The following is a 144,179-nucleotide window of genomic DNA, read 5'->3' as shown; positions in this document are numbered from 1 at the left end:
CTTTGGAATGATTTCTGGGTTAGCAAGGAAATCAAGATGGAAATATAAATTTTTTAAAATGAATGATAATAGTGACACAAGTTATCAAAACCTCTGGAATACAGAAAAAGCTGTGCAAAAAGGAAAGTTAATAGTTAAATGCCTATATCAAAAAGTCTGAAAAAGCACAAATTGACAACATAATGTACCACCTCAAGGAACCATAGAAACAGGAACAAACTAAACCCAAAGACAGCAGAAGAAAAGAAATAACAAATATCAGACAACTAAATAAAGTTGAAACAAAGAAAATACCAAATACAAATGAAACAAAAAGCTAGTTCTTTGAAAAGATTAGCAAAATTGTGAGACCATTAGTAAGACTGACCAAAAATGAAGAGAGAAGATAGATCCATGTAAGCTCAATTTGAAATGAAACTGGAGACATTACAACATATTCCCCAGAAATACAAAAGATCATTTGAGACTACTATGAACACCTTTATGCACACAAAATAGAAAACCTAGAGGGAATGAATAAATTCCTGAAAACATACAATCCTCCTAGACTCAATCAGAAAAATAAATAGAAATCCTGAAGAGACCAATAACAAGCAGCAAAATTGAATCAATAATTTAAAAAAGCCAACAAAAATCCCAAAACCAGATGAATTCACAGCTAAATTCTACCAGAAATTCAAAGAACGATTGTTGCAAATCTTACTGAAACTATTCCAAAAGATTGAGAAACACGGAATCCTTGTGAAATTATTCTTTGAAGCCAGTATCACCCTGACACCAAAAGCAGGAAAGAAAATAATAAAAAAAAACCATAGACCAATATCCCTGATAAACTTTGATGCAAAAATCCTCAACAAAATACTAGCTAACTGAATCCAACATCACATCAAAAATATAACACATCATGGCCAAGTGGGTTTTGTCCCAGGAGTGCAGAGATGGCTTAACATATTCAAGTCAATAAATGTTATAGATCACATACACAGAATTAGACTGAAGTATAGGATCATCTCAATAGATGCAAAGCATTTGATAAAATCCAGCATCTGTTTATGATAAAAATCCTCAATAAACTAGGCATAGAAGAGACTTACCTCAAAATAATAAAAGCCATATATGACATACCCACAGCAAACATCATACTAAAAGGCAAAAAGTTGAAAAATTTCACCCTGAAAACTTTAAGGAGAGAAGGATGCCCATTTTCACCACTTCTATTTAACATAGTACTAGAAGTCCTAGTCAGAGCAATCAGGCAAGAGAAAGAAATAAAGAACATCCAAATATAAAAAGTCATACTAGTACTGTTCACTGATAAGATTCTATACCTAGAAAACTCTAAAGGCTCTTTCAGAAGACTCCTAGATATGATAAATGAATTCAGTAAAATCTCAGGACGCAAAATCAATGTACACAAACCAGTAAAAATGATAAATACTAAAAATGTCCAAGCTGAGAATTAAATCAAGAACTCAATCTTGTTTACAGGAGCTAAAAAATACATCTAGGAATATACTTAGACAAAGAGGTAAAGTATATTTACAAAGAAAACTACAAGACACTGCTGAAATAAATCATAGATGACACAAACAAATGGAAACGTATCCCATGCCTATGGGTGGGAAAAATTCGTATTGTAAAAATGATCATACTGCCCAAAGCAATCTACAGATTCAAAGCAGTTCTCATAAAAACACCACCACCGTCCAGGCACGGTGGCTCACACCTGTAATCCCAACACTTTGGGAGGCTGAGGCAGGTGGATCATGAGGTCAGGAGATCGAGACCATCGTGGTTAACACGGTGATACCCTGTCTCTACTAAAAGTACAAAAAAATTGCTGGGCATGGTGGCGGGCGCCTGTAGTCCCAGCTACTCAGGAGGCTGAGGCAGGAGAATGGCATGAACCCAGGAGGCAGAGCTTGCAGTGAGCCTAGATTGCGCCACTGCACTCCAGCTTGGGCGGCAGAGGGAGACTGCATCTCAAAAAAACCAAACAAACAAAAAAAAAAACACAAAAAACACCACCACCATTTTTCACAGAAGTAGAAACAACAATTCTAAAATTCATATGGAACCAGAAAAGAGCCTGAATAGCCAAAGCACTACTAAGCAATAAGAAGAAATCTGGAAGCATTACATTACCAGAGTTCAAAATATACTACAAGGCTATAGTTACCAAAGCAGCATGGTACTGGTATAAAAATAGGCACTTAGACCGACAGAAAAGAATAGAGAACAGAGAAGTAAAGCCAAATACTCACAGCCAACTGATCTTTGACAAAGCTTACAAAAATATAAATTGAGCAAAAAACTCCTGATGTATTTGGCTCTGCGTCCCCACTCAAATCTCATCTCAAACTGTAATCCCCATGTGTCAGGAGAGGAGCCTGGTGGAAGGTGATTGGATCATGGGGGCAGATTTCTCACTTGCTGTTCTCATGATAGTGAATGAGTTTTCATGAGTTCTCATTGTTTAAAAGTGTATGGCACCTCCCCATTCTCTCTCTGTCTCTCCTGCCACCATGGTAAGATGTGCTTTCTTCTCTTTTCTCTTCTGCCATGATTGTAAGTTTCCTTAGGCCTCCCAGTCATGCTTCCTGTTAAGCCTGCAAAACTGTGAGTCAATTAAACCTTTTTTCTTTACAGATTACCCAGTCTTGGGTAGTTCTTTATAGCACTGTGAGAATGGACTAATACAGAAAAATGGTACCAGGAGTGGGATACTGATATAAAGATACCTGAGAATGTGGAAGCAAGTTTAGATCTGGGTAATGGGCATTGATTAGAACAGTTCTGAGTGCTCAGAAGATAGGAAGATGTGGGAAAGTTTGGAACTTCCTAGAGACTTGTTGAATGGTTTTGTTAAAAATGCTAATTGTGATATGGACAATGAAGTACAAGCTGAGGTGGTCTCAGATGGAGATGAGAACTGGTGTAAAGGACACTTTTGCTTTGCTCTAGCAAAGAGACTGGTAGCATTCTGTCCCTGTCCTAGAGATATGTAGAACTTTTATCTTGAGAGACGTGATTTAGGGTATCTGATGGAAGAAATGTCTAAGCATCAAAACATTCAAGATGTGACCTGGCTGTTTCTAAAAGTGTATGCTCATGTGTCAGAAAATAGATGGTCTAAAATTGGAACTTATATTAAAAAGAAAAGCAGAACATAAAAGTTTGGAAAACTTGCAGCCTGACCATGTGGTAGAAAAGAAAATCTCATTTTCTTGGGAGAAATTTAAGCCTGCTGCAGAAATTTGCATACGTAAAGAGGAGCAGAATGTTAATAGCCAAGACATATCTCCAGAGCATGTCAGAGACCTTCACTTCAGTCCCTCCCATCACAAGCCTGGAGGCCTAGAAGGGAAAAATGGTTTCGTGGGCCAGGCCCAGGGCTCAGATGCTTTGTGCAGTCTTGGGACAAGGTGCCCTGTGTCCCAGCTGCTCAAGCTCCAGTCCTGGCTAAAAGGGGCCAAGATACAGCTCAGGCCATTGCTTCAGAGTGTGCAAGCCCCAAGACTGGGCAGCTTCCATGTGGTGTCGTGCCTGCAGGTACACAGAAGACAAGAGTTGTGGCTTCAGCAACTCCACCTAGATTATAGAGGATGTATGGAAATGCTTGGATGGCCAGGAAGAAGTCTGCTGCAGGAGCAGAGCCCTCATGGAGTACCTCTACTACAGAAGTGCAGAGGGGAAATGTGGGGTTGGAGCCCCCACACAGAATCCCCACTGGGGCACTGCCTAGTGGAGCTGCAAGAAGAGGGCCACCATCCTCCATAGTGCAAAATGGTAGATCCACTGACAGCTTGCACCATGTGCCTAGAAAAGCCACAGGCACTCAATGCAAGCCTATGAAAGCAGCTGTGGTGCTGTACCCTGCAGAGCCACAAAGGCAGAGCTGCTTAACACCTTGGAAGCCCACCCCTTGCATCAGTGTGCTTTGGATTTGAGACTTGGAGTCAAAGGAGATTATTTTATAGCTTTGAAATTTAATGACTGCCCTGTTCTATTTCAGACTTTCATGGGGCCTGTAGCTCCTTTGATTTAGCCAATTTCTCCCTTTTGGATTGGGAGCATTTACCCAATTCCTGTATCTTCATTGTATCTTGGAAGTAACTTGTTTTTTATTTTACAGTCTCAAAGGTGGAAGAGACTTGCCTTGTCTCAGATGAGACTTTGAATGTGAACTTTTGAGTTAATCCTGGAATGAGTTAAGACTTTGGGTGGCTGTTGGGAAGGCATGATTGTCTTTTGAGATGTGAAAGCAACATGACATTTGAGAGGGGCCACAGCCAGAAAGATATGGTTTGGCCCTGTGTCCCCACCCAAATCTCATCTTGAATTTTAATGTCCACATGTTGGGGGAACAGCCTGTAGAAGGTTATTGGATCATGGGGGTGAATTTTACCCTTGCTGTTCTCATAATATTGAATGAGTTCTTACAAGATCTGATTATTTAAAAGTATGAGGCACCTCCTCCTTCTCTCTCTGTCTCTCCTGCTGCCATGGTAAGATGTGCTTGCTTCCCCTTCACTTTCCCCCATGATTGTAAGTTTCTAGAGGCCTCCAATTCATGCTTCCTGTTAAGCCTGCAGAACTGTGAGTCAATTAAACCTCTTTTCTTCATAAATTACCCAGTCTCAGGTCATTCATTATAGCACTGTGAGAACACACTAATACACCACCTTATTCAATAAATGGTGCTGGGAAAACTGGCAAGCCATGGGTAGAAGCATGAAACTGGATCCTCATCTCACGTCTTATACAAAAATGAACTCCAGGTGAATCAAAGACCTAAATCTCAGATCTGAAACCACAAAATTCCAGATGAGCATAGATAAAACTATGGACATTGCCTAGGTAATGATTTTATGATAAAGACCCCCAAAACAATGAAAAAATAAATGAATACGTTGGATATAATTAAACTAAAAAGTTTCTGCACAACAAGAGAAAAAATTGGCAGAGTAAACAGACAACCCACAGAATGGGGTTGCAAACTATGCATCTCACAAAGGACTAGTGTCCACAATCTACAAGAAACTCAAATCAGTCGGAAAAAAACCACAAATAATTCCATCACAAACTGTGCAAAGGACATGAATAGACATTTCTCAAGATATACAAATGGCCAACAAACATATGAAAAAATGCTCAACATCAGTAATAATCAGGAAAATGCAAAGTAAAAAGGGAGCACTTTTACACTGTTGGTATGAATGTAAATTAGTACAACGTCTATGGAAAACAATATGGAGATTCCTTAAAGGACTAAAATTTGATCTAGTGTTTGATCCTGCAGTCCCACTATTGGGTATCTACTCAAGGAGAAGAAGTCTTGTATGAAAAAGCCATTTTCACATGCATGTTTGTAGCAGCACAATTCACAATTGCAAAGCTATGAACCCAAAGTGTCCATCAATTAACAAGTGGATAAAGAAATGTGGTATATATACACCATGGAATACTACTCAGTCATAAAAAGGAACAAAATAATGCTGTTTGCAGCAACTTGAAAGGGGTAGGAGGTTATTATTCTAAGTGAAGTAACTCAGGAATGGAAAACCAAATATTTTATGTTCTCACTTATTAGTAGGAACTAAGCTATTTAGATGCAAAGGCATAAGAATGATGTAATAGACTTTGGAGACTCAGGGCAAAGGTTGGGAGGAGGATGAGGGATAAAAGACTACATATCGGGTAAAGTGTACAATATTTGGGTAACAGGTGCACCAAAATCTCAGAACTTACCAGTATAGAATTCATCCATATAACCAAAAACTACCTGTTTCCCAAAATCTATTTAAAAAAAAAATCAGACTACACAACAAGCAAATGGAGGAAACTGAGACTATGCAGAGAATATGAAATAATTTTCATGTTGATAGCAATATTTTAAATTTGAATAAAACTTTATCTTTGGCCGGGTGTGGTGGCTCACACCTGTAATCCCAGCACTTTGAGAGGCCGAGGTGGGTGGATCACGAGGTCAAGAGATGAAGACCATCCTGGCCAAAATGGTGAAACCCCGTCTCTACTAAGAATACAAAAATTAGCTGGGTGTGGTGCTGTGTGCCTGTAGTCCCACCTACTCAGGAGGTTGAGGCAGGAGAATTGCTTGAACCAGGGAGGCAGAGGTTGCACTGAGCCGAGATCGTGCCACGGCCCTCCAGCCTGGTGACAGAGTGAGACTGCATTAAAAAAAAAAAAATTTATCTTTGCCAAAACAAATTTTGACATACACCAAAATTCTCAAAAATTATCAATTTACGTTTTAATAATTTGTTTTTTCTTATTTAAGTTTCATGAGAACAAGAACATTGCTTGCTTTTTCCTCACTGCTCAATCCCTGGTTTCTACAACAATGTGTAACACAGTAATTGATCAAATATGTATTTGTTGAAAAAAATGTTTAAATATCAAATTTATTTCTTATTTTATTCTGTGATACAGGAAAGTAGACATGATAAATATTATGATTTTATTTTATGGATAAGTAAGTAATTAAAGTTCAGTGAGTAAACTTGTTTCCATGGAAAAATAGAATCAGATTAATCTCATCTTAAAAATATTATCTGATAATTGTTAAACATAATATTGTTGCATATAACTTTTAAATAAAAAAATGCCTTTTGTATAACCTCAAATTGCTTTACATATGCTTCTGACAACCTAGACCTCTTCTATATTTTAATTATTCTAATATAATGTGTTTTATTTATTTATTTATTTATTTTAGATTTATGGGTTATATGTGCCGGCTAGTTACATAAATATATTGTGTGATGTTGAGGTTTGGGCTTCTATAGAAACCATCACCCAAATAGTAAACATAGTATCCAATATGTAATTTTTAACCCTTCTCCCCATATCCCTCCAGTTTTTTGGAATCTCTAGTGTCTTTTGGTCCCATATTTATGTCCATGTGTGTGCAATACTTAGCTCTCACTTATAAGTGAGAATGTGTGGTATTTGGTTTTCTGTTTCTGTGTTAATTCCTTTAGAATAATGATCTCCAACTGCATCGATATTGCTGCAAAGGACATGATTTTATTCTGTTTGTGGCTGCATAGTATTTCATGGTGTACATGTACAACATTCTTTATCCTATCCACCATTGATAGGCACCTAGGTTGATACAATATCTTCACTATTATGAATACTGCTGCAATGAACATATAAGTGCAGATTATTTTTTGGTAAAACTATTTTCCTTTGTAAAAGGAAATTCAAAGAAAGAGATTGCGGGATCAGGTGACAGTTCTATTTTTAGATCTTTGAGAAATTTCCAAATTGCTTTCCCCAGAAGTTTAACTAAATTACATTCCTACCAACAGTGTATAAGCATTTCCTTTTCTCCGCAACCTCACCAATATCTTTGTCAATATGTTTGACATTTTAGCCGTAGCCACTCTGACTGGTGTGAGACATTATCTTATGTGTTATCAATTTGCATTTCTTTGATGATTAATAATAGTGGGCATTTTTTTCATATGTTCGTTGGCTGTTTGTATGTCTTTAGAGAAGTGTCTGTCCATGACTTTTGCCCACTTTTTAATAAGATTTTTTTCTCATTGTTTTGTTTAATTTCCTTATGGATTCTGGATATTAGTCCTTTGTTAGATGCACAGTTTGCAAATATTTTCTCACATTCTGTAGCTTGTCTATTTACTGTGTGGATGGTTTATTTTGCTATACAGAAGCTGTTTAATTATGTCCCACTTGTATATTTTTTGGTTTTGTCATGTTTGCTTTTTAAGAACTTAGTCAGAAATTCTTTTCTTAGACCAATGTGCACAAGAACTTTTCCTAGGTTTTCTTGTAGGATTTCAATAGCTTGAGGTTTTACATTTAAATATTAATCCATTGTGAGTTAACTTTTACATGTGGTATGAGATAGTGGTCCAGTTTCATTCTTTTGTATATGGTTAGTCAGATATCTCAGCTCCATTTATTAAATAGGGTCTCCTTCCCCCATTTATTTTTCCAACTTTGTCAAAGCTTAGTTAACTGATTTTAAGTGTGTGGCTTTATTTTGGTGTTCTGTCTTCTGTTCCACTCATCTCTGAGTCTGTATTTTTACAAGTACCATGATCTTTTGGTTACTATAGTCTTGTGGTGTAGCTTGAAGTCAGGTAATGTGACACATTCAGCTTTGTTTTCCTCCTAGGATTGCCTTGGCTATTCAGGATGACTTTTGTTTTAATACAGATTTAAGAATTTTTTTTTAATTCTGTAAAAAATGACATTGGTGGTTTGACAGAAATTGTGTTGAATCTATAGATTCCTTAGGGCTGTGTGGCCATTTTAGTGATATTGATTCTTCCAATTTATGGACATAAAATATTTTTTCATTTGTCTGTGCTGTCTGTGATTTCTTTCCCACAGCAAACATTATATTGAATGGGCAAAAGCTGAAAACATTACCCTTAAGAACTAAAACAAGAAAAGGATGTCCAATCTCACTACTCCTATTCAAAATAACACTGGAAGTCCTAGTCAGATAAATCAGGCAAGAGAAAGAAACAAAAGGCATCCAAATAGGAAAATAGGAAGTCAATTTATTTCTCTTCACTGATGATGTTTCTATATCTAGAAAACTTAAGATTCCATCAAAAGACTCCTAGACCTAATAAACAACTTCACTACAGTTTCAGGATACAAAACCTATGTACAAAACTCAGTAGCATTTCTATACACCAATAACATTCAAGCTGAGAATCAAATCAATAACACAATTTCATTTATAGTAGTCACACAAAGAATGAAGTACCTAGAAATACTTCTAACCAGGGAGGTGAAAGATCTCTAAAATAGAACTACAAAACACTGATGAAACAAATCATAAAGTGTGTTTAGATCATGTTATCAATTTCAGATAACTTTTGGAAGTATACAGAAGAATAATATAAATCTTGTACTTACATTCAATCCCAGGAAACTTCCTGGTTATTACTTCTCTGAGTGCAGGATAAACCTTAATTATTCTTGGACCCTTGATTGAGCCTTTGTGTCTAGTTTCTTTTCTCAGCATTAGCATGTGTTTGTATGTGGGGGTGGTACTGGGTGTTTAATTTATTTAAATGTGATCCTATGGTCATTTCAAACCATTTACTGAGCAAACAAGGTGTCAGTAACATCATCCTACATTTGTGTTAATAAATATTAAATTGTAGAATAGCATTAGATTTACAGAAAAATTACAAAATTACTACAGAAAGTTCTCATATGCTCCACATCTAGTTTCCCCTATTATTAATACCTAACATGAGTATGGCACATTGTTAAAATTTACAAATCAATAAATCCAATTTGACACACTATTATTAATTAAACTCCATTTTTTTTTATTTTTTAGTTTTAACCTAATGTCTTTTTTTCTATTTCAGTATCCTATCTAGGATATGTCTTTAAAATTAGTCATTACGTTTTCTTATGCATCATATACTCTTTTGGCTGTGGCAATTTCTCAGATTCTCTTGGTGTTTGATGACCTTGACAGTTTTTGAGAGGTTCTGCTCAGGTATTTTGTAGAATGACCCTCTATTCCCTCTATTGGTATATATCTGAGAGTTTTTTATGGTTAGACTCAGTTTACAAGTTTTGAGGAGGAAGACCACAAATCTAAACTGCCACTCTTATCCCATCATAACAAGAGTATGATGTAGATCTTAGTCATCAGTCTGAAGTAGTGTGTGCTAGTTTTATCCACTGTAAAGTTATTCCTCTTTCCTTTTTCATGTTGTGCACTTTGGAAGAAAGGCACAGGTAAAGCCCGGATGTAACAAGTTGTGGTTATGCTCTTGTTACTTCCTATATAAATTATTTGAAATTCTTTTCCACCAGAGATGTATCTATTCTCCTTTATTTATTTCCTTCCTTTTCAGCCATTTATTTTTATATCAGTATGGATTCTTGAAACTCTCAGTTAGTCACTATCCTTTACTGATTAAGGATTCTTATTCTACTGAGAGGTATTTTCTTTTAAAAAGAGAGAGGATATTTGTTAACTAAAATCTCAAATTGGTGAATTTTTACACAGAAAGGTACATGTAGTAAATAAATTCTGATGTAGTGAGAAGAAATTTTTGGTGCACAGGGTCTACTCTCCCTGAGAATCTGCCGGTAGGACAAGTTCCTCTGATTCTCAGTATCTCTCCCTAGGAATTTTTATGTTCTTGACAAACTTACATTACACAGTACTTCTTTTCTTTATTTTTGTTATTTCAATAGCTTTAGTGGTACAAGTAGTTTTTGGTTACATGGCTGAAGTCTAGGATTTTACAGCATCACCTGAGCAGTGTATATTGTACCCAATAAGTAGTTTTTTGTCCCTCACTCCTCTCTCATTCTTCCCTCTTCTGAGTTTCCAGTGTCCATCCTACCACTATGTATGCCTTTGTGTACTCATAGTTTTGCTCCAATTTGTAAATGAGAACATGTGGTATTTGGTTTTTAATTCCTGAATTACTTCATTTAGAATAATAGCCTCCAGTTCCTTCCAAGTTGCTGCAAAATACTTTATTTCATTTTTTATGACTGAGTAGTATTCCACTGTGTGTGTGTGTGTCTGTGTGTGTGTATGTGTGTGTGTCACATTTTCTTATCCACTCATCAGTTGGTGGGCACTTAATTTGATTACATATCTTTGCAGTTGTGAATCGTGCTGCAGTAAACATACATTTGCCTGTGTCTTTTTGATATAGTGACTTTTCTTCCCTTTGGGTAGATACCCAGTGGTGGGAATGCTGGATTAAATGATAGATCAATTTTTTGTTCTGTGAGAAACTTCCCTACTGTTTTCCATAAAAGTTGTACTAATTTGTATTGCCACCAGCAATGTATAAGGGTCCCTTTTTCACTACATCTATTCCACCTTCTTTTTTTTTTTAACTTTTTAATAATGGCCATTCTGGCTGAGGTAAGGTAATATGTCACTGTGGTTTTAATTTGCATTTCCCCGATGATTAGTGATGTTGAGCATTTTTCGTATGTGTATTGGTACTTTCTTAGTCTTAATTGATCTGAGAAATGATCATTTGTTCAAAACTATAATGGGAACAATGTATTTGATTATATGTGTTTATGTATATAACTCTCATAAAAATAAAATAATGAAATTTTATATCATTCAGTTTTTATATATAAGCTGTAGGAAGATGCCATAATTATATTCTCTCAGTTTCCCAGAAAATAAGCCCCTCAAAATGAGAGAAAATGTAAAAACTTATATCAATATTAAAATTAAAAATAATATTCTAGATACTGCCAGCATCTGGAATAAATGTTCAGTCTCTACATTTACTGTGAAGCTTGCAAAAGACAATTTTTGGGAGTGCTACCAGGCTTCCAAATTCTCTTTGTTTGGGTTTCTTGCACCTTTCATTCAGACAGTAGGTTACATAGGTTATGGTTGTACAATGCGACTCTGTTTCCTGGGCCGCAATTAATATTGATCCATAGTGGCCATTTGGTTTTTTCACTGTTTTATGGCCCTTTTAGCCATAAAGATATTTTACTTATATAACAGTATACAACTGTAAAATAAATATTTCCATATTTTTCTTTTTATATATTTGTTTCTATAGTTAGAAAACCATTACCAAAACCCCAAATTTATGGCCTATTATTATTATTATTTTTATTTTATTTATTTATTTATTTTTTTGAGACGGAGTCTCGCTCTGTCGCCCAGGCTGGAGTGCAGTGGCGCGATCTCGGCTCACCGCAAGCTCCGCCTCCCGAGTTCACTCCATTCTCCTGCCTCAGCCTCCTCAGTAGCTGGGACTACAGGCGCACACTGCCACACCCGGCTAATTTTTTGTATTTTTAGTAGAGACGGGGTTTCACCGTGTTAGCCAGGATGGGCTTGATATCCTGACCTCGTGATCCACCCGCCTCTGCCTCCCAAAGTGCTGGGATTGCAGGAGTGAGCCACCGCACCCGGCCTATTTTTTTTTAATTTTTATTTAATCTCAGGGGTGCATGTGCACATTTGTTATATAGGCAAATTGTGTGTTCTGGTAGTTTTGTGTACACATTATTTCATCGCCCAGGTAATAAGCATGGTACTTGATAGGTAATTTTTTTTTTTATTCTCACCTTTATCCTACCCTCAGGCCTTGAGTAGGCCCTTGTGTCTATTGCTGTCTTCTTTGTGTCCATATGTATTCTACGTTTAGCTCCCACTTATAAGTAAGATACACGGTATTTGGTTTTCTGTTTCTGCATTAGTTTGTTTAAGATAATGGGCTCCATCTCCATCCATGTTGCTGCAAAGGACATGATCTTGTATTTTTATGGCTTTATATTATTCCCTCATGTATATGTACCACATTTTCTTTATACAGTATACCATTGATGAGCATCTTGGCTGATTCCATGTCTTCGCTATTTTGAATAGTGCTGCAATTAAAATACACAGGCAGATGTCTTTATGGTACAACAATTTATATTCCTTTGAGTATATACCCAATAATGGGATTGCTGTGTCAAATAAGTTGTGTTTTAGTTCTTCGAGAAATTGCTAAACTGCTTTCTACAGTGGCTGAGCTAAGTCACATTTCCACCAGCACTGTACAAGCATTCCCTTCTCTCTGTCACCTTGTCAGCAACTGTTATTTTTTAAATTTGTAATAGCCATTCTGGCTGGTGTGAGATTAGATCTCATTGTTATTTTGATTTGTATTTCTCTAATAATTAGTGGTACTGAGCATTTTTTTATATGCTCATTGGCCGCCTGTATGTCTTCTTTTGAAAAGTGTCTGTTTGTGCCAGGCGTGGACCACGCCTGTAATCCCATCACTTTGGGAGGCCAAAGTGGGCGGATCACGAGGTCAGGAGATGGAGACCATCCTGGCTAACATGGTGAAACCCCATCTCTACTAAAAATACAAAAATTAGCCAGGCATGGTGGCAGGCACCTGTAGTCCCAGCTACTCAGGAGGCTGATGCAGGAGAATGGTGTGAACCCGGGAGGTGGAGCTTGCAGTGAACCAAGATCACACCACTGCATTCCAGCCTGGGTGACAGAGTGAGACTCTGTTTCAAAAAAACAACACCAAAAAAAGGAGAAAAGTGTCTGTTCATGTCTTTTGCCCACTTTTTCACAGAGTTGTTTTTTGCTTGTTGATTTAAGTTTCTTCTAGAGTCTGCATATTAGACCTTTGTCAGAAGCATAGTTTGCAAATATTTTCTCTGATTTTGTGTTTTCTGTTTACTCCATTGATAGTTTTTTGTTTCTTTCTTTGTTTTGCTGTGTTTGTTTTGCTGTGCAGAAGCACTGTAGTTTAATTAGGTTCCATTTGTCAATTTTTATTTTGTTTCAGTTGATTTTGGCATCTTCATCATAAAGTCTTTGCCAAGGTCTATAACCAGAATGGTATTTCCTAAGTTTTTATCAAAGATTTTTATAGTTTTATGTTTTATATTTAAGTCTTTAATCCATCGTGAATTGATTTTTGTATATGGTGAAAGAAAGGTCCCTGTTTCAATCTTCTGCATATTGCTAGCCAGTTACCTCAGCAACATTTATCAAATAGAGAGTATTTCCCCAATTGCTTGTTTTGGTCAACTTTGTGGGGAATCAGATAGTTTTAAGTGTGCGGTTTTATTTCTAGGATCTCTAGTCTGTTAAATTTGTCTGCGTGTCTGTTTTTGTACTAGTACCATGCTCTTTGGGTTACTGTAGCCTCGTAGTATATTTTGAAGTTAAATAATGTGATGCCTTCAGCTTTGCTCTTTTTGCTCAAGATTTTTTTTTTTGATATATTGGCAATTTTTATTTCAAATGAATTTTAGAAAAGTGTACTAATTTTGTGAAGAATGTCATTAGTAGTTTGATAGGAATCACATTTAATTTATAAATTGCTTTGGGCAGTATGTCCATTTTAACAATATTTATTCTTCCTATCCATGAGCATGGAATGTTTTTCCATTTGTTTATGTCATGTCTGATTTCTTTGTGCTGTGTTTTATAATTGTTGTAGAGATCTTCCACCTCTGTTGTTAACTGTATTTCTAGGTGTTTTATTTGTGTGTGTATGGCTATTGTGAATAGAACTGCATCCTTGATTTGGCACTCGGCTTGGACATTATTGTTGTATATATATGCTACTCATTTTTGTATATATATATATATTTTTGAAACAGAGTCTCACTCTGTCGCCCAGGCTGGAGTGCAGTGGCACAATTTCGGCTCACTGCAACTTCCACCTCTCGGGTTCAAGCGATTCTCCTGCCTCAGCCTCCAAAGTACCTGGGATTACAGGCACCTACCACCACACCTGGCTAATTTTTGTATTTTTAGTAGGAACAGGGTTTCATCATGTTGGCCAGGGTGGTCTCAAACTCCTGGCCTCAAGTGATCCACCCACCTTAGCCTCCCAAAGTGCTGGGACTACAGGCGTGAGCCACAGCACCTGGCCCAAGTATGTTAGTTTCTGTATCTTGAAACTCTGCTGAAGTTGTCTATCAGATCAAGAAGATTTTGGTGGGAGATTTTGGGGTTTTCTAGGTATAGAATCATATAGTCTGCCAATAGTGTTAGTTTTACTTCCTCTCTTCCTGTTTGGATGCCTTTTATTTCTTTCTTTTGCCTGACTGCTCTGGCAAAGGCCTTCAGTATTATGTTGAATACGAGTGGTGAGAATATGCATCCTTGTCATGTTCCTATTTTCAAGAAAAATTCTAGCTTTTGCCCATTCAGTATGATGTCTACTGTGTATTTTTTATAGATGATTCTTATTATTTTGAGATACATTAAATGCCTCATTTGTTGAGAGTTTTTAACATGAAGCAATGTTGAATTTTGTTGATATCCTTTTCTGCATTTATTCAGATCATCTTGTGGTTTTTAGTTTTAGTTCTCTTTATTTGAGGAATCAAATTTGTTAATTTGCATATGTTGAACCAACCTTGCATTCCAGTGATAAATCTGACATGACCATGGTGAATTAGCTCTTTGATATGCTGGATTCAGTTTAATAGTATTTTCTTGGGGATTTTAGCATCTATGGTCATCAAGGATTTTGGCCTGAAGTTTTGTGTTTGTGTTTCTGCCAGGTGTTGGTATCAGAATGATGCTGGTCACATAGAATAAGTTAGGAAGGAGCCCCTTCTTCTCAATTTCTTGGAATAGTTTTAGAATGAATGGTACCAGCTCTTCTTTATGCATCTGGTAAAATTTGGCCATGAATGTATCTGCTCCTGGGAGTTTTGTTGGCAGCCTTTTTATTACTGATTTGATTTCTGAACTCATTATTGGTCTCTGTTCTGGATTTCCCTTTCTTCATAGGATATGACCACTGACCCAACAGAACTACAAAAAACTGCAGAGGCTATTATGAACATCTCTTTGCAAACAAACCAGAAAACCTGAAAGAAATAGATAAGTTCCTGGAAGCATACGATCTTCTAAGATTGAAGCATGAAGAAGTCATTTTGGAGTAGGTTGTTTAATTTCCTTGTAATGGCATGGTTTTCAGTGATCTTTTTAGTATTTGTTTCTATTTTTATTACGCTGTGCCTCATGAGCATGGTTGGTATGTTTTGGCTTTTTATAATTTATTGAGAATTGTTTTACAGCTGATTGTGTGGTTGGTTTTAGAGTATGTGTTATGTGAAGATGAGAAGAACATATATTCTGATTTTTGGGGTAGAGAGTTTTGTAGGTGTTTGTTAGGTCCACTAGCTCAAGTGTCAAATTTCGGTCTTGAATATCTTTGCTAATTTTCTGCCTCAATAATCTAATATGATCAGTAAGGTGTTGATGTCCCTGGCTATTATTATGTGGTTATCTAAATCTCTTCAAAGGTCTCTAAGAACTTGTTTTATCAATCTTGATGCTCCTGCATTTGGAGCATATATATTTAGGATAGTTAGTTCTTCTTGTTTAATTGAGCCCTTTACCATTATGCAGTATTACTCGTTTCTTTTGTGATTATTGTTGGTTTAAAGTCTGTTAGGTCTGAAATTAGAATAATGGTCCCTGCTTTGTTGTTGTTGTTTTCCAATTGCATGGTAGATTTTTCTTCATCCCTTTTCTATGAGCCCAAGAGTGTCACTGCGTGTGAGATTGGTCTCTTGAAGGCAGCATGGATATTGTTTCTTTATTCAACTTGCCATTCTGTGCTTTTAATTGGGACATTTTAGCTTGTGTGCACTCAAGGTTAATCTTGACATGTGGCAGATTTGATGATGTCATCATGTTGTTGGTTGTTATGCATAGTTGATTGTGTGCTTGCTTTCAGAGGGTCAATTGTCTATGCATTTAAGTTCATTTTTGTTGTGGGCAGTAATGGTCTTTTGTTTCCATATTTAGTACTACCTTAAGGACTTTTTGTTAGGCAGGTCTGGTGATAATGAATTCCCTTAACATTTGCTTGTCTGAATGGTACCTTATTTCTTCTTCATTTATGAATATTAGTTTTATAGGATATGGAATTCTTGATGGGAGATTCTTTTGTTTAAGAATACTGAGTATTGGCTCTCAATCTCTTCTGTCTTGAAAAGTTCACTGTTAGCCTAATAGGGTTCCCTTTGTAGATGATCTGCCCCTTCTTCCTAGCTGCCATTAGTATTTTTCTTTCATTTTGACCTTCTACAATCTGATGACTGTGTGTCTTGGGAATGGTCATCCTGTGTAGTATCTCAAAGAGGTTCTCAGCATTTTCTGAATTAGAATGTTGGCCTCTGTGGCGAGGTAGGGAAAGTTTTGGTAGACAATATCTTCAAATATGTTTTGCAAGTTGTGTGCTTTCTCGCACTCTCTTTCAATGAATTATATGCTTGTCATTTCAACTAATTCAGCCTGGTTTAAGAAACATCGCTGGGGAAGTAGTGCAGTCCTTTGAAGGTTAGAAGACACTCTGGCTTTTTGAGTTGCCCAAGTTCTTGTGCTGATTCTTTCTCATCTTTGTGGGCTGATATTTCTTTTATCTTTGAAGGCACAGTCCTTTGGATGATTTTTTTCTTTTTTGCTTTTATTTTCTTTGCTGTTCTTGGGGTTTTGATTGTGAAATAAGGTGTGTTCTGTGAACTGGCTTTCATTCTCAAAAGATCTCACAGGTCCAAGCCTGAAATCATCACTCTTGGGCTGCATGCTCAAACTCTGGAGGGATGGTGCCAAGTCTTGGCTTTGCTCTTTGGCCCCGTGATGTTAGAAGCCTATTGTTCTGGAGGGGCCAAGGTGTTCCTGGTTCTTTGGCCTCAACACCCTAATGACACATGTCAGCCAAGGCACTTCGTAAGGGTAGTAGCAGTGGGATTTTTGCTCACTTGTGTATGCCAGCAGCCATGGCAGCACAACGGGGTACACATGTGTTGGCTTGGACAAGCCACTGGTGGGAGGCTTTGCCTTAATTTTCATAGTTGCTGTATGCTAGAAAAATATTTTGGTGTTGTATTTTGGGCTGTGATCCTGTAGGAGGGGCTTATGAATATTACCCAACAGATCAGCTCTCACTCTACTGCACAGATTTTTTGGATTTTGGTGCAGTTGGCAGTAGTGCTCTGTGGTAGAGGGGGAAAGAGATGACTCCCTCACCTAGACCACTTCTTAGCCTTGGAGGAGCCCCCTCTGATTAGTGGCTTTGGGCCCACATTTCTTTTTTGGGGTGTTCTGTTCCACGAGGCTCCATTAGGCAGGGACAACTATTTGCAGACCAGCCATATCTTTGCACTTGTCAGCCCTGTGGAGGTTGGCACTCCTCTCTCTACCACTGGCCTGTGAACCTGGGGATCTCAAGTCTCTCAGTGATCCAAGAGTGTGGGCCCATCCTTGCTTAAGCACCACACAAGACAGCAAGTCCCACTTGGCTAGGAGATTTGGGTGTGGCTGCGGTCTCCTAATCTGTCCACATGCTTCCCAGGGGAACATGGGGTTGTGCCTGCCCACAGAGTTCAGGCAGAAACAGTACCACTGGACTGGAACCTCTAGTGAGTGTGGCCCATCTGGTTATGAGAGGCAGAAGTGAGTGTATAGTTTCTCACCCAGCCGTCCAGGTGTTTCCCAGGATAACAGATGCTGTGACCCTTGGCAGAATTCAGGCAGAAGTAGGACTGCTGGGCTAGAAGTTCTATCAAGTATTGCCCACCTGGCTACAAGAGGCAGGGGTGGGTGGAGTTGCTCACCGTGACATCTGGGTGTTTCCCAGGATAGCAGGAGGATGCACTCACTGGCTGAGTTGAAATAGTAGTGGAACTACTGGGCTGAAAGCTGTAGCAGGTGTTACCCTCCTGTCTAACAGCAGCTGAGTGAGTGAGGTCACCTGCCCTTTTGTCTGTTTCCCAGAACAAGAGGGTGGAGCTACTGGCTGAGTTTAGGCAGAAGTGGGACCACTGGGCTGGAAGCTAGTGCAGAGCCTTGTTTGGCAAGGGAAGGTGGAGTAATCTTACTGTCCCCAGGTGTCATGACTGTTGTGTCTATTGGGGCTATGGCACTGGTGCAGGTCTATTTCATGGTGCAAGACTTGTAGAGGTCTCCAAGGACTTGAGAGTTGCCTCTGCCAAACACCTGGGTGGCTCTCTGTACAGTTTATAAGTGTGGAGGGGTTTGGGAAGGCGGGGGGATTCTCCAGTTCTCAGTCTTGCAAAGGTCCCTGTGGAGAATGTGAATCTGCCAGCGGGGCTCTCACTTACTCACCCTTTCCCATGTTGGGGAGTTTCTCCTAGCTCCACATTGATTCCAAATAGGCTGTGCCCAGCTTTACTCCTTTCTGCTCCCTGTATCCCCTTGCTGCCTTTATTGATCCTGATTTGAATTATTAGATGACTGGCATATAGGGTCAGTGTTCAGTAGCTTAAGTATTATATTTTTTCTATGAGAGTGGCACACATGAACTGCTTTTAGTCTGCCATCTTGACCCAACCCACCACACAGTAGTTCTTAGGACAATTATAATGGCTGTCATCATTGTGGGATACAGAGCAGTTTGGAAAAAGGTAATATGTTTCAAAGATTTATGTTTTATTTTATTCAGTTTTGCATCTCTAGCAAATGTCACACTGGTGTTCTGCAATAAATAATGTTTGCTTTTTTTCCTATCACCTGCACGCCTACATACTGTGCTACGATTAACATGTCTACAAATTACTTCTGCTTAGAGAGGAAGCTTAGAATATTGGAAAATTCAATGATTTGAAACTAGAGAATTTAAACTGAAATCCTTGCTCTGTCACATTAAGTTAATTATTTAACCTCTCAGAACCTTAACTGTTTAAATAATAAAACAAGCAAAAATAAAACCGAGTTTTTAGTCTTCACGATGGCTGACTAGGGACATTACATGCCAGTTCTCCCTTGAAGAAAGATAAATATTAACAGTGAATGGACAAGTTTAGAGTGGAAAATGAGTAGAGGAGAGCCAGGATCTGTTGGAGCACCCATCTGAAGAAGCTCGGGTGCACAGAAAGGAAAAGCAGTAAAATTCTGGCTGGGATCAAACCCCAAGGAGCTCAGAGCTCAGCAGAAAGGGTAGATGGGAGTTCTTCTCTCCTCCTCTCATCCCTCTGTCAATCTGACTGCTGAGGTGTTGAGGACCCCCTCTTCCCCCACGACCCAGGAAACACTATCAGTTGTGAACAGAGATCTTTCAGGGAACAAAGAATCAGGGGGCCACCTTGCACAGACATGCCACACTTCCCCCTCAGACCCAGGTTGAGACAGTGGGTGCCATACCACAGTGCACACTTAGTGCCACTGCCCTGCTCAGGATCTTCCATCCTTCGGCTTCTGCCCTACCAAACCACGTGCAGACACACCCCACTCTGACTTTGGCAAACAGGGCACTCAAGGTTCCCCAGATAGTTGTGAGTTCCCTGGAGATATAACTCTTGGCCTGGAGTGTTCATGGGGAGGAGGAGCGAACAGCTCAACAAAGCCCACCACGGGTCAAAGACTTCAATTTCTTTTTCTTTCTTTCTTTTTTTTTTTTTTTTTTTTTTTGAGACAGAATCTTGCTCTGTCGCCCAGGCTGGAGTACAGTGGCATGATCTCGGCTCACTGCAAGCTCTGCCTCCCGGGTTCACACCATTCTCCTGCCTCAGCCTCCCGAGTAGCTGGGACTACAGGCGCCTGCCACCACGCCCGGCTAATTTTTTGTATTTTTAGTAGAGACGGGGTTTCGCCGTGTTGGCCAGGATGGTCTCAATCTCCTGACCTTGTGATCCACCCACCTCGGCCTCCCAAGGTGCTGGGATTACAGGGGTAAGCCACCGCGCCTGGCCAAAGGCTTCAATTTCTAAAGGAGGACACACCATAGCCCAGGGATGGTTGTGGAGATGGGGTCATTTTTCACCCACCCCTGCTCCTTAGGGAACTGTTGCAAATGCTGCAATGTCTCTTCCCATTGGAGCCCTACGAGCATGCACAGAAAGAGGCTACTTTTCATGCTTCTCTGGTTGCCTCATCCCCAATGAAGGCAAGCTCATATTGGGAGAAGGCATGTTTTGTGAGTCTCTGGTGTCTTCATTCATGCAGAGGATGAGTACATGCCGTGTAATAGCCTACCTGCCAGCTTTTACTCTTAAGCACCATATACTGGACTGCAGCCTGAATTACACCATAATAGAAAAATGCATTGCTACAACAAACAGCATCTGAGAAAGCCACTGCATGAACCTGTCTGCAACCAACAAACATATGGTTTGCCCTGTGAAAGCAACCAGAAATGAAGACAATCAGTTATACAAGACATTCGCCACAGTCACAACCTCAATGGAAAAATTGATAAAAAAATTAAAAAGCTCCATCTAAACAGCAAATTCAAAAAAAGAAACATCAGTTCCCTCAGATGAAAAGGAATCAGCACCATAGCTGTGGCAATACAAAAAGCCACAATGTTTTGTTACCTCCAAATTATCACCTTAACTCTATGACAGGATGACATATCTCAAATGACAAATATACAATTAAGAATATGGATGGCAAGGAAACCCAATGATATCCAAGAGAAGGTTGAAATCCAGTAGAAAGAAGGCAGAAAAGCAATCCAAGATATGAAAGATAGTATAGCCACATTAAAAAAGAACACAACAGAATTTCTGGAATTGAAAAATTAACTACAGAAATTTCGAAACACAATTTGAATACTTGAAAATAGACAACACCAAGTAGAAGAAAGAATTTAGTGGCTCAAAAATTAGCTCTTCAACATAGATAAAAATAATAAAAATCTGAACAAAGACTTTGAGAAATATTGGATTATGTAAAGTGACCAAACCTATGACGTATTAGCATTCCTGAGAGAGAAAAGAAATTAAGAAAATTGAAAAACATAGTTGATGACATAATTCCAGGAAATTTTCTCAATCTTGCTAGAGAGGCCAACATCCAGATACAAGAAATTCAGAGAAATCCTGTGAGATGCTATACAAGAAGATGATGCCCAAAGCACAGTCATCAGACTATCCAGGGTTGACGCTAAAGGAAGAATGTTAAAGCAGCTAGAGAAAAGGGCCAAATTATCTATAAAATAACTCCCATTAGAGTAACAGGGGACTTCTGTGCAGAAACCTTAGAAACCAGAAGAATTGTGGGCCTACTTTTAGCCTTCTTAAAGAAAAGGAATGGCAGCCAATAATTTCATATCCTGACAAAATGAGCTTCATAAACAAAGGAGAAAAAAAGACTCTCAGAAAAACAACTGCTAATGGAATTCATCAACACCAGATCAGTCCTACGAGAGATGCTTAGGGAGTAATTTTTAAAATATAATTTAAACTTTTATTTTATATTCAGAGGATACAGGTGCAGGTTTTTTACATGAGTATATTATGTGAGATTGAGATTTGGGCTACAAATGATTCTGTCACACAGGTAGTGAGCATAGTACCCAATAGGTAGTTTTTCAGCCCCAGCCCCCATTACCCTCTGCCTCTTCTAGTAGTCCTCAGTGTTTTTTCTTTCCATTTTTCTTTCCATACATACACAATGTTTAGCTCCCATTCATAAGTAAAAAATGCAGTATTTGATTTTATGTATTGGCATTATTTTTTATCAGAATGATGGCCTCCAAATGCATGCATGTTTCTGCAAATAGCATTTTTCAATTCTTTTTTATGGCTGCATAGTATTCCATGATGAATATGTAGTACATTTTCTTTATGCAAACCACCATTGATGGGCACCTAAGTTGATTCTGTATCTTTCCTATTGTGAATACTGCTGCAATGAGCATACAAGTGCAAGTGTCTTTTTGGTAGAACAATTTAATTTCTTTTGGGCATATACTGAATAATGAAATTACTGAGTTTAATGGTAATTGTGCTTTTACTTTTTTTGAGAAATTTCCAAACTGCTTTCCAAAGTGCTTTTCAAACTGCTTTCCAAAATTTACATTCCTACTAACAGTCCATAAATGTTCTCTTTTTTCTGCAGCCTCACCAGCATCTGTTATTTTCTATAATTTTAATAATAGCCATTCTGGCTGGTGACAGATAGTATCTCATTTTTGTTTTGATTTGAATTTCTCTGATGACTAGTGATGTTGAGCATTTTTTATGTTTGTGGGCCACTTGTATGCCTTCTTTTGAGTTATGTCTGTTCATGCCTTTGGCCTACTTTTCAATGGAGATATTTTTTCTTATTTTTGAGTTAAGTTCCATAGGGATTCCTGGATATTAGACTTTTGTCAGATGTGTGGTTTGCAAATAATTTCTCTAAGTCTGTGTGTTGTCTGTTTACTCTGTTGATAGTTTGTTTGGCTGTGCAAAATATCTTTAGTTTAATTAGATCACACTGGTCAATTTTTATTTTTGTTGTGTTTGGTTTTGAAGACTTAGTCAAAATTATTTGCCAAAGCCAATATTCAGAATGATATTTTCAAGGTTTCTTCTAGGACTTTTATACTTTGAAGTCTTTCATTTAAATATTTTATCCATCTGGAGTTAATTTTGTATATGGAGAAAGGTAGGGGGCCAGTTGTATTCTTCTCCATATAGCTAGCCAGTTATCCCAGCACCATTTATTAAACAGCGAGTCCTTTCCTCATTGCTTGTTTGTGTCAACTTTGTCAAAGATGAGATGTATGTATGTGTGCAGCTTCATTTATTTATGGGTTTTATATTTTGTTCCATTGGTCTCTATGTCTGTTTTTGTACCAGTGCAATTCTGTTTTGGTTGCCATAATCTTATAATAGAGTTTGAAGTTGGTTAATGTGATGTCTGCAGCTTGGTTCTTTTTGCTTAGGATTGATTTGGCTATTCAGACTCTTCGTTGGTCCTATATGAATTTTAGAATATTTTTATCTACTTCTGTGAAAAATGATGTTGGTAGTTTGACAGGAGTAGTATTAAGTCTTCAGATTGCTTTAGGCAGAATGACCATTTTAATGATATTAATTATTCCAATTTGTGATTATGGAATGATTTTTCATTTGTTTGTGTGATTTCTGATTTCTTTCAGCAGTGTTTTGTAGTTCTCCATTTAGAGATCCTTCATTTCCTTTGTTAGATGTATTCTTACTATTTTATCCTTTTTGTGGCTATTTTAAATGGGATTGTGTTATTTGTTCCTCAGCTTGAACATTATTGGTGTATAGAAATGCTACTGATATTTTACATTGGAATTGTACCCTGAAATTCACTGTAGTTGTTTATCAGGTCTAGGAGATTTTGTCAGTCTTCAAGGTTTTCTAAGTATAGGATCATATCATCAGTGAAGATACATAATTTGGCTTCTTTTATTCCTATTTGAATGCCATTTATTTCTTTCTCTGGCCCGGTCTCTGACTAGGACTTCCAGTACTATGTTGGATAGGAGTGATGAGCGTCATCATCCTTGTCTTGTTCTGCTTCTCAAGGGGAATCCTTCTAGCTTTTGTCTATTCAGTATAATACAGGCTCTGGGTTTGTCACAGATGGCTCTTATTATTTTAAGATAGGTTTCCTCAATACCTTGTATGTTTAGGGTGTTTATCATGAAGGAATGATGAATTTTATTGAAAACTTTCTCTGCACTTAATGAGATAATCATATATTTTTTGTTTTTAATAATGTTTATGTGGTGAATGACATTTATTGACTTGATTACTTTAAAAAATTGTTTTATTTCCACAGGTTTTTTGAGGAACCAGTGGTATTTGGTTACATGAGTAAGTTCTTTAATGGTGATTTGTGAGATTTTCGTACACCCATCACCCAAGCATTACATACTGAATGCGATTTATAGTCTTTTATCCCTCATCCCCCTCCCACCCTTTCCCCCGGGTCCCCAGAGTCCATTATATCATTGCTATGCCTTTGCATCCTCATAGCTTAGCTCCCATTTATGAGTGAAAACATATGACATTTGTGTTTCCATTCCTGAGTTACTTCACTTAGAATAATAGTCTCCAGTTCCATCCAGGTTGCTGTGAAAGCCAATAATTTGTTTCTTTTTATGGTTGAGTAGTATTCCATCATATATATACATATATACACATATACATATCACATATATACACATATGTATATCACATATATAATACACACACACACACACACACACATACCACAATTTCTTTATCCACTCATTGATTGATGGACATTTGGACTGGTTCCATGTTTTTGCAATTGTGAATTGTGTTGCTATAAACATGTGTATATAGGTATCTTTTTCATATAATGACTGCTTTTCCTCTGGGTAGATACCCAGTAGTGGGATTGCTGGACCAAAAGGACTTCTAGTTCTTTAAGGAATCTCCACACTGTTTTTCATAGTGGCTGCACTGGTTTACATTCCCACCAGCAGTATAGACATGTTCCCTTTTCACTGCATTCTCGCTAACATCTATTATTATTTTTTGACTTTTTGATCATGGAAATTCTTGCAGGTGTAAGGTGGTATCACATTGTGGTTTTGATTTGCATTTCCCTGATCATTAGTGATCTTGAGCATTTTTTTCATCTGTTTGTTGGCCATTTGTATATCTTCTTTTGAGAACTGTCTATTTGAGAATTGTCTATTAATGTCCTTAGTCCATTTTTTGATGGGATTGTTTGTTTTTTCTTGCTAGTTTGTTTGAATTCCTTGTAGATTCTGGATATTAGTCCTTTGTCAGATGTATAGACTGTAAAGATTTTCTCCCACTCTGTACATTGCCTGTTTACTCTACTGACTGTTCCTCTTGCTGTGCAGAAACGCCTTAGTTTAATTACGTCCCACCTATTTATCTTTGTTTTTGTTGCATTTGCTTTCCAAACCTAAACCCAGGAGAAGAATAGAAATAACAAACATCAGACCAGAACTAAATGAATTTGAAGTAAACAAACTAAACAATACAAAAGATAAATGAAACAAAAAGCTAGTTCTTTGAACCAAGAAAAGAAGATAGAAGATCCAAATAAGCTCAATTAAAAACGAAATGGGAGATATTACAACCAGCAACACAGAAATACAAAAGTTCATTCAAGGCTACTATGGACACCTTTATGCACATAAAATAGAAAACCTAGAGGAGATGGATAAATTCCTGGATATATACCCTTCTAGCTTAAATCAGAAAGAGTTAGAAATCCTGAAAAGATTAATAACAAGCAGCGAGATTGAAATGGTAATAAAAAAATTACCAACAAAAAAAGTCCAGGGCTAGCCAGATTCTCAGCTGATTTCTATCAGACACTCAAAGAAGTACTGGTACCAATCCTATTGACACTATTCCACAAGATAGAGAAAGAGGGAATCTTCCCTAAATCATTCTGTGAAGCCAGTATCATCCTAATACCCAAACCAGTAAAGGATACAGCAACAACAACAAAAAAACTACAGACCAATATCCGTGATCAACAGATGCAAAAATCCTTAGCAAAATACTAGCTAACCGAATTCAACAGATATCAAAAAAATAATTCACCATGATCAAGTGGGTTTCATACCAGGGATTCAGGGATGGTTTAACATATGCAAGTCAATAAATGTGATACCCGACATAAACAGAATTAGAAACAAAAATCACATGATCATCCCAAAAGATGCAGAAAAAGCATTGGACAAAATCCAGCATCCCTTTATGATTAAAACCCTCAGCAAAATCGGCATACAAGGCCTCAGTGTAATAAAAGCCATCTATTACAAACCCTCAGCCAATGTAATACTGAACAGGGAAAAGTTCTCTCTCAGAGAACTGAAACAAGACAAGGATGCCGGCTCTCACGACTTCTACTCACCATAATACTGGAAGTCCTAGCAAGAGCAATCAGAGAAGAGAAATAAAGACATCCAAATCAGTAAAGAGGAGGTCAAACTGTCGCTGTTTGCTGATGATACATGATCGTATACCTAGAAAACCCTAAAGACTCATCCAAAAAGCTCCTAGAACTGATAAATGAATTCAGCAAAGTTTCAGGATATAAAATTTACACAAATCAGTAGTTCTGCTATATACCAACAGCAACCAAGCTGAGAATCAAATCAAGAACTCAACCCCTTTTACAATAACTGCAAAAAATAAAAAAGAAAATACTTAGGAATATACCTAACCGGGGAGATGAAAACTTCTACGAGGAAAACTACAAAACACTGCTGAACGAAATCATAGATGACACAAACAAATGGAAATATGTCCCATGCTCATGAATGGGTAGAATCAATATTGTGAAAATGACCATATTGCCAAAAGCAATCTACACATTCAATCCAATTCCCATCAAAATACCATCATCATTCTTCACAGAACTAGCAAAAACAATTCTAAAATTCATATGGAACTAAAAAAGAGCCCGCAAGAGCCCACATAGCCAAAGCGAGACTAAGCAAAAAGAACAAATCTGGAGGCAACATATTACCTGACTTCAAACTATACTATAATGCCATAGTCACCAAAACAGCATGGTACTGATATGAAAATAGGCACATAGACCTACAGAACAGAAGAGAGAACCCAGAAATAAACCTAAATACTTACAACCAACCAATCTTCAACAAAGCAAACGAAAACATAAAGTGGGGGAAACGACACCTTATTCAACAAATGGTGCTGGGATAATTGGCAAGCCACGTGTAGGAGAATGAAACTGGATCCTCATCTATTGACTTGATTCTTATGGGAGTTCTGAACACAGAAACAATACTTGTTGCCACAAAATCACACGTAAGTACATAGCCCAGGCACTCTATGAAGCAACTACACAGTTGACACTAAAATGCAACTCTGTAACAACATTATGATGGGAACAAAACCTCATATATCAGTATTAATCTTGAATATAAATGTCCTAAGTGCTTCCCCTAAAAGACCTGGACAGGCAAATTGAATTAGGCAGTATGAACATATTAACAATATTGATTCTTCAAATCCATGAGCATGGACTATTTTTCCATTTGTTTGTGTCATTCTATGATTTCTTTCAGCAGTGTTTTGCAGTTCTCCTTGTAGCTATTTTTCACTTCCTTGATTATAAATGGTCTCCTAGGTGTTTTAATTGTTGTGGCTATTGTAAATGGAATTGCATTATTGATTTGGTTCTCAACTGAAATGCTATCAGTGTATAGAAATTCTACTGGTTTTGCATGTTGATTTTGTACCATAAAACTTTACTGAAGTTATTAGGTCTAGGAGTCTTTTGGTAGAATCTTTATGTGTTTCTAGGTATAGAGTTACATCATCAGTGAAGAGAGAGATAAATTGACCTCCTGGTTTCCTATTTAAATGCCTTTTCTTTCTTCCCGTTGCCTTATTGCTCTGGCTAGAACTCCCAATACTTTGTTAAATAGTAGAGAGCGTGGAAACTCTTGTCTTGTCCACAGTTATAGAGGGAATACTTCCACCTTTTTCCTGTTCAGTATGATGTTGGTTTGGGGTTTATCATAGGTGGCTCTTACTACTTTGAGATATGTCCCTTCATTGCCTAGTTTGTAGAGGGTTTTTATCATCAAAGGATGTTGGGTTTTATTGAATTTTGTTGCATCAACTGAGATAATTTTATATTTTTTGTTTTTGATTCTGTTGAATAAATGTGTGAATCACATTTATTGATTTGTGTACATTGTACAATGCCTGCATCCCAGGAAGATATCCCAATTGATCATGGTGAATTATCTTTTGGATATGCTGACTTATGTTGTCTCTTTGTTTTCATTTCTTTCAAGCTTTTTTTTTAATTTCTGCTTTAATTTTGTTGTTTACCTAAAAGTCGCTCAGGAGCAAGTTGTTTACTTTTCATTTTCTGTGTTGTTTTCTTTTCATTTTTTGTGTTGTTTTAAGAGTTCCAATTGATATTGCTTTATAATTTTATTTCCCAGTACTCTGAGATGATGCTTGGTATGACTGATTTTTTTAATTTATTGAGACTACTTTTATGGCCAACCATGTGGCCAATCTTTGAGTATGTTCTGTCTGCAGATGATAATGTGTATTCTTTAGCTGTTGAGTGCAGTATTCTGTAGGTATCTATTAGGCCCAATTTGTCAGGTGTCCATCTAAATCTGGAATTTCTTTATTAGTGTTCTGCCTTGATGATCTGTCTAAGGCTGTCAGTGGGGTGTTGAAGTCCCTCATTATTTTTGTGTGGCTGTATCTCTTTGCTTAGCTCTAGTAGTAATTCCTTTATTAGTCTTGGTGTTCTGATATTGGGTGCACATACACATATTTGCAAACTGTGCATTTGTCAAGGGACAAATATCCAGAATCTATAAGAAACTTAAATCAACAGAAAAAAAATAACCCAATTCAAAGTGAGCAATGGTCAGGAACAGACATTCCTCAAAAGAAGATATACAAGTGGCCAGCAAACAGATTTTTAAAATGCTTAACATCACTAATCAAGAGAGAAATGTGAATCAAAACCACAATGAAATATCATCTCACACTAATCAGGGTGGCCATTATTAAAAAGTCAAAAAATAACAGATGTTGGCAAAATTGCAGAGAAAAGGGAATGCTTATATACTGTTGGTGAGAATGTAAATTAGTTCAACCCCTGTGAAATGCAGTTTGAGTGATTCTCAAAAAGTAAAAATAGAAGTACCATTTGACCCTGCAATTTCATTACTTGGTATATAATCAAAGGAAAATTAAGTGCTCACCAAAAAGACACCTACACTTGTATTTTTAGTGCAGCAGTATTCAGAATAGCAAAGGCATGGAATCAGCCTAGGTGCCCATCAGTGGTGGTTTGGATAAAGAAAATGTGGTACATCTACATCATGGAATACTATGCAGCCACAAAAAATAGCAAAATTATATCCATCAGAGCAACATGGATGTAGCTGGAGGCCATTATCATAAGTGAATTAACACAGAAACAGAAAAATCAATGCTGCATTGTTTTCATTTATGAGTGAGAGGTAAACATTGATATGTATGAACTAAGCGTCTTTATGTATAGACATAAAGATAAAAACAACAGACACTGGAGACACCAAAGCTGTGGAAGGAGGGCTGGAGTCAAGGGTTGGAAACTACCTATTGGGTACTATATTCACTGTTTGGGTGACAGATTCAATAAAAGCCCATACATCACCATCTTGCAATAGATCTATTTAACCTGCACATGTACCCCCAAATCAGAAAAAGGAAGCAAAACAAGCAGACAAAACAAAGCAAATAGTTTTTACCTTAAATGGATAAAATAATCCATTGAGAAAATATGTAATGTTTAGGACATTTTTGGACACATGTAAAATGCTCAATAAATTACAAAAGTTATTCATATAATTGTCATTATCACCATCACCATCGTCATCAAAAGATTCACTGTGCGTCCTTGGGCAAGTTGCTTTGTTTTATGTGCCTCAGTTACGTTTCTTCCAAAATGAGGAAAATCCTAATACCTACCCTATAGGATTGTTGTGTAAATTGAACCAAATAATAAATGCTAAATGTTTAGTATATGTTTAGCATTTATGGATGATACAAAATGAAGGCTCACTAAATGTTAACAATAGTAATAGTACAGTTGTATCTTTTTTTTTTTTTTTTTTTTTTTTGAGACGGAGTCTTGATCTGTCGCCATGGCTGGAGTGCAGTAGCGAGATCTCGGCTCACTGCAAGCTCCGCCTCCCGGGTTCACGCCATTCTCCTGCCTCAGCCTCCGGAGTAGCTGGGACTACAGGCGCCTGCCACCATGCCCGGCTAATCTTTTGTATTTTTTAGTAGAGACGGGGTTTCACTGTGTTAGCCAGGATGGTCTCTGTTTCCTGACCTCATGATCCACCCGCCTTGTCCTCCCAAAGTGCTGGGATTACAGGCGTGAGCCACCGCGCCCGGCCAGTTGTAGTTATAACCATTATGAAGCTATGGAATGATAAAATTCAGTCAAGTTTCAATGCCAGAGTGAATGTGATCAGAGTAGTGACCTGGAGCTGGTTTGCGGTGTATTGTTTAATGAAAGAAAACTCAGGTAAGAAGAAACATTGGTAACATCTGGCACTGAGAATTATAGAACAAGGGCAGTTAAATGCAGTAGAGGTAACTGGGTGTGGGAAAACTGTTAACTATTAAGAGAGAGACTTGTCTAAGGCATGGGAAGGACCTCAGACCCTAGGAGCATGGTGGAACTTACTTTTCCAAAATACAATGAAGTAATTACTTCTCTGTTCATTTTTTAATTATCTGACATCTGTGTTTTTATGTTTATCTAGATTCTCCCTAAAGCATGAAGCTTAGAGCCCAGCCACCCTAAAAAAATTGATTAAATTGGACAGAACTCTGCTTTAAAATCAAACAGAGGTGAATCCAAATCTTGCATACTCCATCTATCATCTTTATATGCTTCGTAAGTTAATTAAATATACTTAGCTTCAGTTTCCTGTTCTTTCAAATGGACATGCAACTTAATTCACAGTAGTTTTAAGTATTATATAAGATTTGTTCATGAAGTCTCAGGTGACTGGCACACAGTTCAAGTCTTTTAAATGTCTATCTCTACAATACTAGATATATGGTAAACTAATTGGTACCATGATACCCAAAGATGGACTGGTAATTTGTTTTAAAAAAGACTTGTTTGCAAATTTATCTAAATAATTTCATAGAACTGATGTATGTGTTGTCATGTTATTACTTCAATGTATTTTCATTTTCAGACAGTCAGTTATTACAAGGCATGTATGTAATTATATTTTGAATCACAATTGATCTTTTCGATTTTTTTCCTTCAATGTGTGTTTTCCTTCCATCTGGGGAACATTTGAAAATTAATTAGGTCAGGCAATACATATCACTGATATAATTTTATAAAATCCAGTAAATAGCTTTATAAAACATTGTTATTTTTCTCATAAATATAATGTTCTGTTTGTACCCTCAGATTAATTTATTCATTCAGAATGACCTATAATGACTTTAATAATTTTTAAATCTCACTTGTCTTATACACCACACATCTTCACTTTTCAAGTTTCCAGTCCTAGAAATGGAAATTGTTGAATATTAAAGTAGATATTTCAAGCTCATCTCAACATTTATAACCTTAAGATAACAGTTTCCTTTGTTTTTCTGATTTAATTATATTTACTTCAGTGATTCTTAAAGTGTGGTCTTCAGATTAGCAGCATTAGCAACAAATGAGAAATTGTTAGAAATGTAAATTTGTGGGCTCCACCCCAGACTTGCTGAATCAGAAACTCTTGGAATTGGGACCAATAATCAGGATTTAGCAAACTTTTAAAGTGATTCTTATGCACACAAAAGTTGGAGAATGATGGTCCAGAGTATGTTTTGGACATATATTAGAGAGAGGGTGTGTGTGTGTGTGTGTGTGTGTGTGTGAAAGAGAGAGAGAAAGAGACAAAGACAGATATGGTTACATGCAAAATCCACATCTTGGTAATATGAAAGCTCACATCTATAATTTGAATTAGAGTATGAGAGCTTACATTTATAATTCTTACTCTCTTAATAGTATGTGTTACACCAATTTCAGTTTTTTAAACTCATTTTCTAAAATGTTTATGGTAGTGTAACATCTAAACGGAAAAATATACAAATCGTAAATTTTTACAATATGAACATACCCATATAACCAATGACTTAGTTGCTTGAATAATTTTATGGACTGACAGTATAATAAGACCCATTGGGTCCAGGGCCAGGTGAAGTACGGTTGTTCTGGCTGATGGAGGAACTACCTGGGAAGGGAGACTTTCCCACTGGGTTGGAGGAACATAAACTGGCATAAGCAATGAAACTCACAGCTAGGCCTTTGGGGTCCTATGAGTGTCAAAGTTGTAAAGGCTGCATATGAAATTCTGTATTTTACAGTACAATTGACCCTTGATGCCTTGGCATCCATTTAGACCTCAGTGATGACTAAAACTAGACTAGAAAGAGGAGAAATGCCTCCCTAGGAAGTAAAGTAGGCATTTCACCAGAAGGAGATGGCCATGTGGTGAAGTGGTCACCAAAAACATGAACCTTAGAGGTGTTCCCAACTTTATGGCCAATGAAGGCAAATGAGGGAACTTTATGGCATTGGTGTAGGGATTGTATGTTTCCAGAGGGCTTGAACTCGGACTAATCGGTCACTGTGGAAATAGCGACACTAAACAGAGGATCTATTTATCCCTTTATAACTTAAATAAAAATTCCTTTAGGAGCCCATTATGCCTCTCAATTTAATGGGTTCTCTGGGTCCTATCAAGGAGATGAAATTTCCATTGAATGTTTTTTTTCAAGAGCTAAGTACTATGTATTGTGAGAAGTGAAGCATGTGTCTTGGTCACTATCAGTAACATCTGCAACTCCAAATGAGGTAAGGAGAGACCTGATGAGGCATTTTATTATGGCCTTACCATATGTAGATACACCTGTACCTTTGGTTTACATTTTGGGCATCTGTGAGCCAAGATATTCCCCAGACTTATTTACTACAAAGGGAGTAAATCTTGGGAAATAGTCCAAGAGTTTGTAAAAATGCTTGGACGGATCTATTTGTTCGTCAGGGTATCCAGTGCTGAGATGAATGACTTAAGTTTGACCAATTGTGTTGATGCTAGGACCCTGCTCTTTATCAGGAACATCCTGATTAAGGGGATGGAAATGGCCACATTCTACTGGGCAACATCACTTATGATGGTGCTATTAATATAGTGCATGCCATCCATAAAGTGTATACCCTCCCTTGTTATTTACCCAGTTAATCCTAAGGGGCTCCCTGGGTAGCCAAGGGGTCTCGGGGAGGAATAAGCTCCTCTAGCACCATAGCACCTATCAAGGCACTTGAGGACAGGGGAGGCTACCCCGTACTGCAAGTAGAATATGTCAGAGGGCCCATATTTGCCTCCATATTGTAGCAAGCAGTCCTTGGTAGCAGTGTCAAGCTTGTGGGACACTACTTCATGACCCAGTGAATAATGGGTAGGAGGGTATGTAGGGTAAGAGGCTCAAGGTCTATGAGAACCTCTATTTCCAGAAGAATATGTGGCCAGCAGTTGCCACTCTAATGGTGTATAGTGCTGAGAAGGGCAGGTTCTTGTATCAGAAGCTCATGGGCCAACTGATGGCCATGATAAGTGGTGCAAAGACTCCATGAGGCATAATAAAGGTTGCTTAAGCCACTGCAGTGACGTAGTCTCTGGTACCTGCTGATTTCAGTCTGGACTGATCATAGAGCCTTTTGTTGGAGGAAGATTTCTTTAAGGAGGGCCCATTTGTAAATAACAACATCAGTGAGATTAAGTAAAATTTTAAGTGAGGAAAATGTTGCCTCCAGAACCCAAAATGACTAAAGATGGTGGACTTATATATCCTTAGTGAGTGTGTCAAATAAATTTCTCCAGAGGGGGGTATCATTAATGTCATGCCATACCTCTGTTCCTGGAGAAAATTAGATGCAATGAAAAAGCTGCTGAAGTATCCCATGTGTAGTCTGGTAAAGTTGTACTTTGTCTCTTTAAAGGGGAAAGCAAACTGCAGCTAAAAGGGTACTGAATCAAACATATTAGCCAAATTTATAATTTTAAAATATTTATTAGTTGCTGATTGGATAGATTTAGTAGTTTTAATAATATTGGATGTTGTTATGTGGATTTATTGGATTAGAGCAATAAGTTTGAATTAATCTACTGTGAGGCACCACTCATTCTTTCTTTTGTCAGTTTAACAACAGTCAAAATTGGTCTGCTAAATGAAAAGAGCAGTAACGATAATTACTACTCCACTAATTAAAGTTTCATAGAATAAATTCCAATTATTGAAGGGTCTGTTTTAACTTATATTGGGGTCATATTAACAATTTTACCTGTGGGGTCCATTGGGTCTCATTATTTCAAGCCAATTTGTAAGTGCAAAATAATTAAGTCTAATATATTTATCATTCTATCAGAACATCTCTGTCCACCATAGGGTATTTTAGGGCAATGGATGCAATGACTATGGGAAATTTAGTCGAGTTAGTAGTTCTGATTGTTAAGGTAGGGCATATGTATTTAATTTCTATTTTATATTTAGTTAATCCTCTAAGACTATAGAGAGTATGAATATCATGCTTAAATTTAGTGGGACCAATTATGTTGATCTTTGGACCCTGCCCTTTATTGGGCACATCCTGATTAAGGGGATGGAAATGGCCACATTCTACTAAGCAAAATCACTTATGATGTTGCCATTAATGTAGTCTCTGGGTCTAACTAATTTTAGCCCCAACATTGATTAAGTTCATGAAGGTTTTCTATTTGGTGCATTTTGGCAAATTTTAAAGTTAATTCACACCTATGTGAAGATGCACAAGAGCTGATCAACACCCCTTTATATTATTTTGCTGTACAAGTTATTTTAGCAAGTTTTGGATTTCCAGTTGGGTCAAACTATAGACCTTTCATTCTAATGCTGTTGATTTCTTCTCCCTATGTTCTGGTTTCTTTCTTATCTTTGTTTTTCTTCTTTCCTTTCTTTTTTTCTCACAGATATATCTGGGGGGAGGAGGGGTTTTTTTTTTCCCTCTGCTTCTATTCATAAGTTTCTTCCACTAGAGAGCCTCAAATCAGTATCATCAGGACTAGAGACCTTTCCCATGACAATGGTTATATGGTTTAAGAATGCCTAACTAGTCAGTTTTGAATGAACCCTTTAACTGTGCTACAAGGATACCATAGGTGTTTTCCACAATGATCTTGAAAATTAGGACTTTTATTGCAAAAGAGCCGTAAGTAGGGGACTGGTGCAGTTGAAGAGTTATAGGCCCACAATCCAGAGGCTGACAGATTAAAACCACCTTCTATTATGACTCCTGCCATTTTCTGCTGCACAGTCTTTCATCGTTTGGGTACCTAGCCATGTAGTTTCTGTCTCTATCTGATTATTCAAAAATCAGGTCTTCATTTGATCACTTATCATGCGTCTCTCTGAGTAGTTATAAGAAAAGAGGTGAGGGAGCAATAGAAAATTCTCCTACTCCTCTGAGAATGCCTCAGTTGATCTCTTCAGAAATTGGGTCCAGAGATAATAAAGCTATTTTGTCTATGGCTTAGATGAGGGCCACAAAGCCTTGTGATCACAAGATTAGCATTTTGTTTGCTGTTTTGCAGCAACATTGATCAAAGCCCAGGTGCACTGACCAGGAGTTTTACATTAGAGAACAGCTGAATAGCAAATTCTCCTCTACATGTTTTTTCTGATCAGTGTTGGAAAACACGATATTATGAATGTGTAACTTGATACCTTTGATGTTCAGGAGTGCACTCGTGAAAGCATCAAGGAAAGCAACAACACCACAGGAGGTGGGAAAGGACCCAACCTTTGCCTGAATAACAGTCACTCTTACAAGGAAATCAGAAAATCGTTCTTAATTCTTTTCTCATTGGTAACCAGGATTTTGCCTTTCTCAAGCACTTAGGAGGTAAGCACTGGGCTATGTGCATGTTTTGGGGAGGTACTTTCTCTACTAATGGATGGCCAGATGATCACCCCAAATAATTTCTCGTCAACAGCCTACATGCAATACACTGGAATCTTTATCCTTCAGGGCCTTGGCTTGATAGTCCACCAAGGGGACAGCCAGTTCCAGACATGGTGTTCTTGTGGTCCCTACTACTAATGGCATATCAGCTTGCCATTGTCCATTATACAACCTTGTTGGTAGTCCCTCTGCCTTAGAATGAGTGGTGGAAGTCCCAGAGACCATCTGCCAGACACAGGCCCCACGTGTTGTCATTTCATGCCAGCATACAATTAACAATAGCTATCTCCTCAGTAGTGAGAATGATGCTTTAGGTGGAAGGAGGTGGCAGTACTTGAGAGAAACCATAGAACACAATGCAAATCCAAAGTGCAAGCTGGCAGTTCCATCCCAGACAACCTTCACGGTATTAGGAACTTATTCTTTGGAAAAGAGCAGTTAATTAAATCTGTCCACATGTTCTTGGTCCTGACTGAGCCATTTGGTTTGTGAAATAAATTGTTCTGATCACCTACTGTTCACCCCATTGGTGAAAGAGGGATCCCATTCCCTAACAGTACAAGACTGTTGAACACAGACACCTGACACTAGACAGATGAGATAAACACCTGTTTATTAGTTACATCTGTTTACAATCTGTGGCAGTAGAAGGCCACACACCATACAGAGCCACAAGGAGGGTGACACTGGGTAACAGAGTAAAAGAGAAGGCCTACAGAAAGCCTTCTTTCTAATAACAGGAGGACAGGGTGCTCCTTAGTCCCTGTGTAAAGATGTGATTGGCTTCTTTGAATAATTTTGCCGTTTGTCAAATAACTGAAACCTGTTAGATCAAGGACTGAGTAGGGTGCAGCTGATTTGGTCAATGAGGAAACATTCCTGGTGGGAAACTTTCCCACTGTGTGGGGAGCCATATCAGGTTGGGAAAACACATGGCTAGGACTTTGGGACCCTGTGAAACTCAAAGATGTCAAAGTAGCACTTGAAATTATAGGACTGACAAAACAGAATGTCCTAATAAATTACCACGGACTTGGTGCTTAAAACAACAGAAATGTATTCTCTAACAGTTCCGGTGGCTTCATGTTCAACATCAGTATCACTGGGCAAAAATCAAGGTGTGGGCAGGATCACACTCTGGAGGCTCTAGAGGAGAATATTCCCTGTCCTGTCTACTTCTCGTGGCTGTCTGCATTCCTTTGCTTGTGGCTGCACTGCTCCAATTTCTGCCTTCACATTGCTTTCACCTATTCTGTGTGTGTGGTGGTTTAATCTCTCTCTGCATCTCTCTTATAAGGAAAGTTGTGATTGAATTAAAGGCCACACTGATAAACTAGGATAATCTCCCCTACTTCAAGATTCTTAACCTAATTACATCTGCAAAGGACCTTTCTCTTATAAAGTAACATTTAGAGATTCCAAGGATTCAAACCTGATATCTTTAGGTGGTCATTACTTATACTGCAAAAAATTTGGGTCATTTAAAAAATCTGTTCTAACAATCTCTGACTTTAAATTCCTGTGTGTAAACATTTACACTAATGTAATAATTGGTATGTTCAGATTTAGATATACCATTTTATTATTTGTTTTCTGTTTGTTTCTTGTGATTTTTGTTGCAATATTTCCTTGTACTCTGTTTTTGGGGGTTATTTAAACATTTGTTCTTATTCCACTATAATTTATCTAATCTAATATAATTTTAACTATATCACTTTGTATAATTTTCAGTGGTTCCTCTAAGGATTAAAAAATAAATACATACTTTTTACAGTATATTTAAAATCAATATTTTAAAACTGGAATTGGAACATTGATACTTTGTCATATTTAGGTCTTCTTAACCCTCCCCACTTTATGGTAAAATTTTTTGTAAACTTAGTTATCTTCTCTGATTGGCGTCATTAAAATAATAAGATTTTGAAACTTCCAATCTATAGATGATAAGCCCCTTACCATGGTCTTCTTTGATTTATCTCAAAAATGTTTTGTAGTTTTCAATGTAGCAAGCTTGCATATATTTCTTTAAATTTATTCAGAAATGTTTGATGTTTTATGATGCTATTATAAAAGGTGTCATATTCTTTTAAAATGTATGCTTTATTTAATTGTTACTCATATATTAAAAAACAATTTATTTATATTCACTTCTATGGAGCAAGCTTGCTAAATTTACCTGTGAATGCAAATAGTTTTCCTATAGAATCTCATGAATTATCTATGCACGGAAGTACATAATCTTCTAATAAAACCATTTAAAAGTCTTTGCCCTATTGTATTTTTATTCATTTTACTTATGTTTTCTCCTTGTTTTACTATGAATGATACAGTGGGCAAGTTTGTCCTTTTCTGGATCTCAAGAGATAATCTTTCAATATGTCTTCAACATATTACCTACTATTTTGTTTGTAGTAGTGCTTTACTGGGTTAAGAAAGCTTTTTTTCCATTTCTTGTTCCCATAAAGTCATATATCATAAATGAGTGTTTCCTTTTATCTAATATTTTTGCATTTATTGAGATATGTATTTGGTTTTTCTGTTGTGGTTGTTGATGATGTAGTAAGGCATCCTTTTTTTAAATGTTAGACAACTTTATTATTTCTGAAAAAAATTATATTCATCATGATGCATGACCCAATTTATATATAACAAGTTTATATAGGTATTAGAGGAGCTAAATTTTATTTAGAATTTTGGCAACTATTTGAATAAAAAAGCTGATTTTCATACTTTGCTATATTCTAGTTGAGTTTTGTTATCAAACTTATTTTGACTTTATAAAAAGAGCTGATAAGCTTACCCTGAATTTTTTGGAAGAATTTATTTAAGATTGACATTTTTTTTAATATTTGGAAGTTGGAAGAATTCTCTGGTGAGTTCACTCTAGTCTATTTTGTTTATTGAAATTTTTTTGTAGTAGATTCAATTTCTTTCATGGGCATATGACCCTTCACATTAATTTTTTTCTTGTATTAGCTACTGGAAGTTTTCTCTTGCCAGGTGTAGACTTTGTGAAATTAAATAATTCAAACTTAATGCTGTTAGAACTTTAAATTATCTGAGCTTTGACAGGAATGTGACTTAGTGGCCTGAGTCACCTAGCATGTAGTTGCAATTTCTGCTTCTCCGATTATACATTAATTCCTCTCTTTATTCTTGTACTGTAGATGATTACAAAAAGCCAGAGCTAGATAGATCCACTTCAAGTCTATTACCCCTCTTTATGGAATGTTAAAGCAATCTTCCTTAGAATGCAGCAAACTGTAATCAATCAAATTTCTGTAATATATGTATTGGACTCCTGTGGATACTGTTGCAACCTTGTTAAATTCTTATATGTCTGCCTATATACGTAAAACCTTAACTTCTTCACTGACCCCATTTATTTGGATTCTGTGTTACCTGGGTTTTCATCCTCAAATCCTCAAGCTTTGTGCTCAAATAAACTCGATCATATATATATACATAGCACAAGTGCAGATTTCTTACATGTATATACTGCATAGTAGTGAAGCTTCTGGTGTACACATCATCGGAATAGTGAACATTGTATGCTACAGATAATTTTTCAGCCCTCACCCACTTCTCATGCTCCCATCTTTTGTAGACTCCAGTGTCTATTTTTCTATTCCATATGTCCATGTATACAAATTGTTTGGCTCCCACTTATAAGTGAGAACATACTGTGTTTAATTTTCTTTTTCTGGGTTTTTTCACTTAGGATAATGGTCTCCAATTCCATCCATGTTGCTGCAAAAGACACGATTTCATTTTTTTAATGGCTAAGTAGTATTCCATGGTATACATGTATAACGCATTTTCTTTTTCCGATCTTCCACTGATGGGCACTTAGGTTAGTTTTATATCTTCGCTATTGTGAATAGGGCTGCAATAAACCTAAGAGTGTGGGTGTCTTTTGATATAATGATTTATTTCGCTTTGGGTATAACCCCAGAACTGGGATTGCTGAATCAAATGGCAGTTCTATTTTTATTTTGAGAAAACTCCATACTGTTTTCCATTAAGGTTATACTAATTTACCTTCCCACCAGCAGTGTATAAGCATTCCCTTTTATCTAAACTCTTGCCAACATTTGTTGTTTTCGGACATTTTAATTATTGCCATCTGAGTGATGGTATAAGATTGTATCTTATTATGGTTTTAATGTGCATTTCCTCAAGTTTTGTGCTCGAATAAACTCTGTACATAATCATATTTTCTGAATCTAATTACGTTTGACAATTTCAACTAAATTTTTAAGTTTATTCACATAAATGTGTGAACAAATGAGTTTATAGTATGCTTTTAATATTTTTTTCTGTGTCTGTTGGATGCGTAGTGAGGTATATACATTTCTTTCTTCTCCATCAGTGTTGCTCAAAGTTTACCAATTTTATCCTCCTTAAAAAAAGCAGAGGCTCTGTTAGTTATTTTATGTTTTAGGTTTTTTTAAAATTGTAGTTTTTGGACTTCAGGTGCAGATACATTTTTCTTTTCATTAATGCCTTTTCAGACAGTCTCATATTCAATTACTATTCCTTCCATAATTCAGTTGATTTAATCAAATATGCAAAGGACTTTAAAGGGAAACCTATCTTTTTTTCCTGCTGATAATTAACTTCTTAAATTACGTTTTAGTAGGTGTTATATGAATGTTGGTTTTATCATGGTTATTAAAATTTATTATACCAAATGGTATAAAGTTTATAGTATAAGTTAAAGAAATATTAAATGTGTAACCTATTTTACAAGTATTATTGTTTTGTAATAATTAATTAATACCTTTATAGCACTGTTATTAGCTTACTTAAGAGTTTTCTTATGACTGAAATCACCACAGAGAAAAATCATAAATTTCTGATATTGAAATGTCAAAAATCTCTGTCAAATAGGATTTTTTCAGACCTCATGATTAAGAATCAAGGTTTGTAAATGAGACGTATGTCTGAAGTTAATATGCTATTTGCTTACAAAAGAAAATAAGTAGCAAATACTAACATTTAAACTTCAAAAGATAGAATATTAGGTTGTTTATGTGATAGCACTATATATTGGGATTCTATAACTCAATATCTTCTAGAAGCTGTTTTGTTCTATACTTAAGTAAAAGTAAATTTTAAAGCAATTACAGTTTAATGAATGTAAGTGACAATACATAGAAAAATAATTTAACAATTTTTTATTTATAAATTAAGAATTTTTGAGATAATCTCATGCAATACAGTCACCTCAGAATATTAAGAAGCTAAAGGAGGCACTGTTCTTCAAGTTGCCCACTTGGATGTCTTCCAAGTGCACCTTCCTTTCTTTCCTGCTCTAAAGCTTTTTAATAAACTTCCACACCTGCTCTGAAAAAAAAAAAAAAAAGCTAAGGGAGACAACTAGTCCAATTTCATTCATATAGTATACTTCTCATCAGCAAGTAGTCATTTATTCAACCACTATTTATTGGTTTTTTAATATGTGCCTGGCACTATGCTCAGCATTTTTATATATGGCATTTTATTTAATTTATTCCTCACATAAAATAGATTATAATGATTTGTGATGAAGAAAATGAGGCCAGAGGAGTTAACCAAATAGGATCACACCTTTGTTAAATCTCATAGTTATTTCTACCAGCAAATATATTTTACTTTGCATTTTATCATACTCTGTGTGAATGTGTATAGATGATGATAATTAAATAGTATAAAACATTAATTAAATATTATTATTTAAGTCAATTGCATTGGTCAATCAATAATAAAACAGTAAATCTAAGCTGAGTTTCTGATGTTTCAAGACCACTTTTCTTAAGGACTGTGGTTTACAAATTGTAGACTGCTAAATGTAATTTAATTGACCGTTTCCTTCAAAGTGACCAAGTATTTACAATTGCCTGCTTTTTACCCTGTGCTTTGTCACCAACCTTTGATTAGGCTTCTCTTTCATCTTTAGGACCCTGAACTCTGCTTACTTGCAAGCCGGAACAAGCACAAAAACAAACAAACACAGTGGAATGTAACCTCTTTCCCCGGTTTTCCTGAGCATAGTAGGACAGTTTTTGTCAGAACGCATTGGTTATTTTCCCTTGTTTGTCCAACTTCTCCTCTAATGATCGTGCTTATCTCTGCTTGTCTCCTTTTCACCCTATTAAGGAAAATCACTTTTCTGCTTGATTTTGAAATGTTCACAGAGTTTTTGAGATCTGGAGCAGTCTCCCATTGGAATAGTCTTTCTTTTTAACTGAAGTGTCCTCCTATCTAAGTACCTGTTTGTCTTTATCTGACATAAGTGTAAAGAAGCCCTTGAAATTGTAAAGGGATTTTAAATGGCTTTAGTTTTGCTGTATTTATACTGTCTAGGGAATACAAACTATATTTTTCTAGGATAAACCGGAAGGGCAGATAGGAAAGAAATACTGGTACCAAAGTTTAAAAACAAAATGACAACAAATGTAGTTATAGATCTAATTGGCTTTTGTTTGTGATTCACGAATAAAGACAGCCTTTATTCTAAAAAATAGAATGAGAGCTCTCAATGGACAATAGCAGAACACTGGATTCTTTAAGTTGGGAGCAAGGAAACAGAACAAAGAAAAAGAAATCTAATTTGTTAACATCAGGTTACTTTTTTGTAATGAATAAAGCAGAGGAAATTTTCTTATTATTGACTGAGGTAAACCGGAATCTCTTTTCTTCAAGAAAAAAAAAAAGGTCACTTTTGATATCCATTTGTTAGAGTAGGTAGCTAGTAAGGCATGAGCAGGGCAGGAGAGGGCCTATCCACAACCAAGAATGTCAGCAGACAATAAGGCGATGGTCAGGTGGTTGTTAATTGTCTCTCTGAAATAATAATTTGTCACAGCCAGTTCCAGGGAAAGGCAGTCACCCTATAGAAAAAAAAAAAAAACTGAAATTGGTGATCAGCAGCTTCTGGATAAGATCTCAGGAGGTGAGCGAGTGGACTCAGACATGCGCATTAAGAGACAAAATGGCAGAGTTTAATGGTATATGATGTTTCAGGGGCATTCCACCAGCAAAGGGAAGAATGCCTTGGGAGAGCATGTGTACAAGTCCAGTAAACACACTGCACATACTCACCTCCCAAGTGCTAGCAGGCCACTACACATGCAGGTAGCTCACTTCAAGGGAAGAATGAAGGGAAAAGGGATGCAAGATGCTGGAAGTAAGCCAGCATATAAAACCCTAAGTCCAAAGTGAAATGGAGCACTTGTCCTCCAAGATGCCCACTTGGCCCTCTTCCAATAATACTTTATTTTAATTCCTGTTCTAAATCTTTTTCATAAACGTTCACTCCTGCTCTAAAACTTGCCTCAGTCTCTTTTATCTGCTGTATGCCCCTCAGTCAAAATCTTTTTTCTGAGGAGGCAAGAATTGAGGTTGCTGCATACCCATACAGATTCACCACCGGTAACTTGGATACCCTTCCCTGATAATACATCTGCTTCCTTAAAGTTTCAGTTTGACTAGTTTGCACTTAGCATGGGTCACTCCATTTTGGTTTGGTCTGGAATGTTGGTGCCTAGTGCAAGAGCTCAGCTCAAAACAATGGCCTCTCATAAGTTTTGTTTTACCTCAAATAGATAATTTCGAAGCTACGTGCTCATTTATTGAAGGTTTATGAGGTAAGAAACAGAAGATTCTCTTTTCTGAAAACAGCAAATGCTAATTTTATTTGCAGTTTCAGAAACACTTTTTTTTTTTCTTTTGAGATGGGGTTTCGCTCTTGTTGCCCAGGCTGGAGTCCAATGGCGCGATCTCAGCTCACGGCAACCTCCGCCTCCCGTGTTCAAGCGATTCTCCTGCCTCAGCCTCCCGAGTAGCTGGGATTACAGGCATGCGCCACCACACCCAGCTAATTTTGTATTTTTAGTAGAGACGGGGTTTCTCCATGTTGGTCAGGCTGGTCTCAATCTCCTGACCTCGTGATCCGCCTGCCTTGGCCTCCCAAAGTACTGGGATTACAGGAGTGAGCCACTGCGCCCGGCCCAGAAACACATTTTTATAAATAACAATTATATGTGGCTACATAAAAATATGTCTACTATCAACCAAGAAATAAAATTAATTTCAAAACTTCATGTTACATGGGAGATTAGAATTTAAATTTTTTTAAAAAGCGAATATCTCCTTAATTACCTTCAACTATTGTTGTCCTGTATGTCAGTAAAAAGTAACTTTCTGAAAATATTTGAACAGATTTATTCTGAGCCAAATATGAGTGAGCGATGGCCTGTGACACTGCCCTCAGGAGATCCTGAGAACATGTGCTCAAAGTGGTCAGAGTACATCTTGGTTTTATACCTTTTAGGGAGACCGTGAGACATCAATCCATACATGTAAAACGTACATTGGTTTGGTCCAGAAAGGCAGGATAACTGGAAGTGGGGGCTTCCAAATCAAAGGCAGATTCACAGATTCTTGTCTTCTTGGAAGAAATAATTAAGTCAAGAGACATGCAGTAATAGATAAGCAGCAGCAAACTTATTTAAAGGGACGGTACACTCTGAAAGCCAAGTCAGAGCAGGCTGCTTGAGAATGAGTGTCAACTGACACTGGGGAACCCTCTTTATAGGGATCTTAAATAATTATTCATAGAAGTGGCATGAAGTGGTGTTGCTAGCATGCATGTTTTGGGTGGCCCCCTGGGTGTGCATGTGCTATAACCATACATGCTAAGTGCACATGTCATATGTCTTATTAGCATGTTAAATCTCAACCAGGGTGTGTTTTAATTATTATAATGAAGAAAAGGTTACCTTTAAGGTAAGGCAAGTGGAAATGCACATGCTCGCTACTGAGGAAAGTCCTCAGTATTTCCTACTGAAATTATTTACTACTAGGGCCAGGTAAGTTATTTCCTACTAGGCCTACTGAATTTTCCTACTGAAATTATTTCCTACTAGGGCCTGAAGTTATTTCCTACTAGGGCCAGGTAAGTCCCAGTTTAAGTCCGGATAATCCTAACCACAATTACATATGTGACTTTTTTTTTTCTGATTTTTTTAATGGGGCACTGTTTGCTGGTGTGACAAAGTTTCCAGGGCTTCAGGTCTCCAGGGTTCCCTTTCGTGCTCATGTCTACCTACCTGCCTGCTCTAGCAGATGTATTCTTACACATTTATCACTGGGGTTCCAATGAAAAATTAATGCCATGAATAAAGCATTGGTTGGAGAAAAAAATGACATGTTTTTAAAATAAGATTAAATGTGTTTCATAAAGTGTTAATTTTCTTATACGTGATTCTATATTATATATAAATTAGTTTGGTCTTTTTCTGGGAGTGAAAGGAATTCATATATTTTCTCTGTCAACACATTTTTAAAAATATATGACATGCACTATTTATGCCCAAGTTATTTCATTATAAAAGTTTGAAACATGTTTTTAAAAAAAAATCTTCATACTTTTTTCTTAGCATTGGTATTCTGAAGTAAGGGAAATAAAGTTTTGGGAAGATTATTAGTTTTAATCCACAGGATCGGCATGTATTTCTTAGAATAAAATTGTAAGATAGTATGATCAAAAAGCAAATACTTACAAAGCCTTATTTTTTCTTCTATATCCCAGTGTTTATGAGATCATGACCCAAATTCTCTTTTACCACTCATTATAGACCTAGTTAGTCCCATGTTGCTGGCATCCCAAGCTACAATGACAATAGCAGAAGACATGGCAGCATCTCAACTCTGAGAATAAAGACACAGGATCAAAATATCTATGGTTTTACCATTTTTTGTATCAAAATATATGACTAACTCCAGAGGTCATACAAATTAAATATATTATTTTATTGTATCGAAACAGTGCATGACTAGAAACAAATCTACCAATTAGGAAAAAATATGGACTGGTAGATCAGCTATAATTAATACAGTAATAATGAAAACGTGAATAATTAAAATAATAATAAAAACAAAAAGCAGAAGAAAATTGTATCTACATAGAAATTGAGTTTGTTAATACCTTTTATTAACATTGTTACATCCAATGAGAACACGTGGATACAGGGAGAGGAAAAATCATACACGGGGGCCTGTTGCGGTGTGGGGGGCTAGGGGAGGGATAGCATTAGGAGAAATACCTAACGTAAATGACGGGTTGGTGGGTGCAGCAAACCACCATGGCACGTGTATACCTATGTAACAAACCTGCACGTTCTGCACATGTATCCCAGAACTTAAAGTATAATAATAAAATAAAATACATGAATTAAAAAAATCATTACATCAAGGTAGAAGATGGTGAATGATATCAGAAGACAAAGCAGCAATGAACAAATATAGGAAATATTTCAAAAATCCAAAGCTCCACTGCTTGATATCGGCACAAAATCTTCACAACAGTATAGAGTTAAATTAAAATAAGGCTTTATAGCAGCACTGATGTATATCTTGAAAGTGTATGTGTCGATCTAGCAGTAGTGATATATATCCTGAAAATGTACATGCCAATCTATTTTTAAAAGTACCTGTTAAAAACTAAGCTTCAAGAAGCCCTTAATTATCAAAGTGTCACAATTTAACATCCTGAACTTTGCACATACTCACAAGCATGCAGGTAAATGTGTACACACTCATACTTGTACAACAAACTTCAGCCCAGTATGACTATTAAACAGTACACACACACACACACACACACACACACACACACACACACACACAAACATAGTACCTGACCACCTACAATTGCATACAACAAATTTTTTTTGGTTGTGTTACCATTATAAGCAGCTACACATTTAAAGGATAATATTACCCAATGAACAGTCTGGATCTTCAGTGAGTGATATCTTTATATCTGAAATGCATATTTTTACAATTGTTAGAAAATATACAATGACAAGAGAAGAAACAGGCAGGCACAAAGCCAGCAACAAAAAATTTTCATTGAAATTTATAAAAAAGTCACTAATACAGCCCAATATATCTTAGAAACAAACAGGTTTAGTACTTTAATATAAATGCCAGGAGATTAAATAACTTTTTTGTTTAAAAGAATATACTAAATATTTTCAAAAGTAAAAAGTAGACCCTACTACTGTAAATTTCAGCAAAATACAATGCCACATTAAGATTGGGAATGAGATCTAAATTCTTGTTTAACACTAGTGACATGGCATGGTACACAAGTTTATTTTTTGGTTCCTGAAAGAGGTTTGGCAAATGAAACAATGGCCTTGGTTTTTTAATTCATCAAGGACAATGCAGTGCATGTATATTTTGAAAACAAAAGGAAAAGGAAGTCCATAGAAATATGAGCTGTCTACAGAATTTTCCTTTAAAAGAGAATGTGATATTTCTTTTGGCACACAATATTAATTTATTTTATCACTGTATAACATGCTTTACTTAATTATTTAAAGATGCATTTCTCAAATGAGCACAAACTTCTTACGAACAAGAACTTCATAGACTGTTGGTGGGAATATAAATTAGTTGAGGCATTGTGGAGAGAAGCTTTCCAGTTTCTCAAAGAACTAAGAGTTAAACTACCATTCAACACAGCAATTCCATTTTTTGGTATATATGTGAAGGAAAATAAACTGTTCTACCAAAAAGACACATGCACCAGCATGTTCATCACAGCACTCTTCACAGTAGCAAATACATGAAATCAGCCCATGTGCCATCAATGGTAGATGGGATAAAGAAAATATGGTATATATACACTGTGGAATACTACACAGCCGTAAAAAGAATGAAAACATGTCCTTTGCCAAAGCATGGATGTAGCTGAAGGCCATTATCGTAACCAAATTAGCAAAGAAACAGAAGACCAAATATTGCATATTCTCACTAGCAATGTGGAAGCTAAACATTGGGTATATGTGAACATAAATATGGGAACAATAACACTACGATAGCAAAAAACAAAGTGGGGAGGGAAGGTGGGGGTAAAGGTTGAAAACTACCTATTGTGTACCATGCTCATTACCTGGGTCATGGATTCAGTCATACTCCAAACCTCAGCATCATGCAATATTCTTTTGTAACAAATCTGCACATGTATTCCTTGATTCTAAAATAAAAGTTAAAAACACAATAAAAGGACAATTGTATTTTTTAAAGTAGTGTTTTGGGGCCAAGATGGCTGACTAGAAGCAGCTGGTGTGTGTCACTCTCATGCAGAGGAGATACAGTGGTAAGTACAAACTAGTTCTTCATGTGAATTGTCCAGGAGGTCACATTGGCATTCATCAAGGAAGCATTGGTGACCTATGGAGAGCAGACAAGAGTGAGGCAGGACAGTCACCCACCAAGCACTGGCACAGAGGGAAGGGAGGCTCCCCATCATGGAGAGATGATCAGTGAGTGAGAGCTCCTGGAGACCCACATTTTGGCTATGGACTTTTGCAATACTGGGCACTTGAGAGTCCCCCCTGACTCCCACCCCACCTGCCCCTCTCCCCCTGGGATCTCCAGAGTGACATAGAGAGCTGCATGGAATTTGGACATACCTACCGCTTATGCCCCAGGAAATCCCAAGGGCCTCGGATTGCTGAGAACCCCATAACCAGCTGCCATAGCACCACCAACAAGGGAGGCCAGGCTATCTTGCATGCCTCCAGTACAGGAGAGGTATCCACAGTGCTAAGGAGTGGATAGACTGCAGGCCCTACCACCACTACACCTTGCCAGGCAAAGCCCACTGGCCTGAGACCCAAACACAACCACTCTACCCCTGCCTGAGGACTCCAGCAGGTCACAGCTCTCCAACTTTTCTGGGATAGAGCTCCCAGTGGTAACCTACAGGACTGCCTCAATTGCCACTGCCATGACCCCCATCCCTCAGGCTGGGGTGAGAACTACAAGCCCAAGAGCCGTCGTAGTCCACCAGCATGCCACAGCTATGGAAAAGTGGCCAGGCAGTTTTCCACACAGGCCTCTGCCCCTGCTACCCTTCAATGGGCAGGGCCTCCTTACCTGCACCCCCAGTGCAGCTGCCATACAATCATCTAATCACTTCAGTCAGCAGTGGCTCTTTTATTTATCTGAGGTGGAATTCCCAGATACAACTGACAAGCCCTATGCCATTGCCACTGCAGCAGTACCTGTTCTTGCTTCCCTTGGGCTGGGGAGTGAACAAAGGCCCTGATTGCTTTACTCACATCTACAACATGCTGCAGCTGCCATGCAAAGAGGAGGTCAATCTCTCTGAGACCCAACCTCCTGCTCTTCACCAGTCAGGACCCCTGGAATTTGGCCACAGCATGGCTTCCCCACCTCTGTGGGGTAGAGCTCACAGAGACAAGTGACAGACCCTTTGCCATTGCCACTGCCAAATTTCCCACCCCACTGCCCCCAAATTGAGGAGGGAAGAAATAGCCTGAACTTGCCCAAGGGCTGTGATATACAGGCTCAGAGGGCCAAGCCAAGATCTGTGGCCAGTACTTCAGTGGGAGAGGAGCCCATCCTCTAGGACGGAGAGAGGGCATGGCTGAAATCATGAGGAAATAGAGGAGCCGGAGGGGGCTGAGTAGTAACTTATCTGCTTGCCATTATTAAGCACAATCTGATGGGCCACAGCCCAAACTAGATAAAAAATACTTGGCTAATATAATCCCTTATGAAACCAAGGGCAAGAATTCAGCCACAAAAATTACATATACTGCACAAAGCCTTGGCCCTCCGAAAACATCCAGAAATGAAGCCAAATGACAAGACTCAAATTATAACACAGGTAAAGGAACATTAGGCCACAAAGATGAGAAAGAACCAGCAAAAGAACTCTAGCAACTCTAAAAGCGAGAGTATCTTCTTATCTCCAAAGAACCACACTGTCTCCCTAGCAATGGTTCTTAATCAGACTGAAATGTCTTAAATGGGAGACATAGAATTCAGAATCTGGATGGCAATGAAAATCATCAAGATTCAGGAAAAATGTGAAACCCAATCCAAGGAATCCAAAGAATCCAGTAAAATCATTCAAAACCTGAAAGACAAAATAGCCATTTTAAGAAAAAAAAAAAGTGATCTTCTAGAGCTAAAAAATATACTATAAACATTTCATAATGTAATCATAAGTGTGATTATGAAATTATGAAATACACCAAGGTGAGGGAAGAAGCTCAGAGTTTTAAAACTGGTACTTCTACTCCACCCAGACAAAATAAAAACAAATTAGAAAGAATGTACAAAACATCATTACAATATGGGATTATGCAAAAAGACCAAACCCATGGCACACTTGCATCCCTGAAAGAGAAGGAAATGGAGCAAGTAACCTGGAAAACATATTACCCTGATACCAAATCCAGACAAAGAAACATCAAAAAAGAAAAAAAAAAGGAAAGAAAAAACACTACAGGTCAATATCTCTTATGAATATTGTTGCAAAAATAAAAAAATCCTAGCAAACCAAATTCAACAATACATTAAAAATATTATTCATCTTGACAAAGTGGGATTTATCCCTGAGATTCAAGGATGGTTTAATATATGCAAATCAATCAGTGTGATACATCATATCAACAGAATGAAGGATACAAACTGTATGATTATTTTAATTAATGCTGAAAAACATTGGATACAATTCAACATCCCTTCATGAAAAAAACACTAAAAACCTGGAGATAGAAGAAACATTCCAATACATAACAAAAGCCATATATGACAGACCCATAGCTATTAATATTATTATACTGAATAGGGAAAAACTGAAAGCCTTTTCTATAAAATCTGGAATATGACAAGGATGCCCACTGCCACCAACCACTCTTATTTAACATAGCACTGGATATTCTAGCTAAAGAAATCAAAGAAGTGAAACATATAAAAGGCATCCAAATTAAAAAGAAGTCAAATTATTCTTGTTCGCAGATGATATGATCATTTATTTGGAAAAACCTAAAGACTCCACAAAAAAACAGAACTAATAAAAAATTCAGTAAAGATTCAAGATTCAAAATCAACATAAAAAAGTGGCATTTCTATATGCAAACAGTAAACAATATGAAAAAGAAACCAAAAAGCAATCCCATTTACAATAGCCATACATAAAATTAAATTCCTAAAAATTAATGAAAGAACTGAAAGGTGTCTATATTAAAAACTGTAAAACACTGATGAAAGGAATTGAAGAGGACACCAAAAAAATAGATAAATAATCCATATTCATTGATTGGAGAAACAATATTGTTAAAATGTCCATACTACCTAAAGCAATCAACAGATTCAATGCAATCCTTATCAAAATACAAATGACATTCTTCACAGAGATAGAAAAAAAATCCTAAAATTTATAAAGAACCATAAAAGACACAGAATAGCCAAAACTATCCTAAGCAAAAAGAACAAAACTGGAGGAATCACCTCACCTGATTTCAAATTATACTACAGAGGTATTGTAATGGAAACAACATGGTATTGGCATAAAAACAGACACATAGATCAATGGAACAGAATAGACAAACCAGAATCAAATCCACTCATTTACAGTGAACTGATTTTCGAGAAAGGGGCTAAGAACATACACTAGGGAAAAGATAGTCTCTTTTTTTCTTCCCATCATTGGCTAAAAAAGACAGTCTCTTCAATAAACGGTGCTGGAAAAACTGGATATCAATATGCAAAAGAGTTAAACTAGAGCAGTATCTCTCACCATATACAGAAATCAAATCAAAATGGATTAAAGACTTAAATCTAATACCTCGAATCCTGGAACTAATACAAGAATACTTTGGAAAAAAATCTCCAGGACACTGGTCTGTGCTTACATTTTTTGAGCACTACTCTAGAAGGACTGGAAGCCAAAGCCAAAATGGACAAATGGGATCACACCAAGTTGAAAAGCCTCTGCACAGCAAAGGATAAAATCAACAAAGTGATGGACAACACAAAGAATGGGAGAAAATACTTGCAAACTACCTATCTGACAATGAATTAATAACCAGAATATATAAGGAGTTCAAACAGTAGGAAAAAATAATCCCATTAATACATGGGCAAAGATTTAAATAGACATTTCCCAAAAGAAGGCATACAAATGGCAAAGAAGCATATGAATAGTTGCTCAATATCATTGATCATCAGAGAAACGTAAATCAAATCTACAGTGAGATATCATCTCACCCCAGTTAAAATGGCTTATATCCAAAAGACAGGGAATAACAAATGCTGGTGAGGATGTGGAGAAAAGGAAACCCTCGTACACGGTTGGCGGGAATGTAAATTAGTACAACCACTATGGAGAATAGTTTTGAGGAGGTTCCTCAAAAAGCTAAAAATTGATCTACCATATGATCCAGCAATCCCACTCCTGGGTGTATACTCAATGAAATGAAATCCATGTAGTGAAGAGATACCTGCACTTCTATATTTGCTGCAGCTCCGTTTCCAATAGCTAAGATTTGGAACCAACCTAAGTGTCCCTCAACGGATGAATGGATAAAGAAAATCTGGTACATATAAACAATGAATTACTATTTAGCCATAAAAAAGAATGAGATCCCGTCATTTGCAACAACATGGATGGAACTGGAGACCATTATGTTACGTGAAATAAGACAGGCACAGAAAGAAACAGCACATGTTCTCACTTATTTGTTGGATCCACAAAAAATCAAAACAATTTAACTTGTGATACTCCATTGAGTTGCAAACAGTCCAGTTACACTCTGGTTACCAGAGAATCCGAAGGGTAATGGGGGATGGTGAGGGAGGTGGCGATGGTTAACGGGAACAAATAATATAGAAAGAATGAAAAAGACCTACCATTTGATAACATAATAGTGTGACTTTAGTCAATAATAACTAACTGTACATTTTAAAATGACTTAAAGACTGTAATCGGATTGTTTGCAACTCAATGAATAAATGCTTGAGGAAATGAATACTCCATTCTTCATGATGCACTTATTTCACATTTCATGTCTGTGTCAAAACATCTCATGTACCCTATAAATATACACACGTTATGTTCCCGCCAAAAAATTTAAATTTAAATTTAAATTTTAAAAAATTATAAGAAAAAGTAATTTAATAAAAATCAATGTTTCTCATAAACATCCCTCAGAAAACTAAAAGTAGAAAAGAATATTGTGAAGCTGATAATCCTTACCAATAACATAAACTGTCATTTAACACATATTTTGTATGTTATATGCATTATATACTGTATTGTTACAATAACGTAAGCTAGATAAAAGAAAATGTTATTAAGAAAATCATAAAGAAGAAAAAATATATTTGTTATTCATTAAGTGGACATGTATCATCATTCATCATAAAGATCTTCATCCTCATTGTCTATGTTGAATAGGTGTAGGAGGAGGAGAAAAACGAAGGGTTGATCTAGGTGTCTCAAGGGTAGCAGAGGCAAAACAAAATCTATATATAAATGAACCTGTACAGTTAAAACCCATGATGTTCAAGGATCAAATGTATATGAACAACTGATTTTTGGCGCAAGTACAGAGAAAATGCAATGTAAAACTGATATTCATTTTAACAAATGATGCTAAAATTCTTTTTATTATTATCATTATTATTATACTTTAAGTTTTAGGGTACATGTGCACAACATGCAGGTTTGTTACATATGTATACATGTGCCATGCTGGTGTGCTGCACCCATTAACTGGTCATTTAGCATTAGGTATATCTCCTAATGCTATCCCTCCCCCCTCCCCCCACCCCACAACAGTCCCCAGTGTGTGATGTTCCCCTTCCTGTGTCCATGTGTTCTCATTGTTCAATTCCCACCTATGAGTGAGAACATGCGGTGTTTGGTTTTTTGTCCTTGCGATAGTTTGCTGAGAATGATGGTTTCCAGCTTCATCCATGTCCCCACAAAGGACATGAACTCATCCTTTTTTATGGCTGCATTTTATTCCATCGTGTATATGTGCCACATTTTCTTAATCCAGTCTATCATTGTTGGACATTTGGGTTAGTTCCAAGTCTTTGCTATTGTGAATAGTGCCACAATAAACATACGTGTGCATGTGTCTTTATAGCAGCATGATTTATAATCCTTTGGTTATATACCCAGTAATGGGATGGCTGGGTCAAATGGTATTTCTAGTTCTAGATCCCTGAGGAATTGCCACACTGACTTCCACAATGGTTGAACTAGTTTACAGTCCCACCAACAGTGTAAAATTGTTCCTATTTCTCCACATCCTCTCCAGCACCTGTTGTTTCCTGACTTTTTAATGATCGCCATTCTAACTGGTGTGAGATAGTATCTCATTGTGGTTTTGATTTGCATTTCTCTGATGGCCAGTGATGATGAGCATTTTTTCATGTGTGTTTTGGCTGCATAAATGTCCTCTTTTGAGAAGTGTCTGTTCATATCCTTTGCCCACTTTTTGATGGGGTTGTTTGTTTTTTATCTTGTAAATTTGTTTGAGTTCATTGTAGATTCTGGATATTAGCCCTTTGTCAGATGAGTAGGTTGCAAAAATTTTCTCCCATTCTGTAGGTTGCCTGTTCACTCTGATGGCGGTTTCTTTTGCTGTGCAGATGCTTTTTAGTTTAATTAGACCCCATTTGTCAATTTTGGCTTTTGTTGCCATTGCTTTTGGTGTTTTAGACATGAAGTCCTTGCCCATGCCTATGTCCTGAATGGTAATGCCTAGGTTTTCTTCTAGGGTTTTTATGGTTTTAGGTCTAAAATGTAAGTCTTTAATCCATCTTGAATTAATTTTTGTATAAGGTGCAAGGAAGGGATCCAGTTTCAGATTTCTACATATGGCTAGCCAGTTTTCCTAGTACCATTTATTAAATAGGGAATCCTTTCCCCATTTCTTGTTTTTGTCAGGTTTATCAAAGATCAGATAGTTGTAGATATGTGGCATTATTTCTGAGGGCTCTGTTCTGTTCCATTGGTCTGTTTATCTGTTTTGGTACCAGTACCATGCTGTTTTGGTTACTGTAGCCTTGTAGTATAGTTTGATTATAAAAAACAAAACAGTTACAATTTACTAAAATTATTTGAAAAATGACAAAGTTGAAGAACTTACTTTGCCTAATTTCAAAATTTATTTAAAGATACAATAATCACCCAGGTGTGGTTACACATGCTTGTAGTTCCAGAAGCTCCGGAGGCTGAGATGAGTATATCCTGGGCACCATAGTGAGACTCCTTCTCTAAAAGTAAAAATAAAAATGCAATATCCCATATGTCATTTTAGTAGAAGGATAAATACACAAATAAATGGAAAGAGAGAGTCTAGAAATAGATCTACTCATATATTATTAATTAATTTTAAATAAATGTATCTGGGTACTTAAAAGGGAAATAGAACATGTTTTCAAAAAATGGTGTTACATCAACTTGATAGCCACATGGGAAAAAAAAAAACATAAACTTCACATCAACACCATTCCCAAAAATAATTTGAGATATGTCTATACCTAAATTTAAAACTTGAAACTATGTAAACTGTGGAAGAAAACATAAGAAAAAAAAAGATTTTCTATCTTAGGATAGGCAACTATTTCTTTTCCACAACACAAACACACATGCACACAAACAAACATGAAACGTAAAAAAATTGTAATTTAAACATCACCATAATTTCAAATAATTTAAAATCAAAAGAAGAGAAAGATAATGAAAAGCCAAGGTGTTTAGACTGAAAGTAATTATTCACAACACTTCTAGCCAATATTTGTATCCAGAGTATATAAAGCACAATTACAACTAGGTAATAGCAAATGAAACAATCTAATTTAAAAATGGGCAAGATATTTAATTAAACATGTTGCCAAACAGAGATGAATGGCAAATAAGCATATGACAAGATGCTCACATTATTTGTCATAATGTACAAGGAAATTAAACCAAAAATATAATGCATACACACACACACACACACACACACACAAGTGATTCTAATTAAAACAACTGACAATTCTAAGTATTAAACAGGATATGGAGCAATTCGAAATCTCATATATTGCTCTTCACAATGCAAAATGACATAGACCCTTTCAACAGAACTTGGCAGTTTCTTACTAAGTTAAGCATCCACTTAACATATTACCCTAAAATTTTGCTCCTAGGAATTTACCTGATAGAAATGATAATATGGTTGGTTGCCGTGGCTCACGCCTGTAATCCCAGCACTTTGGGAGACCAAGGCAGACAGATTACGAGGTCAGGAGATCGAGACCATCCTGGCCCATATGGTGAAACCCCATCTCTACCAAAAATACAAAAATTAGCTGAGTGTGGTGGCACACGCCTGTTATCCCAGCTACTCGGGAGGCTGAGGCAGGAGAATCAATTGAACCAGGGAGTCGGAGGTTGCAGTGAGCCGAGATCGCAACACTGCACTCCAGCCTAGTGAAAGAGTGAGACTCCATCTCAGAAAAAAAAAAAAAAAAAAAGACATGATAATATATGCCCTTCAAAAGGCATATACTCAAATGCTCAAATGTTCCTGATGGCTTTATTCATAATAGCCTGAACCTGAAACTAACCCAAATGAACATGATGTAGGAAATAGATAACTAATTTGTGGCATGTCCATGAAGTGGTACATTACTCAGCAAGAAAAAAAAAAAGGAACAAAAAATTCATACATGGAACAATGTGAATTAGTTAAAAAGCCTAAATAAATGAAACACTTAAAATGCATATTATGTCATTTCATTTTTTGAAATTCCTGAAAAGGCAAAACTATAGTTTCAGAAAGCAGATCAACTATTGCCAGAAACGAGAAGGGGAAGAGGTTGATGAGGGTTGATCACAAGGGATCTGGTTAATTTCAGTTAGCATAATGTCCTCCAGGTTTATGCACAATGTCACATGTAGCAAAATTTCCTCATTTTTTAAGACTGAATAATATTCCATTATATGTATATACCGCATTTTTTAACCTATTCATCTGTTGATGAACATTAAGTTTGTTTCCATACCTTAGCTGCTGTAAATACCACTGCAATAAACATAGGAGTACAGATAACTTTTAGGTGTTCTAACTATGATTATTTTAGATATATACTCAGAAATGATTTTGCTGGATCATATGATAGTTCTATTTTTAATTTTTTGAGGAATCTCTATAACATTTTCCAAAGTGGCTGCACCATTTTACATTCCCAGCCACAGTGTACAAGGAAGGAAGCATTCTAATTTATCCACAAGCCTACCAAAACTTTTATCCTTTGATTTTTTTATAACAGTCATTCTAACATGTCTGAGAATATCTCATTGTGATTTTGATTTGCATTTTCCTGATGGTTAGTGATGTTGTGTATCTTTCTGTATGCCTGTTCACCATTTGTATGTCTTCTTTGGAAAAATGTCTGTTCAAATTTTCTGTCCATATTTTAAAAAGACAATATTTTCAGAGTTTTAAGTTCACAACAAAATTGAGAAGAAGGGACAAAGATATCCTATACAACTTCTGTCACCACACATGCACAACTTCCCCAGTCATCAATATGCCCCGCCAGGGTGGTCAATTTTTTACAATTGAGGAGCCTACATTGACACATGATATTACCAAGAGTCCATCAATTACATTGTTTCATTCTCACTCTTGGTCTTATATATTTTGTAGTTTTAGACAAAATTATGACATATGTACACCATTATAATTTCATTCAGAGTATTTTTAAGGGTTTAAACATTCTTTGTGCTCTGCCTATTCATCCTTCCCTTGCCCCAACACTGGCAACTACTAAAATTTGTATTGACTCTAGATTTTGACTTTTTCGGAAGTTATATAATTAAAATAATGTAGTATGTAGCCTTTTTAAATTGTCTTCTTTCACCCAGTAATATGAATTTCAGTTCCCTCTGTGTCTTCTTATGGCTTGATATCTCATTTTGTTTTAGTACTTAATAATATTCTATTGTCTGGATGTACCACAGATTATTTATTTATTTGCCTACTGTAGGACATATTGGTTGCTTCCAAGTTTTGGAAATTATGAATAAAGCTGCTGTAAATATCTGTGTGCAGGACTTTTTGTGGACTTAAGTTTTCAGCTCCTTTGGAAGTTGAGCATGCACACAGGACAGAGATTGCTGCATCACAAGGTAAAATTATATTTAGTTTTGTAAGATTTTACAAAACTGTCTTCAAAAGTGGCTGTACTAGTTTGCATTTTCACAATAATGAATGATAGTTTCTGTTACTCCGCATTCTCACCAATATTATGTGTTGTCTGTGTTCTTGATTTTGGCCATTCTCATAGTTGTGTGGTGGTATTTCTTTGTTTTTATAAATTTGCATTTCCCTGATGACATATAATGTGGAGCATCCTTTTATATGCTGATTTTTCATCTGTATATCTTTTTTGGCAAGGTGCCTATTAAGTCTTTGATCTATTTCTTAATCAAAATATTTTTGTTATTGACTTTTAGGAGTTCCTTATATACATTACATAGTATCCACTTATCAGATATATGATTTGCAAATATAGGTTGCCTTTTCATTCAGTCAATTGTTTCTTTTGTTGTGCAGAAGCCTTTTAGATGGATGTATGTACACTTGTCTACTTCTGCTTGTTTCTTGTGCTTTTGATTGCATATCCAAGAAATTAGTGTCAAGACCAATGTCATGACACGCTGTCCCTAGGAGTTTTACATTCTCAGGTCTTATATTTCAAACTTTAATCTATTTTGAGTTTGATGTGTGTGTGTGCGTGTGTGTGTGTATGTGTGTGTATGTGTGAGTGGTGTGAAGAAAAAGGGTCCAATTTCATTCTTCTTGCATGTGGATTTCCAGCACCATTACTTGAATAGATTATCCTTTCTTTATTCAGTATTATTGACAAACTTGTTAAAGATCAGTTAACTGTATACAGTATCCATGGGTTTATTTCTGGGCTTTCTATTTAATTTTCAACTATACTGTAAGTTTTTTTATACCAATATTGTGCAGTTTAAATCACTGTAGCTCTGTAATACATTTTAAAATCAGAAAGTGTGGTGTCTTTAGCTTTGTTCTTTCTGAAGATTTCTTTGGACAATCAGGATCTTATATGGTCCCATTTTACAGATAAAATTGACAAACTGTTAGCTAGGCTAGTTATTAAAAACAAAAACAGAGAGAAGACTCAAAAAGTATTATAAATGAATGAGGGGACATTAGAACTAAAGCCACAGAAATGAAAAGAATTATAAGAGAATATGACGAATAATTATTTGCCAACAAATTAGTAAAGTAGAAGAAATGGATAAATTCTTAAAAACATATAACCTTCTAAGACTGAATCATGAAGAAATAGAAAACGTGAACAGACCAATAACAGAAGTTTATTGAATTAGTAATCAAAAACCTCCCAACAAAGAAAAGCCCAGGACCAGATGGATACTCTGATTTATTCTACTGCACATTTAAAGGATAATTAACACCAATCCTTCTCAAATTCTTTCAAAAAATTGAAAAGCAAAGAGCACTTCCATACTCATTTCATGAAACCAGGATTACACTGATGTCAAAGCCAAATAAAGATATTACTAGGGAAGTAAACTACAGGTCAGTATCCCTGATCAATTCCTATAAAAACATCCTTAACAAAACCCTAGCAAACTGACTTCAACAGCACATGAAAAGGATCATACTCCATGACCAAGTAGAGTTTACTCCCGGGATAAAAGCATTGTTCAACATATGCAGATGCATTGATGCAAAACATTGCATTAAGAGAATGAAGAAAAATTACCTGATTATCTTAATAGATGCAGGAAAATCATTTGATAAAATTCAATAGCCTTTCATGACAAAAAATCTCACAAATGAGAATGCTTAAGTAGCAAAAGTGATATTTATAAGTCTATTCCTTCTCCTCAATCACTTTAACAACCATAAAGCAAGGTTTATTTTTATACCTGTCTTCTTTCTTTTTTAAACAATTTCTTTTTTATTTATTTAATTTTTAAATTTATAATCTTGACACATAATATTTGTACATATTTTTAGGGTACAATGTGATATGCTAATGCATGTATACATAGTATAATGATCAAATCAGGGCAATTATCATATCCTTCCCTTTAAAAACTTTCTCATTATGAAATATAACATACACATATAATAATGCACAGAACAAAAATGTTCAGAGGTCCATAATTTATGTATAATGTAAACACCAGTGTCCCACCAAGCGTGTCGAGAATTAGAACATTGACAGCTCCCAAAAGCTTCCCTCACACTAGTTTTAAATCACTACCGTCTTCTTTCCCTGCAAAGATAACCAGTATGGTGCCTTTCATGGCAATCATTTATTTGCTTTTGCTTATAATTTTACTTCTTAACTGTGCTTCCCGAAGCATTGTAGTAGTAGTAGTGGTAGTTTTTCTATTTTTTTAATTAATCACATGTGTATATATATGTGTTTGTTTGTGTGGATGTATATATATAATATACATCACAGTATATATGAGTTTTTAATATACATACACAAATATGTACCTATCATATATATCTAGTGTATATCTACATGAATAATATATTGCATAAATCATTATATACATACAGTATGTATATATGTAATATATACAGTATATATTTATATATGTATGTAATATAACATGTAATATATGTAGTTTATGTATATAAGTATATAATACATACATTCATATATATCAGTATATATGTATATAATACATATAGTGTATTATATTTTACAGATAGTATGTATATATGTTTATAATACGTATATGTATATATTACGGTATATATGTATAAAATACATACAGTGTATATTTTACATTATTTTATACTGTATATATGTATATATATAATCTGTGCCTTATAATTTTAAAATTTAGAACTCTTATAGTTCTATCTCCATTATCTAATTTGTTCTGTTGATTTTCATCAATATCTTTGCATCTCATATGCTCATATGTCTGGTCATTTCTTACTGCATGCTGCATCTTTCACTTGCAAAGTTGTTTGAAAAACCAATTTGATGTTTAGTCTGATGTGATCTACCTTATACTAAACAAATAGAATATACTTTTTCTTTTATCAGCTTCCAGAGATCACTAGACCTAAGAGACACTGCAAACATTAGCATTCCTGGATAGCTTTAATCCAATTAAAGAATTGAATTGGTCTAAAACTAGTATAAATTTTCTGGGGGGCTTCCTACTTTTAATTCACTTTTCAACATGGAAATCAGCACTTTTGAGTCTGAAAGCAAATGAATTGTGTTCACCGGGGCCACTGCGGCAGAGTCTCTAAAATGGTCTACTGTGACCCCTACCCTTTGTGGAATGCCCTCGTGTAATTGTCTCCCCTTGAGTTTTAGCTAGAACTGGTGATTCACTTGTAATCATTAGAATATGGCAAAAGAGTTGGGATGTTGCCTCCTTGATTAGGTTCAGTTCCAAGAAGATTGTGACAACATTAGGCTCACCTCACTGAGCATCCAGATAGATCAATAGATTGATAAATAGAGATAGATATATAGATGATAGATAGATAGATGATAGATAGATAGATGATAGATAGATAGATAGATAGATAGATAGATAGATAGATAGATAGAGATAGATGATAGATACAGAGGTATATATCTCAGCTTTTGTAGGTGTGCTCAGGGGAGGTTACTTAATTTGCTATTACCAGTTTGATTTTTATTTTTTATAAAATTAATTCATAGTTTATCTCCCTAATTAGAATTACCATTTTTGCAATCTGCTCTCCTTTGAAAATCAGAAATCTGACAGAATCATACCTATAATCTCATACATTTTAAATATATTGATCCACAAATTCAAATAATTCAAATTTATGTTTCTCTATTTTACTTCATAGTTTAATCCAAACAAAAACTGTAACCCTCTAAAACATTAAAATGAACAAATATTCCCTAAAACAAAAATTAGATAAATTGCAAAAGGGTTTTACTTTCGAGAGACTGATCATAGTAATACAATAAATATTTCAGAAATGAAAAAGCTCATGCTTTGTTCAAAGTAGAGTTTTCATTTGTACAACACCTGTCTGTGCTGCTTAGTCCTTTTTACATATGCACTCGACACAATATTCAAATTTAGAAAAAAAGTCAAGTAATTTTCTCGTGTGCAAATTTCCTACAAAGTGCATATTAGTCTCTACTTACTTCAATACCTACTTTGTAATTCAGAAATGAGTATACGCCATAAGTGGCTCCAAGTCAGTGATTTCACTGAGCAAAGTTGAAGTCTTTTGAGACTCTCTACAGGTAGATATTACAATATAAATGCAAATAGAAAAATTCATTGATTCACAAATCTTGGGAAAAAGTCAAAGATTACATTAAATATTATTTTAAAAGTTATAGTCTGTTTTGATGTTTGTATTTTGAAGCTTAGCTTACATAATAAAAATAATCTGTTTTCAGGATCCATTTTTATACTACTTAATAAAATTTCTTTAAATATGTATTGTAAATTGTCTTCTATAAAAAGGCTAGAACAGAACATTGAGTATCTTCAAGTTTCTTAAAGTATAATCGTGAATTACTACCATCTTTTTCTGGAATGTTTGATATATATAGCACGAAACTCCTAATTACACAGCTGTCATTTTAAGTCTCAGCGCACATCATTCAGGCTGATATATGCAGAAACAAACAAATAAAAATATTTGTATGCGTATATTAACAAATAACATTTTAAATCTAGAGTTAATTGAATCATTAATTTAAATTTAGTCACAGGGTACATTGTAGGTACATGAATATTCATTTACAATGTTGACAGGCTATAATCTTGGTAGCTTTTACCCTTCCAACAAGCAAAATTACTAATATACTTATTGAGAACATGGAACTGATAATAGTACTTCATTTTATGAATGCAAATGTTATAGAACCCAATATTTATCTCTTGATTGTAAGCTTTTAATAAGACTGAATTTAAACTCTGTGAAGTGGAATTTCAAATCTAATTATATCTTTATTAATGGCATGCCTTTTTATACACATTAATCTAATTGTTATACAATTATATAAAGATGTCAGTATAATTACTGTTGAAGAGTCTTGACAGAAATGTAGTTAGGTTTTCCTAATGTTATTATTGACCACTATTTATTCGCCATTGGATTTATATTTTGTTACTTATAATGTTAAAGATAGACAGCATTAATGTACCTCAAAAGCTGAAACAGAGAAATATTGTTCCTTGCTCTAGATTCCACAATTTGTGAACGTACTAAATATCTAATAATAGACTGACAACACTTTATAATATGCATCAATTTTCACATTGAATGGTGTAGGATTTTTAGGACGCAAACCTGGATGAGCATGTAAACCATCTATTAAATAGCTTCTCAGGTCTAAGAAATTTATATGTTCTAATGACTAGACTCAGCTTATTATAAGTAAATGATAATCATTTATGGTAATTTTAGGTTGAGGCATATCTATTTGATTTAAAGTAAATACATGAATAATGAACTAAATGTTAGCCACGTATTTCAGAATACCTTATAAACTTTCTTACAAAGAATTAAGAGAAACATAAAAATTATTATACACAATATCAAATATATACTTAAATTAGATATTTTAATTTTAAGCACGCTCTAGATTTCTAATCCTGCAAGAATAAAAATTTGGATAAAAGGTTTTCAAGTTTAGTTTTAAAAAATTCTAATCTATATTATGAAGAAGAATGTTTAGATACAATTATTTTTCTTATGTACGATTTAAGTAGCTCTTAAACTGGAGCTGACATAAGTAAAGTTAACAGAGTTCAAGCACATGTTTTGTTTGTTTGTTTTACTTCTGAGCAGTTTTAGCTGGGGTACGTCAATGTGCTGTTTTTGATAGAAGTGCGAAAGGGACACAGCTTGATAATTTGGGGGAATATATTTCTTATAAACTTTCTCTACCATGAAGGAGAACATTCTTTATTGCCTACTTACCATATTAGTAATTCTCAAAATAATTTATATAAAATGCTAAACATTAAATGATAATTTGGACCATTAAGTTCACGTAATTTCTGATACCTAATTTTTCTCTTTATGATCTGTATGATATGCCACATTAGTTTTAAGATCTCGTATATGCTTGCAAATGTACAATGAGTGGTAAGGGACCTGATTTGTGACTCTGTACCTCATCCTTTCATGCCAGATGTTTATTCAATCTTCAGAGACCATCAGGGTAAGTGAAACTGACTCAATAGTACCATAGATTAGTGTTTTTGTTTGTTTATTTTCTGAACATATAAATTAACTCTTCGGATCTTAAAACTTTTTTTTTTTTTTTTTTGAGACAGAGTCTCGCTCTGTCACCCAGGCTGGAGTGCAGTGGCACATCTCTGCTCACTGCAAGCTCCGCCTCCTGGGTTCATGCCATTCTCCTGCCTCAGCCTCCTGAGTAGCTGGGACTACAGGCGCCTGCCACCATGCCCGGCTAATGTTTTGTATTTTCTAGTAGATACGGGGTTTCACCGTGTTAGCCAGGATGGTCTCCATCTCCTGACCTCATGATCCGCCTGCCTCGGCCTCCCAAAGTGCTGGGATTACAGGCGTGAACCACTGCGCCCGGCCAAAACAGTTTTATCTGAGTTCCTTCTTCAGGAAAGGATCCCCAGGCCTCTGAAAAAAAAAGTATCAAAGAACTGAAGATCATCAGATCACCACATCCAAACTATGAAATGCCAGACCCCTCATTCAATATGATTGCTTCCTTGCCCCTCCCTAGTTCCTGTTTTCTTAAACATTGCAACATTTCTTCTATGGTATATAAACCACTAGTTTTAGTTGGTCAGGGAGATAGATTTGAGACAGATCTCCCATCTTCTCAGCTATGGCACCTGGTTAAAACCTTCTGGATATTTCAGTATTTCTTGCTTCTTAGGATTTGACTAAAATTTAAGGTTACTAAGGATAAAAATTATAGTTAACATATAAGTCTGTATAAAATATACCAAAATACAAGAAGAGCCAACTATCCTATATATATGTGTACCCAATATAGGAGCACCCAGATTCATAAAGCAAGTCCTTAGAGACCTACAAAGAGACTTAGACTCCCACACAATAATAATGGGAGACTTTAACACCCCATTGTCAATATTAGACAGATCCATGAGACAGAAAGTTAACAAGATATCCAGGAATTGAACTCAGCTCTGCACCAAGTGGACCTAACAGACATGAACAGAGCTCTCCACCCCAAATCAACAGAATATACATTCTTCTTAGCACTACCTCGCACTTATTCAAAAATTGACCACATAGTTGGAAGTAAAACACTCCTCAGCAAATGTAAAAGAACAGAAATTATAACAAACTGTCTCTCAGACCACAGTGCAATCAAACTAGAACTCAGGATTAAGAAACTCACTCAAAACCGCTCCACTACATGGAAACTGAACAACCTGCTCCTGAATGACTACTGGGTACATAACGAAACGAAGGCACAAATAAAGATGTTCTTTGAAACCAATGAGAACAAGGACACAACATACCAGAATCTCTGGGACACATTTAAAGCAGTGTGTAGAGGGAAATTTATAGCACTAAATGCCCACAAGAGAAAGCAGGAAAGATCTAAAATTGACACCCTAACGTCACAATTAAAAGAACTAGAGAAGCAAGAGCAAACACGTTCAAAAGCTAGCAGAAGGCAAGAAATAACTAAGATCAGAGCAGAACTGAAGGAGATAGAGGCACAAAAAACCCTTCAGAAAATCAATGAATCCAGGAGCTAGTTTTTTGAAAAGATCAACAAAATTGATAGATCGCTAGCAAGACTAACAAAGAAGAAAAGAGAGAAGGATCAAATAGATGCAATAAAAAATGATAAAAGGGATATCACCACCAATCCCACAGAGATACAAACTACCATCAGAGAAACCTATAAACACTTCTATGCAAATAAACTAGAAAATCTAGGAGAAATGGATAAATTCCTTGACACATACACCCTCACAAGACTAAACCAAGAAGAAGTCGAATTCCTGCATAGACCAATAACAGGCTCTGAAATTGAGGCAATAATTAATAGCCTACCAACCAAAAAAAGTCCAGGACCAGACAGATTCACAGTTGAATTGTACCAGAGGCACAGAGAAGAGCTGGTACCATTCCTTCTGACACTATTCCAATCAATAGAAAAAGAGGGAATCCTCCCTAACTCATTTTATGAGGCCAGCATCATCCTGATACCAAAGCCTGGCAAAGACACAACAAAAAAAGAGAATTTTAGACCAATATCCCTGATGAACATCGATGCAAAAATCCTCATTAAAACACTGGCATACCTAATCCAGCTGCACATCAAAAAGCTTATTCACCATGATCAAGTGGGCTGCATCCCTGGTATGCAAGGCTGGTTCAACATATGCAAATCAATAAACATAATCCAGCATATAAACAGAACCAAGGACAAAAACCACATGATTATCTCAATACTTGCAGATAAGGCCTTCAACAAAATTCAACAGCCCTTCATGCTTAAAACTCTCAATAAATTAGGTATTGATGGGATGTATCTCAAAATAATAAGAGCTATTTATAACAAACCCACAGCAAATATCATACTGAATGGACAAAAACTGGAAGCATTCCCTTTGAAAACTGGCACAAGACAGGGATGCCCTCTCTCACCACTCCTATTCAACATAGTGTTGGAAGTTCCGGCCAGGGCAATTAGGCAGGAGAAAGAAATAAATGGTATTCAATTAGGAAAAGAGGAAGTCAAATTGTCCCTGTTTGCAGATGACATGATTGTATATTTAGAAAACCCCATCGTCTTGGCCCAAAATCTCCTTAAGCTGATAGGCAACTTCAGCAAAGTCTCAGGATACAAAATCAATGTGCAAAAATCACAAGCATTCTTATACACCAATAACAGACAAACAGAGAGCCAAATCATGAGTGAATTCCCATTCACAATTGCTTCAAATAGAATAAAATACCTAGGAATCCAACTTACAAGGGATGTGAAGGACCTCTTCAAGGAGAGTTACAAACCACTGCTCAATGAAATAAAAGGGGACACAAACGAATGGAAGAACATTCCATGCTCATGGATAGGAAGAATCAGTATCGTGAAAATGGCCATACTGCCCAAGGTAATTTATAGATTCAATGTCATCCCCATCAAGCTACCAATGACTTTCTTCACAGAATTGGAAAAAACTACTTTAAAGTTCATATGGAACCAAAAAACAGCCTGCATTGCCAAGACAATCCTAAGCCAAAAGAACAAAGCTAGAGGCATCACGCTACCTGACTTCAAACTATACTACAAGGCTACAGAAACCAAAACAGCATGGTACTGGTACCAAAACAGAGATATAGATCAATGGAACAGAACAGAGCCCTCAGAAATAATACCACACATCTACAACCATCTGATCTTTGACAAACCTGACAAAAACAAGAAACAGGGAAAGGATTCCCTATTTAATAAATGGTGCTGGGAAAACTGGCTAGCCATATGTAGAAAGCTGAAACTGGATCCCTTCCTTACACCTTATACAAAAATTAATTCAAGATGGATTAAAGACTTAAATGTTAGACCTAAAACCATAAAAACCCTAGAAGAAAACCTAGGCATTACCATTCAGGACATAGGCATGGGCAAGGACTTCATGTCTAAAACACCAAAAGCAATGGCAACAAAAGTCAAAACTGACAAATAGGAACTAATTAAACTAAAGAGCTTCTGCACAGCAAAAGCTCTACCATCAGAGTGAACAGGCAACCATCAGAGTGAATGAGAGAAAATTTTTGTAATCTACCCATTTGACAAAGGGCTAATATCCAGAATCTACAAAGAACTTAAACAAATTTACAAGAAAAAATCAAACAACCCCATCAAAAATTGGGTGAAGGATATGAACAGACACTTCTCACGAGAAGACATTTATGCAGCCAACAGTGACATGAAAACATGCTCATCATCACTGGCCATCAGAGAAATGCAAATCAAAACCACAATGAGATACCATCTCACACCACTTAGAATGGCGATCATTAAAAAGTCAGGAAACAACAGGTGTTGGAGAGGATGCGGAGAAATAGGAACACTTTTACACTGTTGATGGGACTGGAAACTAGTTCAACCATTGTGGAAGACAGTGTGGCAATTCCTCAAGGATCTAGAACTAGAAATACCATTTGACCCAGCCATCCCATTGCTGGGTATATACCCAAAGGATTATAAATCATGCTGCTATAAAGACACATGCACACGTATGTTTATTGTGACACTATTCACAATAGCAAAGATTTGGAACCAACCCAAATATCCATCAGTGATAGACTGGATTAAGAAAATGTGGCACATATACACCATGGAATACTATGCAGCCATAAAAAAGGATGAGTTCATGTCCTTTGTAGGGACATGGATGAAGCTGGAAACCATCATTCTGAGCAAACTATCGCAATGACAGAAAACCAAACACCACATGTTCTTACTCATAGCTGGGAATTGAACAGTGAGAACACTTGGACACAGGGTGGGGAACATCACACACTGGGGCCTGTTGTGGGGTGGGGGGAGGGGGAGGGATTGCATTAGGAGATATACCTAATGTAAATGATGAGTGAATGGGTGCAGCACAACAAGATGGCACACGTATACATATGTAACAAACCTGCACATTGTGCACAATGACCCTAGAACTTAAAGTATAATTAAAAAATGAATATATACATATATATATATACCGAAAGTTGTGTTTTTAGTGAGAGAAAGAAAGCATTTGTCTAATTCAGAAGTTATCAAAAAGTTAATTCAAATTATGAACTTAAAAGTGTTATTTATGAAACATGGTAGTAAGGACCCAGTAAGTAAGTGAGACAGATTTGAAGAAAGTTATGAACATGAAGGTGTATTTTTGGTAAGGAGGGTTATAAAGAAGAGAATAATTTATACGAGAAAATATCTTGTATGGTGAATTTTTGTCCTAAGGTAAAATGACTGTTTATTAAAAATAAATCTGGGATGAAACAAAGTCTACGCATATTATAGATGGTCTGTGTAAATCATATGTAGTTTTTCCTGTTTCTCTGTGTGTCTGTCTTCAGGTACATACAGAGAAAATAGGAAATTGAAAAAGTTTAGATAATAAAATATTTTTTAGACCTAATAGAAAAGTTGAGAAATTTGGCTAATTAACTGCTCATACCTAATGTCCTTACTCTTGATGAAGGCAAAATAATAAATAATGTAAAAAATACATTGGCAGTTTGGCAGTTTCTAAAAATATAGCTAAGCATGAAGCCAGATTTAGCACAGAGTCAAATTTCACATGCATTTTTGTATTGCTTCACACTGTATTTGAGATTCTGCATAGATAGTATGACCACTAGGGTACTTACTGGTCATGCACCTAAAGTGAATTTCTTAATTGCATCTTAATTGCACAAACTATGTAGTAGTGCTGGGGAACTTAAAGATGTTAAATTGTGTATCGGGAGTAAAATATTTACCACGTGATTTTTTTTTTCTCTGTGGGTATCACTTCAACCTCCAAGATACACTACATAGGAGATAATTTAGGGATTGCTTTTCTGTTTATTTCCTGTTTTGGTTTCTAATTTTTTTATTTTATTTGTTGTTTGTTCTCCTTTGGGCTTTACTTGATAAGATTATTTATGTTTTTTAATTTCTAATGGAAGGCTTTTCTTTGGTTCCATGAATAGTCATTTTGATTTCTATGCATTTCTAACAAGACATCATTTGTTGAATTCATCTTATATTCCTAAGCTACATTTGCAAAGCCTGCAAAAATTGATAGAACACGCCAGCCACTTAAAATTTGGTTGCTTTTACTTACCTCTGATGATCTAGAGAGCTACAAGAGCTTTATACTTACTGGCCAAAAAAACAAAAAATAAAAGACTTATTTTTATATGTTCTGAACAGAAACAATACATTATACATTTTGTTATTTGAAAAAGAAGATGAGATTAGATATGTTTAAATAGTGTTTATTTCCAAGATAGTTCATTGAAATCAATAATTTGAGTTGATTTCCTCTTACTTTAATAAAAGAAAAAAACTGTGATATGGATATAAAGGTTTAGTGTTCAGAAAAGATTAGCTTTGTCCTTAAGGAAATTATATTGAGATTTTTCTCAAACTACTTTAGTTGTGTTTACCATTATTAAAATTAAGTAACATTACTTAGATTAAGTGGTAATAAACAATGAGACTTTCTAGTGATTTTTGATCCCAAGCTGTATCTGGAATTGGTGGGTTCTTGGTCTCACTGACTTCAAAACCAGTTTTCATTGATGGGCAATCATGTGCGTACTTGAAAAAAAAATATGTACAAGTGTTGTACTGGCCTGAAGATTTTAGTGGTGAAAGTTATCTAATAAGTTGTCAGTAATGTATCCAGAAACAAGTCTTGGAAATGTGTGATGATGCTCTTTTAAATAGCTGAAAAAAATTACTGTGTGCTTGTTCTTACTTTGCTCGTGTTTTTTTTTTTTTTTTTTTTTTTTTTTAGACAGTGTCTTGCTCTGTCACCCAGGCTGAAGTCACTGGCGCAATCTCAGTTGCTGCAACCTCTACCTCCTGGGTGCAAGCAATTCTCCTGCCTCAGCCTCCCAACTAGCTGGGACAACAGGCGCACACCACCAAGCCTGGCTGATTTTTTGTATTTTAGTAGAGACGGGGTTTCACTGTGTTGCCCAGGCTGGTCCCGAACTCCTGAGCTCAGGCAATCCACCTGCCTCGGCCTCCAAAAGTGCTGGGATTACATGTGTGAGCCGCTGCGCCTGGCCCATTCCTGTTTTATTGTATAATATTTAAGTGAAAGATTATTTATTCTCATGTTCAGTTTTCTAAACTGTTATTTGTATTTACCTTTTTTTGATGGAGAGAAAAGTTAGGTGTCTTTCCTTCGTAAGTTTGGCATAGAACCCATCACTTTTTGATGCTTTTGGTCACAGTTCTATCACTAGAATACTAGCAATTAGACATATGCAAAGAATAACCTAACTACTATGATACAGTGGTTTGAAGGGCTGCAGGCATTAACTCCTAAACACCAAATCACGTTGTTTCAATTTGTAACATGTAAGACAGTACGATAGGACTTTCTGTAGTATAAATATCCTATTATTAACTAATCCTTGTACTATTAAGTTACAGGGCTTTGAATCCTGGGTCTGAAGAAAGCAGCAACCCTTGATAAATTTTGTGCATTTACACCTGTCAAATCCCGTTTTCAGACTCTAGAGAAGGTGACAATCAAAATGAACTGCTTTTGTGAGACACAAGCCTAGAAACTGAAACTATTTAATTATTCTAGACCCAGGGACTATCACAGAAGAGGGGGTACATGAGATTGTTAGAAGCGATTAGTTCATTGTGTTTACATATTAAGCATTAACATCAACAGCACACTGATGCAAGGCCAGTGTCTGAGCCCTTGTGTCAGAATGACAGGGTTTTGTTTTTGGAGCATCGATGTGCATTTTCATAAAAAATTGTAAAAGGTTATAAAAAGTTTATGGGGCTGGGCATGGTGGTTCACGTCTATAATCCCAGCACTTTGGGAGGCTGAGGTGGGCGGATCACTTGAGGCCAGGAGTTCGAGACCAGCCTTGCCAACATGGTGAAACCCCATTTCTACTAAAAATACAAAAACAATTAGCCGGGTGTGTTGGAGTACGCCTGTAATCCCAGCTACTCTGGAGGTTGAGACATGAGAACCGCTTTAACCCGGGAGGCAGAGGTTGCAGTGAGTGAAGATCACAGCACTTCACTCCAGCCTGGGTGACAAAGTGAGACTCTGTCTCAAAAAAAAAAAAAGTTTATGAAAATTTTACATTATGGTCAAACTGATAAAAATTATAAAACAGATTTGTTTACGAGGTTTTATTAAAATTCACTTTAATGTTAATAATACCCCATACAAAGGTAAAATGTTGGTTTTCTCTTTTGGACAAAATGTTTGTGTAACTTTTTTTTTTGTCCTCATCATCTAGTTTATTTATTTATTTATTTATTATACTTTAAGTTTTAGGGTACATGTGCACAACGTGCAGGTTAGTTACATATGTATACATGTGCCATGCTGGTGTGCTGCACCCATTAACTCATCATTTAGCATTAGGTATATCTCCTAATGCTATCCCTCCCCCCTCCCCCCACCCCACAACAGTCCCCAGAGTGTGATGTTCCCCTTCCTGTGTCCATGTGTTCTCATTGTTTGTGTAATATTAAGAAGAAAAAATATTTTGTTTACCTTTAGAACAAACTACAGGGAAAACAAATGGAGGAGGGGAGAGACAGATTTAGTTGGTGTCATGCTATCTTTATTAGGTCTTATTGTTTGAGAAATTGAGTCTCCTTTATATCAAAAGGTAAACATTTTTTGTTTTATCCCTTTTGCCAAATGAATGCCTATTTTATAGTTACCTGTGATCCTATTTTGTTATATCACGTGTCTTAAAACTTTGATATTTGGAAAACTTCCCAAGAGTGAAATTTCAACTTCTAAATTCAGGCTTTTTGACCTCAGACTAATTTTTTTAGATATTAGATTCACTGAAGTTCAAGGGAGACATATTAAATTTAATAGGTTTATTTGTTATGTTAGAATTATGCAGGAAGCATTATCACTCTGAGGTAGTGTTTGGCTTCCTTTGGGTTATATTCATATGGATGTGTTGTTAATATGTGTTCCAGGATTGCATGAGATTCCTAAAATTCTGATATGTCTTAATATACATTATCAGTAACAAGAGTATTATGTTAACTTGTATGCCACAGAAATAATCAAATTTCTTTGTCAACTGTGTCTTTAACTATGGATGTCTTAAGACTTTTGTCACCCACAGTTGTTGTTTGCTTTGATCCTTCTCAAAAAGGGACTTATCACCAGCTACAGTCCAGAACTTGTTTCTTTGGGGAAGTTCATGAAAAGGACTCTTGAATGCAGGTTTCTGGTAAGTTTGGAGACTGTGCCATTGGATTAGAGAGAAAACTTCCAAGGCACTAATTGAAAGGCTGATGTACTCAGAAAGATTGCTAACCCAATATAAGGCAGAGCAGAAATTTATCACATGGGCTAAACTAATGAAGGTCTGAAATACATTTATGGCTTTGTTTGAAATATTGGTGGTTCTTTTTCTTTTGGATTTTAGAGTCTGAGGAATTTTATTTCTTTTGAGCTATTTATAGTCTTTAAGTATACTTTACAAATACTGAGTATACTTTTGTAAACAGAATTCGAGGCACATTTCTCTGTCTGCCTAATTTCTCCAGAATTTGTAATCTATTTGTGAATATTCTTAATTCATGGCAATGTGGCTTTTTGCATATAGTTAACAAAAATGTTTTCTTTCATAATGAGACACAGTTGGAGGAATTGGTTATTTTCTCAGGGCTTTGACTGAAATGGCCTTGTGAGTGGTTCTAGCAAAGCCAATTTAGGATAGCCTATATGGACAATGATCCCTGTTACACTTTGTGTGGGTAATCAGGCCATGTATATTGGACTAAAGCGAATTTTGTAGGTATATGGGTTCTGCTGTGATTTGTCGTTGGTGGAAGTTGGGGGATGGAGGGAAAAATATTGTGTTTCAGAAAAAAATTATGGTATTAGATTAACCTTTGATTCCCAGGTGGCCATGAGGTCACCTATGGTATGGAGCTGCCCATGATGCTCCTCCTCAGCATGAAGCCGGCAGAAAGATTGATGACAAGATTCCCCATAAGTGAGGAACTGATAAATAGAAAGAGGGATCTGAAACATATCCACTAGTCCCATAGATAGATTTTTTTTTTATAATCATAGAAATTGACCCTTCTGGTCTTAAAGTTTGAAACTTACATTTGTTTTATCTGAGTTACTTCCTCAGGAAAGGATTCCCAGGCCTCCTGGGAATGTATCAAAGAACTGAAACTCACCAGATTACCACATCCAGACAATGAGATGCCAGACCCTTCATTCACCATGATTACTTCCTTGCCCCTCACTAGTTCCTGTTTTCTTAAACATCATTATATTTCTTCCATAGGGTAGAACTAAAACTAGGGGTATATAAATCCCTAGTTTTAGTTGTTCAGGTAGATGGAATTGAGACTGATCTCCCAGCTCTTTGGCTGCAGCACCTGATTAAAGTCTTCTTTCTTGGCACTAATTGTCTCAGTGATTGGTTTTGTATGTGGTGAGCAGAAAGCCTTAGATTGAACCCCTGGTGTTTCAGTAACAAAAGCACTTGAAATCGTGAGGTTTATAATATATTTCATAAGGTTGATGCATATGCACCTGGTATGTAAGCTTTGTAACAAAGTAACAATTATTTCTTTCTAGTAATTCTTCATATTTTACAATTACATAAATGCATTCTATTGGTAGATATATGCACATATACAAGTATACTTATTTGTGTGTATATATATTCATGATATACATGTATATATACATAGATATTTATATATGTATATATACATGGATATTTATGAAATACATATATATATACAGACATACAATGTCTGAAATACATTTATGGCTTTGTTGTTTGAAATATTGGTGATTCTTTTTGTTTTGGATTTTAGAGTGAGGAATTTTATTTCTTTTGAGCTATTTATAGTCTTTAAGTATACTTTACATATGTTGAGTAGAGTATACTTTTGTAGACAAAAGTATAGATACATAGATATTTATCTATGTATATGTGTTTGTACATATATGTGTACACACATATATACATATATGTATATATATATTTATACATATATATGTATGCCATGCATACTGAAGTTGGGAAATCTACAATTTTGTTACATAAACATGAAAAAAGTTCTTATTGTATATAAGCTTAAATAAATATGTTTATTTCTTTTCCCAGTGAAATGAAACTCTTTTTAACGTAATGTTTATATTTACCTGTTGTAAATTGTGTAAATATATATAATATGCTTATTATCTGTAGAGAAATCATCTTAGTTCAGAATTCAGTTGACAATTTAGATTGATTCATGCTGAAGGTAATTTATTTTTATTTGGACATGAATGGAAATAGCAGTCTACATAAAGAATTTTTCTAATTTAGCATTTGTCCTTTCTTTTCATGCTCCATTTATTGGTTATCTGAATCTTCAATTCGAGCTTTAAAATGTGAACCAAAATATTGACCTCACATTTTTTCCTAGGAGAACTAGAGGTATTGGTACAAATAATAAGCAGTCTTCACTTAAGGCCAATAATTATGATGGCATCATTTTTCCCCATTTAATTGTTTTCATTGTAACATTTCATTTTGAGGGAAAAGGCTAAATAAGTGAAACAACTCAAACTCGTTATTTTTATAATTCATTATACAAGCTAAATAGGACTTAGAGTTGCACACTTATAAATTGAGCCATTTTCTACACTAATCATCTGGTACATGGCTTTAGACTACCCCAGGAGGTTCAATTTTAAAGTCTTAGTTTTTCCTTTAAAAGCTACTGGTCTTCAGACAGACAGAAGGTTAAATGAGACTTGAGTAGGAGCAGCTGGGTATTGTTAAATATATACCATTTAAAAGGATCCAAAAAATAGAAAGCATATTCAGTTTCTGATCAAGCTGTAGAAGCTATGTGAACTAAAGTCTTTAAGACTGATAAGGGGTTTTCTCGTCTTCAGTTGAAGTTTGGATTTGAACTTCTCTTAGATAAATATATGAAACTTTCTTACATTGCATTCTGGCATGTCTTTTTAAATTATAACAGACACAATATTTGTAGAACATTGCCAACATTTCTTTAACTAAGATAAGTAACATATTGTGAAATGTCTTTTCACATTAAGTGGGAAAAGCACAATCTGATGATTTCATTCCTAACAAAAAAAAAATGTAATTTGAAGATTACAATGTATTGAGGGGTTTATTCTTCTCCACTATGCTTTGTGTCTCAGAATCCCTATTAGCCTATTTATCAATTGTTCAGTAGTACTTTCATTCTTTTTTAAAAAAATAACAAGCATGGATAATGAATGAAAAATTACAACTTCAGGGTTGTTTGTAAACATTACTTGTAGTTCAAGTTTAATTCCACTATTTTTATTATCAAATAAGTATTCTACAAATGTCACTTCTGTTTGGCATTATTTGAACCTGCCTCAGAACAAAAGCAACACCAAAACAGATAAAGGATATGTGTCTTTGCAACATGCCATCAGATGTGTGAGTGTGTAAGGCAGAAAAGAAATATTTTTCTCGCTTGTATAATGGAGCTAAGAGGATAAAGCTACAATATATTACATCTGTAACAGAGAGAATAAACAAAATACATCAATTTGAACTTTAAAACATGTATGTTTGCACAGCATTTCAGATTAGTGATGTTTGCAGTGCATAGTCACTTATGTAATGACTAATGTGTTGTCAACATTTGTGCATGGGCTGGGAGTGAAAGACTGTCTTTACACATTATAAAGTAAACATGTTGTGCTTATCAGTTAAATTATTAATGGTTTTAGCTTTCATTATTTATTCTTAATTGTTGTGATGTTAAAGAAACTCATTTGATGAAATCTTGTATTTGATTTTTGATTTCAAGCTTAAATTTTGTTTAACCCCTTTATTTAAGCATTTTTTATCATTCACAGTTTATTGCATAACTAGTCTTTTATTTTTAAAATTATCTCTATAATCCTTTACCTTTTCTGTAAGTATTTTGTTTGAAATTTGGTGAAAATTTCCAGTTGAGGATTATTTTTTGTCAAAATGGCTTTGTTCATTACAATTGCAATAGGCAACTATTAGAAGCAAATGTTCAGGATTTAATTAATTAACTATATTGATGGAAAATTTATCAAATTAGGATTCCAAGGCAAAATACCTCTGAAAGTGGGTGAAGCCATAGAAAAAGCACTACCAAAGGAAAAAAATCAGTCTCTGGTGGTTAGTCCCCATAGTGACTGCCATAATCCCCACCTCATGGTATCTATGCCATTGAGTAATGTTCTTTCCATAAGTGTGAGACCTGTCACTTGCTTCTGAGCAATAAAATACAAACAGTGATGGACTGTGACTCCTATGGTTATTTCATGGTATATAACTCTCTATCTTTCTATCTTTCTCCTTTCTGGGCTTTGAAAATGTAAGCTGCCATATTGTAAAAGGGCCTATGGAGAGAGACTCATAGCAACAATCTGCAGGCAACCTCTCAGAACTGACAGAAGCACCCTACCTCATGCACATCAAGCAACAAACTATAAGCCTCCTGTCCTACAACCTCAAGAGAATAACCTGAGTGACTTTGGGAGTGGATCCATCTGTAGTTGAGCATTTAGCTGAGAACCCAATCGTAGCCAACATATTCATTTCAGCCTTGCAGAAGACACAACAAAATTGTGCCTTGACTCCTGACTCACAGAAACTGTGATTTAGTATGTGTGTGTGTTGTTTTAAGTTGGTAAATTTTTGGTAACTCCTTATGCAGAAATGAAAAACTAATAAATAAGGTGGAATTATTAAATAAAGTAAATTAGCATAACCATTGCCATGCATACTTATTTTTGTATTGAGAACATGTAAAAACCACTCTTAGCAAATTTGAACTATATATTATTTTTAACTATGGTCATTATGTTCTGCAATAGATTACTAAAACTTATATCTATGTCTAACAGAAACTTAGTACCCTTTGGCCAGTATTTCGCCTTTCCCCCATCCACTTTTCCTCAACCTCTAGCCTCTGGTAAGCACCATTCTACACTCTACTTATATGAGTTCAACTCTTTCAGATTTCATTATTTCACTTTGTATACATATATCAAGACATCATATTATACTCCATAAATATATACCATTATTATGTATCAATTATCTTTAAAAAAACTAACGCACAATCATTGTTTAAGTCGAAGGTAAATAAAATTATTTAAAATAATAGATTAAAAGAAAATAGCAGTGACCTGACCGATAATGCAATATGAATTAAAATCACAATGTAAGACACATGTTAATCCCAATAATGTTCTGGGATAGGCTTATATGATGTAACATAAGAGAAAGTGAAAGAAACCTCCTATTTCATAGTAATTAGCATACAGGATATTTTCTTAAACATCAAAATTAATTCAAGCTTATGTCTGTAAAATGTGAGAGTATTGCCAGAGGAAATAAGAAAAAATAATTTAGCCATATGTATACTCTATTAGGAGAAACATAAAATATCTGGAAAGTAGGAAGTGTTCATGTTTTAAATTGTTTACTCTGCTTTGTCTCATAGAAAGGTAACATTAAACTGCATTTAAATTGTCTTGTTCAAATAATTTTATCTTTTACAATGTTACTCTCATATATATGCGAGCCCTTACAAAATCCATGTTAAGTCCTAATCATAGATAAATGCTATTTCTAAATGCTATTTCAGATCAATACATACTTTGCATTTATAATTTAATTATTAAGGCTACTAGTGTGTAGTCTAGTTAAAAAAAAATATATAGACAGGTGACATAACAGTATCTCACAGCTTAGTTTGTAAAATTTAGTACTTGCCAAATCAGGGTTGCGGTGCTGTCTTGGGCAGATTAACTGTAATTCACCCTAATAGGAATTGTGTATCATGGAGGTTTTCAAAGAATGACTTATAGAGAAAAAGCTTATGTTAATGACTAAAATTTCCTTATTTAAAAATATTATTGTGAAAATGTTAAGAACAGGACTAGCAGAAGTGTTCAATAAGGCCCATTACTCATACTGGACTATATTAAATTTTCAATTTTGAGACAAATAAAGGCAGAAATTCAGCTGTAAATTAGGGAATAATTAGGTTATCTATATCAACCGATGTCAGCTTATCCTTGTGTATACAGCTAAAAATGTTTCAAGTTACCTAGCAGCTCTTACATCCCAAGAAGACAAATGGGGACTCCCATGAATATCAGTTCTAGGTAACCTGACTCCCGAAGTGTGGTGGATTGCTTGCAGGAAAGCCTACTTCTAAATAATGAACTAAAATAATCCCTCTATCATTAATCTCTCCTTTTCCTGGCAGAAACTAATTTGGTTACTGACTCCTTGGCTTTTACTTGGTTTCAGAGGTCCAGATTCCCTGTTTTAAATCCAAAAGTTGTTATTTCAAATATGGCAGTACCCACAACTGATTCAGTTTCTGAAGAGAGCCACAGTGAGTATACTGGTACCCCGGCTGTTCAACTTCTTAGGAGGGTAGGCAGCTACCATGCATAAGCAGGAAAGCCACACGATGCTTGAAAGAAATTAAAATGTTTACCTAGGAGACTGTGTACAACCAATGTTCATGTAAGTGTAATTCTCTTTACGTGTCTTTTTAAAAAACGTTTTAGTTCAGTGATACATGCACAGGTGTGTTACATAGGTAAACTTGTGTCATGGGGGTTTATTGTACAAATTATTTCATCACCCAGGTATTAAGCCTAGAGCCCATTAGTTATTTTTCCTGATATTCTCCCTCATACCACCCTGTACCATCCAATGGGCCCTAGTGTGTGTCGTTCCCCTCCATGTGTCCATATGTTCTCATCATGTAGCTTTGACTGATAAGTGAGAACATGTGATATTTGGTTTTCTGTTCCTGCATTAGCTTGGTAAGTATAATGGCTTCCAGCTCCATCCATGTTCCTGCAAAATACATGATCTCATTCATTTTTATGGCTGCATAGTATTCCATGGTATATATGTACCACATTTTCTATATCCAGCCTATTATTAATGGGCACTTAGGTTGATTCCATGTCTTTGCTATTGTGAATAGTACTGCAATGAACATACACATGCTTGTGTCTTTATAATAAAACAATTTATATTCCTTGGGTATATAGACAGTAATGGTAATGCTGGGTCAAATGGTGTATCTGTCTTTAGGACTTGGAGGAAATGCCACACTGTCTTCCACAATGTTTGAATTAATTTACATTCCCATCAACAGTGTATAAGTGTTTCTTTTCCTCCACAACTTCGCCAGCATCTGTTTTTTTTTTTCTTTTTTTGACTTTAATAATAGGCATTCTGCCTGGTGTGAGATGGTATCTCATTGTGGTTTTGATTTTCATTTCTCTAATGATCAATGATGTTGAGCTTTTTAAATATGATTGTTGGCTGCATGTATGTCTTCTTTTGGAAAGTGTCTACTCATGTTCTTTGTCCACTTTTTAATGTTTTTGTTTTTCTTGTTCATTTATTTATGTTCCTTGTAGATGCTGGATATCAGCCCTTTGTCAGATGCACGGTTTGCAAAAACTTTTTCCCATTGTGTAGGTTGTCTGTCTACTCTGTTGATGGTTTTTTTGTTGTTGTTGTTTTGTTTGTTTTTTTTTACTGTGCAGAAGCTCTTCAGTTTAATTAGATATCATTTGTCAATTTTTGCTCTTGTTGCAATTGCTTTTTTCATCTTTGTCATGAAATATTTTCCCGTGCCTACATCCTGAATGGTATTGCCTAGATTGTCTTACAGGGTTTTTGTAGTTTGGGGTTGAACATTTAAGTCTTTGTTCCATCTTGGTTAATTTTTTAATATGGTGTACGGAAGGTGTATTAGTCCCTTCTCGCACTGGTATAAAGACATACCTGAGACTGGATAATTTAGAAAGAAAAAGTACTTTTAATTGGCTTATGTTTTTGCAGGCTGTACAGACTTCAGCTTCTGGGGAGGCCTCAGAAAACTTAAAATCATGGCACAAGGGAAAGGGGAAGCAAGCACATTCTAAATGGTGGCATCAGGAGAAAGACAGAAAAGGGGGAGGTACTACACACTTTTAAACAACCAGATCTCATGAGACCTCTATCATGAGACAGCACTGAGTAGATGGTGCTAAACCATTAGAAACTACCCCCATGATCCAATAACCTCCCATCAGGCCCCACCTCCAACACTGGGGTTACAATTCAACATGAGATTTGGATAGGGGTACAGAGCCAAACCATATGAGAAGGGGTTCAGTTTCAATTTTCTGTATACGGCTTGCCAGTTATCCCAGCATCATTTATTGAATAGGGAGTCCTTTCTCCATTGTTGTTTTTGTCAGGTTTGTCCAAGATCACATAGTTGTATGTGTGAAGTCTTATTTCTGGGTTTCCTATTCTGTTCCATTGATCTATATGTCAGTTTTTGTATGAGTACAATGCTGTTTTGGTTACTGTAGCCCTATAGTATAATTAGAAGTTGGGTAGTGTGATGTCTCCAGCTTTGTTATTCTTGTTTGGGATTGCCTTGGCTATTCAGTCTCTTTCTTGGTTTTATATGAATTTTTAAATAGCTTTTCTTATTATGTGAAGAATCTCAATGGTATTTTAATAGCAATAGCACTGAATCTAAAAATTGCTTTTCACATTGTAGCTATTTTCATGATATTGATTCTTCTTATCCATGAACTTGGAATGTTTTTCCATTTGTTTGTGTCCTCTCTGATTTCTTTAAGCAATGGTTTGCAGTTCTCCTTGTAGAGATGTTTCACTTAGTTAGTTGTATTCCTAGGTATTTTATTATTTTTGTGACAACTGTGAATAGGAGTATATTCCTGATTTGACTCTTGGCTGGACTTTGTTGATGTATAAAAATGCTAGTAACTTTTGGATAGTGCTTTTGTTTCCTGAGACTTTTCTGAAGTTGTTTATCAGCTTGAGACGCTTTTATGCTCAGATTATGGGGTTTTCTAAATATAGGATGATGTCATTTGCCAACATAGGTAGTTTGACTTCCTCTCCTCCTGTTTGAATGCCCTTTCTTTCTCTTGCCTGCTTGCCCTGGCCAGGACTTTTAGTGCTATGCTGAATAGGAGCAGAGAGAGAGGGTATCCTTGTCTCATTCCAGTTTTCAAGCGGATTCTTTCAGCTCTTGCTCATGTATGAATATTGGCTGTGGGTTTGTCATACATGGCAGTTACTATTTTGAGGTATATGTTTCTTCAATACCTAGTTTATTGAGAATTTTTCACATGAATGGATGTTGAAGTTTAACAGAAGACTTTTCTGCATCTATTGAGGTAATCATGTGGTGTTTGTATTTAGTTCTGTTTATGTGATGAATCACATTTATTGATTTGCCTATGTCAAAACAACTTTGCATCCCAGGAATAAAGCCTACTTGATCATGGTGGATAAGCTCTCTGATGTGCTGCTGAATTTGGTTTGCCAGTATTTTGTTAAGAATTTTTATATTTATGTTTATCAAGGATATTCACCTGAAGTGTTTTCTTTTTTGGTTTTATCTCTGCCAGGTTTTGGTATCACGATGATGCTGGCCTCATAGAATGAGTAAAGGAGGAGTCCTGTCTCATCAATTTTTGCTATAGTTTTAGTAGGACTGGTACCAGCTCTTCTTTGTATATCTTTCATAATTCATCTGTGAATCCATCTGGTCCTGGGCTTTTATTGGTTGATAGGTTATATTTTATTGCCTCAATTATAGAGCTCATTATTAGTCTCTTCAGGGATTCAATTCAATTTTCTCTTTTCTTCTTTATTAGTCTAGCTAGTGGCCTATCTATTTTATTAGGTTTTTCAAAAACCGAGATCCTAGATTTGTTGATCTTTGAATGGTTTTTTATGTCTCAATCTTCTTCATTTCAGCTCTAATTTTAGTTATTTTTCATCTTCTACTACCTTTGAAATTTGTTTGCTATTGTTTCTCAAGTTCTTTAGTTGTGATGTTATATTGTTAATATGAGTTCTTTCTTTTTGATGTGGGCATTTAGTGTTGTAAATTTCTCTCTTAACACTGCCTTAGCTGTGTCCCAGAGATTCTGGTATGTTATATCTTTGGTCTCACCAGACCTGCCTTAAAAGAGTTCCTGAAGGAAGCAATAAATATGGGGGGGGGGGGCGGGAAAAAGACCATTACCAGCCACTACAAAAACACACTGAAGTACACAGACCACAGTGACATTATAAAGCAACCACATAAACAAGTCGGCACAAGAACCAGCAAACATCATAATGACAGAATCAAATCCACACCTATCAATAGTAACTTTAAATATAAATGGGATAAATGCCCCAATGAAAAGACACAGAGTGGCAAGCTGGATAAAGAACCAACAGCCATTGTTATCCTGTCTTCAAGAGACCCATTTCAAATGTAATGACACACATAGGCTCAAAATGAAAGGAAGGAGAAAAATCTTCCAAGCAAATGGAATACAAAAAAAGCAGGGGTTGCAATCCTACTTTCTGACAAAACAGACTTTAAATGAACAAAGATTTTAAAAGGCAAATAAAGGCATGGCATAATGGCATCGAGTTCAATTTAACAACAACAACAAAAAAAACTAACTGTCTCAAATATATATGCACCCAACAGAGAAGCATCCAGATTCATAAAGCAAGTTATTAGAGACCTTCAAAGAAACACAGACTTCCACACAATAATAGTGGGACACTTTAACACCCCACTGAAGATATCAGACAGATTATCAAGACAGAAATTTAACAAGTATATTCAGGACCTGAATTCGCAATAGATCATGTGAACCTGATTGATATCTACAGAACTCTTCACCACCAAACAACAAAATATACATTTTTCTCATTGCCACATGGCATGTATTCTAAAATCAACCACATAATCAGAAGTGAAATACTCCTCAGCAAATGCAAAAGAACTGAAATAATAGCCATTAGTCTCTCAGAACACAGTACAATCAAATCAGAAAGCAAGACTAAGAAATTTACTCAAAACCATACAATTACATGGAAATTGAATAACCTGCTCCTGAATGAGTTTGGGGTAAATAATTAAATTAAGGCAGAAATCAAGAAGTTCTTTGAAACAGATTAGTGTAATTGACCAAAGAATTCCATAGCAATATCCCTGCACAGCTTGAAGAGATTAAAACCATTTTGTGTTTAAATTATTTTTTTCTTAATAATGCTCGAGGACATAATTGGTCCTGACCTTGTTTTGTTAGAGTAAATTATTTTATGTGAAATGAATCCCGACATCTGTATTGGCTTTTACTTAATGAAAAAAAAATTGTAGAGGATTGTGAAAGGAAAACAAGTCTTGAGACCCCAAAATCACTGAGCTAACAGGAAAAGTCAAGCTGGGAACTGCTTAGGGCAAACCTGCCTCCCATTTTATTCAGTCATCCCTCTGCTCATTGGGATAAATGCATATCTGAATGCCTTCTTGGAAAAGCTAATTATAAACTCTAATCTGAAATCCCCCTCCCAACTTCAAGTTGTCCCACATTTGCTTCCAGTTGTCCTGCCTTTCCAGACCAAACCAATGTTTATCTTACATATATTGATTGATGTCTCATATCTCTCTAAAATGTGTAAAATCAAGTTGTGCCCCGACTACCCTGGGCACATGTCATCAGAACTTCCTGAGGCTGTGTCATGGGCATGAATCCTTAACTTTGGCAAAATAAACTTTCTAAATTGACTTGGACCTGTCTCAGATATTGTGGGTTCACAGGATTCTGATGCCTTACAATTATTCTAAAAAATGTTTTTGGGAAACCTCACCCTTTCACTACTAAAATAATTCTGCGAATCAAAGTTGTTTGGTCCTCTGACAAGCCTCTGCCATGAAGGATGGAAGGTCTGCAGGGCCCTGAATCTAGTGTTAAGCAATCATCTCTTTTTTCTTTTTTACTGCTAAATATTCATATGACTCACCTTCTTATGCTATTTCCATTTCCTCACACATATTCTACTTCTTGCAGAATGAGACTTCTGTTTTACTATTTTACTAAAATGCCATTTTTGAAAGTCAACTTTCCTCTCCTTTTTGCCTCTGGAACACTTGTCACTTTCAAAAACTTCACTCTTATTAAAGCGTTCTGATCCTTTAGCTTCACGGACACGAGGACATATCTCATGTTTTCAGATAGTCCTCTTTTGATGGCCAACACACATACACGCACATTCATATGTACACACACATTCATATGTACACACACAACACACATACAAACACTCACAAGCATATATGTCATGTAAGTTGGATGTCCATACAATACAATTTAAATTTTGCGGTTCACCTTCACTACTGTTTTGACACACTAGTATTCCTGGTGGCTGAATACTGTTCTCTTGTGCATTTATATTCAGTTTAGAATTTCTACTCCTGTCCTTTTAGGTCATGTATATTTTTCTCCTTTATATTTTTGCTTCCTTTCTAACTTCCGGAGCACCACATACAATTGTCTTTATTTTCTAGTGTCCAGTGATTTGTTAAACATTGTAATACTTGCTACTTCTCAGGGTAAACAGATATAATGAGGGTGCCTTTAGTCTCTGTTGTCATATTTCTAAATTTCGTTATGGCTATTCTTCACTCAGGAGACTATTCCGTGGTGGGAACAGGACATAGATGCCCATTCTCAGAGATCTCATTATATATAATTCCCTTGTTTATTTTCTAAATTTTTCTTCTTCCTGCTCTTCTCAGAGGATCTTCGTAGATTTGTGAAGGGGTGGAATTGCAGCAGAGAAGTGATTCTGCTTGATTATATATTTTATCAAGTCTTCATGGTTTATACTTGGAAAAGAAATGGAAACTTTGACATTTTAAAAACAGAAATATAAAAATGTAATGTCTTTACAAATCTGAATCTTCTGTGGCAGCTTCCCAAAAGCAATGGATATCACTATTTCAAATTTCTGAAAAGTGAAGGCTCATGGAATGAACAAGTATATGGAAACAAATTTTATCTATATAATACTATATATTATGTATATAAACATATATGTAATCAGAGTGTTAGTCACATAGTATTTGTTCAACAAATACTTTAATAAAAATTTTGGTGCAGTTGCAAAGCATATTTTGTTTAGAAAAAGGTTTAACCTGGATGTATTGTTGTTGCTCTTTCTATCAAAATATTTGGAATAATAATTGTATTTAGATTGCTTGAATATTCTATGTATAGGTCAAAACTTGCAGTAAATATTCTTTCATTTTTATTAACAAAAGCATAGTGTTTGAAAAATTATTTACAGAACATTTAGGCATTTTCATTGATATTCTGTCATTTTCTAATATAGAAATTCAAAGAAAAAATCAAACTCCTCTCCTGTGGAGGAATAGCTAGTACAAAAATCTAAAATATTCATTATTTTATTATAATAAAAAGTCACCTTTGAATTATTCTGATTTTTGCCTGGCTTTCAAGCTGAACCTTGTAAACGAATAGTTTGACAGAACTCTTTAATGAAGGGTAATTACAAAAACAAAATATGATTTCTAAATTGTAAAATTGAGCACTAGACTTAAATATAGCAATCTTATTCTAGTCTCTTTAGAATTTTTTATATTTTATTGAACTAATTGATGTTCATAGTTATATAGATAAAATAAATATTATTTTCATGCATTTAAAATATTTTTTGAGCATCTAAGATGTGATAAGAATTATTGTATTGATAGTAGATGCAGTAGTGGGCAAAGTGGTTATAATCCTCACAGGGTTTTCAGTTCAGTGAGAAAGATAAAATTTAATCAAACAATACTACAAATATATATTAAAACTATGACAAATGGGTGATATTTATTAAACAATTACTTCATTACTAGAACAATTTTTAAAGCAAAACCCCCACATAAGTTGCTAACATTGTTTATGGCTTTTTAAATATTTAGGAGATTATAAATATATGGTCCACCGTCACTCATAAAATGCAATTGTATCTTCCTATTTTATGGCATCATATATCTCACTGAATCCTCTCAATTCCTTTCCCCTAAAAAAACCCTTGTCTAATCCATACCTATCATACTTTGCTCCAACCTGTTCCCTTAAATGCCTTTTTTTGTTGTTGTTACCACAGCAAATCATGTTATCCCACCATGCACATTCTCTTATGAGAGAGTTTCTTCATCTTGATCTATTTTTTTTTAACCTTCTGGATAAAAAATGTGCTTGACTTAAAAATTTATCAAATGGACACCATGTATTAGGTGAAATATTTTGTTATTGTTGATGAAGGAAAAGATGTGGGCATTTGCAAAATACTATAAACTCCCAGCAATTAATACAGCTTTGATATCACAGTTTTCCCTTTGTTTCATAAGGAAAGCTCCATGCTTAAATGTACACCAAAACTCTAAATCCTAACCTGCTCCAACGCCATTTACTTCTAATTCTCCTTGGAGTGTATAAGAATCTTATTGGTGCCTCAGGAGGTAGTGTCGTGGAGAACTTGGCTAAGTACAGTACATCATAGAAAGCATTGGTTAAAGTAGGCACTATAAACCTCTCATATGAAGCATCACTAACTATCATTATTCCTTGGTTCATTCCATGCATAGTTAGACCTATGTAATTCTTTGGATGAATATGTATCTGATGATATTAGGCTTACTTACAGTAACATTGATAGAGGACACTTGCTGCTTGGTGGTCACTAAAGAGCAGTTATAAATGTACCATATGAATTCCAATTGCTGTCTACTGTATTGTTTACTTTTTCTAGGATGTAGAAGTCTCCAAGTGAAATTTATATTTGTGACTTTGGCACAAATCTCAGTTTATACCTTGAGAAATCTTACACAACTATTAGCATCTCTATGTCTTCATACATGTCCATCTTTGCATCATTTCTGTGATACTATCTCCAAGCTAAAATCTTTCCTCATGTGTATAGCTTCCAAAATTATTGCTCATTCGTTGCCATTTACTGCCCAGGGTTAATTAAGATTTTAGCATCTTATTTAGACCTACCTAAGTAGAGTCAACACTTTTTAGGAAAAAGGAAGTGAGAATGAGTTGGTGCTAGTCCAAAGCTATTGTTAAGAAGCATACAGTGAATTGAGGGCTTGGCCAACAAACTCTCCACTTCCTCTATCTGCTTGCAAGCCACTCTTAGAAGAATACAAGGAAAGCACCTACTGGGCTTCAGAGGGGCAGACATTTTAAGAATAAATGAAATTAATTACTATTTCAATATCCCATAATGATCCCTATTAAAGAAAAGCAGATCAGAGAAATATATTAAAAAGTAGCTTAGAAAAAAACACAATTCTGGTTTTAAGAATAAAATACTCATTGCAAATTTGTTAATGCTAAGCCAGGGCTGTCATCCTTTGAGACATTAAGTTCTGAATAAAAATACAACAAAGAAAACTAAAGTATTGCATTCCAGAAGGATTTATATTGGGTTGAGTATCAATGTAGAATTAACAATAAAGAGTTATTTTTATCTAAAGTGGATGAAAAATAACATATGGAGAGGTGGAATATGAATGTGGCATAAGCATACATCATTTCCTTTCCCATTATTCTCTCATCTTCTTATAGTGATTTCTTAGCTAGATGGGAAATAGTAAACTTGCTACGTGATTAATGATATTTTTATACTCTCTTAAAGAAGAAAAAAGGAAATAAAGTCCTGTCTTTACTTTATAAGGTTAGCAGAAAAATTCCAGGTTGAAAAAATAAAACAAACTAGCCTATAAAAAAGAATTAAATTTTGGTCCTTTTAATCCCCAAATAAATCTTTTATATTCATTAGTAGTTGCTAAATAAGCAGACTTTTGAGTCACTAATGTTCAAGAACTACTTGACTACTATTAGAATGACATTAGAAATATTGAACAATGTCTTTAAAAATGTGTTTATATTGATAATACTAACGCTGGGTAAAATTAGTCCTATAATATAGTAGGGGTTTTATTTTATTATTAAGTCCACAGAGAGTTTTACTGCTTTGGGACTCCCTAGCAGACAGTAACGCATGTATGGTAGAGAGACTTTGTTCCTCATTTCACCCCAGAACACTGTAAGGTTTTAGCTTCATCAGGGTTTCAGTAAATTAGTGTTAGTAACTGAATTTAGCATGGGCATTCCTGATGCTACACAGCAAGTATAGTAGTAAACATAAAGAATATCAGCAAAAACAGAAAATGTATAGTAGTCAATTGCAACTACATTGGCAGTTGGATCCAAAAGAGATGGTATTGCCCAAAACATATGTCATGGTAGTAAATTACACTTTACATAAGCAAATGTAAACCACTCCCTGGAAATGCCTAGACATATTTGTAGAGGGACTTTTCAGAGTGTTGTGGTCTTTCATTAGCATATGGGGCAATATCCAGGGAAATATATTGAATCATGTTGATGATCCATTTTTAACTATGGAATGGGAGCTAATGCTTAGGTTATATCTATCTATCTATCTATCTATCTATCTATCTATCTATCTATCTACCTACCTATGAGTCTTCAGGTTACAACCATCATCTATTTATGTATAGTTCCTCTTCTTTTCTTCTCCATTTTTATTCTTCTCCCTCTTCTCTTCTGAAAAATCCTGTCTTAGGTTTCCAAATTAGCTGACTTCTGTGAGGAATCAAGAAGAGATACAATCCAGATAGTGCGTCATCTAGGAAAAAGAAATTGATATCTAGGACATTATTTGCCAGTCCAGAATATCCAAAACACTACCCATAATTTTACTACTAAACATTGTTAGCCATAAGTAAGCACACAGACATCTCTATACCAAATTTTAAAATTCCCATGGTGCACGTGAAGAAAAAATAAGCTTCTAATAAATTTTGAAAAAAATATCATTTAAATAACTTTGGGTATATAAACTTCTTAGTACTTACAGGGGAATTTGAAAAAATAATTTCTGTTAACTGTTTCTTAGGAAACAAGTATTCTCAAACCCCAGCTTTAATCCAGATAAAAAGCAGTGGCTTTGGGAGGCTTGAGTTTTTCTCTCCAATCATAACTTTACCATAGTTTAGATATCAGATTAAATCTGCCTGATTTTGTTTGTACATTGAATGATAATTTTTGTGTTAAGTTTGTAAACATTTGAATTAAAAATAATAATAATCATTCAGAACTTTCAAAATTGTGCAATTATTTGAATAGAAGACTATACATTATGGGTCACGAGTTAGATTAATTATTTATTTTACATTACACAAAAATAATTAGAAAATACTTGCATGTGTTCTGTCAACTAATGGCAAAAGGGAAAAAATTATAATTTACTATGCCTTTAAATAGTATTTCCATTCAATAAGGAGACATCGGAATTGTATATAATATTTAAAGTATATTCTAATAACTTTGAATGAACAATTTCTCAATATAAGCAGATAGTGGTGTCACAGTTAAGCCTTATAAACATAAAATTATGAAAGATTGTCAACGGTTAATACATAGCTCAGAGGAGTAGATTAAGAGAAATGCAGCTCAGTTGTGTTGGATTTATACTACAGTTTTGCTGACAGTTTGTTGTCTCTGTTTTGTTGTGATAAAGAATTACAACAGTTGTGCAAGTTTACCCTCTGTATCTAGGCAATTTTTCATGAAAATGTCAATGTTGTCTACTACTTGCTTTTATTTCATGAATATACGTATTTTGTGGAAATATTTCAGGAAAGGCGGTATGAATCAATCATACAAAATTTTCTTGCTGCAAGCTTACATCTCGAAAGTTTCAAGTGTTTCTTATTTTACAGAAGAAAAAGAGAAAACATAAATTATTACAAAACCTGAACTTTGTGTGGGTCAATATAAAATTTAAGGCAACATCTACTCTAAGTCTGGAGGCCTCCAAGGACAAATCAGTGTTTCAGGCTGACCCATCATTCAGATACCCCATACAGTAAACATGGTTTCCAAGCCACCACTGCATTGGAAGAAAGATCTGGAGTGTCATGTACCTGGTCTTAAACCTGTGGTTCCCAGAAGTGACACATGCCATTTATACTCTCAGCCCATTGGCCATAACTAGTCACCTGACCCAGACTAGCAAATGTAGGTAAGGACATAAATATTCCCCGAGTACTAGGACAGTACTCTTACAACGTAGCTTATATATGAATTACCAAATGATTTTGTTAAAATGCAGATGTTGTTGCAGTAGATCTGAGGTGTCAACTAAAATTCCACATTTTAACAACATCTTACACGATGCTGATGCTTTTGGTGTAATCCACATTTTGAGTGGCAAGATTCCAGGTCATATATCTAGGAATTGAATTTTTGAGTCATGAAATGTGCACAAACAAACAATGTCAAATAATTTACGAAAGTCTTGGTACCAATTTATACACCTGAGGGTGATTTATAGATTTCTCATTGGTTCATATCCTCATTTAAAGTGTATTGTAATAACTTCGAATGAACAGTTTCCTTTGGTGATTTCAGACATCTTCATTTTGCCAATTTAAATGATATAAAATTCAATCTAATTGTAAACTTAATTTTTATTTCCCTGACCATTAAAAGTTTGTTTCATTTCATATGTTGGTTTGCTGCTTGTGTTCTCTATTTAAAGTGAGAGTTTGTGTCGATCTTAGGTTGTAGCTCCCTGAACTAGAGAGGATACACACAGTGGTATTTTATGAGGAAGTGTTTCTGTGACACAATTATCAGTATAGCTGTGGAATGCCGAAGAGAGCAATGAACATTCATGCCACCACAATCAATTACTCCGTTAAGGGGTTCTGCTGGAACAATGCAGTTTCCCAGTTAATTTCTACTTCCCATTTAGATAAGCTAAACCAAACTATTCAAACTATTCAAACTTCCTCTGTAAAAAGTCTCATATGTTGGCTCTTAGGAATGAAGGCATACCAGCAAATGTATGCACAAAAAACGACAAAGGGATATGAGAGGATATTGACATAATAAAACAAGGTTTCTTCTCCCATTTTCTATTCAATTGTTTATCTTGGATTTCTTGATTATGCAGATTGCGGATTGTGACTCTTTCTCTAATCTTTGTGTTTCAATGTCTTCTCAAAGATAGTAGTTTGTGTTTTCACCTTTAGTAGACACTTTGATGAATTTCTTAATTTTATTGCAGTCAAATTTATCAACATTTAAAAATGATTATTGCTTACTGTGTATTCTATAAGATGCACAATACATATCAAGCAAAATACATAAAAGTAAGCTGTTCTTATGGAAAAAATAATACTTGGGACTGGCTCAGTTGTGGAGTGAGGAAACTAATATTCAAGTTTGAAAATTTTAAATTATGGAGTGTAATATATTTTGTAAAACTGTTGCTTACAATGTTTTGTAATGCACATCTTGTGCCTAGTGAGTCTGTAGCACTATGGGAAATGAGTGAGAAGAATTGCTGTGCTTTGGCTAGTATATGCATTTTGCAAAGTATTCTTAGAAATAAATGAGCTCATATAAGATTTAGCTTATTTTCAAGTGTACTGACAGGACTAGTAGACAGAATTCAGAGATCAGCGTCTCCATAGAAATAGGAAAGCCCATTGCTTTGAGGCCCTACATAGTAAAAGATAAGACTGAAGATTTTAGGGGACAATGGAATAGTAAGTTTACTCAATAAAAAAAAAAATCATCTCTGCCACAAAGATCAAATTAAAAATGTGGCCTTTCCACGTATTATTTCTAATGGATTTATAGTTGTTAACAATAATGCGAGAGACAGAGGGGCATGCAGCCCAAGCCAAAAAAACAGATTGAACATGAAATTTATTTCAATAAAAAAATTTTGGATGAAGTTTCTGGTACATGAAATTGATAAGAAGAAAGTAGACATAAAGCCCACTATATTTAGAGATAAATATATTGCCAAAGACACCATGAACCTGTTCTAAACAACAACAACAACAACAACAACAACAACAACAACAACAACAACTTGGGCTATTCAAGAATTCAAGACAAAAGCAACACTTAGGCTCCTAAACTTGCAACAGAAAGAAATAGTCCATGAAAGCTGCTCAACACCTGATTCAAACATGGCCGTAAAAGGTAGATTGAAAATCCTACTAAAAGAAAAAAGCATTATTTTAAAAAAGCCTAATTTGACCAAAAGAAAAAATAGAATCATTTGTAATAAAAAGTACATTGAAACTAATAATTTGACAAACTATTAAACATAAATGCATACATAAGAAACCAGAATTAAGAGCTTAATAATTTATACAGTGTGCAGTACACAAACAAAAATAAATATTTACAGTAGTTTTACTCTTATCTGTGGGGAATACATTCCAAGACCCCCAGTAAATGCACAAAACCACAGATAGTACTGAACACTGTATATACTATGTTTTTTTAATACATGAATACCTATGATAAAGTTCAATTTACAAGTCACCATAAGAGAAAAACAAGAAAAAATAAAAAATATAATAGTTATAAAAATATACTAAATAAAAATAATGTGAATGTGATCTCTCCTTACATACAATATATATAATAATTTATATGTAATTAATATATTATATGCGTATATATAATTGTATTGTTCTCATCTGTTTTTGAACTGTGCTTGTCTGAGGGTAACTGAAACACCACAGAAAGCTAAATCACAAACAGGGGAGGGATGACTGTAACAAGAACAATTAAGAAATAAGTACAGGATGAAAAATTCAACAAATGTTGAATATACATTACAGCAAGAGGGGTCCCACAACTTTGGCAAATGAGGTATTTAAGTACAGAATGACTTCAGATGTTGACTAAATGTTACAGCAAGGGAGGCCACACAACTTTGACAAATTAGTGAGTTTTTAAATAGACACAGCCTGAGCAATTTCTACTGCTGATTGAATAAATACACAAATCCTCAGATTTAGGGAGTCCAAATATCCTACACTGGAATACTATAAAGAAATCTATACTGATATTTCTTATAGTTTAACTAAAGAACGTTAGAAGAAAAAAATATTAAAAGCAAAAGCATGTGACAAAAAGAGGAATTTCTGACACTCCTTATCCATGCCCAGAGACACTGAGCAGGTGGGAGGGCAAGTAGATAAATTCCAATACAAAAAGCAATCACCTAAGGAAGCACACTTTTTTGTCCAAAGTGGAGGAGAGGCCCAGTTTTAATAACTACCTGGAAAGGGTAGCTTCTGACAAGCTTGAGATACCCCTGCCAGAGGAAAGACCCCCGATGGCACTTGGTTCTTTAAATATATTTCATTTCCTTGTGATATTTTTATTGTAATCTTTGTTTCAAGATCATCATAATTTCTCATTCAAAAGTTTGAACAATTTTTTGATAGCATACTTTTCCTGGTAATTCTAACATCTGTGTCATCTCTTTATTGGTGTCTTTTAATTGTTTGCACTTATTGATAGCCTGAGTAATTTTAAATTGTAGCCTGGAGATTTTGAATATTATATTCTGAGACTTTAGGTCTTCTTTACATCCTATACAGAGGGCTAATATTTTGTTTTAACAGACAATTGACATATATTTGGTTCAGGCTGTGAGTTCTTATCCACATTCTATGGGCTGTGGTTCAAACGTCAATTTTGTTTTCAAAGCCATTGTATTGTTTATATGATCTGTCACATGTAATCATTGCCTAGTTGTCAGTCTCCACCTGAAAATAAGGTCTATGTGTTAGTTCTCAAAAACTGTGGCAAGAAAATTGAGATTTTACTCATGAATTAGTCTTAGGCAAGTTCAGGATTTTAAAAACAGCTTTGTGGGCCTGCTTTCCCAAAGTCCTCCCTCTCCTTTACATTCAGGTTCTCTTGGTCTCCCAATTTTGGAACTCTGACCAAAAACCATCCACTTCTGATATTATGTTGCATTCAGGCCATGTGGCAAGATGGAAGGGAGGTACTAAAAATAATTCAATAAGGTTTGGCCCAGCCATCTTGTAGCCACTGAATCCCGTCTGCCCTGTCAGTGTTTTCTTAGTGTTTTGACTTCTGCACACATCCTTCATCAGCTATGGTAACCTCCCAAGGAGTACATGGAAACTGAGGAATGAGAATAACACAGGGTCTATTATTGAGAATGATGCATGTGCTGAGGAGAATAATGTTTATTCTGCAGCCATGGAATGAAATGTTCTGTAAATATCCATTAGGTGCCTTTGGTCTATAGTGCAAATTCATTGCAATGTTTCTTTGTTGATTTCCTGTCTGCATAATCTGTCCAGTGCTGAAAGTGGGGTATTAAAGTCTCCAGCTATTATTGTATTGGCATCTATCTTCTTTTTTAGCTCTAATAATATTTTGTTTGTATATCTTGGTGTTCCTGGACCAAACTGAGGGCTGGGCTGCTATTTCTCGTGGCCCAGTAATGAGATGCAGGTGAACTGGGGAGAAAAAGAGTAAGAAGAGTTTTTGTTTTCTGCAACTGGTTACAGGGAGAAGGCCTGGAAATTATCACCAGACCAACTCAAAATTACAAAGTTTTCCAGAGCTTATATACCTTCTAAGCTATATGCCTACATGTAAGTGTGCGTTCATCTAAAGACATAAGGGATTAATTTCTTTTAACCTGTAACTAAGGCCTGAGTCTTGAAGACCTTCTTCTGGAGGCTCAGTAAATTTACTTAATCTTAATGGGTCTAGGTGCTGGGGTGATTACCCTTATCTTATCTCCTCTAAATCATAAAGGTTTGAGGAGTTCCTTTAGACCCCAATAAACTTATTTGTGGAAGCCTGGGGAGTTTTTTCATACCCCCAATAAAACTTGTTTCATCCTAAAAGGGTCCTGTTAAGAATTCCTTCATTGTCTTGTCATGCTTCAGGGCCCAGAAAAAGCCTAGGCAAAACTCTTCGTGGGCTCTTTGTTATACAGTCCAGGCTTTGTAGAAGGGCACCGGCTCAATCAGCTTTAAATGTTTAACTTAGTTACACAGTAAGTACTGGGACAATTGTAATGGAGGCCTGAATTAGTGAGACCTGGCTGGCCACAATGGTGCTCCATTGTTGAGTGAATATATATTTATAATTGTTATATCCTCTTTCTGAATTGCCTTCTTTATCATACATAATACCTACTTTTACTCTTGTTATAGTTTTTGTAATGAATTGTATTTTGTCTGACATAAGTATAGCTACTATTGTTCTTTGATGGTTTCTGTTGGCATGGAATTTTTTTTCATCTCTTTAGTTTCAGACTACATGTGTCTTTAAAGTGTGTTTCTTGTAGGAAACAGATCATTAGGATTTTTTTTTTAATCCATTCATCCACTCTATGTCTTTTTATTGTTGAGTCCATTTACATTCAATGTTACTGTTGATAAGTAAAGACTTACTCCTACCATGTTGTTATTTGTTTTCTGGTCTTTTCTTCCTTCTTTCCTTCATTTCTGTCTTCCTTTATTAAAGGTAATTTTCTCCAGTCATATGTTTAATTTCTTCCATTTTATTTTTTGTGTATCCATTGTATTTTTTTTAATTTGAGGCTACAATGAGGCTTGCAAATAATATCTCATAACCTATTATTTCATACTTCTGTCATTTAACACTGATTTCATAAATAAACAAGCAATAAGAAAACTAATAAAAACTTGATGCTTCAACTTCATCTCCCCTACTTTTTTTGTTTCTATTCTTATATTATTATACTCTTTATGCCTTTTACATTTGCTTTAGTTATAGTTTTTGATAAGTTTATCTTTTATTCTTTCAACTGAAGGATATGAGTAGTTGACACACCACAATTACAGTGTTATAATATTCTGTGTTTTTCTGTGTACTTACTATTACCAGTGACTATTGTACCTTCAGATGATTTCTTACTGCTCATTAACATCCTTTTCTTGCAGACTAAATAAATAAGACCCTTTAATATTTCTTTTAGGACAGGTTGGTGTTGATGAAATCCCTCAGCTTTTGTTCATCTGGGAAATAATTTCTCCTTCATGTTTGATGGATATTTTCACTGGATATACTATTCTTAGATTTTTTTCCTTTTTTTTTTTTTTTTTTTTTTTTTGAGACGGAGTCTTGCTCTGTCACCAGGCTGGAGGGCAGTGGCGCAATCTCGGCTCACTTCAACTTCCGCCTCCTGGGTACAAGCCATTCTCCTGCCTCATCCTCCTGAGTAGCTGGGATTATAGGAGCGCCCCACCATGCCCAGCTAATTTTTGTATTTTTGGTAGAGACAGGGTTTCACTATGTTGGCCAAGATGGTCTCGATCTCTTGACCTCTTGATCTGCCCACCTTGGCCTTCCAAAGTGCTGGGATTACAGGCGTGAGCCACCATCCCCGGCCCTTAGATTTTTTTTCTGTTTAGCACTTCAATATGTCATACCACTCTCTCCTGGTCTGTAAGATTTCCACTGAAAAGTCTGCTGATAGACATACTGGAGCATCATTTTATGTTATTTATTTATTTTCTCTTTCTGTTTTTGGAATCCTTTCTTTGCCTTTGACATTTGGATGGTTGATTATTAAATGTTTGGAAGTAGTCTTATTGCATTAAATCTGCTTGGTGTTCTGTAAACTCCTTGTGCTTTAATATTGATATGTTTCTCTGGGTTTGGAAAGTTCTCTGTTATTATCCCCTTGAATAAATCTTCTGCCTCTATTTCTCTTTCTACATCCTCTTTAAGGCCAATAACTCTGACATTTGCCCTTTTGAGGCTATTTTCCAGATCCAGTGGGCACACTTTCTTCTTTTGGATTCTCTTTTCTTTTGGCTCCTCTGGGCATGTATTTTAAAATCGCCTGTCTTTTAGCTCACTAATTCTTTCTTCTGCTTGATCAGTTCTCCTTTTAAGAGACTCTGAAGCATTCTTCAACATAATTGAATTTTATAGCTTCAAAATTTCTGCTTTATTCTTTGTGTTTTAATATCTTTGTTGAATTTATATGATAGAATTCTGAAGATCTTCTCTTTGTGTGTTATCTTGAATTTCATTGAGCTTCAGCAAAACAACTATTTTGAATATTTTGTTTGAAAGGTCACATATCTCTGTTTCTCCTGGATTGGTCATTGGTGTCTTGATGTTTGTGAATGTTTATCAATATCTGGGCATTGAAGTGTTAGGTATTTATGTAGCCTTCACAGTCTAAGCTTGTTTGTATCCATCCTTCTTGGGAGCAATTCCCAAGTATTCAAAGGGACTTGGATGTTGTGATCTAAGTCTATGATCAGTGAAGCTGTATTTGCATTAATAGGCACTCCAAGCCCAGTAACGCTGTGGCTCTTGTTGACTAAATGAGTACCACCTTAATGGTCTTAGGAAAGATGAGAGAGAATTCTCTGAACTACCAGGCAGAGTATATTGTTCATTTCCCTTACTTTCCTCCAAACAAATGGAGTCTCTCTCTCTCTCTGTGTGTGTGTGTGTGTGTGTGCGTGTGTGTGTGCATGTGCGTGTAGTTGTGTGGAGTTGGGGAAGGAGTGCCACAAGCAACACTGTGGCCACAACCACTGGGACTGTGCTGAGTCAGACCCAAAGCCAGCACAGCACTAGGTCTTTCACCAAGTCCACAGTGGTCACTGCCTGACTAACATTTACTTTCGATCAAGTCCCAAGGGCTCTACTATTAAGTGGTGAATTCGACCAGGTATGTCTCCTTCCTTTCTGGGCAGTGCATCTCCCCTAGACCCTGCTTGTGTTCAGAGATATCATCTAGGAATCAGAGCCTTGATTTGGGAATCTTAGGAATCGACTTAGTGCTCTATTCTACTGTGACTGACCTGGCACCCAAGCCACAAGACAAAGTTCTTCCCACTCTTCCCTCTTCTCTCCTAAAGCAGAGGAATCTCTCCCAATGGCCACCATCACCCCAGGCCTATGGCAAATACTGCCTGGCTATCACAGATGTACACTCAAGGACCAAGGACTCTTCCATCAGCTTGTGGTGAATATTGCAAGGCCTGAGTATCCCCCTTCAGTAAAGTAGACTCTCCTGTGGCCCAGTGAGAGCCTGCAAATGCCATCTAGGAGCCAAGGCCTGGAATCAGGAGTCAGATTTTTTTGTGGCCCATCACGTTTCTAGATGTGTCATCCAGGAAATAGGTCTTTGTGACTGGTGCCCTACCCTATTGTGTCTGAGCCAGTATCAAGAGGCAAGACAAAATTCTGCCCACTTTTCTCTCTCCTCTCCTCAAGTGGGGGAAGGGATCTCTCAGAACCTCTTTGAAAATTGTTGTTGTACTTTCATTAATACATTCCTATATAGCACACATGATTCTTATAATTTCTGGCATAGCAATAAAAATAATTTGATATTTTGCCTAAAAGTATTAGTAACATTTAGAAACCTTGATGGAGTTTCCACATGAACAAAGGTTTCATTTTAAAAGTTCAATAAATTGGTTAAGATTTGAACCATCATAAAAACTCTACCAAATGTCACAATAGGTAACAGCATATACTTCACCTAATATCATGAATAATGATTTTGGTGTACAATTATAAATATACTTTTGGTGTATATATATCTTTGCCCTTAACATTTATGTAATGCATTCCTATAGTCTCTTTTTTTCCCCTATTGGTCCAATTTATAATTTTGTACTTGTGACAAACCAAGACTGTACCAGAAAATATAATACACTTTCCTCTACTAAAAAGTAATTTGTAGTTAGTGATATTCTACACTATGCAGTATTCTACACTAACAATCAGTTAGTTATATTCTACACTATAATGTTAAAATAAAAAATATCAATAATGTTTTTGTCTCGTTTTTTTGTCAGGGCGCTTTGAGAAAGAATGTGAAAAACATGGCAAATCTGTGGAACGCTAAGGAATTCCCACTTAACAAAGCTGAAGGTCACCACATTTGACAAAACTAAGAAAAGATCTAATATATAAAGAGAAACTATCATGGCCCAGGATATAAACTCAAAGTGTACTTAGGACACAAAGTATTTTTTGAATTTATTTTAATGTCAAGTGTGAAGCAAAATGTCTTATTTTGAAGCACAATGGTTATAGATACTAACAGGATAAGAGTGATGCTTTGGAGTTTTTCCAAATGTGATTTTTCCAGTTTTGTTCTTTTAACTCAGTATAACTGTGGCTATTTTATATTTTGTGGTTTCATTTAATTTTAGGATTTTGTTTTCTGTTTCTGTTAAGAATATCATTGATAATTTGATAAGGATTGCATTAAATCTATAGATTGCCTTGGGTAGTATGAACTTTTTAACAATACTGATTCTTCTAATCCATGATCATGAAACATCTTTCCATCAACAGAACACAATCTAAAAAAGAAACCAATTAGCTATAAATAAAATTAAAAACCTAGGAATTACTTTAACAAGAGAAGTAAAATATTTCTACAATAAAAACTATAAAACACTGATGAAGGAAGTTGAAGGGATTATTCTGCCAATTATTTAGAACTTATGTGCCAGGCCCTTTGCCAAAATTTTCTACTTACTTGACTTTAACAAATAAGACAAAAACAAATTTTAAAGGCCTAATACCCTCAGTTAGTATGTAGTGTAAATTAGACCCTATCCTTGATAACTCTATCAGGCTTCTACCATGTACTTTAAATTTTTCAGTGGATATTTACACTCAAGCCTATATTCTTAAATTCAATCTCTAAAAATTTAAGTAGTTATCTTCCATTCAAAACCTATGTCCTCATCTGTCTCACCCAATTTAATCTATGATAATATAATTTGGTCAAGTACAAGGCTCACAAATTAAAGATGTATTTCAATTTTCTTCTCCTTTTACCTTATCTTCCACACATGTATAATCAACCACCAAGGTCTGTTGTTTCTTCTTTCAAAACATTTTTTTCTTATTTTTATGTCTACATTGCAGTACTACTACCACAACTGTATTTTAAACTGTATTTTAAATCAACAGATCTAAAATGATCTCTAAGATAATATCTACCTCTCCCTGATAAAAGAGTTTTTGTTTGAGGTGGAGTTTGTGGGAGGAAATTTGGTCAGTGAGAAGGGAAATATCCTTGTATTTAAAAATTACATTTGGATATTTTAAACACTGTCCTCTAAACTGCAGGTTGTCTCTAACAAACTTGTAAAATTTTACAGCTATAAGAAACCCTAAAAATTATCTAGTCTAACACCCTAATTTTTCAAATGAGAAAACAATTATATAGCAGTTAAATGCCCTGTGTGGGGTCTTTCAATTTGTACAAACTTATCTAAATTGTATCTAATTTTCTTTCTTCTGCCTATAGGTCTTATTGTTTGGTTTCATTTGCAAGCTATTTGTGATGTGTGTATGTAAATGTGTGTGTGTCTGTATGTCTTAACATTTTGGTTCTTCTCATACCTCAAATGTAACCATTAATCATGGCCTCAGAAACTTCAGTTCTGAGTAAAGTTTATGCTTTACACTACACATTTTATTCTGTTCGTTATATATTCTTGTCTCTGAATTAAACCTTCCCAGATAAAGACAGATTTCTGTAATTTCTACTTAATATCTCAAGCCTATAATTGTATTTTAGAAAGCATTTAATATACCGAAACGTATTTTTTGAACATATGAATGTTAGTTAGAAACCCATAGTTTTCTAAGGCTTTGAAAAATTAATTATCATAATTTTCTAAGCCATAAAGCTTAAACATAGAAATGTAAAATTTCTAGACATTCACCTTTGCCAGTGCCCCTTTTCTAACATTCATGAATTTCTCCCATGCATCTACAAGTTCTTAGAACTAGTAAGTAGTTACTCTACAATAACCTTACTCATTTTCGGCACCCTAGGAAGCAAGATATTAGGTCTTATGTATTTGAATACATCAGGAATATTCAAATTACTTTTTTAGTAGATCTTCGTATAGACTACTGTACCAGCATATTAGATAAATCAGATTAGTAGCTTCCCACAGTAGCTATAAGTTATAGGAGAAGAAATACAATAATTCTTATTCTTTTTTTTTTTTTTTTTTTTTTTGAGACGGAGTCTTGCTCTGTCACCCAGGCTGGAGTGCAGTGGCACACTCTTGGGTTAAGCTTTTCCTACTGAGTCAAAAAAAAAAAGCAAAAAAAAAGCAGTACAATGAATTTCTGACTATTGGACTTTGATATTTCCTATGCCATCATTTAACACATCAAAAATGACTTAACTTTGTATTTTCTGAGGCCTTTATTAAGTTGGCTAACTGTTTTAAAAAATCCTTCATCTAAAGAAAAACCTATTTTTCTTTGGCTTTAAAGTGGTGAATTAAAAAACTAAGATCACTGTCAATATTACTTTATCATATCCTAATGTCTACCATGTCTATTTATACATTTTATACTCATAAAAATCATGGTAAACTCATCTTCATTTCTTTATATTTTAAGGATTATTTTTACTTTATCAAAGATTTTATTTACTTTATCATGATTTTATTTATTTACTTTATCATGATTTTATTGATATGTTACATATTGATCTGGGAATATACTTCAGCTTTATTCATTGTGATTTATTTATTTAGTCACTTGGTATATTAAGAAGCTGATTCTGTTTTTTCTGATGTTTACTGCAATGTACATTTCTAAATTCTTAATAGAAATATATTAAACTGCTATTACTGAGAGCATTCTTGGACTCAATACACTTGTAAAATTCATATACAATTTGATATTTTTAACTTACATTAATCTTCAATCTTCCATTTTTAATACAAAAAAATTACAATTTTTTTTTACTTTAAAAAAATAACACAGAAGAAATTAAAGCCAAAATGAGCAAGAAGTTGTTCATACGTCCAATTAACACCACAGGAGGGGGATGACAAGTTAATTGCCACTGTATCTTATATTTTAATTACATATAAGTAATGAAATGCTCTTAAAACTAATAGAAGGATCAACATGTTAAAAATAAGTTCCTTCAAAATATTCATGGACTTATACTCCAAGTAAAGTAAAATCCAGCTTTTCTAGAAAAGAAGACAAAAAGTTTACTAAGTTTATGGAAGGTGATATTAACTAAACCAGGAAAGGATTGCATTGTTGAGACAATGTGTGGCGTTGATATATTCAGAGCAAAATACTGACATAAAAGGGCGAAAGGTAAACCTGTATGCAAAAGCTAGGTCCTTGATTGTATTTTGGATTTCACTTAGTATTAAAAGGGTATTTTTTCTCATAACCTTTAAAAGCATGAAGGCAACATATATAGAGACTTACCTTGTGGAGATTAAATTATTTTGCATTACAGGGTTTTTATAGCGGTATCCCAACCTTATTTTGAACATGTTAAGATTGTGTTATAATATACAGCATCCAATCATATAGGAGAATGTGACGAAATACTATGGCCCATAAACTTTCTCACACTATGTACTTCTACTGCATTTTAATATGATCTCTCTACTTTATTACTAAATCTGACACACTAAATTTTATGGTCTTCAGCAGTGTTGTTAGGATGACTGCCACTAAATATGAACCTTAAGTGGAGATGTCTACACCTTGATACTGCATTTTCTTTGCTTCGATTAACTTTAGTGCTTACTCTGTTTCAATTAACTGTGTAACATCTGTTAATCAAGTCCCATTATTAAAGCAGGGAATTTTTTTCTAAGACATCAATACATGTTTTTGAAATATATAGTCTTAATCCCAGTACTTTGGGAGGCCTAGGTGGGTGGATCCCTCGAGGCCAGAAGTTTGAGAGCAGCCTGGCCAGCATGGCAAAACCCCGTCTCTACAAAAATTAAAAACAAAACAAAACAAAAAATAGCCGGATGTGGTGGTGCATGCCTGTAATCCCAGCTACTCCGGAGGCTGAGGCAGGAGAATCGCTTGAACCTGGGAGGCAGAGGCTGCAGTGAGACGAGATAGCACCACTGCACTCCAGCCTGGGTAACAAAGCAAGACTCTGTCTCAAAAAATAGTAATAATAATAATATATATAGTGTTAAGCATGTAGATTACCATACAATGATATTAAAGGTGACTAGACAGAGCAAGCATTAAAGGGCCTAATAAACAATACTAACAGTAAGAATCATTTTTTGTGTTTTCCCAACATTCATAACCATTTTCTCCTCTCTCTCTTACTGTTAGAAGCCAAATTTTGTATGGGACAACATTGTACCAGTCTTAAGCAATGGATCAGAATTTATCAAATTCTAGGGGCTGGGCACAGTGGCTCATGTTTGTAATCCCAGCACTTTGGGAGGCCAAGGAAGGCGGATCACCCGAGGTCAGGAGTTTGAGACCACTTGGCCGACATGGTGAAACTCTGTCTCTACTAAAAGCGCCAAAATTAGCTGGGCATGGTGGCGCGTGGCTGTAGTCCTAGCTACTCAGGTGGCTAAGGCAGGAGAATCATGTGAAACCGGGAGGCAAAGGTTGAATTGAGTCAAGATGGTTCCACTGGCCCTTCAGCCTGGGCGACAGAGTAAATCTCCATCTCAGGGAGGATAAAAAAGAGAATTTTTCTAATTCTATAAGAGCAATGTGTTACCCTATTTCTTAGGCTACATTATAGATATGAGTGTTCATGTGATCCAGTTCTAGAAGTCTGCCAGTTACCTTTGGAAAAATTTTGTATTTCCCAGTTAAATTTTTAAAAATGTAATTCTTTTTTTTTTTTTTTTTTTTTTTTTTTTTGAGATGGAGGCTCGCTCTGTTGCCCAGGCTGGAGTGCAGTGGCGCAATCTTCGCTCACTGCAAGCTCCGCGTCCCGGGTTCAGGCCATTCTCCTGGCTCAGCCTCCCAAGTAGCTGGGACTACAGGCGCCTGCAACCACGCCCGGATAATTTTTTGTATTTTTAGTATAGACGGGGTTTCACCGTGTTAGCCAGGACGATCTCGATCTCCTGACCTTGTGATCCGCCCGCCTGGGCCTCCCAGATTGCTGGGATTACAGGCGTGAGCCACCGCGCCCGGCCAATGTTATTATTTTTTATTCTCCAGTTCTTCTGCACTGAATGCTGACGCAATGTCTAAAACTACAGCAGCCATCTTGAGATAAATGAAGGAAACCTAAGAAACACCAAGAGACACATAATAAATGCCAACAGTAAGTACTTCCTGTGTTACATTGTTTTGTCTGTGAAAAAAATAAACAAATGTTGACTAAGCAACAGCAGTTGTTTATATTGATATGATTATTATTTACAACAAAAGACACCTCAAATATATATCTTTTCTAAACATAATGTATTAGCCAGCCTTTGGTGCAGTAATAAGTAACTCACAAATCTCATGAATTGTAGTAAACACATATTTATCAGTACTGAGTCTTTGGGTTGGCTATGATTCTATTTAACTCTCTTAATGTTGACTTGGTTTAGATTCAGGCTGAACAGAGCGCTAAGGTTTGCATGATGTGTTTTCCTATCCTAGTACCGAGAATGAATTAATGTCTGTTATATAAAACATTTTATTCTGCAGGCATCTATCAGACCCTCATGAGAAGTGCCAATAATTAGCATTTATTGGACATTTGTATATTACATTTGTTCATATGCCATTGCACAAACAAGTCACATACCTAAGCCTAACATTAATAGGGCATGAAAATACATTCATCCCACAGTAAAAGGGAAGAAAGGGGAGTGAAGATATTTTTAACAATATGCCCTTTACAACAAACGATTTTGAGAATTATTATTATAATTAATAATTATTATGTTATGTAATTATTCATCTTTATTTTTGTAACTATCAAATCTAATATTCCAAAAGTAAGTATCGAAGTATAATGCTTTATGAAATATTTTACAGAAAAATCTCAGTAAGCATGGTGCTATATCAAGAAAGAATTATTATCAACACAAGGAAATTAATGGCTATAATTGAGGACTAGTGAGTTAATCAACAAATATCACTATGCATATGAATGAGTATATACAGATTGTGTATTTCCGTAAAGCTGGAAGAGATTGAGGTTGTCAATATAAATATCCAATTTTTGGGGAAAAAAGAAACTAAAGTGAGTCACCAGTTCTCACCTTAAAAAATAGATATAGATTATGTCAAGAAAATTTTGATCCAAATGTAGAAGCTGAAGACATGCAGAATTCTTTTATTATTGATGCCACTGCTTATTCCTAATAGGTAAGGTTATTGTAAATCCCTAAACATATAACTTTATTATCAGAAATTAAAATGTATCCAAATAGCTTTCTCTCTCTCTCTGTCTTTGTATTTCTCTCTCCTCTGCCGATATATAGAGACGCAGATATATAAATACAGATGTTTATATTTTTACATTTACATTTTTGTAATTATTTCTGTATTTATATACAGAGGTATAAATATAGATAAATGACAGTTAATGCAAACATGCTAAGTTTTGAGTACCAGCTTTACTCTTTAAACTTATATTTCATAAAATTCGTAAGAAGTATGGAGATTTAGCTAATCATTTCCTAAAATTATTGAAAAACCAAAGAAGCATAATGATATTTAAATATTTAAAAATCTTCAATGTGTGGACATTGGTCAATCACAAAAGAGAAAATGGTTGGTAATATAACATAGCTGCGAACATCAGATGAGCATCTAACCTCACGATTATTAAAGCACCATTTTCCCACACTTATTAACATACACTAGTGAAACCGATACTTTAGATATAGGAGTGATGCAAGAACCTCAAATTTGTTCAATTTCACATTTATATTCAAGCATTTAAGAAGAATAATTAGGTAAGGAACTAGAAATGGGTTATAAAGATTACCTTGTTTTTGCTAATTGGTGCAAATGATATTTCATAATCAGAAATTAGAAAGCTTAAGGAAATTTAGTTAAGTTTTTGAAGGTTTAGATTTTTCATCTCAAGGTTTTATAATGTTGACTGTTAAAGTAATTTGGGAAGCAGCAGAAAATTATTTTACCTTTGAAAAAGTAAAGATAAACATAGGAACATGCAAGTATTGCAAGAAGATTATAGTTAATAATATCGTAAGCCTAACTAACAAAAATATTTTCCACAGGCTTGTAGAAAGTAGAATTAAGGCTCATATACAACCAAGACTACTTTATCTGACAACACTGTGCTTCAAAAATGAAGGAGAAATAAAGAATACCCCAGAAGTGTTTACAAATGCTGAGAAAGTACATTACCACCAGATTTGCATTACAAGAAATGCTGAAGAGAGTTTGTCAAGATGAAAGAACACTAAAGAACATCATGAAAGCATAAGAAAGTGAAAGTTCATTGGTAATAATAAATATATACACAAATGCAGAATATTGCTATAACAGCACTGCACAAGTCAATTTTATTCTAATACAGAAGATAAAAGAGAAAATTATAAAAATAACTATAACTTAGGCATAGGTTAATGGATACACAATAGAAGATGTAATTTGTGATGTCCATAACATAATTTGGGGGCAAAATAAAAGAGTAGGGTTTTTGTGTACAATTCAAGTTAAGTTGTTATCAGCTTTAAAAATATATATATATATTAGATGTTTTATGTAAGCCAAATGGTAACTGTTATAAAAATTAATGTTTGTGCCTCCCCGCAAATTCATGCTGAAGACCCAATATCATGGTATTTGGAAGTGGTGCTTTGGGGAGGTAATGAGATCAAGAATATGTAGCCTTTGTGAATAGGATTAGTGTTCTTATGAGAGAGATGAGAGACAAATGAGAGAGACGATTTTACTTTCTCTCATGAGGATACATCAAGAAGGCAACTGACTATAAACCAGAATGAGGGCCCTCAGCAAGAACCCAACCATGGTGACACCCGATCTCAGATTTTTAGCCCTAAAATGGAGATAAATAAATATTTGTTGCTTAAGCTTCCCAGTCTATGATAGTTTACCATAACAGGTAAGACAGTAACATCAAAGAAAATACTGATAGAAGATGCATAAAAGAAAATGATAAAGGAATCAAAGCATGTCACTAAAAAAAAAATGAGGAAACACAAAAGACAAAAAGAGGAAAAAAACAAAAAAGCTACAAGACAGACAGAAAACAACAAAATATCTATAATAAGTGCTTCCCTGTCAGCAATTGCTTTAAGTGTAGATGGATAGAACCACCCAATGAAAAGAGGAATGCAATGAATTTTTAAAATCCAACGATACATTGCTTACAAGAGATTTACTTTAGATTTAAAGACACATGTATTGAGAACATTTGTATGTAGAATATAAAAAAAATAAGAACACACATAGACTGAAAGTGAAAGCATAGAAGAAAGGTACAGTACGCAAATGGTAGCCAAAAGGGAGCAGGGGTGGCCATACTTATACCAGACTAAATGGACTATAAACTTTAAGTCAAAAACTCTCACAAGAAATAAAGAAGACATTTATGTATATATATTTACATATATGTGTGTATATATATACATATATACATATATACACATATATACATATATATACACACACACACATACACATATACATATATATAAGGTTTATTCACCAGGAAGATAAATTATATATATATGTATATATATGTGTGTGTGTGTGTGTGTGTGTGTCTGTGTACCCTATAAGAGAGCACCCAAATATATGGAACAAACATTGACATAAATGAAGGGAAAAATAGACAGTGATAAAATAATAATAGGAGACTTTAATGCTCCATTTTCAATAATGGATGGAACATTTGTATAGACTATAAATAAACAGAGAACATGAACAATATATAGATCAAATGGACCTAACAGACATATACAGAACATTTCACCCAACAGCAATAGCATACACATTCTTCTCAAGTACACATGAAACATTTTTCAAGATAGAGCACATTTGAGGTTACAAAACAAGTCTTAAAAGATTCAGGAGATTTAAATTATACCACATACTTTTCTAACCATAATAGAATGAAACTAGAAGTAAATAGCAGAAGAAAAATTGGAAGCTTCACAAATATTTGGTAATTAAACATTATTGAACAAGGAGTGATTCAAAGAAGGAATCAAAAGTGAAATTAGAAAACATTTTGAAGCAAATGAAAAAAAAAACTTGCCAAAATATATAGAATGCAGCAAAATCAGTACTAAAAGGGAAGTTCATAGTGTTAAATGCTTACTTCTTTAAAACGAAGAACTATCTCAAATAAACAACCTAACTTTGCACCTCAAGGAACTAGTAAAAGAAAAAGAAAGATAAACAATAGCAGAAGAAAGGCAATAATAAAGATTAGAGTAGAATTAAATAAATAAATAGAAAACACTAGAAAAAAATTAAATCTACGTGTTGTGTTTTGAAAATATCAGAGAAAATAGATACACTTTTAGCTAGAATAAAAAAAAATGAGGGCGAAGACTCAAGTAAAAAAAATCAGAAATGAAATAGGAGACAACTAATCCCACAAGGAAAAAAATGATCCTAAGAAACTACTGCAAAGCATTATACAACAAAAAATTTGACAGCCTAGAAGAAATACATATATCTCTAGAAATATACAAACCACAATGACTAAACCATGAAAACAGTCTGAACTAGAAGAAGATTGAATCATTCATCAGAACACTACCAACAAGAAAGAGCCGAGGACAATATGGCTTCACTGGTGAATTCAACCTAATATTTAAAGAATTAACAACAATTCTCTAGTTTACGATTCTTCCACAAATTTGAAAAAGATGGAAATCTTCTAAACTCAATTGTTAAAGTCAGTATTACCCTCATGCCAAAGACAAAGACACTATAAGAAAGAGGAACTACAAGCGAATATCCCTAATGAACATGGATATAAAAATTCTAGAAAACCAAATTCCACAGCATATTAGAAGGATTCTACACCATGATCAAGCTAAATGTATCACTGGGATATAAAAATGTTTCAGCATATGAAAATCAAACAGTGTAATACAACACATTAGAAGAAAGAAGGATGAAGATCACATGATCATTTTAATAGATACAGAAAAAGCATTTGATAAAACACAAAAGCCATTTAAGTTAAATGCTAACAATATGGAGAAAAAAGAAATTTTCTCAACACAATAAAGGCTATTTATAAAAAATCCACAACTAATATTATACTTACTGGTGAAAGACTGAAAGTTTTTCCTTATGATCAGGAACAAAGGAATAGCAACCAAAAGATGTCCATATTTGTCACTTCAATTAAGCAGAATAATATGAAGTCTAGCTAGAGCAATTGGCAAGAAAAATAAATAAAGGCATTTACATCAAAATGAAAAAAGTAAAATTATCTCTGTTCAAAGATGACATGATCTTATATACATAAAATTCTAAAATTCCACATAAAACTTGTAAAAACTAATAAATTCAGAAACTGTGCAGAATAAAAAATCAACCTACAAAAAGTAGTTACATTTATGTATACTAGCAACAAAAATAGGTAAATTAAGAAAACAATCCAATTTACACCAACACCAACAAGAATAAAAACCTAGAAATAAATTTAACCAAGGAGGTAAAAGATTTGTACAGTAAAAACTATGAAATATTGCTGAAGAAAACTAAAAAAGACACAAATGAATGAAAAGACATCCTATGTTCATGGGTTAGAAGAATTAATATTGTTAAAATGCCTTATACTACCAAAAGCAATTTACAGATTCAATGCAAATTCTATAAAAAACCTAATGTTTTTCAATAGGACTCATTTGTTTTTCACAAAAATACAAAAAAATAATAATTCATGTGGAACCACAAGGGATGCTAAATAACCAAAACAGTTTTGAGAAAGAAGACCATAGATGAGGGTTTCCAACTTTCTGATTAAAAGATATATTACAAATCAGTAGGAATCAAGACCGTATGATGTTGGCATAAAGACAGACACTTGATAATTGAAGTAAAACAAAGAGCTCCAAACTAAATCCATGGATATACTGTAAAACGATCTTTAACAAGGGTGCCAAAACTACACGATGGTGAAATGATATCTCTTAAACCAATGGTGCTGGGATACCAGATAGCCACTTAAAAAAGAAGTTGGACCAGCCGGGCATGGTGGCTTACCCCTGTAATCCCAGCACTTTGGGAGGCTGAGTCGGGCGGATCACCTGAGGTCAGGAGTTCGAGACCAGCCTCAACATGGAGAAACCCCGTCTCTACTAAAAATACAAAATTAGCCGGGCGTGGTGGTGCATGCCTGTAATCCCGGCTACTCGGGAGGCTGAGGCAGGAGAATTGCTTGAACCCGGGAGGCGGAGGTTGCGGTGAGCCGAGATCATGCCATTGCACTCCAGCCTGGGTAACAAGAGCAAAACTCAGTCTCAAAAAAAAAAAAAAAAAAAAAAAAAAAAAGTTGGACCATTATTATAATCTCTGAAATAAAAACATAGATAAAAATCTTTATAATACTGGCCTTGACAATGAATTTCTTGGATCTAACACAAAAAGTACAGGCAGAAAAATTTTTTAAAAAGTGGGACTATATCAAACCACAAAGCTCCATATAGCATAAAAAATAAGCAGCAGAGTGAAAAGGCAATGGACAGAATGGGAGATAATATTTGCATATGATGTATTTGATAAAAGATTAATATGCAAAGTATAAAAGCTCCTAAAAATCAATAGCAAAATCCAAATAATCCCGTTTAAAATGAGCAAAGTACTTGGATAGCTATTTCTTCAAAAAGAACATGTAAATGACCAAGTTTATAAAAAGATGCTAAACATTACTAATTCCTAGGGTCTGAATATTTATGTCTCCCTAAAGTTCATATGTTAAAATCCTCCCACCCAAATTGATGGTATTAGGAAGTGGGAAGTTTAGGAGGTGATTCAGTCACGGGGGGTTAAACCCTCATGAATGAGATTAGTGCCCTTATAAAAAGAGTCCTGAGAGAAACCACTCACCCCTTCTTCCTTGTAAAGACAGAGAGAAGTCAGTAGTCTATAACCCAAAAGAGAGCCATGACCAGGACCTGACCATGCTGGCACTTGGATCTCAAACTACAGTCTCTAGAACAATGAAGAATTAATTGATAATGTTTATAAGCTATCCAGTTTGTGATATTTTGTATACCAGTCCAAATGGACTATGACCCTAATCACCAGGGAAATGCAAATCAAAATTGTAATAACTGGTAGAGCCACCAAATGCACACACTTGGTGAATGCCTACCTGCCAAGACCTAATATCTGGCCTTCCTGGAGCCCCCCACCCTCAGCAAAGCCACACCAGTGCCTCCACAAATACCCACAGTCTAAGCAATTGAGACACCTGTAGACACTGCTGACACTGGTTAAAGCCAAAGAAGTCACACAGAGACTACACTACTGTGCATACCCAGAATTAAAGCCAAAGCGCCCTACCCAACTGACACTATAGAACAAATTTACAGGAAAATGTCTTTTCCTGTGAAAGTTACTCCATAAAATTGAAAGAGGCAAATGCTTCATCAGGTGTGCAGATACCAACATAGTTACAAAAGAAATATAAAAAAGTAAGAAAACATAATATCTCTAAAGAAATATAACCACTTTCCAATAACAGACACTTCAAAACAAGGTACCTATAAAATACTTGAAAGGCAGTGCAAAATAATGATCTTAAGGCAACTCTGTGAGATACAAGAGAATACAAATAAACAATTCATTGAAACCAGGTAAATAATTCATGACATGAATGAGAATTTATGCAAAGAGATATAAATCATAAGAAAGACCCAACAGAAATCTTAAAGCTAAATAATTCAATAGATAAAAAATACAATAAAAAGCATGAATAGACTAGATAAAGCAGAAAAAAATAATGTCTGAATTTGAAAATATGTCTTTTGAAATATTCCAGTCAGATGAAAAATAAAGTAAAAAGAATGAAGAAAGCCTGTTAAGACTCATGGGACAATATTAAGCAGGCAAACCTAACCATGACCCTCAAGGAAATACAAATGCAAGAACAGACCAAACCCAAAACTAGTAAAAGGAAAGAAATATTGAATAAGAGAGCAGAAATAAATGAAATATAAATTTGAAAAATAAATACAAAATATAAATAAAACAATTTTTAAATGGTAAATTTAACAAACCATTTGCTAAACTAAGTGAGAAAAAAGATAGAAAACCCAAATAATCTGGACCGAGTGGACCTATTAGACATCTACAGAACTCTCCACCCCTAATCAAGAGAATATACATTCTTCTCAGCACTACATAGCACTTATTCTAAAATTGACCACATAATTGGAAGTAAAACACTTTTCAGCAAAGGCAAAAGAGTGGCTATCATAACAAACAGTCTCTCAGACCACAGTGCAATCAAATTAGAACTCAGGATTAAGAAACTCACTCAGAACTGCACAACAACATGGAAACTGAACAACCTCCTCCTGAATGAATACTGAGTAAATAATGAAATAAAGGCAGAAATAAACTTCTTTGAAACCAATGAGAACAAAGACACAATGTACCAGAATCTCTGGGACGCAGCTAAAGCAGTGTTAAGAGGGGAACTTATAGCACTAAATGCCGATATCAGAAAGCAGGAAAGATCTGAAATCAACACCCTAACATCACAATTAAAAGAACTAGAGAAGCAAGAGCAAACAAATTCAAAAGTTAGCAGAAGACAAGAAAGAACTAAGATCAGAGCAGAACTGAAGAAAATAGAGACACGAAAAACACTTAAAAAAATCATGAATCCAGGAGGTTGTTTTTTGAAGAGATTAACAAAATAGACCACTAGCTAGACTAATAAGAAAAGAGAGAAGAATCAAATAGACACAATAAAAAATGATAAAATGGATATCACCACTGATCCCATAGTAATACAAACTACCATCAGAGAATACTATAAACACTCTACATAAATAAACTAGAAAATGGAGAAGAAATGGATAAATTCCTGGATACATACATCATCCAAAGAATAAACCAGGAAGAAGTCCTTGAATAGACCAATAACAAGTTCTGAAATTGAGGCAGTAATTCATAACCTGCAAACCAAAAAAAGCGCAGGACCAGATGGATTCACAGCCAAGTTCTACCAGAAATACAAAGAGGAGCTGGTACCATTCCTTCTGAAACTATCCCAAACAACAGAAAAAGAGAGACTCCTCCCTAACTCGTTTTATGAAGCCAGCATCATCTGGATACCAAAACCTGGCAGAGACACAACAAAAAAAGAAAATTTCAGACAAATATCCCTGATGAACATTGATATGAAAATCCTCAATAAAATACTGGCAAACCGAATCCAGCAGCACATCAAAAACTTATCCACCACAATCAAGTTGGCTTCATCCCTGGAATGCAAAGCTGGTTAAACATATGCAAATCAATAAACATAATCCATCACATACACAGAATCAATGACAAAAACCATATGATTATCTCAATAGACGCAGAAAAGGCCTTTGGTAAAATTAAACATCCCTTCTTGCTAAAAACTCTCAATAAACACGGTGTTGATAGAACATATCTCAAAATAATAAGAGCTATTTATGACAAACCCATAGCCATTATCATACTGAATGGCAAAAGCTGGAAGCATTCCCTTTGAAAACCAGCACCAGACAAGGATGCCCTCTCTCACCACTCCTATTCAACATAGTATTGGAAGTTCTGGGCAGGGCAATCAGGCAAGAGAAGGAAATAAAGGGTATTAGGAATAGAGGAAGTCAAATTGTCTCTGTTTGCAAATGACTTGATCTTATATTTAGAAAACCCCATTGTTTCAGCCCCCAAAATACTTAAGCTGATAAACAACTTCATGAAAGTCTCAGGGTACAAAATCAATGTGCAAAAATCACAAACGTTCCTATACACCAATAATAGACAAGCAGAGAGCCAAATCATGGGTGAACTCCCTTTCACAATTGCTACAAAGACAATAAAATACTTAGGAATACAACTTACAAGGGACATGAAGGACCTCTTCAACAAGAAGTATAAACAAATAGGAAAACATTCCAGGCTCATGGATAGGAAGAGTCAATATCATAAAATTGGCCATAGTATCCAAAGTAATTTATAAATTTAATGCTATTCACATCAAGCTGCCATTGACTTTCTTCACAGAATTAGTAAAAATTACTTTAAATTTTATATGGAACCAAAAAAGAGCCCATATAGCCAAGACAATCCTAAGCAAAAAGAACAAAGCTGGAAGCATCATGCTACCTGACTTCAAACTATACTACAAAGCTACAGTAACCAAAACAGCATGGTACTGGTACCAAAACAGACATATAGACCAATGGGAAAGAACAGAGACCTCAGAAATAACACCACACATCTACAACCATCTGATCTTTGACAAACCTGACAAAGACAAGCAATGGGGAAAAGATTCCCTATTTAATAGATGGTGCTGGGAAAACTGACTAGCCATATGCAGAAAACAGAAACTGGACCCTTCCTTATACTTTATACAAAAACTAACTCAAGATGGATTAAAGATTTAAATATAAAACCCAAAACCATAAAAACCGTAGAAGAAATCCTAGGCAATACTATTCATGACATAGGCACAGGCAAAGACTTCAGGACTAAAACACCAAAAGCAATTGCAATAAAAGCCAAAATTGACAAATGGGATCTAATTAAACTAAAGAGCTTCCGCACAGCGAATGAAACTATCATCAGAGTGAAGAGGCCATCTACAGAATGCAAGCAAATTTTTGCAATCTATCCATCTTACAAAGGTCTAACATCCAGAATCTAGAAAGAATTTAAACAAATATATAAGAAAAAAAACATTGAAAAGTGTGCAAAGGATATGAACAGACACTTCTCAAAAGAAGACATTTATGCAGTCAACAAACATATTAAAAAAGCTCATCCTCACTGGTCATTAGAGAAATGCAAATCAAAATTACAATGAGATACTATTTCGCACCAGTTAGAATGGTGATTATTAAAAGGTCAGGAAACAACAGATTCTAGTGAGGCTGTGGAGAAATAGAAAAGCTTTTACACTCTTGGTGGGAGTGTAAATTAGTTCAACCATTGTGGAAGACAGTGTGGCAATTCCTCAAGGATCTAGAACCAGAAATACCATTTGACACAGCAATCCCATTACTGGGTATATACCCAGAGGATTATAAATCCTTCTACTATAAAGACACATGCACACATATGTTTATTGCAGCACTATTTACAATAGCAAAGACTTGGAACCAACCTAAATGCCCATCAATGATAGACTGGATAAAGAAAATGTGGCAAATACATACCATGGAATACTATGAAACCATAAAAAAGAATGAGTTCACGTCCTTTGCAGGGACGTGGATGAAGCTGGAAGCCATCATTCTCGGCAAACTAACACAGGAACAGAAAACCAAACACTGCATGTCGTCACTCATAAGTGGGAGTTGAACAATGAGAACACATGGACACAGGGAGGGAACATCACACATGGGGGCCCATCAGGGCGGGGGTTTTGGGGCAAGGGGAGAGAGAGCATTAGGACAAATACTTAATTCATGCAGGGCTTAAAACCTAGATGATGGGTTGATAGGTGCAGCAAACCACCATGGAACATGTCTACCTATGTAAGAAACCTGCACGCTCTGCACGTGTATCCCAGAATGTAAAGTAAAATTAAAAAAAAAAAAAGTTCTGAATAGGAAAAAAATTAACCCAAATAAAATCAGGAACAAAAAGGAGATATTATTTCTAATACCTTTGCATAGAAATGCAAAGAATAAGGAAGGATTATTATTAACAACTATACATCAACAAATTGGAAAATCTAAATTTCTGTACAAATACAAGATACCTACATTGAACCATAAGGAAATTAAAAGACTGAACAAACCAAAACAAGTAATGAAGTAGAATGAGTAATAAAATTTCTACTAACAAAGAAAAGCCCAGGACTGATGGCTTTGCAGCTCAATTCTACCACATATTTAAAGAAAAACTAACACCAATTATTCTTAAATTATTCCAAAAAAAAATGAGGAGAAAATTCTTTCAAACTCATTCTATGAGGCCAGCCTGAACCTGATACCCAAACCAGATAAGGACACAGCAACAACAACAACAACATAACTACAGGCCAATAACTTTGATAAAAATAGATGCAAAAATCCTCAACAAAACACTATCAAAACAAATCCAGCAGCACACTAAAAAGATGATACACTACGGTCAAGTGAGATTTACCTCAAGCTTGCAAAGATGGTTTAACATACGCAAATCAATAAACATAATATATCACATCAACAGAATGAAGGGAAAAAAATAAGATTATCTCAATAGACACAGAATAAGCAATTAATAAATGTCAACATTTTTCCATGATAAAAAATTCAACCAATTAGATATGCAAGGAATGTTCCTCAATTGAATTAAGACCACATATGAGAAATCCACAACTAGTTTTATAATGAATAGGAAAAAGTTGAAAGCCCCTTCTATAAGAACTGAAACAAATGGCCAGGTGCAGCGGCTCTCGCCTGTAATCCTAGCACTTTGGGAGGCCGAGGTGGGCAGATCACGAGGTCAGGAGTTCAAGCCCAGCCTGGCAAGCATGGTGAAACCCCGTCTCTACTAAAAATACAAAAACTAGCTGGGCATGGTGGTGCACACCTGTAGTCCCAGCTACTCAGGAGACTGAGGCAGGAGAATTGCTAGAACCCGGGAGGCGGAGGTTGCAGTGAGCCAAGATCATGCCACTGCACTCCAGCCTGGGCAACAGAGTGAGTGTCTGCCTCAAAAAAAAAGAACTGAAACAAACAAGAATACCACTTTCACCACTCTTATTCAACATAGTACTAGAGGTCTTAGCCAATGCAATTAGGCAAGAGAAAAACACAGAATATAGAGCATCCAAACTGGAATAACAGGGAGTCAAATTTTTCCTGTTTGTAGATTCTGAATATTAGTCCTTTATTGGATGCATAGATTGTGAGTATTTTCTCCCAATCTGTGGGTTGTCTTTCCTCTGCTGATTATATCTTTTTCTGTGCAGAAGCTTTTCAGTTAAATTAAGTCCCCTCTGTTTATCTTTGTTTTTGCTGCATTTGTTTTTAGGTTCTTGGTCATGAACTCTTTGCCTAAGCCAATATCTAGAAGAGTTTTTCCAAGGTTATCTTCTAGAATTTTTATGGTTTCAGGTCTTAGATTTAAGTCTTTGATCCACTTTGAGTTCATTTTCTATAAAGTGAGAGATGACGATCCAGTTTCATTTTTCTGCGTGTGGCTTGCCAATAAACCAAGCACCATATGTTGAATAGGGTGGACTTTCTCCACTTTTTTTTTGTTTGCTTTGTTGAAGATCAGTTGGCTGTAAGTATTTGGATAAATAAAAGGTGGTATATCCTCACAGAGGGATACTATTTAGCAATAAAAAGGAATGAAATTCTAATAAATGCTGCAATGGCAATAAACCTTGAAAACATGTGAAAGAAAACAGTAACAAAAGGCTACGTGTTGTATGATTCCGTATGCATGCAGTGTTCAAAACAGACAAGTTATATAGAGACAGAAAGCAGATTAGTGGTTACCTAGGGCTAAGAGGGTTGGAAGAAGATGAGGAGGGACTTCCAATGGGTTTTTGGTTTGTTTAGGAGGTGGTGAAAATGTTCTGGAATTAGATATTGGTACTTGCTGTGCAACTTTGTGAATATCTTAAAAAATGTTTGAATTCTACATTTTATTTTACTGTATTGTTATTTATTTATTTATTTATTTATTTATTTATTTATTTATTTTTGAGAGAGAGAGTCTCATTCTGTCACCCAAGCTGGAGTGCAGTGGCATGATCTCAGCTCACCACAACCTCTGCCTCCCTCTGCCTCCTGGGTTAAAGTGATTCTCGTGCCTCAGCCTCCCGAGTACCTGGGATTACAGGCATGCACCATCATGCCTGGATAATTTTTGTATTTTTTAGCAGAGACGGGATTTTGCCATGTTGGGCAGGCTGATCTCGAACTCCTGACCTCAGGTGCTCCACCTGCCTCGGCCTCCCAAAGTGCTGGGATCACAGGGGTGAGCCACCGCACCTGGCTGAATTGTAAATTTTAAATTGTTGGGTTATATGACATGTGAATTGTAAAAACTGGTAAAATAGCCAAAAAAAAAAAAAAAAGAAGAAGGAGTAAGTTTTAGGGCTCTATACCACTACAGAGTCACTATAGTTAACATTAATTTATTGTATATTTTCCAATAGCTAGAAAATAGGATTTTGAATGATCCTACCATGAAGAAATGATGTTTGAGATTATTGATCTGCTAATCACTGATTTGATCACTACACATTGTATACATGTAACAAAATATTACACTGTATTCCACAAATATGTACAAAAATTGTCAATTAAAATACGCTTTCAGAAAACATAGAAAATAACGTGTTGGCAGGGTAGTGGAAAAATTGAAACACTTGTGCATTGCTGGTGGGAATGTACAATGGCAAAATCTTTCTTTTTTTTTTTTTTTTGAGACTGAGACTTGCTCTGTCACGCAGGCTGTAGTGCAGTGGTGCGATCTCAGTTCACTGCAACCTCCACATCCCGGGTTCAAATGATTCTCCTGCCTCAGCCTCCCAAGTAGCTGGGACTACAGGTGCACGCCAATGGTACAATCTTTATGGAAAACATATGACAGCTCCTCAACAACTTAAACATAAAATTACCATATTTCAATTATGTTAAATTGCCATATGTTTAATTCTATTAAACATAGAATTACCATAAGCTTACATACAATATATTCCATTTATTCAACTGTATTATGACAGCTCCTCTACAACTTAAAACATAGAATTACCATACTTATATTAAATATGAAATTACCATGTTTAATTCTATTAAACACAGAATTACCATAAGCATACATACAATATATTCCATCTATTCAACTGTAATTTTGTCCAGATTTTACTTTTGTGTATATGCCAAAAAGAAAGCAGAGACTCAAAAAGATAGTATTTTTTCTCCCATGTTCAGAGCAGCTTTATTCACAATACCAAAGTGTGGAAGCATTGCAAATATCCATGGAGAGATGAATTGATGAAGAAAATGTGGTATATAAATTCAATGGAGTATTATTCAGCCTTAAAAATATGAAGACAATTATGACACATGCTACAACATGGAGTAACACTAATGGTGTTGCGGTAACTTAAATAAGCCAGTCAGAAAAAGACAAATACTGTATAATTTTACTTAGATTCGGTTCCTGGTATAGCCTAATTTGTGATGACAGAAAGTAGAACGGTTGTTGTAAGAACAAGGGTAAAGGGAGAATGGGCAATGTTTATGGGAATTAAGATTTGGTTTGTGAAGATGAAAAAAGTTCTGGACATGGATGTGGTGATGGTTGCAGAATATTATAAATGTATTTGATTCTACTGAATTGAACAATTAAAAATGGTTAAAACGGTAAAACTCATATATATTCACCAGTATAAAAGTATAAACAAAATCCTCCAAAGTTGCAATGAAATATATCACCTTAAACCTGTTAGGATGGCCATTTTCACAAAAACAGAAAATTACAAGTGTTGATGAGGATGTAGGGAATTTGGACCCTTGTGCACTGCTGATGAAAACGTAAAGTGGAATATTCAGTATGGGAAATACTATGTAGTTTCCTCAAAAAATTAGAAATAGCACTACCATATAATCCAGTAATCCTAATACTGGATATTTACCTAAAATAATTCAAAGCTGGATCCCAGTGGTATTTACGCTTTATGTTCATTGTAGCCTTAATCAAAATAGCCAAGAGGTGGAAAGAACCTTGATTTTTATACACAGATAAATGTATAAGGAATATATATATACACCCCCACACACAATGGGATATTATTGAACCATATAAAAGGAAAAAATATCATATGCTATAATATGGATGAACCTGGAGGGACATTAACCTAGGTGAAATAAGCTAGTCACAGACAAATATTATATGATTCTACTTGTTTGAGGGATCTTAAATATTCAAACTCATAGAAGAAGAAAGTAGAATGATGGTTGTCAGGGGCTGAGGGAAGTGGGAAATAGCCATTTTCTGTGTAGTGAGTAGAGTCTCAGTCCTCCAAAATGAAAACATTCTTGACATCGGTTGTAAAAAAATGTGCATATAGTTAATGATATTGTACTGTATGCTTAAAAATTTGCTAAAAGGGTAGATTTCATATGAGGTGTCTTTTACCATAATAAAAAATAATTAAAAAAAGAAACCTTATGATTCAAGTAATGGTATTACGTGAACATCAACAATCAGAAGATACCTTATTTTATGTCATCTCAAGATATTTGGCTTTTAATCTTTTAATTTTTCTCAATATTTGAGCTTTATTGGAATTTATTCTACATAAATTCCATTTATGTAGAAATTGTCAAGAGGGGGGCTTGTTTGTTTGGCACGCGGGTCCCTGGGCCCCACTGCGCTCTTAATAATTCAGTCTTTGGTACTGGGAACTGAACAACCTGCATTTTAAAAAAGTGTCCAGTGTTCATAGCATATTTATTCACAATAGACAAAATGTGGAAGCAACACAAATATTCATGGAGAGATGAATGGATAAAGAAAATATGGTATATACATAAATTGGAATATAATTCCAAGGAATTCATACATACAGTAAATTTGAGACCATTGGATGTGAGCAATAACAATTAATTTTGCTTTACATAAGAAAATAAAATAATCATAATTCAAGTTTAGAAAATATTACTCAAATATCAGTGTGGAGAATAGATTAAAGGAGAGCAAAACTGGAGTCCTGGACATCAATTTGAAAAACTTTGCAATGCCTTAGGCATGAGGTAATGACAGACCATGGTTAAGGAAAGAAGAAAGTAACGAATCATTTAGGAAATTCTAAGGAACTAAACTACAGAGAGTCTGATGCCTAGTTACATATTGACAATAAGGAAAATGGAGAAGGCCAATTTCTGACTTGAGTGACTAGATGGATAATTATAACATTTATCAATATACAAAATATAAAAGGAGCAACAAGTCTGATTTAGAGATCACTAATTCAATATAGTATTTGTTAAATCTAAAATATGAAGTATTCAAATAGAGCTATCAATAAGCAGGCAGATATATTTATTAGGGAAGACGTGACAGCTGGAGAGGCAGTTCTGAGAGGTACCAGCATATTAGGTGGCATTTGAAACTATGGGGGCTCACGGCACCAAGCACAGAATGTGTATAGAATAAGAACACACTGCATATCATAATAGACCTTAAAGGACACCAATATTTCAAGTGAAGGTAAAGAAAGAGCAGACTATGGAGAAGAAAAATATAGAATGTTCACAGATGTTAGCAGAATAAGGAAGTAATAATGCCCATGAAACCAAGGGAAAAAATAATTTAAATGAGGAATATCAACAATATAAAATGGCATACAAGATTAAGGTAAGGAAAAGAACAGGATGTGTTACTAGACCCTCATCAATAATTTGAGATAACTCAAAAAGAGAAGAATATGTATTTGAGATACAGTCATTTCAACACTATTTTCATTTTATGCTATTCTTCAGTAAATAATGGGATTCGTATAATGTAATTTGTCTTAAACTGAATTTCATGGGTTCTTATTTATAATTGTGCCAAAACTACCTTATAATAATTATAATCTTGCTTAACATAATTACGATACTACCCGGTTATGAATATCTGGTGTTAATTTTACACTTGGCTAAAAACACAGAATGGCCATTTACATTTTGTATGGCTAAGCTTTATATAGTATAACACAAATACTAACATTATACAAGCTCTCATTTTTTTACCGTACATATGAAGTTTCTTTCTGACCTTAAATGTAATACCCTATATTATATTGGAATTTTTATTTTCTTTTAGAAAGTCTCAGAGTAAATGTTCTCAACTAATTCAAATACAATCCATTTCATGTACAATATAATTGGCTGCCTCATTTTAGCATTATATGAGATGAAAATGTGAGAGAAGTTCACTTGGGTTTCAAGTAATTAATAATTAGAAGTTTTTATATTGTACAGCAGTCCCTTTACATTACTGGACCATTGATATAAGAAAATTATATATTTTCCAAATCTCTTACATTATGATTTGTTTATTTTTATGTTTTTAAATAATTTAAATCTAATAGGAAAAATAATATGTGTATTCAAATCACAATCTTGAACCTTGAAATTTTTTTACTTGGCATTTTCCCCACATTTCCTAATATTCACAATTTAGAGAAAGCACTCAATAACTGCATGCTGTATGAAATATGAGCAGAATATGACGAGATGAAATCAAATAATAAATAAGATAATTTGTATAGGTTCTAATTATCTAAGTAAGGGTGTTGGTGATGCGTTGTTCATTACAGCACATACGACAGTTTCTCTGATTTCATTTGACAATATACTCAACAGAAGTAGAAATATGGTGATGTAGTTAACAAAAATGCAACCTTGAGCTGTATATCATCAAAGAGTATGCAGACTGGGATAAATGTCACTGCACTTTATTTTGTGCTGGAAAAAATATACCTCGAGATTATTTAGTTCTCGATACTAGGAATTTGAGAGCATGTACTAGAACATTTTTATATGACACACATATGATGGATAACTTTAAAAAGCATATAATACATGCCCTGATTTCTTTTGATAGAGATATAATAGTAAATACAGCAAAATAAACTCTTAAAGTAGCCAGAGAGTCTAATAGTAGTGGGCGATAGTACTTTATGTAACTTTGTACAACCACATAAAATTCAAGGGTTAAAATGCCTCAGCCTGAAAATTAACTTCCTTAATGAATGTAGCCTCCCTATTTACTCTTTCCTGTGGTCCCCTGTAGTTTGATCTCACACTGACCCTCCTCATTATTAAATTCAGAAGTATCCATGGAGGAAAATAGGCAACAAAAATTCTCCAAGAGGGCATAACCAGTGCCCATGGATTTCCATGGAAGAATATTTTTTCAGAAAACCCAGGAAAAGACTCCACTCTTATGGCAGTTAGTCTTTATTATTCCTGTTCAGTAAAATATGCGCCATGAATCAGTGATTACCTTATGTTTTCTTTTCTCTACTGTGCAGGATGAGGGCTTTGGTAGTAGTTGTACTCTAAGTTCTTGACAGCTGTATATACTGGGCTATTAATGGAAGATCACTTGTCTTTAAACTATGGTTCAGCATGTGAAAAAAAAATCTACACCTGACTCTGTTTTAAAGACCTTAATATAATCTAGAGATGTTGAAAACTGAATTTAATGCCATAACCCACTCCAACTTTGGAGTTAGGCAAGTGGGTGAGTAAATAGAGATATGTGTGCTACCATTTGTAGAAATGTATATGTAATACAAGCAATCAGATTAAATATTGGGCATCAAAGGGCAGAATAAAGCAGAAACTGTTATTACCTACTAAATGTTTATTCCTTTCTTCATTCTTAACTATATCCCAATTTATTTGTCAATTGGCATTGATCCATTTTAAAATATAAGATGTGTTTGCTTTAAGACAAAAGCTAGGTAAGAATTTAGTAAATGATAAATGTGGTCTATAATAAAGTAAATTGGTCAAAAATTGTGCCATGACAATTGAAAAAACGGATTATGTTTTGCTCATTAAAGAATAGTGGACTTTTTAGATTAACCACGCTGCATTCAAGTCTCAGTTTTTCTACTGGCAAGTTTTGTATTCTTAGGTCCTCTTGGGGCTTTAATTTATTCACTTTTAGAAGTTGGATAATAATATTATGCCCCATCTGTGTTGCCATAAAAATTAAATGGAATAGTAGACATAAAAATCCAACACAGTATTGCTTATTGTATTAGACTTTTTTCCTTTCTCAATTGTCCATTCATCTCATGAAATGTCACGTCACTTGTCATCATTCTCAGAACATAAAAGACACTCATAAGTGCTTGTTCAATGAATGAATGAGTGCATGAATGAACTTAGTATGAGTAAAGGCTTCCTCTGAAGTTAAAAAAAAAAACAAAAAATATATGAGCAATGTATGAACTTAGGATAACTGATTATTTTCCAAGTCTAGGAGAGATAATCGCACCCTCCATTCTTATAGGAATCTAGTACCACAAATTCCTAAGTACTTCTTATTATTTTATTTAACAAATATTTATTGAGCACTTACTGTGTTCCAGAAACTACTGAGTACAGTGGAAACAAAGCAGTGAGAAGAGCAGACAAATATATCTACCTGCACAAAGCTTGCATTTTAATTGGTGAATATAAACATTAAACCATTTTTTAAATTCCAGGTATGGTAGTAGGTGCCATGAAGAAAAATAAAGCAGAGAAGGAGGCAAGAAGTGGGATGGAGATTGCCATTTTATGTAGCAAAACCAGGGAAGGCTTCACTGGAAAGATGACATTGGAAAGGTACCTTTTTTTTTTTTTTTTTTTTTTCAGGCTGGAGTGCGGTGGCACCATCTTGGCTCACTGCAACCTCCACCTTACACGTTCAACTGATTCTCTGGCCTCAGCCTCCTGAGTAGCTAGGGTTACAGGCACACACCACCATGCCTGGCTAATTTTTGTATTTTTAGTACAGACAGGGTTTCACCATGTTGGCCAAGCTGGTCTTGAACTCCCAACCTCAAGTGATCCACCCGCCTTGGCCTCCCAAAGTGCTGGGATTACAGGCGTGAGCCACAGCGCCCAGCCTGGGAAAGTTTGTTTGTTTGTTTGTTTGTTTGTTTGTTTGTTTTACAGAAGAGTCTCCCTCTGTTGTCCAGGCTGTAGTGCAATGGTGTGATCTCCGCTCACTGCAACCTCCGCCTCCCAGGTTCAAGCCATTCTCCTGCCTTAGCCTCCTGAGTAATTGAGGTTACAGACACGTGCCACCACACCTGGGTAGTTTTTGTGTTTTTAGTAGAGACGGGATTTCACCATGTTGGCCAGGCTGGTCTCTAACTCTTGACCTCGTGATCCACCCACCTTGGACTCCCAAAGTGCTGGGATTACAGGCATGAGCCACTGGGCCCGGCTGGAAAAGGTTTCTTAAGTGAAAATTATATATATGATTATCTTGGGGAAAGTGTCCAAAATAGAGAAAAGAACTAGTAAAAAAGAACTGAGCTAAGAGTATAACTGGTGTGTGTTTGAGGCAGAATATGAAAGCCAATGTGGATAGAGTGAATGAACAAGGAGAATATAAGTTAGTGAAGAGATATAGGAAAAAAAAAAAAAGGTGGTGATCAGATCTTGTAGCCATTGTAGGCCATGTTTTAAACATTGACTTGTATTGCTGATGAGATGGGAAGCTATTTAAAGTTTGTAATATAGTAGCGACTTGATCTTAGTAGTACTTTCAAAGAATTACTCCCACTGCTCTATTGAGAAATGATTAAGTGAAGCAAGGTTAGAAGAAAGGGATGAGAACTGAAACCTACATTGTTTCTCATCTGTGTGTTTAATAATTCTGAGAGAAAGCGTAAGTTCTTTTGGCCTGTATGTTAAACAATATTGAGGTTCGCCAAACTATCTTAGTTTTTTGTTCCAAAAAATACCTGTTGCTTGTAGATAAGTCCGTGAATTAAGACTATAGCTTACTTAACTACTAAATCATCATTACTCACTATAATACTCCTGCCTTGCTGTGCCCACCAACATAAAGCTTGTAAGTTCTAATCTTTACCCAATATCAACTAATTTACCACCTAGAATGGCCTATCCTAATATTACCAAGCTGAGGCCTTTAAGCTAATATCACCTGAGACTTCCCTCTTTTGAAACATATTACTAAGCCTATCAATGTGGTGTTCTCTCTTACTGCAATAAGTCTAATAAACTTATTTTACTTGATCAGTAGACTTTTCTGGTAGTCTTTTGGGGAGTTGTTGACCAATAGGAAACTAGCTAAGAGGCTATTGCATTAATATAGGTAAGAGGTAAAACAATGATTTATGTGTGAGTGTAGTAGCAAAGGTTCTATGAAGTGTTTGGATTCTAAAAATATTTTGAAATAATAACAGATAATTTTCAGGCAGATCAGATGAAGAATGAGAGAAAGAGATAGAAGCCCCCAAAAATTGAAGTTGTTAGCCTAAATAGCAGGAAGTTATTGTTACCATCCATTTGAAAATGAGGCAATATTTAACGTCATGGGGCTAGATGACACCACAAAAGAAGAGAATGTAAATACAACAGAGAGAGGTCCAAGAATAAACTCCAAGATACACCATTGCTTTCAGGTTAAGAGAATGAAGAAAAATCAGAAGAGGGGACTGAGAAGGAGTAGCAACGAGGAGAGAAAAGCCAGCAGAATTTGGTGTCCTGCAAGTCAAATATGTGTACTCCAATGTAAATGTCATTGCATCTTGGTTTTTCTAATTGCCTTATCAGGATTCAGCTTTCCAAAGGGATGCTAAAGCAGTTGCTACACATCCATTTGCCTTCTGGCTTCCAATGTAACTCTTCTGCTTTTCTCTTCATTATTGTAAATTTGTGTTTAAAAACACAATTTACAGTCATTTTATGACCGTTTTTTTTCTTTCTTTGCCTTCTGTATAAACATGTTATCCTAATTCCAAAGATACTACCTTATTAGTATGTCTCTAAACATTCTCTCCTAATCTACTGTCACTGCCTCCTCTTTGACATCATCATCTTTTGCCTATGATGGTATAGCAGTTTACTAGTTTCTCTCTCTTTCCTCCACTCACCCTATTACTAATGAAATTTCCTCATAGTTGCCAGTGTGATCTTTCTAAAAGGAAAATTTGTTCACAACACTCTTCTACTTTAAAATTTTCAATGATCTTACACAGGATCTGGAATAAAGTCCACCTTCCATTTTATAGGTAAGTTCATTCACAAAGTGAACATTGTTTTCTTTTCCAGCTCTAGATATTCTTGAAATCAAATATCTTTCAATATACTTAACTATATGTAATTCCTGGAAATAGCCATGATGGCTGTCACTTCAGGCTCTTTACACATGCTTCTCCTTATTCCCAGATTACGGCCTTTTCTTTTTCCATCTGATATAATTTGTATATTTGTCCCCACCCAAATCTCGTGTTACATTATAATGCCTAATGTTGGAGGTGTGGCCTGGTGGGAGGAATTTGTATTATGGGTTCAGATGAATGGCTTAGGCAATCCCCTTCGTGACAAGCAAATTCTCTCTCTGAGTTCACACAAGATCTGGTCATTTAAAAGTGTGTGGCAACTCTCCCCCCATTGTCTCTCTCTCTTGATCCCACTCTGGCCATGTGACATGCCTGCTCCCCCTTTGCCTTCCACCATGATTGTAAGCTTCCTGAGGCAATCTCTAGAAGCCAAGCAGATACCAGCATGATGCTTCCTATAACACCTGAGAACTGTGAACCAATTTAACCTATTTTCTTTATAAATTACCCAGGCTTAGGTATTTTTCTGGAAGAGGGCAAGAATACAGTTAAATTTCATTACCTGAACAGCTGGGAAATCCCAAGCAAAAGGAAAAAAAAGCACAAAGAATGCTAGGCTCTTCCCCTCTTCTTGACATTTTTATGTAGCTGACATTTGGTTGACAGGAATTTCTGAAGGAGTGAAATAAAGTTTACAGTATATGTAGAAAGACAGACATCTTTTAGGAGTTAGGAAATAATTAGATTAATGATATGCCCATGAGCTTCTGGTGATTTTTGAACATCTACTGGTGGAGCTAACCTACTCTTACATACTCTGGCCATTTTACAGCTCAATTACCAACATTGGATGATAGCAAAAGTTGTGAAAGCCTGCAGATAGCTTCCAGAATATATTTCCCTTCAATGCACTCTGAAGCACATTATTTTTTCTGATTAAATCTATCGCCCACGCATTTGTAATGTGTGAGAAAATAAGCCCTTGATTCTGATTACTACATCCTCAAATATCTAATAGGAACAGACATTAGGTTATACGCTTTCAAATCAAACAAAAAGATTTGCATATGAGAAAACTAGCCAGGAAAGTCAATAGGAAGGAAAAAGACAGTAAAGTTTGTATGTATATTTTGGTGTGTTTCCCTTTTTATGGTAAAATGTCCCACGTGAATCCCCTTTCTTGACATGCTGCCTTAGTCTGTACAGAAGACTAGAACTGCCTGTCAGAAACCAGAAGGAAATGTTGATTGTAAGGCTAAGTGGCAGCACTTGGCTAGCAAGTCATGAGGGTACTAAATAATAAGCTCAGATTTTAAAATAACTGCTTCAGAATTGTTTTAGGACTGGTACAAAGGGAAAGAAAAGGCTTTCAATTATTACTATACATTTCTCTGACACTTCTTTCCCAGAATGGGGATGTTTATGTCATCTTAAACTGCTTAGTATCCTCCATTAAAAGTGGCACCTGTATATTGGACTAAATACAAGTGTTTCACAAATACAGTTAAAATTATAGTAATAATAGTAGTAGGTGTATATTAGGTTGATTTTTCTGTGATGGTCTTAGGGAAAAATTGGTTTTCTTAATGATAACTGATCATAGTTTTGATGTGTGTGTGCCAGACTCTGAGAAAATAAATTAAGGTTTCAATCCCCCAAAAAGGCTTACACAGTTAAAATTCACCAAGTGTGAAATTAGTGGGTTTACTTGGGAAACACAAGCCCTTAGAGTAGTTCACATGTATTAAATTCTTACTTTGTACTAGATGCTATGTTAAAATTATTTGCTTATTTTATTTCATTTAATTTTTACTAAAGCACAATCTTTATACACATTTGTTAAATTCGGATACTGTGGATTAGTGAGGAAAAAGTCATTTAGAAGTGCTCACTCAAATAAAAAGTAGATGTGTTATGATTTAAACCTTAATTACTTTGTTGCGTTAAGAACGTTTCATGCTGATGCTTGTGGCCTATGGAGAAACACATCAAATGTAGATAATAAAAATTCAATTGTAGGGATTAATGGAAAGACCACTTAGTCAAGCGAGTACACCCTTAATCTAGCTCATTCTTTAATCAATTTAATTTTAGGTGGTTTGGTTTATGGAGACCCTGGGTAAGGATCATACTCCAAACTCTTGGTGTTATCCTCCCAATCGTTATAATAGTCTCCCTGGTGCACTGTATTCTCTCAAGGATTTTAAATGTTTTCATGCAGCCATCTGTGGAATGTCAAATGGTATCTTTTCAACTGGAATGACAAAAGCTGGAAGAAATATGAGACCATGAGGACACTGTAACCTGCTATGAATGACATGCTGAGACTGGAAACTTAAAATGATGGTAACTGAGAGTGGTGCTAAGGCCCTAAGTTTTTATCCCACTCTCACCTAAGTGAGAATCTGGCCCAAAAAGGGAAATTTTCTTTTAAACAAAATTATGGGAGGCCATTATTTTGGACTGAGCTCATGCACTAGGCCCCAACAAACCAAACCAAACTAAAATGGAGTCACTGGTGCTAAATGTAACATAATCAAGCTAAGGCTCTAAGAAAACACATAGATCCTAGAACAGACCAGGTTTTGTTCTTCTCTTGTAAACAGGATGTTCCAGCATGAGGAGGTACTCTCTACTCAGTCCTTATTCCCTCCTTGCAAAACCCACTGTTCTACTGTGGGTTTCAAAACCATATAAGTACATTTACAACAGTGACAGTAATATTAATGACTACAGTTTTGATCAATCTCTCAAAATTGAGAAAATGACCCAAAGGGGAGAATTGTTAATGCAAACTAAATATGTCCTGAGAAGGATTGCCTACTTCTATATTTGCATCCTCGTGGATGAACTGTAACCTAGCTTAATAGTCAGACAAAGTTGAAAACCTAACTTTGTAGTATATGCACGTGTAACAATAGCTGAGTGTTGGCAAATCGCAACAGCCATACTTCAATCACTCATAGACTGCTGAGTATTCAAACTGTGTTCTAATAAGGCAAACACTGAGCTGTAACCAATCTCACTGTTTCTGTACCTCACTTCCAATTCCTGTACATCACTTTACCCTTTTTCCTCTGTAAATTTGTTCTGACCACGAGGCTCCCCTGGAGTCTCTGTGAATCTGCTGTGATTATGGGGGCTTCCCAATTCGTGAATCATTCATTGCTAAATTAAACTCCTTTACATTTAATTCAGCTGAAGTTTTTCTTTTATCAATAGTTAAAGCAAACCTATATCTCACAAGCACTGGTTTAGAATCTCTTCATATATTTCTCATTTAATTTTTGCTATCATCTTCTGAGATAGGTATTATTATTATTTTTCAGGTGTGTTTTACTTTAAATATGAGCTCTTTATGGTGGCTAAAAGTCAATCTAAAAATTACTCAGAAGGATTTCAGCAAGATGTGGACTAGGAAGTTCCAGGCCCTCATACCCCAATGGAATCATTAAAAATATAATTAGATCCTGAATAAAATAACTTCAATGTAGCTCTGGAAAAATGATGAAATGTCTCCTGCAATCAAGCAAATGCCAAATCAAGAAAAAAGCCACATTTGAAGTGGTACAAATTCATAGCATTATTACTTATAAATTGGCAATTTATATATGTATAAATGTATGGAGTATAAAGTGATGTGATGATTTATGAATATAATGTGAAATAATGAAGTCAAACTAGTTTACATCTTCATTACCTCAAATACTTCACATTTTTTTTTTTGGTGAGAACCTTTGAAATTTACTCTTAAAAAAATTAAAAATTTTTCAAATGTACAATATTCTATTATTATTATTATCTTTTATCTATTTATTTACTTATTTTTTGAGACGGAGTCTCACTCTGTCGCCCAGGCTGGAGTGCAGCGGCGGGATCTCGGCTCACTGCAAGCTCCACCTCCTGGGTTCACGTTATTCTCCTGCCTCAGCTTCCCGAGTAGCTGGGTCTACAGGCGCCCACCACCATGCCCGGCTAATTTTTTGCATTTTTTTAGTAGAGACGGGGTTTCACCATGTTAGCCGGGATGATCTTGATCTCCTGACCTCGTGATCCACCTGCCTTGGCCTCCCAAAGTGCTGGGATTACAGGCGTGAGCCACCGCGCCCGGCCTCAATATTCTACTACTAACTATATTCACCACACTGTCCAATACAACTCAAAAAATGTATCCTAACAGATTTTGTACCTTTTGATTATTATCTCACCATTTTCCCCACCCTCCAGCCTCTATAATTACCATTCTACTCTCTATTTCTATGAGTTCAATTGTTTCATATTCTTGTGAACCCTGAAAATTTGAGACAGCTATCAGTTAATTTACAAAGTTTATTTTGCCAAAGTTGAGGATCCGCCCGTGACACAGCCTCAGGAATTCCTGATGACATGTACCCAAGGTGGTTGGGGTACAGTTTGGTTTTAGACATTTTGGGGAGGCATAAGACATCAATCTAATCCATGTAAGAAGTACATTAGTTATGTCCAGATAGGCTGCCTCAACTCAAACCAAGTCCCCACCACTGGGGGTTTCCGGGTCACAGGTAGGTGAGAGACAGATGGTTGCATTCTTTTGAGTTTCTGTAAGTCTTTCCCAAGGAGCCAATCAAAATATGCATCTATCTCTGTGGGCAGAGAGATGACTTTGAATAGAGTATGAGGCAGATTTGCCCTGAGAGGTTCCCAGCTTGAAAAAGTCCAAGATATTTTCCTTTCACATTTCCTCCTTTTAGTTTTTCGATGTCTTCTGGAGAAAGCATTTTGCAAGAAAATGAGTCTCTAGTCTCAGGTTTCATCTGTCTCTCATGGCTAGGATGGTTTATTCCTAGACGGGTAGGTCCCGAAAGCTCATTTTTAGCAGGTTGTGAAGTCTCATGTCCTGTGAAGAGAAAACAGCGGGGAGGAAAGGAGAAATAACAAACAAAAGAACAATCCTAGAAAAATCAATATAAGCCACATTACTCTGAAGTCCATATATTAGTAGGCAGGTATGGAAGTGGATTATGTATGTAAATATGTTAATGTTATTTTCTTCTGAAGTTTGTCTTTCTTCAGTTCACAGGGTTTTAAGAAAACACAGCTTAGTTTTCACTGACTGTAAATTAGGATAAATGAAAAAAAAAAGGAAAAAAATTGAAAACATTATTTTGAAGACTTGTAACCAAGAAAAATTAGAATTGAGACCGAACTGTAGAAAATAATAAAAATTGGGGGGAAAAAATCCCATTAGGCAAGACTAGAATCTAACAACAAGTGTACAATCGATTTGAAACATAATTTTATTCTCTCTCCAGTTTCCCATTTTACTAAAAACAAATCATGGTAAAACCGGTTTGCTTATTATGCTTGGCCTAATTATTTGTATATAGTGCAGCAAGAATAATTATTTTTTACATAGGCTGTAAAATTGGCTTTGATGGAACTTTGTTCCATAGGAGGAATCTCAGATAATCCTTTTTTTTTTTTTTTTTGAGATGGAGTCTCGCTCTGTTGCCCAGGCTGGAGTGCAGTGGCTCCATGTCGGCTCACTGTAACCTCCGCCTCCCTGGTCCGAATGATTCTCTTGCCTCAGCCTCCCAAGTAGCTGGGACTATAGGCTCCTGCCACCATGCCCAGCTAATTTGTTGTATTTTTAGTAGAGTCAGAGTTTTACCATGTGCGCCAGGATGGTCTCGATCTCCTGACCTTATGATCCGTCCGCCTCAGCCTCCCAAAGTGCTGGGATTACAAGTGTGAGCCACCGCACCCGGCCCAGATAATACTTTTTTAAAGCTGAGCCCAGTCATGGATTTGTGCCATCAAATACCTATGATTTGGGTGAATTTCCTCTCTTCTTGAGGTTCCAGGATAAATCTGAGGCTTCTGTGCTTGTCAGAAAGTGACATTCTTTACTTACCACAGGTCAGAAACCCTGTACAGAGACTGTGTACACAAAACGTGAGGCCAGTTTTCCAAGGGCTTTTATTGGCTCCATAAGTCAAGTTTGATTCCTTAAAGGAAAGCACACTATTCCAAAGCCTTGGTAAAATAACCAGTTTCTCCAATTGTGTCCTGTTATGAATGAAAACAGATTCTTATTGCACTTATTCAAATAACTGTATTGCCATAAGTTAAGAATTCTCACAGATAGTTTCCAAATTCTGGAAAAGCAGGTAGAGAGAAACAAATATGCTCCAAATTTTGTTGATAGGATTATACTAAATTGTTAAAAGCTGTCAATAGCTTAAAAAAAAAGAAAGTTTTAAGACTCTGAAAAAGAAAACAATCAGCAAACATTTTAAGCAAAAAGTCAAAACAATTGGTTCAGTCCATGCAGTCAGTTAATTCCTGTTCCGCCTGATACTCATGAACATTTTACCTCTCTATGAATCCTGAAATATTTTTCTCTATTCTGATGTCATAATTTCCAAAGTTATCAGAAACCTGCATTTAAGAGCACCTGTTGGAGTTTTATAGCTAATTATAAAGCCACCTTCTAAAGAGGACCAAAACAAGACAACAATTGTCTATGGATGAAAAAAAGTTTTAAGGCAGCCATACTCAAAAGACACAATTGACAAGGAAATGTTTTACCTCTGTGGCACACAATAATTTTAACATAACAATTTTGATTATTCCTGATAATATACACTGTTATATCAGAATTACAGGAGTTTCCCATAATTGTGGAAAACATACCAATAACATATTTATACAAATACAGGCCAAAGAAGATCAAACACCATTTCATATCTGACAATGCTTTCTGTATAATTTTTATACCTAATAAGCCAAATTACGTCATTTTTTGGACTTTAGGAAACCTAATGTCTTAAAAGATTAATTAGGTTAGAAAAATACATAATTTATAATTTGATTTTGGAAAGTCTGTCAGATACAAAAGCTTTAAAACACTCGATATTACGAAATAGGATTACAGGTCATTGCAAAGTTATTTATTTAACCAAAGTGATAATTCAAGGATTTCAAAAAAAAGCAAAAACTTTCATTCTTTGAGAGAGGAGACTTAATTTTCTAAACAAGGATCCCTAATAGAAACAGCATGAAGTCAATTACATTTTTTAAATTTTATAAACAATCTATAAAATTTAATCTTCATTATAAAATATAACTTCCATAAGTCTTTTATAACCTTTATAACCTTTATAAAGAAGTTGGTTAATGCTTCAAGAAAACCTTGTTAATCTGAAACAAGGGGCCATATATTGGTTTTGCATCAATGTGCGTTTGACACTAATAATTAACTTATAGAGAAACTGAATTTATTTTATCTTTCAAAATGGGCCCTTGCAATCTTACACAACCACCTCCTCCGTGATAGTCCCTGGGCCTTGAAGAATGGAATAGCTTTAATTTCTTGCCCTGTGTCTCAGGAATGCAGTTTATTTTGATTGGCATCTTCTATGGGGCCTGAGGAAGAGGCTTTAATTGTCGTCAGTGTTTAAGATTTAGCAGGACTTGATGTCCTTTTTAGACCCCGGAGTTAAAGCCCTGTAACTCAATGTTACAAGGACTTTAAAGGCACATACAGGAAGATACATGGATGTAATAATTTTAATTTATAAAGAAAATTATTGGGCCGGGCCTAGTAGCTCACACCTGTAATCCCAGCCCTTTGGCAGGCCAAGGTGGGTGGATCACTTGAGGTCAGGAGTTCAAGAACAGCCTGGCCAACATGGTAAAACTCCATCTCTACTAAAAATACAAAAATTAGCCGGGCCTGGTGGCATTCACCTATAATCCCAGCTACTCGGGAGGCTGAAGCACGTGAATCACTTGAACCCGGGAGGCAGAGGTTGCAGCGAGCGGAGATCCTGCCACTGCACTCCAGCCTCGGCAATAGAACGAGACTCAGTATCAAAAAAAAAAAAAAATTATCTCTTTTTTTTTCCTAAGCAAACCAAAACTTAATAATAATACAACCAGTTATTTGAGGACTAAATTTGCCATACAAAATTTTTTCTTATATAAAAATTCTCTTTAAGCTTTTTTATCTCAAAAAAATAATCTATTTCAATAATGTTCATTACATTTTTTTTAAATTTCCTGGTTCCTTTTACCTTGTTTTATACATAACCTTTAAATAAGCTTTGAATTAGACAAAAGTTTTTTACCTTTCTTTTAAAAGGACACACTTCTCTCTTTTTTTATTTTTAGCAAGAATGTCTTCCTACAATATATATTTATTGGAAAATATCCAAATAATGAAACATTTATTATTTAATTAATATAACTTTATATTCTAAATTATATCCAGTTTGTCCACAAGTATTTGTCATATTACATTTACCTAATTATTTTATTTTAATTGTTTACTAGATTATTTATGAAAACTGTGATAGTCATGAATTTAAGTTATTAAACTGCCATTGTAAAATTATAACTGAGCCAGTAAGAGAAAAATTTGACCTAATTGATTTCTTCTTGCTCTTAACCTCCAAGCTGTCCTAGTTCATTCCTGGGCATAGGCGGAACTAACTTTGGAAGGAACTTACTTTATACTTTAGTTTTGAAACAAAGACAGTAACAGTCCTTTCCCAAAACAAACCTTACTGTCTGTGGACTAAACTGCCTAAAACTACAGGATTAGAAGTTATGGTAATCTTAATAAATTCTAGATCCAGCTATTTTCATTAAACCCATATCAATGTCTTTTTTATTAAAAATTACACGAGCAAAGATCATTCTTTTTAGGGCTGGGTTTATAGTTTTGTAACCCTTGTGTCAAATATTGACACCTTATAGTATTTGGCAGGGATAAGTATGAAATTGCTTCATTAATAAATGCAAACCAAAATGTATGCTGGCAATTCTTAAGATATTTTGAATATTACTTTACCAATAATTTTTATTTTATTTTATTTTATTTATTTATTTGTTTTGAGATGGAGTCTCCCTCTGTCACCCAGGCTGGAGTGCAATGGCGTGATCTCAGCTCACTACAACCTCTGCCTCCCGGGTTCAAGCAATTCTCCTGCCTCAGCTTCCTGAGTAGCTGGGATTACAGGCACCCACCATCATGCCTGGCTAATCTTTGTATTCTTAGTAGAGACAGGGTTTCACCATGTTGGCCAGGCTGGTCTCCAACTCCTGACCCAGGGTGATCTGCCTGCGTTGGCCACCCAAAGTGCTGAGATTACAGGCATGAGCCACCGCGCCCAGCAATAACTTTAAAGCTAGCTTATTTATTAAAGATTTCACTTAAGTTACATAAACTTGAAAAAGGATTTAACTAGTCTTTTCTTGTTTATAATCTGATTTAAGCGCTTTTATTTTTCTTTAAGCCAATTAATTAAAGCTCTGTTACATATTTTTAGTAGTGAAACATTGTGTACACAACACAAATACATAGATTAGGCATGCCTAAGGAAGTATATTGTATAGATTTGCAAGGACCCCCCCCCTCCCCGTTTCTTTTACTGTCTGACATTTTCAGATTCTTGATAACCTGTTTTACAACTCTGCAGTTGTCAGCTAAATAACCTTAATTTGCATATTAAAAGAAACAACTCAGGTGAAAATCAAATAGCAAAATTTACATCATAAAGTACAGAGAGAAAAAGCCTGCTGGTGCTAGAGGGAGATGCTTTTACACTGCACTTATTATTATTTTTTTTAACGAAGACATTTCTGTCTAAACTACATTCTTCCTTAAAAGCCCAAGAGTATCCTCTGTTGCAATAACTATTTAGGTCAAAAAATCAGGTGAAAACAGAATTCAGTCAACTGAGAAGAAAAAAAAAACTTTTGCTCAAAAACAAGACAAGGTCTTGGGAGAGAAAAAAAAACAACAAAAACATGAAGGCCTTTTAAATACAAAAACATGCATACCTACACACACACACATCTTGGATGTTAGCCTTTCAATTAAGCTGACTTTTAACCATTGAGCTCCTTTAACAACAACAACAAAATCTTTTTAAATTTATGCTGCTAAACTTAAAATGATCACACAAATTATACAACTTCTGAGCGCTCTAAGTGTAAACAGAAATTAACATCAGCTGGTTGTTAATGCTAACTTTAGTTGTTTAAAAAGAATTTGCAAGACAGAATCCCAAACAGGTTTCTTACCTGCTGATGGGTCTCAGGCTTTAGGCTGTTCTCTACCATCCTAGAAGCAGGAAAACAAAACAAAACAAAACAAAACAGACAAAAAAACAACAACAACAAAAACTCCACTGTTGGAAGCAAGCTCAAACTCCATAAAGTAGTTACCTGACTTCCGTCACATTGGAAGCAGGAAAAAACTTGCCTTCATTGTGTTGGAAGCAAGTAAAACTCCAGAAAAAAATAAATAAATAAATACATAAGAGGAGTTGTACGGCAAAAGAAACTTTCGATCTCAACCAAATTTTGGGAGATCAGAGTTTCTCTAGAAGGGGGTGCTCTCAGCAAATTGTCCTATTGGTTTGAGCCATGAAGTTAGCTCATGCTGGTACCAAGCCCTGATAGGAGATTTGTCAAAGTTCAGGGGCATTTCCACTCAGAATCTCCCCATGGTTACAAAAGTGTGAACCTGAAAATTTGAGTCGGGTCTCAGTTTATTTAGAAAGTTTATTTTGCTAAGGTTGAGGATGCATTTGTGACGCAGCCTCAGGAAGTCCTGATGACATGTGCGCAAAGTGGTCAAGGCACTGCTTGGTTTTAGACATTTAGGGAGGCATGAGACATCAATAAATATATGAAATAATTACATTAGTTTCATCCAGAAAGGTGTGACAACTCAAAGCAAGGCCTCCCCACTGGGAGCTTCCAGATCACAGGTAGGTGAGAGACAGATGGTTGCATTATTTTGAGTTTCTGATAAGACTTTCCAAAGGAGGCAATCAGAATATGCAACTATCTCTGTGAGCAGAGGGATGATTTTGAATAGAATGGGAGAAAGATTGGCCCTGAGCAGTTCCCAGCTTGAAGGGGTCCATGATATTTTCCTTTCACAATCTACATATAAATAAGAATATGTAGTAATTATCTTTCTGTGCCTCATTTACATAGTGTTCTTTAATCCTATCCATGTTGTCACAAATAACAGAATGTCCTTTTTGTTAAGATAGAATACTGTTTCATTGTATATGTGTACCACATATTCTATATTCATACATCTGTTGATGGTTGCTTAGTTCATATCTATAACTTGCCTACTGTGACTAGTGCCTCAATGAATATGGAATTGCATGCATCTTTTTGATAAACTGATTTCAAATCTTTTGGTTACATACTAAGAAGTAGGATTACTAGATCATATTTTGTTTTGTGGGGAACCTTCATTTTCCATACTGGCTGTATTAGTTTACATTCTGCTATGGTTTGCATGTTTGTTCCCTCAAAATCTTATGTTGAAATTGAATCTCCAATATTGAAGGTAGCCTAATGGCAGGTGTTTGACTCCTGGAGATGGATTCTTTATGAATAGGTTAATGGACCCCCTTGGGGTAATTGAGTTCTCATTCAGTTAATTCCTACCAGAACTGGTTGTTAAGAAGAGCTTGACACCTCCTTACTTTCTCTCTTGTTTCCTCTCATCATGTCATGTCTGTACAAGCCAAATCCCCTTCACTTTTTGCCATGGGTGGAGGAAACCTGAGGTTCTTACCAGGTACGGATGCCCAATCTTGAAGTTTTCCAATCATCAGAATCACAAGCCAAATAAACCTTTTTTAATGTATTGTATGGTCTCAAGTATTTCTTTATAAAAGCAACACGAAATGGACTAAGACACATTCATACCAACAGTGCACAAGTGTTTCCTTTTCTCCCCATGCTTGCCAACTCTTATCTTTCACCTTTTTGATCCTAGCAATTTGGACAGGGGTGAGATGATACCTCATTGTGGCTTTAATTTATATTCTCAAACTATTAGCAATGTTGAGCATTCTCACATACCTATTGGCCATATAAAACTTTCTGTCATTTGCAGCAATATGGATAGAACTGGAGGTCATTATGTTAGGTGAAATAAGCCAAGCACAAAAAAAGCAAATATTTTATGTCCTCATCCATATATGTGAGCTAAAAATGTGAATCTCATGAAGATAGAGAGTAGGTTGGTGATTACCAGAGGCCAGGAAGGCTGGGAAGGTAAAGAGAGGTTGATTAATGGGTATAAATATATGGTTTGATATAAAAAAATAAGACCTAGTGTTTGATAGATGAGTAGGGGTGTATGTATAGTTCAAAATAATTAGAAGAATTTAAATGTTTCTAACATAAGTAAAAGACAAGTATTTAAAGTGATGAATATCCCAACACTTATTTGATATTTACAAATTATACAAATGTAATAAATTATTACATATACCCCAAAGCTATGTACATCTATTGTGTATCAATAAAAAATAAAATTTAAAAAAGAGAAATGTCTATTCAGAGCCCTTGCTCATTTTTTTAAATGGTTTATTTGAATTTTTTGCTGTTGAGTTGTTTTAATTCTTTATGCATTTTGTATATTAACCACCCTTATCAGATGTATGGCTTGTAAATATTTTCTGCCAATCTATTTACACTGCTAATTGTTTTCTTTACAGTATGGCTTGTAAATATTTTCTGCCAACCTACTTACACTGCTAATTGTTTTCTTTACAGTCAAGAAGATTTTTAGTTTGTTGTAATCACATGTATATATTCTTGCTTTTGTTACCTGAACTTTTGAGGTAAAGTCCAAAAAATCATTACACAAACCAATGTTGTGTAGTTTTTCCCCTGTTTTCTTCTAGTGCTTTTATAGTTTCTGATTTTATGTTTAAGTCTTTAATCTATTTTGAGTTGAGTTCTTGTATATGATGTGAGAAAAGGGTCCAATTTTATTATTCTGAATGTAGATATCCAGTTTCCTCAACAGCATATATTAAAGAGACTATCCTTTTCCCATTGTGTATTCTCAGTCCCTTTGTGGAAAACCAACTGGCTATGTATGCACAGGTTCATTTCTCAGCTCTCTATTCTAGTCCATTGGTTGGTTGATGTGTCTAGTTTTCTCCAGTACCATGATCTTTTAATTACTATAGCTTTGTAGTATAGTTGGATGGCTTTTATTTATTTCTCTTGCCTAAATTGCTCTGGCAAGGACTTCCAATACAATATTGAATAAAAATGCTGAGAGTGGACATCCTTGCATTTTTTCCAGATTTTAGAGAAAAAGCTTTCAATTTTTCACCATTGAATATAATATTAGCTATGAGATTCTCATATACAGCCATTGTTGTGTTGATGTACATTCCTTCTGTTCTTAATTTGGTTCGAGTTATTATCATGAAAGAATGTTAAGTTTTGTCAAATTATGCAGAAAAATATTTGAAAAAAATCAACAATGCTTTATAATTTAAAAAGCACTTAAACTAGGAACAGAAGGCAGCTACCTCAATATAATGAAGTCCACTTATGAAAAACCTACAACCAACGTTTTATTCAATGATAAAAGACCAAATGTTTTTCCTCTAAGATCAAGGAAAATATAAGGTTACCTTCTTCTACCACATGTATCCAACATAGTATTGGCATTTTTAGTCAGAATAATTAGTCAAGAAAATGAAGTAAATTGCATCCAAGTTAAAACAGGAGGAAAAAAGAGGTAGGATGAGGAGTTTTAGCATTAGTGATCACTGTACACAACAGCAACAGTAATAAATAATGCTTATCTGATGCTTATTTTATATCCGGAGCTCTTCTAAGAGGTTTAAATGTAAAGACACTTATTGTCTCTATTTGAAGGACAAAAAATAAAAATATAATAAAAAAATAAAAAATTAAAAGAAACTACAGTACCAAAACTTCAAGTACAGGCAGCCCTCTTTTGTATTGCTTTTATATACATGACTTTTAGTTACCATGTGTATTAGTCTGCTAGGGCTATCATACAAAATACCATAGACTGGGAACACAGCCCCTTTCTGGAAGCCATGGGGAAGAGTCTCCTTCCGAAGTTATTTAGATTATTGCAAAGCTCCATGCTGTTGTAGGACTGTGATTTCCTTGCCGGCTATTGGCTGAAAGTCAGTCTCAATTTCCAAAGGACTCACAAAGTCTTTGGTTTGTGATCCTTTTCCTCTGCCTCCAAAGTCATCAATAATTGGTGGAGTCCTTCTCATGCTTTGATTTTTCTCTGCTGACCTCTCATTCTATCACATGCCTCTTCTGCTTTCAGTCATGAATTTTTTTGTTTCTTGTTTTTTTGTTTGCTTGTTTGTTTTGTCTATTTTTGGTTTAAGGGTGTATGTGACTAGATTGGGTCCATTGGGATAATCCAGGATTATCTCTTCATTCCAAGGATTTTAATCTTAATCACATTTGCCAAGTTCCTTTGCCATATAAGATAACATTCATAGGTTTCAGTGATTAGGATATAGGTATCTTGGCCAATTTCTACCTACCACATGCATCATCATCAGGAGCCAATCACATAATTTTCTTCAGAGTTTGTGGGTGGTTGGTCATTACTTGTCTATTATGTATTGTATAGATAATAACATTTGTAGTCATATTGTTTTCTTGTCTTCAAGTAATAAATCCACATAACATTTTTCACAAATGGATAAGCGAAGTAGGGAAATGGTCAACAGAAACAAAAGTATATTTTAAAAAGTGGATAATATTTTTGTGTGTAGACCTTGTGCCCTTTCACTTTGCTAAATTAACTAATTACTTCCAAGAGCTAATTAGTTTTGTATATTCTTTCAGGATGGCTATAATATTGTTTTCTGTGAACATAGATAGTTGTATTTCTTCTTAATATATATTTTTCATTGTTTTTCTTGCCTTATTGAGCTACTGAGTGCTTTCAGTATAATGATACATAGGATCATTATAGTTAAGAACATCCATAGTTAAGAACATTCTTGCCTTTTTCTTAATCTTGAAGAGAAAGCATTAAATACTCCACCATTCTGTATTACGTTAATTAGGTATTTTTTAGATGCCCTCTAGTAAGTTAAATAATTTATCTTATGTTCCTAGTTTGTTAAGACTTATTTTTCAATTCATAAATGGATGGTCACTTTTAGCAAAGGTTTTTTGTTTGTTTGTTTTAACAGAGTTTCACTCTTCTTGCCCAGGATAGAGTGTAATGGCGTGATCTCGGCTCACTGCAACCTCCGCCTCCCAGGTTCAAGCAATCCTCCTGGCTCAGCCTCCTGAGTAGCTGGGATTACAGGCATGCACCACCATGCCCAGCTAATTTTATATTTTTAGTAGAGATGGGGTTTGTCCATGTTGGTCAGGCTGGTTGCGAACTCCCAAACTCAGGTGATCCACCCGCCTTGGCCTTTCCAAGTGCTGGGATTACAGACGTGAGCCACTGCACCTGGCCAGTAAAGGTTTTTTTTAAACATCTATTTAATTTATCATTTTTTCTTATTTGGTCTATGAATATGATACATTGCATTGATTGATTTTTGATCGTCATAACACTGGAACAAAGTGAATATAGACACATTATATATATGTATAGAGCCAGACTTCAATGGTTAATATTTTGGTGAGTGTGTTTGCTTCTTTGCTCATGAGGAATATTCATCCATATTATTCTTTTTTGTAATACCTTTGTCTCTCTTTGATATTAGTTTAAGGCTGGTATCATAAAACACATTAGGAAGTGTTCCATCCTCTTCTAATTTCTGGTAGAGGTGGTATAGAATTTGTGTTATTTAGTATATAATTCATTTACTGTAACCTTAATTTTACAAAATGTTTGCTGCTACTTTATCATGTGTTTCTTCTATCATGTTAACTCTTTATTCTTCTGGGTTTCCAATTATGCGTATGTTAGAACATTTGACATTATTCTATAGCTCTGGATGTTCTGTTCTTTCTTTCCCAACTCTTTTTTCTCTTTATGTTTCGTTTTAGACAATTTCTAGTAAACTATACTAAAGAAAACTGATTTTCGCATCTGTGTTGATTTCACTTGAGCATTTCTATGGCATTCTTCATCTTTATTATTATTGTTTATTTCATTTCTAGCATTTCCATTATATTATTTCCAGTATTTTTTATCTCTCTACTAAACGTACTCATCATCTCTCATTATCCACATTTTCTGTGAGAGCTTTTATGACACTAATTATAGTAATTACAAATTCCTTACGGAATAGTTCTAATATCTTTTTTTTTTTTTTTGAGACGGAGTCTCGCTCTGTCACCCAGGCTGGAGTGCAGTGGCGCACGGTCTCTGCCCACTGCAAGCTCCGCCTCCCAGGTTCACACCATTCCCCTGCCTCAGCCTCCCGAGTAGATGGGACTACAGGCGCCTGCCACCATGCCTGGCTAATTTTTTGTATTTTTAGTAGAGACGGGATTTCACCATGTTAGCCAGGATGGTCTCAAACTCCTGACCTCGTGATCCACCCACCTCGGCCTCCCAAAGTGCTGGATTACAGGCGTGAGCCACTGCATCCAGCCAGTTGTAATATCTTTGTCCCATTTGAGTAAATAATGTCTGAAAATGAGCATGTCTTTATTTCTCCTAGGATTTTATAGATTATATGTGGGTATAGCATCTTTTGTTTTTATTGTAGTTTAGTCTTAGATAAAATTGTGTCCTTGACTTTCAAGAGTGGCTGTAAGTAGGCCAACAATGGCTCCATCAATAGCAGGTCCTAGTCGCTGGGACATGGTATGTGGAAAAGGGCCTTTGCAGATGCCATTAGTTAAGACCTTGAGATGGAGAAATTATTTTTAATTATCCTGATGGGCCTTTAATCATATCATTCTGATAAGACAGAAGCAGAGGAAAATTTGACGCAGAGAAGAGAAAGCAATGTGACTGTGGCAGGCCAGGTCTCACTATCGTAGGCCTCCATAACAACTATTTCAGTGCTGGCTGAGTGGTTAAGTTAAATATTAAAAGCCAGTGCCCTTATACAAAGGCTGGGATGTAACAAAAGCCCACCAAGAGTATTGCCTAGGCCTTTGCTGGGCTTTAAAAGCATGACAAAACAAGGAATATATATTATTTTAAGTCACAGTATATTATTTTAGGTCACAAAGTTCGTGGTGATTTGTTACAGTATCCATGGAGAATTAATATAGTAACCTTTTTGGTTCCCCTGCTCCTCTGTGATTGCAGTTGTGACCTTGGAACCTTGCCGTGTAATTCTTTCTTTTCCCAAGAACTAGTGTCTTCCCCAATGCCCTAGGATATTTCCTTCTAGTGGCAATGAGTGTTTTCAAATGCACTAAGACTAGCA

Source organism: Pan troglodytes, chromosome X (genome assembly GCF_028858775.2).
Source record: "Pan troglodytes isolate AG18354 chromosome X, NHGRI_mPanTro3-v2.0_pri, whole genome shotgun sequence".
NCBI classification, from domain to species: Eukaryota; Metazoa; Chordata; class Mammalia; order Primates; family Hominidae; genus Pan; species Pan troglodytes.
This window is presented reverse-complemented; position numbering follows the sequence as displayed.